This window comes from Vipera berus (genome assembly GCF_964194415.1).
Source record: "Vipera berus genome assembly, chromosome: Z".
NCBI lineage: Eukaryota > Metazoa > Chordata > Lepidosauria > Squamata > Viperidae > Vipera > Vipera berus.
Genome location: NC_138205.1, coordinates 23,592,352 through 23,724,128, shown reverse-complemented (window position 1 = coordinate 23,724,128; position 131,777 = coordinate 23,592,352). Strand labels below are relative to the sequence as shown.

At 41.7% G+C, this 131,777-nt stretch overlaps 2 protein-coding genes across 2 annotated transcripts; both read left to right on the top strand.

Annotated features, from left to right (window-relative positions):
* The first annotated feature begins 40,001 nt into the window (after positions 1–40,001).
* LOC308677236 (rho guanine nucleotide exchange factor 40-like) lies at positions 40,002–84,196 on the top strand. The gene is made up of 19 exons (XM_081343455.1): positions 40,002–40,105; positions 49,195–49,392; positions 53,884–55,630; positions 63,400–63,520; positions 65,236–65,341; positions 65,929–66,027; positions 67,170–67,286; positions 67,610–67,708; positions 69,948–70,075; positions 70,698–70,815; positions 71,951–72,546; positions 74,484–74,730; positions 77,625–77,711; positions 78,393–78,617; positions 78,907–79,068; positions 79,640–79,802; positions 80,674–80,826; positions 80,913–81,019; positions 82,431–84,196. Exons 1-19 carry the CDS (start codon positions 40,103–40,105, stop codon positions 82,524–82,526), a joined length of 4,572 nt encoding a protein of 1,523 aa, XP_081199581.1. The 5' UTR covers positions 40,002–40,102; the 3' UTR covers positions 82,527–84,196.
* Positions 84,197–88,058: 3,862 nt separating this feature from the next.
* LOC308677237 (zinc finger protein 219-like) lies at positions 88,059–115,931 on the top strand. The gene is made up of 5 exons (XM_081343456.1): positions 88,059–88,193; positions 104,510–104,610; positions 106,402–107,767; positions 112,220–112,339; positions 113,437–115,931. The coding sequence occupies exons 2-5, from the start codon at positions 104,605–104,607 to the stop codon at positions 114,237–114,239; spliced, it is 2,295 nt and encodes a 764-aa protein (XP_081199582.1). The 5' UTR covers positions 88,059–88,193; positions 104,510–104,604; the 3' UTR covers positions 114,240–115,931.
* The last annotated feature ends 15,846 nt before the right edge of the window (positions 115,932–131,777 follow it).

Genomic DNA, 131,777 nt, shown 5'->3' with positions numbered 1-131,777 from the left:
ACATTTAGCTGATACTTTCAAGAGTCATTAAAAAGTTAGGCTGGCCTTAACTGGTACCTTGTGTCTTTGATAGGAACTGATTTCCAAACTATTTTCTTATAGAATTCCTAGTATGCTAGAAAGATCGTCCTCTTGTCCACCGCTACCCAAAGCCTGTAGTATTTATTTGGACAGGACCTTCTGTATATTTTAAAATATAAGCAGAGGCAGGCCCGTTGGTCCAGTAAGTCTTAAGACTAACTGTAGACTCCTGAGTTTGTGTTTCCATGGGGACTAAATGAAGCCACCAAAATTTTATGAGCCAGCAATGTGCAGCAGCTGCCAAAAGAGCTAATACAATACTTGGTTGTATAAATAGAGGCATAGAATCAAAATCGTGTGAAGTATTTGTACCTCTTTATAAAGCCTTAGTAAGGCCATACCTGGAATAGTGCATCCAGTTTTGATCACATTACAAAAAAGATGTTGAGACTTTGGAAAAAGTGCAAAGAAGAGCAACCATGATGATTAAAGGTTGGAAGACTGAAACATATGAAGAATAGTTACAGGATTTGGATTTGGCTAGTCTAGAGGAAAGAAGGACTAGGGCGGGACATGATAGCAATATTCCAGTATTTGAGAGGTTGCCACAAACAGGAGGGGTCAAATTATTTTCCAAAGTACCAGAGGGCAGGACAAGAAATAATGGAGAGAAACTAATCAAGGAGTGAAGCAACCTGGAATTAAGGAGAAATTTTCTAACGATGAGGACAATTAACCAGTGGAACAACTTGCCCTCAAAAATTGTGGGTACTTCATCACTGGAGGTTTTTAAGAAGAGACTGGACAGTTACTTGTCTGAAATGGTATAGGATCTCCTGCTTGAACAGGGGTTTGGACACTAGAAGACCTCCGAGGTCCCTTCCAGCTCTGTTCTGATTGGATTGGATTCAGTTTGATTCTTTAATATCAAAGAAGAATTAGAGAAATAGAAGGAGACGTCAAAAAGCTCTGTTGCGATATGAAACTTATTTTGTTAATTATAAACAGTGCTTTTTTTGTAAAAGAAAAAGGTGCCGGAACTCACACATGTCATACAACCCGCCTTGCCTACCCTACAAGGTTCCATCCAAAAAAGGTGCCGGAACTCCGTTCTGAGTGTTCTATGAGAAAAAAAGCCCTGATTATAAAATATAACAAATGATTTTGGATTGTCCTTACTCCCCAACAACCTGAGCATCAAGGTTTTATTATTTCCATTTATTATTGCATAGATGTATAAATCAAGTTACTTCGGATTGGATACTGTGTGTGTATTATAACCCAGTAATTTGCTGGGGGTGTGTGTGATTAACTCAGACTCATGCCACACATGTAGCTTAAAATGACACCTTTCATTTACATTTGTAGTGCTTTAATCAGAAAAACAGGAAACTATCATGCTGCAAGCATAGTTGTCATCCCCACCCCTGAGTGCTCGTATTTCCAGAAATGTGTTTAGGGGGGGCAGAGGTCGACCTTGAGGCCTCTCATTTGTGGAGTTCCCCAGGGATCGGTCTTCTCGCCTCTCCTGTTCAACATCTATATGAAGCCTCTGGGTGAGATCATTCGTGGTTTTGGAGTTGGGTATCATCAGTATGCTGATGATACCCAGCTTTTCATTTCAACGCCAAACCACCCCAGTGATGCCCTCGACGTGATGTCCCGTTGCCTGGAGGCGGTCCAGGTCTGGATGGGGAGGAACAGGCTTCGGCTCAACCCTGACAAGACTGAGGGGCTGTTCGTGCCGGCATCCCGGGAAATTCAGATTACTCCATCTCTTGCTATGGGGGGTGAGCTATTGCCCCCCGTAGATAGGGCGCGCAACTTGGGGGTCCTCCTAGACTCACAGCTCTCTTTAGAAGATCATATAGGAGCTGTGACTAGGGGGGCCTTCGCCCAGCTTTGCCTGGTGAGCCAGTTGCGGCCCTATCTGAACCGGGATGCCTTGCGTACAGTCACTCATGTGCTCGTGACCTCTCGTTTGGACTACTGTAATGCTCTCTACATGGGGCTGCCCTTGAAGACCACTCGGAGGCTCCAACTGGTGCAGAATGCAGCCGTGCGAGTTGTGTTGGGAGTCTCCCGATACTCCCATGTTACACCTTTGCTCCGCGAGCTGTATTGGCTGCCGGTTGCCCTCCGGGTGAGATTCAAGGTGCTGGTAATGATCTACAAAGCCCTACATGGCATGGGTCCGGATTACCTACGGCAGCACCTGCTGCCGGCGTCAACCTCCCTCCGTCCAGTGTGCTCCCACAGAGAGGGCCTCCTCAGGGTGCCTCCGATCAGAGAATGTCGACTGGTGGCCCCCAGGGGGAGGGCGTTCTCTGTGGGCACACCAGACCTGTGGAACCGCTTGCCAGTTGAGCTCCGGATGGCCCCCGACCTTCGCTCCTTCCGGCGGGATCTAAAAACCTATTTATTTGAGCAGTCCGGCCTGGTCTGATGGGGTTGGGGTTGGGTTTTTAATATGGTTTTAACTATTGTATATATCGGGCATAAATTATTTAATTGTTTTTTTAACTTTTGTACTTTGTTTTTTAATATTTATTGCCCTGTACACTGCCCTGAGTCCTTCGGGAGAAGGGCGGTATAAAAATTAAATAAATAAATAAATAAATAAATAAATAAATAAATAAATAAATAAATAAATAAATAAAATCCCTTCACTTTGGAATCCCCAAATTTTTACCCTGAGAGAATACCTGAATCCAGCCTCAAAAAAGAAAAAATGTTATTTCAGGCTGAACATTTTATTTTTCCTAACAGGAAGATTTATTTGCCACAGTGATAAGACTTGCCTCAGCCCAAACATCACACAGCGACCTTTATTTCCGTAAGTCTTCAAATATTGTTCCTTTTATTTGGCATGTTTTTCTGGCAACCCTTATCAGGGGAAAACGTGTATTCTGCAGTTAAATAAACAAGAGGCTGACAGAGATCCTCCAGTCCAGTACAAACAAAACGGTAAGTCTGGAGTCCGCCCCCCCCCAACTCTTTACCTTCCTAATTATTCCTGTTATAGTTATTCCTTTCCCGTTTCAGCTGTTAATTGGTAGCCTTTGATCTGTATCTTGATGATCTTTCAAAGAAAGTTAAATAATGCTAACAAAAGCTACATACCACTGGGCAAAATCTTATATAACACATCAAATAACTGATAAGTTTTAAACGCCCACTGTGAATTTTCTATGGCTCACAGTGTTACACTCCTCTTTCCTGATCCCCATAAATGTAGCAATTAACCATACATTAAACATATCGCTTTTTCTGATTGCTACTACACAGTGGAAATCCCCGATTGTGGCTCATGCTCTTTCACCAGAGTCAGAGAGTCTAACAATCCAACCCGGCTGAGATCATAACCTCAGCTTTGCGATTCATTTCTGTGCCGCCCACGCGGACTAGACATCTGTAGAGACAAAATGAGATTTGAGGACTATTTTATCAACGCAGACAGCGGAACACGCTCAGCCAGGCGGAGATGCGATGAATTGCACCAGAGTTGCATCAGCTGTGGGCGTACCGTACTGGGTGAACTCTCTGAGCTTCGTTGCCTCTGATTGGCTAAAAGGTCGGAGAGTGCAAGCCCAAGACTGGTGTCAGGAAACGTCAATCTGAACAGCGACAGGTCGTTCAATCTTTCCACCGGTAAATTCCAAGAACTCTCTCCACCTCACCCCTAATTTGCCCTGACAGTCATTGCACCCAATACAGGGCAATTCTTCCAGATCAAACAAACTTACTATTTGTTGTCCTCAGTGCTAATCAGGGTAAGATTGACAAAAACTAAGGTTTCCACAAGTGCTTTCAAGGAAGCAAAAGGTTTACAACCTGTCCTATGGTGAAATGAGGCTGGCTCCGCAGATTTGTGCCATCTCCATAGTGTCAACTGACATTTAAAATGCTTCCAGAGATTCTTGAAAGAATCTTTGGGAAGCTGCATCAGAATCTAGGTTTCTGAATATTGAATCTGTGTGAGAGTAAATTGCAGATTAAAACATCCCTGATTTGGTTTGTTTTGGGTGAGAAAAGAGGACAAGTGTGGGTGAATGCTGAAATCTTGATGGCAAAATCCCATCATTGCAGGAGGAGAAAGTCTTAGCGCAGAATTCTTAAATTCACTGGATTGATTACTGTTACATGTTAAGCATGTTTCTCATTCATGGCTTTTCTACCTTTGCCTATTATTTATTTCCCTCTGGCTTTATCTTAATTCTGCTAAAGACTGGAAAAAGACTTCAGGCCAACCTGGACACAGAAGAGACAGAGAAAGTTGCTGTCAAAGTGTTGAAAATAATTTTTGAAGAACTCAATTTTCTTTTCCTAAGCAAATATTAGTAATTTTGAACTACAGTTTCTGGAAAACTGAAACATTTCTATTCTTTTCTCTTACTTCAAACAAACTTTCTTAATTTTAATTGCTTTAGTATACTCCTGCCCATCATATAGTTGTTTTTTCCTACCATTTCAAAATATAGACTTGTGCTGACTTAAGTTACTCCTTTTTTAATATAAAGCTTGCATTTGTCTATATAATTGCATTTACTATTGTGTATATCAAGGATTGTATACATAATGAGTGCATACATTCCAGAAATTTCTATATTGCAGTAATTGGTGATTTATCTACTTCTGCAAGAAGTCCTAGATTAAGAGAGACACAGTTGGAGGCGAAGAGACAAATGCAGCCCCCAGAACTTGGATGCAATTCCTATGCTGTCCAAAATACTGTGTAATTTTTATTAATGCAACAAAAATAATTATTAAATGGACATACTATCTTAATGAATGGAATTTCATCTTTTATTTAAATTTAACATTTGTTTTTGGTTTGATCCCATTTACTTTTTACGCTGATCCCACTAATTGTTTGCAGTGCATTCCCAGTATAGTAGCCAAAGACTAAAAATAACCTTGTCCTTAATTGTCCTTCTCTAAAAGGAAAAGGCACCTTGAAATTAGTAAATTAATTTTGCTAGATTGTAATTTGATTTAAACAACTTCAAGAATTCCAAAAAGCTTTTGTGGAAGTACTAGAATCACTAAAATCACAACCTGGATATCTTCCTCTCCCTCTACATTACTGAAATTTTCAGATTATGTTTTCATCAATGACAATCAGGATGCTGGAATGATAATTCTGGCAGTACACGTAATGCAACAAACAAACTCTTAATACAACTCCCAAATCCATTGATTTGTAGTATATATAATATTTATAGATTCAAATTCAAAGGAGTATAAAAATCCTCATAATGGCCTCTTGTGAAAAACTGATTTCCAGTGGTTCTGAATTGTTTGCTTCACCTTTGGTATCAAAGACTGGGCTACAGGTCAACCCTTATTGCCTTTTGTTCTGTTGCACCAAAGAGATGATCCTTGCCCTGCTCCACGTCCATTCCTAGCAGTCAATAGCCCTGGTAGGGCAGAGGTTGCCACATGTCACCAACATGGCAGGTACAAAGCCTCTGATACTCAGGTTGTGATTCCTTTCTGTTCCCTTGCCAGATATGAAGAAAGCACGTGGGGATTGCAAACTCTTGCCTAGTTTACCAGCCTGGAAGAGGTAGGGCCTGTGGACTTTCCTTTTCCATGAATTTTGTTAATGGGGTTTTAGCATTATCTTCACTGCATGCAAGAGCAATAAAAAAATATGTCTGAAGTATCTCCAATCTAAAATTTGGAAGATAAGTGATGCATTGGCTTGGGGAGTAGGCAGAGAAGGAAGCCAAGATAAGCAGAGCAACCATCTAGCTCTTCTGTTTTTAGAAGAAAAAAAATTAAGATATGCATCCCTTATTTAAATGTACAATAAATTGGGAAAACAAGAATTTAGATTGTTTCCGGAGTGATGAAAACTGAAGAAGTATGCCAAAGGCTTCTAGAAAACAAGGTTTACTGGGTGACTTTATCTCTTAACATAGCCTACATGACAAGACTGTTTTGGGAAGAACTAAAGGGCTGGTCTATATGGTATCTGTTGGAAAGGTAGGATGTAAATCAAACATATCTTAATATCCAGAGAAATCTTCTCTCTTGTGGATTATTTACTTTACAGTAACCTTCTTCAATGAAGGGATTCAATAAATTCACGCAGGACGAGGCTTAGCCTGATTTGATGCAATTCATATTGGAATTAGTTGAAAACTAATCAAGGAGAGAAGCAACCTGGAACTAAGAAGAAATTTCCTGATAATTAAAACAATTAATCAGTGGAACAACTTGCCTCCAGAAGTTGTGAGTGCTCCAACACTGGCGGTTTTTAAGAAGAGATTGGTCAACCATTTGTCTGAAATGGTATAGGGTTTCCTGCCTGAGCAGGGAGTCGGACTAAAAGACCTCCAAGGTCCCTTCTGACTGTTATTCTATTCTATATGCTCAGCAGGTTATGAGCTGTTGATTGCAGAGAAGGAAATGGTTGTCTCTGTCCTGTATTGTCCATCATTTAAGCAATAATTGATCTTTGTCTGATGTTTGGATTAAATGATCCGACATTGCCTTTCCAATTATTTCTTACTGTATATCAGTATTCTCAACCATGACAATTTTAAAGATGTGTGGACTTCAACTCCCACATTTCCCCAGCCAGCATGGCTAGCCAGGGAATTCTGGGAACTGAAGTCCATGTACATCTTAAAAATTGCCAAGGTTCGGAAACACTGGCTTATGTTAATTAAGATGTACCTGGTACTGTATCCTAGATTTGCAATTATTCGTTTAGTGACCGTTTGAAATTACAACAGCACTTTTAAAAAAGGATTTATGACCGTTTTTCACATTTATGACCATTCCAGCTTCTCTGTGGTCATGTGATCAAAATTCAGACCCTTGACAGCTAGCATGTATTTATGAATGTTGCAGTGTCCTGGAGTCATGTGATCACCTTCTGTGATCTTCTGACAAACAAAGTCAATGGGGAAGCCAGATTGACTTAACAACTTTGTTACTAACTTAACAATTACAGTGATTCACTTAATTATGGCAAGAAAGATTGCAAAATGGGGCAAAACTCACGTAACAACTGGCTAGGAACAGAAATTTTGGGTTCAATTTTTCTTCTACATTGCAGACTACCTGTACATTAAATCAAATCAGAATATACCTCAATTGATCACTTACGTTGATTGGTTCTTACCTTCCAACCTAGAGATAAAGGTTTGAAGGCTGATCCCTCTAAATCTTATTGAAACCACAATAACCTCTCTTTCCTTTTATTCCAGATGATGCTTTTGTTGCACTGCTACAATCTGCCCTCAGGAATTGCATACTCCTCAAATTTGTGTGGCCCCCCCAATGCTTTTCTGGTGGTCTGTATCACCTGGCTGGTTGCACTCTGCAGGTGTATTTTATTTAGTTTGTTTTGTCTAGACATTCATAGTTTCTTCTATCTACTGTTGTTTCTATTGTTTTGTTTATTTCTTTATAAGGGAAGCTATCCAGGGCCATTCTGAACCCAAGTGGTGTTAAATCTAATATAATAAATACTGTACATAAAATAAAACCAAATGTATTTCTTCTTGCAAATTCATAAAACCTTAACATGCATTTTCAATTAGGAAAGCTTTATTAAATCTGAGATGCTAAAGTGGGACAGATAAAGGATGAAGTAGGCAAGAGGGGTTTTTTTGTTAAATCTGTATTCACTCCTGAAATGTGCCCCTTGACCTAAGAAGAGATTAATAGTGTTGCTCTTTTACATTTGGACTGACTCTTTTCCAATTTGAAAGGTGCCACTTGGCTGAAGCAAAAGTATTGTTCTCTTTTCTCATTTTTCACTGCTGAGCAGAGGTCTCCTTAGAGAATTGTATAAGTAAGCTTTTGCTTATCTCAAGCATCAAATCTCTATGGTTACTAGGACACGCCTCTCTCACTCTCTCTCTCTCTCTGGGGTATTATCATAGAGACCCCTTTAAGAATAGCAGGAGGTAAAGTGTTCCATCTACCCTTTGCTTAAGGCACAGGCATTGCCATGACGATGGGCCACTTAAATCCTGGGGGATATCAAGCAGCACCAGCCTCCTCACTGAGACTTTGGAGGAAAACATATTTGGGCTATATTAAAATGAAGTAGCTAACCTCACATTGCCACTTAATCATTTAATGCAGCCAGAGTGGTTGGTCTCTATCATATGGTGCTCATTTTCAGATCAATCTGTTCCTGTACTTACTTTTGAAAAAGCCTTATGGATATTTTTTTCCAAAGTGATGATCCTTTACAGACAGGCATTTTATTAGCATTTTCTCTTCTGCTGTGTAGCAAACAGGAACTGTGAACGTATGCAACTAATGATGCCTCTGTAAAAGGGTAGAAAAATATGGAGGGTGTATTAAATTTTATGGGGATAAGGAGGAAAAAAAAGTTGTGACACAATTTCTCTGCTTTATTTTCCCCCACATGATTTACTTGACACATTTGAGAATACATTTTTGGCAACAGTCACTCATCATACTAATCTTGAATGGGATTTGTTTGGTTTTTGCTTAGCATGCTAAGTGAACAAGCCAACTGCTACATTCAATAAAACAGTAAATAATATATTGTCTAGGACAAGGTGTAAACCCAGCCATTCCCCTGTAGGCTGAAGATGCTTAGGCTGTAATTGGTTGCTGTCAGTCCCTGGAGCCTTCAGTAGCTCATTCTTTGTGTACAAAATGGCAAACCACACCAGTGTGCATTACTTGCTTGCTTTTCTTATTTAAGTTCATAACATTGAACACATGCACCTTTCAGATTACCATCCAATGGGAAAAAAAAGGCTTGAAGCACCCAACCTAGGCGTGATTACTGGTGACCATATTCCATCAAACTCAAAATCAGAGCTGTGACAAGAAGGAACAGCTAAACCTGTACCCTCTCTTTGCCTATTCAAGCCTGATTTGCTGATCAGTAGCTTCTTGCAGGGAAAAAGGGAAAGCACAAACTTTAGCACTTTTTCAATATTTGTTCCTCCTTTGTCTGAGCAAGCACTCTTTCATAAGCTCCATACCTATAGAAATCTGCTTTACTGCTGCTCAGGTGTCTTGTTAGATACAGAGTAGTTAAATGGCAGCCCAGCAAGTTCTGAATGGTGTCATTTTTTTAAAAAGCCAGGTTACTGCAGTTTTTGATGGAAACCCCCCACTCCTCTGCTGAGAACATGCCATTAAAGCAAGAAGGTGTAGCTATTTCAAATCTAGCATCTCACACTGAACAGATCTTTAGGCTCCTGGAGGTACTGGGTATAATAGCCCTATTAGAAATAGTGGTTCTCCCACTCCCCAAAACAAATTGGATTTGGAGGAACAAACCCAGGGGCCAGAGAGGAAGCAGAGTAATAATATGAGCTTAAAGTGTCTAGTAAGTGCTAAACCAGGTCTCTATGAATCATCATACTTCAGCCCCAACAGCAGGAGCAGCAAAATATATAATATTTAGCTCATCTTTAAATTGTCATTGGATTTTGTCACCTTAGGGAATTAGAATCTAGTAGCATACCAGGATAATGTAGGGTAAAATGAGATGTAAGTAACGTTATGGCAAAATACTGCCAGGGAAAATTTGTCCTCTGCTTAGGTGCATGTGGGAAAGGCCCTGTATATCATATTCTGAGAGTGACATGGGACAAGGATCTTTCTCTTCCAGTCATCTCCTGCAGTTCCCAAACCAATGCAATTTTGTAATGAGAGATGCTGTCCCATAGGTGTCTGTCTCAATGCTGTTTAAAGATTAATATCAATGCCATCAATTAAGCAATAAGCAAGCACAGAGACTCTTTCAATACAAATATCATATGATCCCAGCACCTTGCATCAGTTATTATCATTCTATTGCAATTGCAGTTTCCAGCCCATTTAAAGATACCCCCATCAAAGTGTGGTTAATTCTTACCAAATCCTATCCATTTGGGAACAGTTGCCATTGACATGTGTAATTTTGCTTCTTGCTACATCTGTCAGCTGAGAGTCTGACAACAATTGAGGATCAAGACACAATCCCAGACCAAGAATAGATTCCCTGAACTTCACTCTCATAGTGCGGGTTCCTATTTACTATTGTACCTTTCTTATCTGGGTCTAATATCAGCTTGTGTTTTCCATCCAGCCCATTACCAAGCTTAGCAGAAGTTTAGAAATACCAACAGCTTCTTTTTCAAATTGGATAGTGAGGAGCAATAGAACTGACTATCATCAGTATGCTGGTAACACATCACTTGAGAATGCTGGATGATTTCCTTCTGTTCTGTACACACTGCACAGCCGCGTGATTGGCTAATCCAGCCGGCAGGAATCCCTGGGCACGGGGTTGGGTGCCTGAGGCAAGGCGGGAGATTCTAGCCAGGTGGTTGGCTAGCGTCCGGCACTTGCCGGACATATAAGCAACACGGGGCCAGGCAAGGTGACTCTACCACGTGCAGCTTAATAAACAGTCTATACCCAGATCCGTCTCCATGTTATCTGTCGCCCCAACCGGACACAACACCTTCAGTGCTTTTGTGCTGAACAATATTGGAAGCCAGATGGAACTCTGTGGAACTTCACAAACCAGTACCCTAGGTGTGGAATGGTGTTGAATAACAATCACTCAGAATCACCTTCTGAATACAGCAGAATGGAAAGAGCCAGAAACATTGTAAAAAGATGTTTCCAAGGCTGAATCCTACCTACGATCCTGAAAACTACCAAAATATCTAGAACAGGCATGTCAAAATGCTGGCTCGCGAGCCAGATGTGTCATGTGGAAGCCGCGTCCACCCCATTGCTGGCAATGGCAAAACTCTCCCGATACGTCGCACGATGTCATGTGACGTCGCAAGTTTGACATGCCTGATCTAGAAAAACTCCTAGGGCAACAGTTCTCTCATTTGGCTGCCAGTTTATCCATCAAAGCAACCAGAATAATTTTGATATCATATTCTGATTGAATCCTAACTAAAATGGTTGCAGATTGTTCGTATCATCTATTTGCATCTGGTATTCTAGGATTATCATACTCTTGGTCCACTTTCTCAAAAATGGAATATTTGAGATCAGCCGACAATTACGTAGATTTCTTGAGTCGAGAAAAACAAGGAAAACATCCATGGTAAGAATTCAGGAAAACATACATATAACCTCTGTGTTAAAAAATACAATAACTATCCAGATTATCAATGAAATACAATCAAACCATTACTATACCTCAACAGTACATACATTCAACCTAGAGAGTGTCAGTCCATCCACACATATTCTGGGGAAGAGCTCCATTTTGTTGACAGTAATAAAACGTACAACAGAATTTATATGTTCTGTTAATTACTGTAGATGATATCTATGCAACTCCCAACTGCTAACCTTTTAAGATCCCTCCTTGTGTGTGTGTGTGTGTGTGACAATTCTTGTATATTATGGATGGGGAAAATTTGTAGTTTAGATTTTGCTGACTTAATAGCTCTCAACAGACCCAGCAGCAGCTGAAGCTATAGCCTAATTGAATTTATAAATCATAATGTAACAGAATAACAAAGCAGAATAATAGAATTGGAAAGGACCTTTGTAGGGCCAATGCCCTGCTCAAGTGGCTACCCAGACTCTTCTTAAAGCCTGCAGTGATGAAGCACCCATAACTTCCTAAGGCCATTTGTTCCACTGATTATTTGTACTCATTGTTAGGAAACGTCTCCTTAGTTCTAGGTTGCTTTTCTCCTCAGTTAGTTTCCATTCACTGTGTCTTGTCTTGCCTTCTGGTGCTTTGGAAAATATACCGAGACTTTATTACATGTACAGGAACAAACTACAAAAAAGATGTTGAGACCTTGGAAAAAGTTCAGAGAAGAGCAACTAAGATGATCAAAGGCCAGGAGACTAAAACATATAAAGAACGGCTGCAGGACTTGGGTTTGGCTAGTCTAAAGAAAAAAAAGAAATAGGGATGACATGATAGCAGTATTCCAGTATTTGAGGGGCTGCCACGAACGAGGGGGTCAAATTATTCTCCAAAGCACCAGAGGGCAGGACAAGAAACAATGGTTGAAAACTGACCAAAGAGAGAAGCAACTTGGAATTAAGGAGAAACTTCCTAACAGTGAGGACAATTAACCAGTGGAACAGCTTACCTTCAGAAATTATAGGTGCTCCATCACTGAAAGTTTTTAAGAAGAGATTGGACAGTCACTTTCTGAGATGGTATAGGTTCTTCTGCTTGAGCAGGGGGCTGGACTAGAAGACCTCCAAGGTCTCTTCCAGATCATATTCTATTCTATTCTATTCTATTCTATTCTATTCTATTCTATTCTATTCTATTCTATTCTATTCTATTCTATTCTATTCTATTCTATTCCAGACGTTACTTGTTTCCTATTTGTTAGTGATGTTTGGATAAAAGTATGTGTGTGTGTGTTATTGAATAGCATAAAGAAATTAGGTGGGATGCACTGGTACCTTTACCACTTCCTTCCTAAATAATGTTCTGAACAATTCCTAAGATATTATACACTGCTTTGTTAAATGAACTTGTTAAATAACAAAGTCAGTAGTTGCTATCCCTTAAAAGAGGCATGTCAAACTGCCAACCCACAGACGGATGTGTCACACCGAAACCGTGTCACCCCTTTGTCGGCAATGGGGAAAAAGTCCTGATATGTCACGCGATGTCACGTGACATCGCAAGTTTGACATGCTTGCCTTAAAAGATAGTTATATAATATTTAAAACATAAGTGTTCGTTGATCTTCAAATGTCTTCCTTTCTTTAGCCAGATTCCCTCTAGATGTGATGAGTTTTAGCTTTCATAACAACTACATTCTAGGGAAGATGACTGATCCAGATTTGATCTTGCAACATTATCTCGGACACCTATATTTGCCTTTATTCATAAGATGTAGTCCATTCTGCTTGGAGACTGCATCACTGAGGAAAGACTTTTCTACAAAGTTGACTCTGCCCATCTTAGTGGACAGGAAACTCTTAAACTGGTGGAGAGGTATAGGCCTTTGACCTGTGACTTGAATTAGGACCAATTTAAATCTCTTCACTTTTAACACACTTGACTTATGCAGGAATACGGTTTGATCCCTCTTGATAGTTTTCTGTTAGTCTGTTTTAAAAGATACAGGAGAGAAGTAACATATTTAGAAGCATTGCAAAATATAATTCCTGCCTGGAGAGGAAATGAGATACTTGTGCCATCAGAGATCCAGATTGGCCCTTGCTCGTCTCCGTTCCCCCTTCCTAACGCCACTTTTCGGGTTAACCAGCAGGGGGACAGAGACTGCTTGACTAGTACTGTAAATCCGGAGTACAGAAATTTATCGGGGCGTGGCTAAGAAGTGGATGGAGTCCAAGCAGATTGGCGAGGATGGGAATGCGTGACAGTGTCGGGTGTATTGGAGGTGGAAAAATAGAGGGGGGAGGGGGGAGCAGACTAACAGTAATCGGAATAGCCGCCAGGTCTGCAGAAGGGAAGAGGAGTGAGTGGTGCGCTATTGTGGACTGCGCACATTCTCTGGCTAGGGAGGGGGAGACACAAAGCGGCGCAAGCGTGAAAAAGGGCGGAGAAAGCAAGAGGAGGAGATGGAGGTTGAAAGATGAGTGACGCCAAAGGTCCCGCGGGAAGTAAAAGGGGCTGTTTAGTCTCTCTCTTGCACGCACACACACACAGGAAAACACTTTCTTAATCACACTCACACACAAGTACGTGTGTTTGCAGCACCTGGTGCCCGGGGTGGGGCTGTACTTTAAAGGGGATTTCCAAGCAGCTGTGTGTGTGTGTGTGTGTGTGTTCCCCAGCCCAATCGTCTGTTATCCCTTCAGTGGAGTTTGGGGGAGGGGGGGTTGTCACGAATCTCTTTCTCACCCTTCAGTCCGAAAGTGGTGGCGCTAATTTACCGCAGGGATCGGCCTTACTCTGAATGTCTTGTTTACATGCACTGCAGTTTTTAATTCGCTGACCAAGTAATTTAGGGAATGGTGGGGAAAGGCCACCAGATTTCCTCTGTTACTCTTACCTCGAGGTGGCTCTCCTCCCAAAAGTAATATCAAACTCATCGTCCCTTATCTAACTATTACTTGGTATCCTCTGATAACGTTGGGTTGCAACTGCATTCCTTAGGTTGCAATAACCTAAGGGACATTGACACTGAAAAGCAGTGGAAATAAGAGTTAGGAAGCAAAAAAAAAATTATATTTTAAAGGTAGACTATAATTGCTATCAGTTTGATGGGAGAATTTTTGCTACTCCTTTAAGTGAGCCTTGTTTATGTCCATTGCTTAAAGCAGGCATGTCCAATCCCTGGCCAACTGATAATATGACCCCACATCACTAAACTTTTAAGATTATTATGTGATATTATAAAATTATGCATTTTACCAATTTGATCCAGTGGTTAAGGCACCAGACTAGAAAGCAGAAGACTTTGAATTAAGTCCCCACCTTAGCCATGAAAGCCAGCTGGGTGACTGGGCCAGTCCAGGAGTAGGCAACCTCGGCTCTTTTATGACTCATGGACGTTTTCCAGTGCTGTGGTAATCTTGAATAGCTGCTAAATGAATGGTTGTAAATTGAGGACTGTCAGTACAATCTGCAGTAAAATCTATATAGCATATTTTGTAAATGGATGTCTGTAGGAGTAATAGGTGGGGGCATATGATGAAACATGCACAATTTTGTCAGATATTGGGATGCAAATCTGTAAAGCCAGTGTTTGTATGATAACATCCCAGTTCGTGTATCGTCAATTTGACATCATCATGGTCTGCTATGGATGCTGCTGTGTTAACACCAGTTGCACACCAGAGGGAGATTATCAGAAGAGGTCATAAATCACATGAATTTGTATGGCCTCTGAAGCCTATTATAAAATGTGCTAGCTAAGTCATTCAGACTACTGGTTGGTTTCATGTAATTTTTTTAATGTTTCATGAAGTTCATGAAGATTCAGCCCTACTTTTATAAATATTGGAAGACAGTGCTATATCTGGTATTATATATTTATTGTTGCATTGGTTTGAATGGGTGCTTGAGAGACAGAAAAGATTTGTTTTGAAAGAATTGCTGTGCCTATATGTGCATTTCATTTCCTTCAGCTGAATTAGAATCTTCATTTAGATAAATGTAAAACAATATAGTATATACCGGTACTTTGACATTCAGACTTTTATCAATTTTGATTAAGTGTAATGGATTCCTGAGATAATGATGCCATACTAATTGGCTGCCATTTTATCTGACTTTTTTTTGGGGGGGAAGGAGCTATTGGAAATGTCAGAGCTCAGAACTGCAAGCATGCGTAGAGTGCATTCATTTCTCAAATTATGCATAGTGGTAATTGAACTCCAGTATATCTGAGATATAAAATTATGTTCCCAGGCAGTGTTTTTTCCAGACAGAAATTGCCACAAAATAAAGAGGACAAGTAGACGCAAAAATATTTTCCTTGATTCAAGATCTGTGTAACTCTTTCTTTTGAGTAATTCCATAGTGTACAAATATGATTGGCAACAGAATTTCTTTGTAGCTATTGAATATTTCAGTAAATCTCTGTGTGTATGTCTTTGTATATGGATATGCGTGTGTGTCATTTATTTGTTGATGTTTCATTGGAAAGATTTCATTGAAATTTAAATTTAGAACAGGAAAAAAATCTGTATAAGACACCTATTTAGGAAATAATTAATTGCATATAGCATATGCATATGTTCATACAAGAATGTTTTGCATTTGTGGGCTTGGAGTGCTTATACTTCTCCATGTATTTTTTTCTTCCTAGTTTTGATGCTGGATCAACTGAGCTTCAGAAGAAGAGGGCAGTGAAGAATGGACAGATAATGAGACATTTCATATCCAAATGTTATTGTGTGTTATAAGCAAGGAGTATATTCCTCAGCCATTCTAGTGCCTTCCTTTAAAGTATGTGGAAACGTCCTTGGGAGAAAGGAATTACATTGGCAGATTAGGCAATGGTCAGATAAGAGGCAGCTGAGCCTTCAGAGGAATGGGACAATGGAAACTTCTCAGAAGGGACCTTCTTTTTTTCTTGGACTGTAAGGGCAAGAGGGGAGATGTACTTTCAGATTTGCTAGGTTTTGTAATTGTAATTTTACAATAAAAGATAGAGGTAGTACAGGTAGTCCTTAATCTACAACAGTTCATTTAGTCACTGCTCAAGGTTACAACAGCACTGAAAAGGGTGACTTATGACTGTTTTTCATACTTACACCCACTGCAGCATCTTCATGGTCATGTGATCAACATTTAGTTGCTTGATTCATGACAGTTGCAGTGTCCCAAGGTTATGTGATCACCTTATGTAACCTGAAAAGCAAAGTCAGTGAGGAAACTAGATTCACTTAACAACCGTGTTACTAACTTAACAACTGCAGTGATTCACTTCAACTGTGGCAGGAATGGTCGCAAAAATGGCAAAATTCACTTAACCGATGTCTCATTTAGCAACCAAACCTTTGGGCTCAATTGTGGTCATTGAGGGCTAACCTGGAGTGCTTCATATCTGGACTACCTCAAAGGGCTAACATTGGCACAGAGGCAATGCTCTTGTCCTATCTGCAAAAGAGGGCAGCGGTGGGGATGGGAAGGAATTTGAGGCTCAACAAGTTCTTGTGGATGGGGACTAGGGGGCTCTCTATGCCAAGCCTTTCAAGCAGGCCTGGGAGCTGTTCAGCCATGAGCTGGTACACAATGAGAAGCACCCTTTCTGCTGCCAACTGTGTCTGGTGAGGGAGTGAGATTGGGTAAGAAGCATGTGGTGGGCTGAAACTGTAATCTTCCCTGAGCTATAGATATTGAGTGCCAGGAAATGAAGGGTATACATTACAAGGAACACAAAGCAAACTATTGTTTCCTCAACGAGCCTCCAGAATGAGTTAAAAATTAAACCATTGCTTTCAGATAGAGCTTTCCACAGCTGGGAAGGATCAAGGATATTATTGCTCCATGCTTCCCACTTAAATCCAGTTATTTTAAAAAAAATTCAAAGCAAGGAGCTTTTTTTAGTGTCTTTTGACAGTGTACAGAATATGGATATACTGAGCTTGGAGGGACCACGCAAGCTAGTTCTAAAACACCAGCTGCCCCCTCCCACAAATAAATGCCAATCCCTTGGAGTCTTTTCCCTCATCCTACTCATTCTTGGAAGCAGCTACTCAGCTTTCCCCTTTGCAGCTGCATTCAAGGCTGCCTGACTACATCCTTTAGCTGCTAGCAGCTAGACAATGAAGTGTAGTGTATTCAGTACAAGAAGGGGAAATTGCAAGGATGCAGGAAAACAAGTTGTAAAATGCCCTACCTATAAATTTTCCCATAGCTGTCCGCCTCCACTCACTTGTACATACAGACTCATTCATTCTTTTTGTGGCTGTTCAGTCTTTCAGCATCCTTTCCCCATTTTGTTTAATAATTAGTAGCCACCAGCCACCCAAAAGCCATCAGCATTCCTTGAACAAGCAGAGATCTTTTCTTATTAAAGTGAAGAGCAAGCCCCCTATAAATTTACACTGTCATGGCAGTTGGATAAATGAACGAAGCTGCTGGTAATTTGTACGATCTAGCCACTGTTTATTTCTGTCCCTCCGGTGATCTCTGAAGCTTGTTCAGTGGGTTGCTTTCTGTCCTGCTTCCCCTCTCCCATTTGAGGCATCACTTAAACCCCATTCTGATTTCAAGAGCCACTCCCTTGTGCATCCAGAAGCTTGGTCTCACTATTGTGAGCTTTGTGGAAAGTGTTTCAAGGAGGCAATCCAATCAAGCCAAACATCGCCACATCTACTTGGAGCAGTGGATGCATCAATTTTGCAGTGGCAGGAACCCTCGTTCCTGCAAAACAGGCAGTGTAGTGATGCCAAGCACCACATTGGTGGCATTTGTGGTGACCACTGTGTCTACAGCAGGGGTGTCAAACGCGCGACGTCACATGACATCGCGCGACATATTGGAGCTTTTTCCCCATTGCCGGCAATGGGGTGGGCGCGGTTTTGTCGTGATGCATCCGGCCCGTGGGCCGGCAGTTTGACACCCCTGGTCTACAGAGACAGCCTTTGTGTCCATAAACAGATGCACCTGTCCAGTGCTTTGGCTTCTCTCAAGCACGTTCACATAGAATGGCCCTTTGCCTGTTCAACACGGGGCAAAGCATTTAAGTAATCATCCTATTTGGCTATTCATGTTCTTTTTCTTTCTTTCTTTTTCTTTCTTTCTTTCTTTCTTTCTTTCTTTCTTTCTTTCTTTCTTTCTTTCTTTCTTTCTTTCTTTCTTTCATCTATCTATCTATCTATCTATCTATCTATCTATCTATCTATCTATCTATCTATCATATAGAGATTCAAGGTGCTGGTGATGACCTATAAAGCCCTAAATGGCATGGGTCCGGATTATCTGAGGGAGCACCTGCTGTCAGCGTCAATTTCCCATTGTCCTGTGCGCTCCCACAGGGAGCGCCTCCTCAGGGTACCGATGGTTAAGGATTGCCGACGGGCGATCCCCAGGGGGAGGGCGTTCTCTGTGCCTGCCCTATGGAATCAACTGCCAACGGAACTCCGGACTGCCCCCGACCTTCGTTCATTTCGCCGAGACCTAAAAACCTGGCTCTTTGAGCTATCTGGTCTGGACTGAGGGGTTTTAATGTTTTTAAATTGTGATTTTAATTTTTTGGGGCTAGACTTAATTTAATTTTATTTTAATTTTATATTGTATTGTTTTTAATTTTGCCTTGTAAACCGCCCTGAGTCCTTCGGGAGTAGGGCGGTATATAAACTGAATAAATAAATAAATAAATAAATAAATAAATATGACCACCCATTGCATGTGTTGTAACTCTGGGTGGCATACAAGCACATACAAAAATTTAAATATTCAAAAAGTAAACAATTATGAAAAGGCTAATAGAGAGCATCAGATTATGAACAATAGAGCCACCTTATCATTCCCATATCAGCAAGCAGCCCTATGTTTATGGGGCCTGCTACAGACCCTTCACCTGAATCTCCTTTCCCGTTGCAGCTTCTACGGCACTACACAATCTCACCCATGCCAATACTGATAAGTGTGCAAAGATTTGGCCTACCTATCAGTTTCTGAGAAAGTGCACGCAAGGGAAACCCCTTACAAATGACCTGCCTGTCAGAAAGGCTTTGGATATCCATCCAGTCTGCTTCAATACTACTAAAGCCACCAGATGCATAGGTAAAGTGGTTTGTCACCTGATCTACATTAAGGTGACCTTGATTAAAAGACATCTGATAGCACTACTCCACTGTAATGGACTGAGAGTTTCATTTGTACTTCCGTTGGCACAAACCACAAATGATGCTCCAGCTTTGCTCTGTGGTTACACAGATATATTACTCATTCAATGTTTCTCCTGCACTAGTCCAGGTCCTTAAGAAACTTGCTGAAAATTAAGTTATGTGAACAGCAAATAACATAATATTCAGAATGGGCTGCTTTGCTGGGTTTGTTTTTCTTCTTGCAGCTAAGTTTCTAGCACACAGATAAGATTGCTTATTCTTGCTAAGTCAAAATATGCGGTTGATCAAGGATTTTGTTAGTTATAATGCAAGAGCTTCAGTTCTCTGTAATCCTGGCCTGTTGAAAACAGTGTTCTGATGCAGTGTATTTTTTTTTCTCTCCTTTTCTTCAGTTGGGTCCAATGTATTATTTTTCCTTCTGTTCTGTCGTGTCCAATTCTCAAGACAAGTCTCTGCAGTTTTCTTGGCAAGATTTTTCAGAAGTGGTTTCCCTTTGTCTTCTTTCTAGGGCTGAGAGAAAATGACTGACCAAGGTCACCCAGCTAGCTTTGTACCAAAGGCAGGACTAGAAGTCATGATCTCCCACTTTCTAACCTGATGCCTTAATTACTATATCAAACTGGCTCTCAAGTGCAGTGTATACATTGGCTTAATTAATTGTGTCCATTATATTTTCAAAGCAATCTATTTGCACAAATTCTATTTAGCTCAAATTCTATTGAATATTGATTGCCTCTTAAATACTGTAACTTAGAGGAAAATGCATTTGAGGTTTTTGTATGAATAAGTAACCTCTCTAGCAGGGTAATAGAAATGCATGTGTATAAACATTTAAAAAATTCTGATCTTTCCTTGCTGTCACTGAATAAGGAAGGGTGTTTAAAGTACTAAAGCAAGAGGGTAAGCAAAATGCCATGAACAGCTCTCATAGTTCAAGAAGTGTAATTGAAAAGTTTTTCTCTAATTATAAGGCTGTGTTTTATGGTGTATGTGCATTTCATTGTTTCCAGAATGCAACAATGTCTGTGACCTTTGCTACCCATATTAAGTGGAATAGCCATTTTGTAAAGAAAGAGATCAGAAGCTTCAAGTCCTAAGGTCATCAGGTGGAGCCAGTCTAGCCGTTACATCTACCCAAATAAGCTTCCAATTATGCTAATTATATGTAGTGGAACTACATACTTAAATTGTAATAAGCACTTTTCAGGAACTCACAGCAGTTTACATACATATTAGTTTGGTTTTTGATATAATGGTCAGGAATGTGCAACATCAGGCCCTTGCATTTTTGAACTCTTGTGTCCTTATTCTTCTGTATGCAATAAAAAGCATCCACTTTCAGTTTCAAGCCGATTATAATCCAGAACCTTAAACATGGCATCTGGGGTAAGCCAAAGTAAAGACATCTCCTTTGGCATTTATCAATACCTCTGCCCCTCCTAACTTGCATAGTAGATCCTTTTTCTATCCTGCATGTTACAAAGGGAAGTGCTCCCCTTCCATGTTGTCTTCATTACAAGGAATATATCTCTAGGCCCCATAAATTGTCTCAGAAAATGAAAATGATTCAAATGAAATCAAAATAATTCAGAACGATGCTTTCTTATCAACCCTTCTAGGACCAAGTTAATAAAGGGTGCTTTGCAGGAGGTACGGTAATTTAAAAGGTGGTAAATAGCATTCTGCTCAGAAGGTTGTATTAAAGCAGTGTTTTTCAAACTTGTCTATTTTAAGGCATGCGGACTTCAACTCCAGAATTCCTCAGACAACATAACATGCTTTCTGGGGAATTCTAGGAGTTGAAATCCACACATCTTAAAGTTGACAAGTTTGAAAAAACACTATTAAAATAATGCAGAGCTTTAACAAATGCACATTACTGCTTTCAACAACTTATTAAACCAACGGCATCTTTTTTTAGGCTCTCACACATGCTGGAGAAGACAACCACCCAATCCTGGAAATAGCCTTGGCTTTTCTTTAGGAATTGGTAACAGGTGCTCCATAAGTGCCACTATGTGCATTAAAGCTCTTTTTTTTCCTGTTGAATCTGAAGCACTGCACAGCTTTGCTTTCTCTTAGTGGCAGTTACTTTGTGAAGAAACAGTACCTCTCAGCAGCCATTTTATGACAGTCCTTGTGATCCACTCATAAATTGCAATATCTACACCACATTTGGTTGAGAAATCTAGAATATGATCTTATTTGAAGATAATCCATGGTAGCTTTTTTCTTTCTTGTACTTCCAATATATTAGAGCCTTGGTGGAGCAGTGGGCTAATGCCTCCTTAAGTAACACCAGCTGCCTGCAATTATTGCAGGTTCGCATCCCACCAGGCTCAAGGTTGACTCAGCCTTCCATCCTTCCGAGGTAGGTAAAATGAGGACCCAGATTGTTGGGGGCAATTAAGCTGACTTTGTAATAATGCCGCTTGGGGGGTGTATGAAAGCCCTAATAAGCAGGCATATACATAGAATGAAGGCTACTGCTAAGCTTGTAAGCCGCCCTGAGTCTTCGGAGAAGGGCGGGATATAAATGGAATTAAAATAAAAAATAAATAAAATATTAGATTTCAAATTTCATAATTCCCAATCACTGTGACCAAAAGTTGATGCTCCACACATCTGAAAGAGATTCTGTTGGGAAAGACTAATTTATTATTGAGCACAGATAAAAGTTTATTATAATTAAAAAATACAGACTAATTAGAAACTACATAATCTATCACAGAAGAGAAGAAGAGGAGAGGCAGTTTAAGTCTAAAGCTCGCCTCTTCGTGTGTGTTTTATATGTATGCAGATTATAACAGCAAACCATTAAGCCATTGGGTAGGTTACTCATTGCTCTAAACCTTAGTTGGTAAGATAAAGTTACAATGGCCAGCTATATACCTTGTACTAAGAAAAAGGTGATGATTACAGGTAGTCTTTGACTTACAATCATAATTGAGCCCAAAATTTAAGTTGCCAAGCAAGCAGTTGTTAAATGACTTTTGCCCCATTTTATAAACAATAGTTAGGTGAACCATACAGTCATTAAGTGAATCTGGCTTTCCCAGATTGTTGGAAGCCTGCTGCAAAGGTTACAAACAGTGATCATATGACCTCAAGAAAATGCAACAGTTATAAATACATGCCAGTTGCCAAGCACCCAAATTTTGATCATGTGACCATAGGGATGCTGCAAAAGTTGTTAAGTGTGAAAACCAGTCGTACCATTGTAATTTCAGTCACTAAATGAATGGTAGTAAGTTAACTGTGTAGTGTGATTTTTGAACATACTCAGCTATAGTTATACTAAAACAGTATTCACATGGAACCATCACAATTATAGAGCTAAAATTCTTTTATCCCTTAGCTTGTACGGCTGGGTGTGTCTGTATTCCAGTCACAGATGAGACACATGCAAGATTTTCCCTCTAGAGGGCATGGAGATTAAGTTCTTAAACATGAAATTTCTTTTTATGACCATCTGCAGACCATTATCTGAAAATAATAACTTGTCTGCTTATTGGAGAGTGGAGGAGGAGCAGACAATAAGATGGAATAAGGACTGGATACAGAAGTATCCATTAAAACATGGGTAAATTAACCTCAGATGGTTATAATTCCAAATGTTTTCTATTCCACTCCAGCTGAGAAGGTTCCGGAACAGCCTACAAAGACCAAAAATCAAGGGTATATCTTAAACCAGTTCTACTCAACCACAGTGACCTTAAGGCTGTAGATTTCAGTTCCCAGAATTCCTCAGCACACTGGTTGGGGCATTCATCCATCTTCAAGTTACTGAGTCCATGAAAGAAACAGCATTGGGTGTACTAATGTTAAAATAGAATTATCTCCTTATTCCAGCCATTGCCTCAAAGTTCATGAAAATCTGTTCAGTTTTATCCCCAATTATTTTGAAGGGCACTGGTGCTGACTTGAAGTGTTAGCAATAGAGGCAGGATAGGGATTGGCAGTGGCTTTAGAAAATTTCATGCCAATATAATTTTTCTGTCAACTGAAGGATGGGTGGAGAACATTTCCACTCAGGCGTGGGAAAGGCTTCTACTGTGTTGAATGAGCCCATTGGAATGTGTTCTAATGAAAACCCTAGACATGTATTGTGTTTAGTACATCAAGATATTAGGAGCATGTGAGGAAGTAACATCGAAAGAAATGTTTATGGAAACAGAAACATTCAAAATAACATTTTCCAACAAAGTGGCAGCCATCAAGGATTATTATTGTATAATGAAATAGTCTAATTTTATAACACTACAAATATTTCTGAGGGAAATTGAATCCTTGATATTTCAAAGCAAGCTCTTGTAAATGGTGATCTTTTCATACTCAAAACACAAATATCTCCTATTTTCCAAGAGCTAAGGGGAAGTCTTATACCCTCAAGGAGAATTTTTTCATCACAAGAAGCTTTTGTTTTGTTGGTTCCTTTATGCATGTGGGTGTAAAGTCCCAAAGGCAAAAAGTTTCTCAGCTATGTTGGAAATACTTTTTTAAAACTTTATCATAAGAGGACAACCATAAAGCTATTCCTTGCAGACAATCACAGTGCCTTTTGGAAATTCCTCCCTCCCAATTAGAAGAAAAATAAGTTTGATACATAATATGCAACCTGTGAAGATAAATCATATGTCTCTAATATTTATGGTACATATTTACATTTACACATTTCTTTAAATGGTCCTAGAAGCTACTAGGATGCTGCTTCTACTAGTTTTTGTACTTTTTGAATGAGACTGCTTTTAAAGACTAACCACCTATGTTTTATCTGTTTTTGACTTACGATGGAACCTATTAATTGTGGATGGTTTACAAACCAAGAAAATATACATATTTAAGAGATTGTGAAAGGACAAAACAGCTTAGTGGGATGTGTGGAAAAAATGGAGATACAATTTTATCTCCATTTACCCAAAAATACATTTTATTACCATAAATTCAGTAGGACCTCTGGGAAGACATCCATAAGTTGTCTTTGAAGCCCTCGAGTTACTGGCTGTATTTACAAAAATGCAAACTTAAGTAGAAGTTTGTTTTTGTTTTGGGAGATTGTACACTGTTGAATAGAGGGGGAATTAAGTAGGATAAGGAAGGATTGGGACAGAAAGGTCTGGCAATGGTGTTAATAATAACACAAGTTCTAACCATAAAGGGTGGGACAAAGCAACACTTTCAACAAGCCTTGCCTACAAATGGGATTCAAAATATCTGATGCATGTTTTTTCCACCCACACATTTGCCTTGTTTTGTTTTTATTTTTATTCAAATCAGGCCAGCTAGGCTGAATGGACTCTGGCCAAACTGTTTAGTTAATTATTAGCTTTTGAAGCTGCTTCCCTTGTGATAAGTCCGTATAGCAGTTTTTCCCTCCTCTGTCCGGGTAAGAGACATTTTATACAGGTGAGTGAATGAGTGAATATATACAGGTAATTCCCGAGTTACGAGAGTTCATTTAACGCTCGTTTGAAGTTACGCGATCAGCGCCTCCTAGTGTTTATGAGCAAGTCCCAAAATTACGGATATTGCAAAACCCCGGCAGTCATTTGCCCTTATGAACTACCACAGAAGCTCTGCAACATTCACCCTATTGTTCCCCCCCACACACTGCCCACTGCTTCCCCCTCCCTTCCTGTTGTGCCAGACTCACCTTGCAAAATCTGTCTCCTCTCTGCCACGGTTTCTTTCCCTTGGAGGGAGAGGAGAGTCAGCTTGGAAATGCTTTTTGCACCGACAATGGAAGCTCTTGGGTGCCGTAATATCGCGCAAATTCAAACACAAATCCTCTGGAAAAGAGATCATGGCAGTCACACAAGCTTCAAAATGTAGCGAGGGGAGAGGAGACAGATTTTTCAAGGTAAGTGAGTCCGGTGCGGCAGGAAGGGAGGGGGAAGCATGAGTATCTTAGTGGGTCAGGGAGGCCTTGGGGGGCTGTTCCATCACTAGCCCCCCCGTGGCCTTCCCCCCCCCTGAGATACCTCATGTGCACTTAATGTGTCTTAATGAGCAGCGAGTGATTTCTTTTGAGGTACGAGATTCAATCCCACGAATTCTCGAGTTATGAATGGAATGGGTAGGTTCCATTACATTTGTAACTCGAGGACTACCTCGAGCATGTCTGCTGTATGTATGTATGTGCAATAGCAGTTTAGTTTACTTCTTTTTAAGTTTCTGCCTTTTTTGTTGCTGTGGCTTGGTCCACAATCCCCTACTTATTATTCTCCATCTGTAATGGACCAAATAGATAGCTTTGCCCGCCTCTGTTTTTCATGTATAGTATTAAGCAGTGTTTTTCAAAGTTGGTGACTGTGTGGCCTTTGTTGAAGGGAAAGTCTTCATCATGGTTCAGTCCAAGCTGGGAATAAATAACATGGTGACTGCTTTAGAAAGAAGATTGCAGTTTATTGAAGAGGAGAGCCAGACAAAAAGATGGCTCTGGAAGAAAAGAGAGAGAGCACATGTAGGAAGTGGGTTTTTATACCCTCTGGGGCTCTTGAGGTTGTTTCCTGTTCCTGTTTGAGGCTTTGTATTTCCTGTGTCATGTATTTTGACCTGAATCTGAGTGTGCCCCTTTGGCATCTGTGGGTTAATCCTATTATATCCTGTCTTAGTGTTTGGGTGGGGTAGGTAGATTTTAGGTGTCTTTGTCTTCTTAAACTTCTAGCTTCAACCTTCCTGAATGGTTTACATCTGCATTTCTACAGAGCTGGTTTCTGCTTGGGGGAGGGAGACTTGGGGCTATTAAGAAAAAACTGGGCATGCTTTTTTGCCTCTTTAAGATCCTTTGAGGAAATATATTTTCCTGCTCTTTTAATATTTCCTTCTCTGGGGGGCTGACTCTCCACACCTTCAATTCCCAAAATTCTCCATCTAATTGTCTGGGAAATTCTGGAAGTTGAAGTCCACACATCCTAAAGTTGCCAACTTTGAAAAATGATATAAAGCATGAATATAATCTCATGTTTAAGGCTGACTCAAAATCTGCTCATGTTCCATTGTTTTGCATTCCTGGAACCTACAATATGCAAGGCAAAAGGTCATAGCTCTAAGGCAAGAGTAGGTTATCTGCTATTCACAGGCTGCATGTAACAGTAAGGAAAATATGTGGTAGGATCCTAGCCTAGGCTAGAGAAAAGTTCCCTGAAGATGGGGTCCAAAATGAGTCCAAAAGTTCAGAAGACTAAATCCACTGGTCCTGATGACTGACCCAGACTGGATCCTGCAACATTATCCTGGGACACGTATATTCGCCTTCATTCATGAAAATGTGTGGTCTCTAGCTAAAAACAAAGTTCCTAACCACTGTCATAAGAGGTATCTGCCCCAACTGGATATATTCTATATTCCTCTCTTAACTTTCATTTGTTATTTTAAAAAGGTAAATTGTCTCTTAGGAAGATAAGGAAAGTGGTAATGTTATTCCATAGCTCTTTTTTGTGGATGCTTGAATGTATATAAATACTAAAATGGAAAAAATAGAAAATAGCCATAGTGTATGAGGCAAAATAGGGGGACGCGGTGGCTCAGTGGGTTAGGACGCTGAGCTTGTCGATCGGAAGGTCGGCAGTTTGGCGGGTCGAATCCCGAGTGCCGCGTAACAGAGTGAGCGCCTGTTACTCGCCCCAGCTTCTGCCAACCTAGCAGTTCGAAAGCACGTCAAAATGCAAGTAGAAAAATAGGGACCACTACGGTGGGAAGGTAACAGCGTTCCGTGCGCCTTTGGCGTCTAGTCATGCCGGCCACATGACCACGAAGACGTCCTCGGACAAGCGCTGGCTCTTCGGCTTTGAAACGGAGATGAGCACCGGCCCCTAGAGTCGGAAACGACTAGCACGCATGTGCGGGGGAACCTTTACCTTTACCTTTATGAGGCAAAAATGCATTTTTGATAATATTAAATATTTTTATGCATGCACTTGAATAAAGACAAGGGGGAAAAGCGAGTGACACCATTTTGCTTGGTTTTTCTATTGCTTCTTGCTTTACAAAGCAAGCATGCTTCTAGTTAGATATACCAACTGTGTGTTAAAAATACCATAAAATGTATTGCTGGCTATTGAGAATACAGACCATTTTGTCACATGCATGGACTCAGGATAAAGTACATAACTTGGCAGAGGTGAACAACAAAGTGAAAGATCAGAGAAAAATGGTATAAACAGTAACTTGAATATGTTGTCTCCTGTGCAGATGAAGCAGGACTGAGACAACAGCTGCAGACACTTAGCAGCTTAGTTTAACAGCAACTGTTTTCTTTCTTGCAGAGACTCTTGTCTTGTGAAAGCATGATTCCAAAGCTTTTGTGACTTGTTCCATCGTTTTTGTTATGTTTTGGTTTTTTTTTGTAAAGAGACTTCCAATTCTTGACTTTGGCATGAATCTTCGAGAAGCACATCTTTGACCATCCCACTCTGACATTTTCACATATTGATCCTTAATATGGTTTGGTTTTGGTTAGCCTATTGGGCTAAACCAATTCATTGTAGTTTGGAAAACCATAACTTATGACTTAGCTTATTATGTGAGCCCAATCATATAAATGATTCAATAACTTGTGGTTGAACAAGTGATGATTTTGTGCAATGTGTAAATCTAGCAACTCAGTTCCCTAAATTTGATCATCTGTATTTGACTTCAAATCAGGGACGCAGTGGCTCAGTGGGTTAGGGCGCTGAGCTCGTCGATCAGAAGGTCGGCAGTTTGGCGGGTCAAATCCTGAGTACCGCGTAACAGAGTTGAGTGACTGTTTCTCGTCCCAGCTTCTGCCAACCTAGCAGTTCGAAAGCACATGAAAAATGCAAGTAGAAAAATAGGGACCACTACGGTGGGAAGGTAACAGCGTTCCGTGCACCTTTGGCATCTAGTCATGCCGGCCACATAACCACGGAGACGTCCTCGGACAAGTGCTGGCTCTTCGGCTTTGAAATGGAGATGAGCACCGGCCCCTAGAGTTTGAAACGACTAGCACGCATGTGCGGGGGAACCTTTACCTTTACCTATTTGACTTCAAAGAACTCATAAGAACCACCACTATCATTCACAGGAGATGGTTTCTCAGTATATTGAATGTATTTCCCTTGCATATAATTTTGTGGAGTGTCTTTGCTAAAGAGAACTTTCAAATACAAGATAATGGTATCCTCAATGTCAAACACCCAAAGTCTGGTAAAAGAAGGAACTGGTTAAGGGATTGGATCAGCAAAGGGCATATTCTACAACTCCCGATCATCTATTATGACATCAACACACAAATGACATGAATGACATATACTTCCTTAGGCATATCATGACATCTCAATATAACTGATGCAAGTTGTGTTATTCAAAATATTTGATGCTTATGTTATAATGCACATGCCATCATTCTGGCTTATGCCTACAGTTTCAAATCCTTGGAATAGTACGGTGAACAGCCTTGATTTGAATCTCTTCCTAATATTTAGGGTTGCACATTTTTTTTCCTGACCTGAGGGCTGCATGTAATCTTGGAGTGGTGTGCCAGAAACCATATTTCAAAAGTAGGTGGGGCCAGGACAAAAATTAAATTTGACTTTTAAGTCATTTAAATTTAGATTAATTTAATTGAGCTTAATATGAGTACCTCTTGTGCATTTAGTAATTTTCTCTTTCCATTTTAAACAAACTACAAATTTATGTGGCAGTTGCTGGGAGGGCTTTGTAAACTAATCCAAGAATTTAGAAACTGCATATGGTGTACAAGCTTAATACTCTGCCCCTTTGATTTAAAACTTTAGTGAATAGCCAGGTCAAAGATGTTGTATGTTCTACTAAATCCTTGGCATTTTTCTCAGTGTAAGGTTAATGAATACCATAATCTACATTCCAAAGTCCTGAGAGCTAGATGGTATAGAAGGGGAATTTATATAAGGCAACTTATTTTCTATTTACCAATTGTTAGTATATCATGACAGAACTGACATCATGAGCACTTTAACTGGATAGCTTACAAGTGCAGATGCTGGAATCACTTCACAGCATTAGCCCCCAAAAGAAGTCAACTAGATGCTGTCACGAGAGAGATTTGCTTAAAGTACTGTTGATCAAATAGGGTGGCAACATAATCTGGACCCATGGGCTGAAAGTGTCTGCTCCTTGCAATTGACTAGAGATGGACTTTCATTTTGTTTGTATATGTTAAAGGTAAAGGTAAAGGTTCCCCCGCACATGCGTGCTAGTCGTTTCCGACTCTAGGGGCTGGTGCTCATCTCCGTTTCAAAGCCGAAGAGCCAGCGCTTGTCTGAGGACGTCTCTGTGGTCATGTGGCCGGCATGACTAGACGCCAAAGGCGCATGGAACGCTGTTACCTTCCCACTGTAGTGGTCCCTATTTTTCAACTTGCATTTTTATGTGCTTTCAAACTGCTAGGTTGGCAGAAGCTGGGACGAGTAACAGGCGCTCACTCTGTTACGCGGCACTCGGGATTCGACCCGCCAAACTGCCGACCATCTGATTGACAAGCTCAGCGTCCTAACCCGCTGAGCCACCACGTCCCTTATTTGTATATGTTAGTGTCATTTAAATAGATGTTATGGAACTGAAATACAGCTAGCCCCCAGTTTAAGAACAAATTCAGTGCCCAAGGTCTGTCCTTAAGTTAAATTTGTATGTAAGCCGGAACAATATTATTGCATTATACTGTATGAATAGTATCTTGTAATGAACTTGCACATTCTAAAATTTAATTCAAATTTTGCTACAACAAGCTCTGTTTTTAACCATGAGCTGTCTTTAAACTGGGGCGTTTAAAGGAATTTTTCAGACAAGTTTTTCGAATTTAAAAATGGATGCATGCAAAAAAGAAAAAGAAAGAAAGAAGGAAAAATAAAGAAAGTTTGGATTCCCACAGCACATTTAATTGGATCAGTGGTGGATTTTTATAAATGCTATAACTCAGCAGTGAGGCAAAAGAAGGTTAGTTTTTTTATACATAAATGGCCAGAATTTATTTGGATTATACTATGCTCATCTGATGAGCCATGATGTGCAAACACTAGAATCCAGGCAAATGCAGAGCAGTTCTAAAATCCTAATTAATTAGACTGAAAAACTGCTGCAGATGAGTGGAAATGAAAACTAGAGTCCTGTTAACTGTGAAACTGTGGCAACCAAGCCAAAGTTCCTGACCAATTTGGAAAGGATGAGTGATATTCCCTGCCAATACTGGAAGGTAATTGGATATCAGTGTAGGCATCTACAGGAGGGCAAGAGGAGAGAAATGATATGTGTGTCATGAAGTTATAGCCATATGCCTTCTGTATTCTACTAAAATTCTCATGTCAGTAACCTTTAAATGGGTGAAACGGTGCACCATGGAACAATTTTGTTTCAGTCAAGATACCTCAAATGGGCTAACTTACAGAATGCATCCATAATTTTTCAGCACAAATAATAATTTTGTACCCTGACTATTTTAACTGAAGACATGTTAGAACTAAAATTTGCAAATTTCATTTTATGATATACAAATTGTTCCTGATATAGAAGGGGCAGCACAGTGGCTCAGTAGCTAAGACACTGGGTTTGTTGGCTAGAAAGCCAGCAGCCAAGATTCGAGACCCAAGCTCTATGCAATGGGGTGAGCTCCTTTTTCTTACCTCAGTTCCTGCCAACTCTAGCAGTTTGAAAGCATGTAAATGTAAGTAGATAAATAGGTACTACTTTGGGGGAAGGTAACAGTGCTCCATGACATGCTGGCCACATCACCATGGAAATGTCTTCCGACAGTGCTGGCTTAATGGCCTTGAAACGGAGATGAGCATCATGCCCTAGTGGAGTAAAATTCAGAGAGATTTCTTTCTTTTTTTTAACCTTATATAGAAAAACCAATTGGTGATCCTACTGGCCACTCTAGCTAGAGTTGGGAAATTGGATTTTGTGCTGGACCAGTATACATTCAGCTACTCCATTTTATATCTAGTTTAGGAATTAAGAACTGTGTTAGTGTACACAACATTTACAGGGTTAATAAAGCACCCTAGCAGCATTGTATGTAAGAACATGTAGCATTTACAGGCTTAAACGTTATTTCCTCAACAGATGTCTTATGGGAATTGTAGTCTAGCTATATAGTGAATACCATGCTTTCTAGTTAAGTGGGTGGAGTTTTCATACTTTATGGCAGGACTTTCTGCCTTTGTCTTTGTACTATCTCTCTGGATGAACCCTGGCATCTGGCTGGGAATATCAAGCTCCATCTTCAACATGTAACTTTGCACAGGATGGAAAGTTCATCATTTTTTTACCTAATGAGGTGGATCCAAATTTACAATCTTGCATTCTGGATGGACCATTGCTACAGGTGAAACTCGAAAAATTAGAATATCGTGCAAAAGTTCATTTATTTCAGTAATGCAACTTAAAAGGGGAAACTAATATATGAGATAGACTCATTACATACAAAGCAAGATAGTTCAAAGCCCTGATTTGTCATAATTGTGATGATTATGGCATACAGCTCATGAAAACCCCAAATCCGCGATCTCAGAAAATTAGAATATTGTGAAAATGTGCAATATTCTAGGCTCAAAGTGTCCCACTCTAATCAGCTAATTAAGCCATAACACCTGCAAAGGGTTCCTGAGCCTTTAAATGGTCTTTCAGTCTGGTTCAGTAGGAATCACAATCATGGGGACAGTTGTGCAGAAAACCATCATTGACACCCTCCATAAGGAGAGAAAGCCTCAAAAGGTAATTGCAAAAGACGTTGGATGTTCCCAAAGTGCTGTATCAAAGCACATTAATAGAAAGTTATGTGGAAGGGAAAAGTGTGGAAGAAAAAGGTGCACAAGCAGCAGGGATGACCGCAGCCTGGAGAGGATTGTCAGGAAAAGGCCATTCAAAAGTGTTGGGGACTTTCACAAGGAGTGGACTGAGGTTGGAGTCAGTGCATCAAGAGCCACCACACAACAGACGGATCCTGGACATGGGCTTCAAATGTCGTATTCCTCTTGTTAGGCCGCTCCTGAACAACAAACAACATCAGAAGCGTCTTACCTGGGCTAAAGAAAAACAGACCTGGTCTTTTGCTCAGTGGTCCAAAGTCCTCTTTTCTGATGAGAGCAACTTTTGCATCTCATTTGGAAACCAAGGACCCAGAGTCTGGAGGAAGAATAGAGAGGCACACACTGCAAGATGCTTGAAGTCGTGTGAAGTTTCCACAGTCTGTGTTGATTTGGGGAGCCATGTCATCTGCTGGTGTTGGTCCACTGTGCTTCATTAAGTCCATGGTCAACGCAGCCATCTACCAGAAGATTTTGGAGCACTTCATGCTTCCTTCCGCAGACGAGCTGACTTCATTTTCCAGCAGGACTTGGCACCTGCCCACACTGCCAAAAGCACCAAAACCTGGTTCAATGACTGTGGGATTACCGTGCTTGATTGGCCAGCAAACTCGCCTGACCTGAACCCCATAGAGAATCTATGGGGCATTGCCAAGAGAAAGATGAGAGACATGAGACCGAACAATGCAGAAGAGCTGAAGGCCGCTATTGAAGCATCCTGGTCTTCCATAACACCTCAGCAGTGCCACAGGCTGATAGCTTCCATGCCACGCCGCATTGAGGCAGTAATTGCTGCAAAAGGGGCCCAAACCAAGTACTGAGTACATATGCATGCTTATACTTTTCAGAGGTCCGATATTGTTCTATGTACACTCCTTGTTTCATTGATTGCATGTAATATGCTAATTTTCTGAGATTGTGGATTTGGGGTTTTCATGAGCTGTACACCATAATCATCACAATTATGGCAAATCAGGGCTTGAACTATCTTGCTTTGCATGTAATGAGTCTATCTCATATATTAGTTTCCCCTTTTAAGTTGCATTACTGAAATAAATGAACTTTTGCACGATATTCTAATTTTTCGAGTTTTACCTGTAAACCTCTTGAATTGGTTCATTGACACAAATAACCAAGTATATTTTATCAAAGTAAAAAATAGAATTCTAAAATGTTTTCCTGGAAATAAGAGATTTCACTATTTGATGACATAGAAAGTTGCCTTGGATCAAGATGGACCATTATCTAATACAGGGGTCCCCAATCCCCGCATGCCAGAAACCGGTGTGCACAAACCATGCCCCCTCTGGGCTGCAGAAAAACCTTTCTCGATGGAACCGGTCCCTGGGGCCCAAAACGTTGGGGGCTGCTGATCTAATAGATCAGTTTTAATCAGGATAAGTAAATTGTATAATTTTACATCTATACAGTGCAGTTGTTAATACTGTACTGAGTGAAAACTTCATGATCATTTAAAAATACCCAAATTTCTAGACTTCCCAGAAAGTCAGTCATTTTCTGCTACCTAGTTTTCTCGTCTAGTTTCCTATCTTGCTCTGTCTTAGCAGCTATGTGGCAATGACACCTTTGCCATTTTCTGGGAAAGGACCTGGATAAGACACCTGTCACCTTAGTAATGCAAAAAGCCTCCTCTGAAGCCATGAGGAACAACATGTACAACTGAACAATGTTTCCTAAGGATGTTATGGACCAAGAGAAGGGGACCTCCCTCAGGACATGTGAGAAATTATGTTGTAGGTTTTCATGAACTTGAAGAACTGGAGAAGGAGCATGAACAGAAACAGGCCAGGCCGGCAACCAATAATTTTATATATTATTTTGCAGTTACCAATAGTAAGCCACAGTGCAGAGCTGCAATGTAGTGTAACAATTAAGCAGCAAAATATTCAGGGGTAAGGGGGACATGGTAATGCGTTGCATGTACCTTGTGTATGAATATTTGGCTAAGTGTCTTCCAGCTCTTTGGGACTGTCTTTTCATTGGCTATACCCAGCTGATAGGAGCTGAAATTTGAAACCTGTGAAGGATATTGTTTTATCTACCCTGTTCTGGTATCACAGGGCATTAGATTTAGGGGCAGGGGAGCAGAAACAGGATGTACCATCATTGGAGAATCTTCACCAAGTCAGCAAGAAGAGGAGATAAATATCATTGAAAAATATTTCTCTTTATGAATGCCAGACTAAATAATGGAGGAAAGATTAGTTGATGTAACTACAACCATTAAAATCTAGGTGGGGAACAGCACTGTAATAAGTGATAATAGGGCAGCAAAACAAACCAATTCAGGAGTTTCAGACTGCTTGGGCACTGTCTAATGTTAAATAAGATATCCAAGTAAAAACAAGACTCCCTAGTTCTATAAACATGGTGGTTTTGCACAATATATTGTATTTATTTGCAAGGAGAGCTGGTAGGCATAATAATCCAAGGTTAACTGAACCATGGTTTATTGACCTAACTCATTCCCTAGTTTCCCTTAATATACTGAACCACAAATTAACTCTACAGGCTGGATTTGTATAACATACTAAATCACAAACTAACCAACCACATTTCAGTCTTGCACATGGTGCAAATCAAATTTTAATATATGACTTATTTCTGGAGATGCTTATGAAGAGATCTTATAGTTACACTTCTCGAGCATCTCACAAGAAGGCAGACAGACTATTTTGTTCTGTTTTGTTGCCAAGGAGACTAGAGGGACATCTCCATATAGCCATCACAAGTGTAACTCAGTTTGAAGGACCTTTATAAAGAGCTTCAGGATCAAGAATATTTTCACTTAGTGCATTTTTTTCCACTTATTTTCCAGGTATTTGTGGAGACTGGAAGTCTCCTTTTACCGTGGCACAGTCTGAATTCTTTGATTTACCAACAAAAGATGCAGAGAAGAAAACTTCCCCTGGGAGTAAGTTAGAGCGGACAGCAATTTTGGAAGAAAACTTGATTCTTGAACTTAAAAATGTTGGAGCTTACCTCTTACTATGAGAAGATGTTTTCCCTACTCCTGATGGCTTGTTGCTACAACAGTGACTCAGAAGACTAAGGAAAAACAGTTTAAATATGCTCAGAGGAATAGGTCGTTTAGGAAACGGAATGTGAGGGACACAAGGATGCATATGACATACCTGTGCAAGGGCATTTACAACAGGAACCTTGAAGGGGCTAAACAATGTATAGCACAGTCAGTGTAGGTAGTTCTTGATTTATAACCATTCAAAGTTACAATAAGACTGAAAGAAGTAACTTACCACCAGTCTTGCGCTTAAGATTGTCATAGCATCCCCACAGCCACATGAACAAAATCCAGATGCTTGCCAACTGGCATGTATTTGCATAGTCACAACGTCTCAAAAAATGTGATTATCATTTGGGCCCTCCCCAGTTCTCTTCCAACAATGGGGGAAACTGGATTCGCTTAGCAACTGTATGATTCATTCAACAACTGCAGTGATTTGCTTAACAACCATGGCAAAAAAAGTTTGTAAAATCAGGCATGACTTGCTTAAAAAACCACCTTGCTTAGCAATGGAAATTCTGGTTGCAACTGGAGTCATTAAGTCACGGACTATCTGTACCTGCCTAGATTTCCAACTTGTAGTCTACCCTGGATTTCACTGCAAGGAAAAAAAATGGATCTAGGTTCCCCTCCCCCTTTCAAAACAAATGTCATTAAAGCAAGCAGTGAATAGCAAGTGGAAATATGAATACAGCCAACATCCAAAGTGCAGAGTAAGCAGAATTAACTTATTCTGTCGTAGGGGAAGACAAGCGAAAGAAAAACAAGAATTTTAGTAGGCATTAGAATTGCTACAACCATCATGACAGTAATCATATGTAGGTCCTGGCAATGTGGTTTTCATGTACCCTGTTATTCATACTGTTTGCAGGAACAGCTTCTTCCGTATTCCTTAAGATTAAATTAAGGGAAGAATGGATGTAAGTGGTACAGTCTATGGGGATGGAGGTGAACGGGAGCTGAGCAGCAGGGAATCAGTGTTTAAAAGGGGAACCAAGGCAAAAAACCTCCATGCAGAACCTACATACAGAAGGGGCTACATGTCACTGGCAGGAAATGAGTGGGCAGGCAAGGGGGGCTGTAGGAAGGGGGAAGGTTAGGAGGCCCAACTGGGTTGGCAGAAAGCTGGCTTTACTTCACCGTCTGCCTTTCCTGCCTATAGGATTTTAATAAAACAAAAATACTCCTTAAACGTATTCATTCTTCTTATTGAAAGTCTGGACTCTGATAAAAGCAAAGTCATTTGACTTTCTCTGCAACTGCCAGCTTGTTGGGTATAAAAATTCCACCCTGTCCTCCTTTCATTTCGGGCTTAGCCCAGCTGAAACCAAATAGACTGGAAAGTTTAGTTCCTTTGCTTTATATTCCCCCCCCCCAATTGAAACAGACGCTAAAAGAAAAACCTTGAAAAAAGTAGCCCCTCCCTCCTATTGACATATACTGAAACAGTGTTGGTCTGTATAAAAGTGTCTGTGTGTGGCCCAGCAGTTAATTTCTAGAAATTGGAGAACAAAATTTAATTTAGAACTTGTACCATTTATCCTATAGCTATGTAGGTTAGTTGTGATTCTGCATTGGCAAACCCAGATCGGAAAGTTTAAAAAGATTAAAAACTGTTGTAGAAGTTAATTTACTTTTTTGGATAACAATCACTTAAATCACCTAGAAGACAATTTTGGAATTTTATTTCTTTTTACTCAAATCCTTCTGCACTTGTTACACCTTTTCTAAACCAACTTCCACGTTCAGAGGAAGTGTATCTCTGCCAAATATTTTAGATAAACAAAAAAGAAATTTATAGACAATCTGGAAAAAGGCAGCTGGCAACTTTTAGGACAAAATGCCTGGTCAAAAGAAACCCCATGCCTTCACCCTTCAGGGTTGATGCTTTGGATGTCACCCAGGTATTAATAGTTCTGGTATAAATAAATGTGGTATGATTGTGGATTTGTAAATGTTCATTAAAACCACTTAACCATAGTGCAACGTATCTCAGACATCCTGTAACCGTGGACTAAATAAACATTGAACAAAGGTGGGTTCCATCCAGTTAAACACTTTCCCACACATTTTTTTTTGCCTTCCAGAGTTCTCCCCCCACAAATAAGTAATGATTATGATTGCATTTGTGCATTTCTTCCTTTCATTTTTAAAGAGCCTTTAAAACTAAATTATTCCTTGAAAATTATTTACTTACTAATTGAATTATGTACTTCATGCCATAATAAACCATAATTCCTTAACAGACTTACTGGTTGAAGTGCAAAAGGCTTTGGAGCAAGAGATCCTCATTCCTCATGAAAACCCATTTTTAGATATTTATCATGGTATCTCCTATTTGTACTTTGGGGAATTGTGGTATGGGATTACACTTGGGACAACACATGTAGACGCACATTCAAGATCTGTTCAGTACTTCAGTTCTCCGAGTGTTGGTAATGTTGCTACTACCAGTAGCACTCCTTTGCTTCAATGATCCACTTTTAAAACCTTGATCCATTTTTCACCAACCAACTGACTGCTGGGCAGCCAGAGGGAGAGACTGAGGGGTGCAAAGGGGTGATCCCAAAATCTACATGATGATTACAACTGCACTACTGAAAATTGTATACCTAAAAATGAGGCAGGACTTTGACTGCAGTCTTGTGTTTTTTGAACCTGACACCCTTGTGAATGGGTCCTATCCACCTGTCTCTTGGTACATGCAGAGAGGTGTAGTGAGCAAGCCAACCATCTGGTCCACTTCCCTAGACCTGATTAGCTCTTTGGGAATCCCTGCTTTAGTAGTCTGAAGATCAAAACCTAAAGTGCTGCTTCCCAAACCTTTTCCTTCATTGTCCCAAACTATAACAGAAGTCATGTTTACCCAATGTAGGTAAAACACTTTAAATCAGCTTAAATGTCCCTGTTGTGATCAGCTAATGCAGAGGTCTTCAAACTTGGCTCTTTTATGACTTGTAGACTTCAACTCCCAGAATTCCTCAGCCAGGCATGCTGGTTGAAGCCCACAAGTCATAAAAGGGCCAAGTTTGAAGACACCCCCCCAGCTAATGGGTTTGAGTACCTTTACCCAAAGAAAAAAAACAACCTTTACCCAATGTTGGATAATTTACCCAGATTTGAGAACCACTAGTTTGAAGTATAGTAGGCAGGTTTAGTATTTGAGGAGTGAAAAGGCTTTGACCCCAATACATTTGCCTCCCAGAGTACCTCCAAACATTATAGTTAATCCTCGACATGACCACAATTGAGCCCAAAATTTCTATCGCTAAGTGGAACATTTGTTAAGACAATTTTGTCCCATTTTACAACTTTTCTTGCCACAGTTAAGAAGTCAGTTGCCAAGTGTTTCAATTTTGATCACATGACCATGGGGACTGCTGCAACGGTTGTAAGTGAAAAAATGATCATAAGTCACCTTTTCCAGTGCTGTTGTAACTTTGAATGGTCACTAAATGAATGTTGTAACTTGAGGACTGCCTGTGTTGTCCAGCTTTAGGAATGAAACTGATAAATGGGATTAGGGATTAAATAATCATGGTAGTGGTCATATTATTGATCCTGAATTTTAAAAGAAGTCAAATTATATTTTTTCTTTAAGTGGATGGTCCTCAGCATGCTTCTTGGTGCTTAGAAGCAAATCCTGGCTTGTACTCTGGCATTAACCTCATTTAGCAAGCATGTTAAAGTGTTCCTGATTTTTTTTTTACACAGCTATTAAAAGTGCAGTAACCCGTCCTTTTTTACCTGCTGCCCAACAACGGTAACCAAGGAGACAGCCACCTCTGGCTTACAGTAATTCAAACACTACCTAAAAGCAACTGAACCAGCAATTTTCAAAGCAGCTCCACTTAAGAACATTTCTTTACAATTACATTTATATTTCATCTCCTAAGAACTAAATGCAGAGTACACGTTCTGCTCCCCACTATATCATCCCAACATCTTTGCAAAGTACAGTAGATTAGACTGAGAGATGTTGGTTTTGTTACACAAAATCTAAATCATGGTTTTGCTGGGATTCACCAAAAAAAAATGGTTCATATCACACACCTTAACAATAGTAGTTTAGAAACCAGTGGGTTTATACAACACACTAAGCCTCCAACAACTGAATCACAGTTTTTCCTCAGGGTTTTGCTCACAACCAATTGATATAAAGGCCTGGCTGCTGCTTTAGAGAAGCTATATGTGTGCACTTCAGGTGTTTTAATTACTCAGGTTGGGTTTGGCTTGTGTTAAGTCACGATTCATTGCAGAAATCCACAAAATGAATTAAGTAACCAGGTTAAGTTGTTGTGAGAGCCCAGCCACTGGCTGCAACAAGTTGTGGATTTGGTTTCCCCTCCAAATTCCATCCTCTAACTACTGCACCACACTGACTCTCCAAAGATATGGTTTACCTAAAACATTTTTTAAAAATTTCTTTCACAAAGAAAACAAAGACAGTTTTAAGTTTGGGTTTCAGAAAATTGCCCGAATGTAATCCGCCTGGCGTGACGCAGGTCTTTTAACCCTGCTTGCCAAACACAAAGCGTGGACCATCGTTTCCTCTGATCCGAGAGAAATGCGCTCTGCACAAGCTCAGAGGCACTCCCCCTAACTACCTCCGACGCAACGTGGAGCGCCGAGTGAACCGTCTGGAGTGGCGGCTCCCAACCGAGCTGAGATCTTCTCGGAAGGACTCGCGGCTCTGCTCTCAAGGGTACTTGTAGGAGGCGGAGAGCAAGAGCGACGTCCGAGCCTGGTTTCCCCCTCCTCTCCTTTCCCCCCATCGACTCAGTGCTGCTGCCGCAGTCGCGTCTCCACGTGCCCTTGCCCGGGCTCCGGCGGGGACTGCAGCTGCAGGCAGACGCGGCGTCGGGGGCCGGGATTTTTGCCAGGGGGTGGCTCCAGGCTGGGCTAGCAGGCCGAGGCGGGGAAGGGGGGCGCAACGCGCGGAATCTCGACTGGAGGCGGCAGCCACAGATCAGGCGAGCCCGTCCCGTCTGTGCGTCCGCCTGCCTGCGCCATGGTGAGCTTGAGCTTTTGCGCGATTTTCCCGGGCAGAGGGGAGGGCGGGGAGAGGTAACACGGCCTGCTGGCGATCGCAAAAGAGGGGTGGGCATTGTGATGCCTTGTTGTGGGGAAGGCAGATATGGGAAAGGAATTCCGCCCGGTCACCTTCAAGGACTGACACGAGCGCTGGACAAGAGCTGTGGGACTTCGTTGGTGCGGAATGGAGACGCGGGGCGGGTGTTCTAGTCTCGGTTGTTGTAAGAAACCATTAACTCCCGAGGGAATCGGAGGGAGTTATTATCTTGGGGCAATGTACCGCCGAAGGTTAATTAACCATGTTTAATCGTAAGTAAGGGCTAGTGATGGAACTGGCTCAAGCGGATGTAGCGATTCTGCTCTTTCATCAAAATAATCAAAGAAATGGATTCCTCCTTCCCCCCCCCCAGCATGCTTATATGAATGAAAAGATGAAGCCCGGACTGTCTTTTGTAGTTTTTAATGGGGAATTAGAAATTACCTTGGATTAATTAACATGGAATACAGAAATATTATTTTGAGCTGTTTTGAAGCTTTTTCTTCACACTGATGATTAGCAAGCAATATTTGTGTTTCTGCATCTTTAATATCAGATGAAATCTGCTATAGCCTTTATTTATTAACTATTTGCCCGTTGCCTTTATATTCTGCCTCTACTTTGGAAGCCCAAGAAGGCATGCTTTAAGGTTTTTGTTCGTTTTATCTCCAACAACAACCCTGTGAGGTAGATTGAGCTGAAAGATAATGACTGGCCTGAGACCATGGCAGTGAGGTCATGGATCTTCAGCCTGTTTCTCCCCCTTTAAACACCATGCTTTAATGCTGAGCTTTGCTTTGTTTTTCATTTGGCTTTGTGTTTTCCTCCCCTGTCCCTTAACAGCATGCTTAAGTTTATTGATTACACTCATGAAGAAAAATACTTTTCTGTTTTGGAAGAGTGGGGTAAATCAAGCATCTGAAAAGGTGGATTTTAGGAGAGAGATGATCTCACCACTGAGTCTGGATCAGGCTATTCTTTTAGTTGAACTAAAGTTGATTGTTTTAAACAGAATAGTTTTAAGCCCTTCAGGATGTAGATAAAACTGTATGATCCAGGCGAAACAAGTCCTTTTGAAAAAAATTACAAGAAAATTGATCTGGAGGTGGAGTTAGTTTTCATTCAATATTTTTTTTAAAAAAAGGAACAAATCTCTGGAAAAGACATAAATCATCTCAAATGGGTACTTTGGAAGCAAAACAGAAACATTTTTTCTTCCCCCTCATTTGGTACTTCTTTATTACAGATCACCACCAGCTGTTTTCCTAGTTCTGGGAACTGGAGTGCATGGGTGAGGTAATCTTGGGGGTCTAATAGTGATGGGAAAGAAAATATTTTGGGGAGAAAGAGCTAGAACCCAGAAATGGCTGGTGGGGAAATAGATCAAGTATGTCTTCACTCTGCTTTGTCTCCAGTTTGTACTCTCTTCACCCCAATACGCATAGACCAAGCTGCCTAACTCTTGAAGAAGTTTTCTTTCACATGTTTGTAGACCATCTAGTTTGGTCCTACTAGCCAGATTCTCTTTGGTTAACTAGGCACACTAAAAGTACAGCTACCCATATTGTGACTTGTGTGATTAGGCTGTGCTCATAGACTCTTTACAGGACTACACCTTGCTTCAGTGCTTGAGATGTCAAAAAACAAAACCATAACTTATGGCAGAGCATAGGTCTTGAAGGAAGGAAGGGCCAAGTTGCAACCAAAGTGAAAAAGGAGCAGAGGACAGACAACACGTAGAAAAAGCAATGTGTATACCTGAGGTTTGAGAATGCTATTTCAAGTCAGGAAAGACAACACTGAATAAACTAATAAATAATATGGGTTAACACATATTTAGCTAAAATGTGATTAGCTTGTTGCATAAACACAATCGCTGGTTTGTTATACCATGATGTAGTGAAGCATGCCTATTTTGCAAACCACAGGGACTGAGTTTATCCAGAATGCTAAGCCCAAACTAAACAAAATGTATTATAGCTTAGTATAATGCATGAACCCACTCTATATTTGGCTAGATATAAAAGAATTTCCAATGATTTTGTGCATATTTCAGCCATTATGGTGGCAACCCAAAGTATTTAAGGGATAGAATTTATTGTGAATATTTATTAAAGAAAAAAGCACTACAATTATTCAACAAGGACAGTTCATAGGTAATTTTTCAAGGTTTCTTTTTCACCATGGAAACCACTCCTGAGTATGCAAACATTTGCAGAAGTGTAATCATGATAATCAATGGTGTGTGAATAATCCAACAATATTTAAGTTTAAGTTAAGGCTTTCCAAAGATGAGTGAGCCAGAAATATATATGGAAATAAAGAGTAATTTAAAGAGAAAATAACAGATCCTGTTGCATTTATAACAAAGGAACTCTTCATTAGGAATACTCTTTTAATAAGAATATATTAATAATTAAAAATGAACATGGTTTTATATTTGTAAAATTTATTACATTCTGAGAAACATTTACAAAGCAAATTCATGAAGTCAGATATGATTGACTAGCAATACTTCTAGCGTTTGTAAGAGTGGAAAGGAATTGTTTTTACCTGGACATCTGGCTGACAGCCTACATTGTTTTTTGAGCTCCAGGCCCATGGAGATAAGCAATTTAAATAATTTCTGTTTAGAACGGCAGCCAGTATTTATGAGTAAGAAGAAAAGTCAGGCTAGGAAGCTAAATCAGCAGTAGTCTGGTTTATAAAAAAGAATAGTTTGCAACTTTTAAGTCAAATGAAAGATACAATTTTTTGGTAGTAATAAAAATAAAGAATAAGATGCCCGCTTGCTCACTAGTGTCATTCTCTGGGCTTAAGATCTGATTGCTTTTAAGAACAAAGTGCAGATGTAAAATCCTGATCTGAATAAACCAGGCAGTTCTTAGAAAAAAGCTCATGGTTACTGTTGATATTTAAGAAGAAGTGAGCAAGAGATGATAAAAGAAGTGAAGGATCATCGTGCTTTGAGCAGCTTTGCACCATCCAGGAAAGTTTACAGTGCCTTGCCTCTATTGAAAATTGTTACTGTTTGAAATGGCATTAAGTTTGAGAAATGGGTGGTAGAAGTGGACCTCTGAGAGAGTTGAGATCAAGAAGAATTTCTGATCTGCAGAAACAAAATTGACTCTGTACTTTAAACTACAGTGAACAGAGCTGGAAATAATCAGAAACACATTTTGTGTGTGTGTGTGGAAGGAAGCTAAACAGAATTCAGTTCTGTAATCAATTTGTGGACATGAAATTATTCTTTTTAAGTGCATGTGTTTTGGACCTGGGTCTTGGGTATTTTCTTTAAAAAAACAAAACAACCCCAAGTAAACTTTGCAAATCTGAAGTAATCTCTATGTTTCTTTAGCAAATCAGCAGTGCAGTTTTTCAATGGTTATGTGCGTGGTTTTTCATCAGTGTCAAATGAACACACTGTGTGAAGTCATTGAGGAGGTAAAGTGATAATATGCCTATCATTCAATCAAGTTCACTAGCAAGCCATTCTAATTAAGAGGTTCTCTCTCAGCCTTTCCTGCTTATGTGTCATGGGAATAATAATTGAAAGGGCTGTTGTGAAAGTTGTTGAGGTAATGTCTTTGAATATTCTGGGAACCACACTAAAGATGTACCCCCCCCTTTTAATGTAGTAGTGTTTCCTGAAGTTGGTTGCTGGTAGTCCTTGACCTATGACCACAATTGGGAGAGCAACTCCCATTGCTGAGTGAGGTGGTCATTAAGTGAGCTGCACCTGATTTTATGACCTTTTTTGCCTCAGTTGTTAAGTGAATCCCACTTTCCCCATTGACTTTGCTTTTGGGAGCTGCCTGGAAAGATCACAAAGGGAATCACGTGGAAAACACCCCCCCACCCCCAAGACTGTCATAAATATAGGCTGATTGCCAAGCACTTGAATTTTGATCACATGACTGTGACAATGGTGTGATAGTTTTAAGTACAGGGATTTGTCATAAGTCACTTTTTTCAGCAGCATCCTAACTTGGTCAATAAACAAATGGTCAATAAACAAATGGTCGTGCACTGAGAATTACCTGTATGCAGAGACGAGTAATAGTCCAGTGGCAATTGGTAACTTTCAGAGTTATGGGAAAGGTTACCCCCGATGTCTTGAAATCATTATTAGAAAAGGACAAAGTGTTGGTTAACATTGACTGGCTCAAGGTTGACTCAGCCTTCCATCCTCCTGAGGTCAGTAAAATGAGGACCCAGCAATATGCTGACTCTGTAAACTGCTTAGAGAGAGGGCTGTAAAGCACTGTGGTATATAAATCTAAGTGCTATTGATATTGGGAACTGGTGACTATCCAGAAGTTATTGAACAGTGTCCTTTAATATTTCAATAGATACAATTCAGTGACATTTGGAAGACCGCAAATGCCATACAATTGTTAAGTGCCATATGGTTCGCTGTAACTATACCACTACCTTTTGCCAGTGTAAGAGATACTGCATTGTAATGTCTTAAATTGTGTTGGATTATAAATTAGAGGAGAACTAGATAAAAAACATGTTGGTTTGCTTTGGAGCATTTTGTGGCTCTGCATAGCACACTGAGCTATATAAATACAAAGCAACCATAGTTTACCCTAGCAGCTTGTGCAATGACAATCTGTGTGATTACTTTCCAGACATGCATGTTATGGAAATCCGGTCCTTTGAATTGGTGAGCAAACAGTGGATAAGTTCAGCATGTGCAAACTCAAGTAATTGTTTTTCTCTTAGATAAAACTGCCTCCCAGGATGGCTATCAAAGAATGTCTATATGGGGAATGAGGAGAATGTCTTTTTGTCCTTCATTTCAAACAGTAAAATGTCTTTGAACAATCTCTAACAAGTAGGAATCAAGCTTGCAGGCTAAAGACTATGACTTCAGATCAGTCCTTGTGTTGCAGGCGTGTGTGGAGAAGCTAGTTAGACTTATATTAATAATCATACTTACAGAAATACGTATGTATGTCTGTGTGTGGCCATAATTCCAACATAATTATTCTAAAATAAGACAGTTGCTTTCAGCAAAAGCTTTTTTTTTTCATCAAGCATTTCATTTTGTATTTGGTAGTGGCCCAAAACTTTTCTCCAGGAAGGCAGGCAGGATCTTGTGTCATTCAAAAGCTAGCTGCTATAATGACACTATCGTGCACTAATAAAAAGTATAGTGGTATAGTGGGTTATTTCTCTGAGTAAGATCAGAGAAAGCCAGGTTCTCATCCACCATCCTCCAGGATGGAAGTTCATCGGATGACTTGGGGTCAGAAACACTCTTAGCCCAAACTACCTCTTAGGGTTGTTAAAAGGAAAAATGGGTGGTGGCTGAACTCTTGAAGGAAAGGCAGCATAGATATCCAATTAATTAAATCTGTTTAATATGTACAGTAGGGACGCGGTGGCTCAGTGGGTTAGGACGCTGAGCTTGTCGATCAGAAGGTCGGCAGTTTGGCGGGTCGAATCCCGAGTGCCGCGTAACAGAGTGAGCGCCTGTTACTTGTCCCAGCTTCTGCCAACCTAGCAGTTCGAAAGCACGTAAAAATGCAAGTAGAAAAATAGGGACCAGTACGGTGGGAAGGTAACAGCGTTCCGTGCGCCTTTGGCATCTAGTCATGCCGGCCACATGACCACGGAGACGTCCTCGGACAAGCACTGGCTCTTCGGCTTTGAAACAGAGATGAGCACCGGCCCCTAGAGTCGGAAACGACTAGCACGCATGTGCGGGGGAACCTTTACCTTTACCTATAATATGTACAGTGGCTCAGGTAAGAAAATCACCTGTAGGCTTCCCCCTCCAAAACTTTGTCCAGGATATAGAAAGAAAACTCCTTTGAGCATGGCTTTCTGGTGAGATCTGCCATATGACGTACAGCCTGCTACTGAGCATGCATAGTCCTAATCTCTTCCGTCCCCTACCTCTACCCCCACCAGCAATTTAATCCTGCACATCTTCAGGTTTCACAGAACTTTTCTCCTCTGCAGGGGTATTATCTTTTGCCTGCCAAGATATTCACTTGGGGAATAACCACTGGTGAGAGTATATGGAAATACAGAGCATCTGTTTCTCTGTGTGTGAGTGAACGGGGGCTGAATATTGGCAGTAATGCTTAGGGAAGATCTGTCTGTGTTTCCATCAGCCACACTTCTCACGTGGATCTGTCTGCCTTGCACACCCTCCAGGACCCAGAGCCAAGAAGGGGCCTCCCCACTCTTCCTGCCAGTGTCTGGGTCTGAAGGGGAGGGGAACTGCCTCTTCCTGTCAAGGATATAAAACTCAAGCTTGGCTGACTGCAAGTCTCTGTTTTCCTTCCCCTTGGCCAGAAAGTGGGGAAAAAGAGAGGTTTGTACGTGTGTGCGTTGGTCTGGGGTGGTGGTGGTGGAATTTGGGACCTTTGTGCCCTCCGTCTTTTTACAAAATAGTTTGGCTTTCAACTCAAGTTTCAGTTAGGGGAGGGAGAATCCCAGAAAAGCAACCAGCTTCTTGACTTTGCACTTCCTTGTGGGAAGAGGACCACTTGCCTGCACTTGTGTGTGTGTGTGGGGGAGGGCTCTTGGGGAAAGAGCTTCCCTTCTCTTCCCCCCCCCCCCATGGCAGAACACCTGTTTTGCATGTAGTATCGCCTTGGAGTATCACCTTGCCTTCCAGTTAAACAATCTGAAATGGCAGAAGGTTCCTCAAGAGCTTTCTATATCAAGAACTGAACTGTCTGATTGGGAACAGCAAACTCTACATCAAGCCAATTCAGACTTGACCAAATACAATTAGTCCCTGACTTACAACCATTTGTTCAGCCATTGTTTGAAGTTACAGGGGCATTGAAAAAAAGTGAATTTGATAGGTCCTTGCTCTTAACAACTGTTGCAGCATCCCCACTGACACAAGATCAAAATTTGGGAGCTTGGCAGCCAGCATGTATTTATGAAGACTGCAGCATCCCTGGGTCACTGGTGATTGCCATTTCCAACCTTTCCAGATGACACAATGGCCGCATGATTCATTTAACTGGTCCCAGTTGTGGTTGTAAGTTGGGGACTACCTGTACTGTGCAAATTCTCAGATTCTTCATCTTGTAGTTTATGTTTAAGCCATTTCAAAAGTAGATTATTCCCAGACTGCATTAAATACCTTCAGGTGCAGCAGATATAGCTTAACATTGGCCATACTGTTACCTCCAATGTTTTTTAATCATTTCATCTGCCCGATGAAAAAGTTCTTGGAAACTTGAAAGCTTGCTTATGATTTGTGAACCTTGATTTGGCTCTGCCATACTAGTTTGTACAGATTCGACTGGTTTAATGATAAAATATTGCTTTATTACAGATTTTTCCCCCTTATGGTCAAGAAAACTTCATTTGTTTCAGGAATATTACTGGGCTTTCCAGATATCTGAATATTGGCTTCAATCCACTAAATGATGTTTTTACTCCTGTATATCCCTGATATATGGCATATCCCTGCCTGTAACTTCTGTAAGCAGAAGCAGCCTCTATTTATCTCTGATAGATGAAAGGATATTCAGACTGAATTTTAGTTCAACATTTCTTATTTTGGAAAGTGATAGGTATTAAGGTACTCCAGTCTCCCATACAAGGCTGGACACTAGCATTTTGTAGCCTAAGACATAAGAATAATGACGCTTCCTTCCTTCAACAAATAGGGTGCTTAGTTACTCAAGAGTGGTTGTGTTATTTCTAAAAACATGGCAAAATAATAACAAATGTTCCCTCCTCCCCCAAAACAGTACGTAACAAAAATATTTAAATTAGCTTATTTTTTTTAAATCAAATCAGTTGCTTGAGGTTGCTCTTACTATTTCCTAATGGCCAAACTGGTTCTACTATTAGAATAAATTGGCCCTTTTAATTTTTTGTATTTTTTTAAAGCCTTGTTAAAGGATATTAGGTAAAGTGTTGAAATAATGGACATAAAGAAAGGACTGCTGCTACAAAATGACCCCAAATATCCCCTTCTATTCACCATCATGCAGTTTTACCAGATAGCAGTAAAGGGTACAAAGTAAGTCAAAATTAACACTTGTTTTGCTTCCCTCTCTCAAAGGAGGGTTTAGAAGAGTAATTGCTACAAAAGACAACCACACATTTTCATGCCCTTAGTTCAATAAGATTTTCTTTGTCTAATTGCCACATCAAGTTCCAGCCTAACTCTGCAGCTTTTGGAATGCTCACAAACAAAGAAGCAGTCAGGAAAGATTTAATAAAGTTATTTAATCTGGATTCAGAGACAAGGCAAGGATGCACAGTTCTTGTCATTGCCTCACATCGTCTTCCAGCATGAGATTTGAATCCAGGGTATGCCTGTGGGGGGAAAAAAAGATTGTGTCTCTTTGGAAGGTACTCTGGAAGGTTTAAGGCACAATGGCTGTTTCTCTTGCTATTGCACCCTCCTTCTTTTACAGTCTCTCTCTCTCTCTCTCTCTCTCTCTCTCTCCTCCCCCCAATTTCCTTTGCTGGGTGGAGCTGCGGAAGGAGTGAGCTCACAGCTGCTAATGTATTCCAGATGGAACCTCCGCTCTCCATACTCCTTGGCACTTTCCCAAACCCTTTCATTCTTGCTGCCCCCTCATGCCCTCTGCTCTTTTTACACACTGCTGGTCTCTCTGCACATTGCCCTGAGCAATTTCCTGGCTGCCCCTTGTTCCTTTTGACACATCACTAGGGGGCAGTGGTCTTCCTCCAGGCACAAAATGTGACCAGTTGCTCATTGCTGCAGGTAACCATAACAACCTGGCTCTTCCCTTTAATTGGCTGAACAAGGCAATGAAAGGACATCAAATAGAAAAGGTTGAAGGCAAGAGGTCCTAGTCCTAGGGCAGCATCACGAGGTATGAGTTATGCAGAAACCACAAAAAAGCGAGGGGCATTCATTCATCGCACTTGGGCAAGGAGGGAACAGTTGCAATTCTAGGTAAAGGAAATAGCACTTTTGTTTCATTGCATAGTTTCAGGGGGATTGGATGGGCTGGTGAAAGGCTCTTGGAGGCTCACGCCCTCCCCATGCATATGCTTTGTTTTTGCAGGAACCTGAGCCTGTGGAAGAATGTGTCCAGAGCACACTGGCTGCCTTGTACCCTCCTTTCGAAGCCACGGCCCCCACTCTTCTGAGCCAGGTCTTCGAAGTGCTGGAGCGGACGTACCAACACGATGCACTACGCTACACCCTTGACTTCCTTGTTCCTGCCAAGCACATCTTGGCTCGCATCCAGAGTGAAGCCTGTGTGAGCTCCTGCTTCGGTTTGGCTCTCTGTTTGTCTGGAGTACTTCTGAACAGGAAATCTAGCTTGGCAGTGTTGGGCAATAGAGAAACAATCCGTGCTGGTGCCAGAATCCCATAGCGGCTCTCTGTGTGGGAGTCAGCTAGGATATCAGTGGCCCTCCAAAGGGTGTTGAATTCCATTCCCCATCAATTCCCATAAATGTTATCCAATGCCTGGAGGGCCGTAGCTTTTCTAATCTAAATTGAAGTATAGGAATTTTTTCTTTAGTTCCTGGGTATTTTTAAAATTTTAATTCTATAGGTACTCCTCGGCTTATGAGCACAGTTGGGCCCAGAATTTTCTTTGTAACTTGTCATAAATTGAGTCACCATGAAGGACTAGGCTTGATTTTATGATCATTTTTATGATGGTCAGTAAGAGAGCCACTATGGTTGTTAAGTGAATCATGTGGTTGTAACTCCAAATCCAGCTTACCTAATGGGTGTTTTTTTTTGCTGAAAAACAGAATAAAATAAAATAAAATAAAATTGGCCAATGTGATCATATGCTGTAACTGGTTGTAAATGTGAGCCGGTTGCTAAGTGCCCAAAGTGCAATCACAAGACCAGGGGTGGTGTGGCAGTCACAATCTTGAGGACAGTTGTGAATGACTTTTTGAATTTGTCATAGCTTGCTGAATGACTGGTAGTAATTCAAAGACTACCTGTATCATGTTCCCACATTTTCTTATGGTAGCAACTCCTTCATAAGTAAACTTATATGGCAAGCAAGTATTAGCAAAGTGATTTTTGGGTGGGATATATAGATATTAGTGTTCTTTGGTTGGAGAGTCTTAATGTTGTGTAAACTAGATCCCCCTTTTTTCCTTACTCTTCTCTTATTTGGCAATTTTAGTTTTTGTGCAGAATTCTAATCAAATTGTTCATCGTGGTGAAATGCCAGAGCTGAGCTAAGCTAGGGGATGCTTGTTGTTTCTACATGGTGGGAAGAAAAAGAATGATATACTACCCATTAATGCAATATTTGTATTGTCTACAGGTAGTCCTTGACTTACAACCACAATTGAGCCCAAAATTTCTGTTGCTAAGTAAAAAATTTGTTGAGTTTTGCCCCATTTTACGACTTTTTCTTGCCACATTTGTTAGGTGGATTACTGCAGTTGTCAAATTGGTAACATCATTATCAAGTGAATCTGGCTTCCCCGTTGACTTTGCTTATCAGAAGGTCACAAAAGCTGATCATATGACCCTAGGAAACTGCAATCATCATAAATATGAATCAGCTGTCAACCGTCCAAATGGAAATCACGTAACCCTGGGGATGCTGCAACAGTCATAAGTGTGAAAAATGGCCACAAGTCACTTTTTTTGGTGCTGTTGTAACTTCTAAACGGCCATTAAATGAACGGTTGTAAATCGAGGACTGCCCTTATATTTATTTATTTATTTATTAATTTAATTTATATACCGCCCTTCTCCCAGGGGACTCAGGGCGGTGAACAGGGCAATACATAAAAAACTAGATACAAAAATTAAAATTATTAAAACATAATTAAACAATGCCCATAAAATTAATACAAATTTAAAATTAAAATTCATTAATAAAAAATCCCACCCCGTCCCATCAGGCCAGGCCAGCTTGTTTAAAGAGATGGGTTTTAAGATCGCGCCGGAAGGAGCGGAGATCGGGCGCCATCCGGAGCTCAACCGGAAGATGGTTCCATAAATCCGGTGCACCCACAGAGAACGCCCTCCCCCTGGGGGCCACCAGTCGGCATTCTTTGACCGGTGGCACCCTGAGGAGGCCCTCTCTGTGGGAGCATACTGGGCGGAGGGAAGTTGACGCCGGCTGCAGGTGCTCCCCAAGGTATTCCAGACCCATGCCATGAAGGGCTTTGTAGGTCATTACCAACACCTTGAACCTCACCCGGAAGACAACTGGTAGCCAATGCAGCTCGCGGAGCAAAGGTGTGACATGGGAGTATCGGGAAACTCCCAGTACAACTCTCGCGGCTGCATTCTGTACCAGCTGGAGCCTCCGAGTGGTCTTCAAGGGTAGCCCCATGTAGAGAGCGTTGCAGTAATCAAGACGAGAGGTCACGAGCGCATGAGTGACCGTACATAAGGCATCCCGGTCTAGATAGGGCCGCAACTGGCACACCAGGCGAACCTGGGCGAAGGCCCCCCTAGTCACAGCTACAATATGGTCTTCTAAGGAGAGTTGTGAATCTAGGAGGACTCCCAAGTTGCGAGCCCTATCTACAGGAGGTAATGACTCACCCCCCATAGTGAGGGGTGGGATATCCTGAATATCCCGAGATGCCGGTACGCACAGCCACTCAGTCTTGTCAGGGTTGAGTCGAAGCCTGTTCCTCCCCATCCAGACCCGGACCGCCTCCAGGCACCGGGACATCACGTCGAGGGCATCACTGGGGTGGTTTGGGGTTGAAATGAAAAGTTGGGTATCATCGGCATACTGATGATACCCAACTCCAAAACCACGAATGATCTCACCCAGTGGTTTCATGTAGATGTTGAACAGGAGAGGCGAGAGGACCGACCCCTGAGGGACTCCACAAACGAGAGGCCTCGCGGTCGACCTCTGCCCCCCTGCCAACACCGAGTGCGAGCGTCCCAGGAGATAGGAGGAGAACCACTGAAGAACCGTGCCTCCCACTCCCAATCCCCTGAGACGCCGCAGCAGGATACCATGGTCGATGGTATCGAAAGCCGCTGAGAGGTCTAATAGGACTAGGACAGAGGAGTATCCCTTGTCCCAAGCCCTCCAGAGATCATTCACCAGCGCGACCAATGCCGTCTCCATGCTGTACCCGGGCCTGAAGCCCGATTGGTACGGGTCTAGATAATCCGCTTCATCCAGGACCAGAGGGAGCTGATGCGCCACCACACTCTCAACAACCTTCGCAAGAAAGCGAAGGTTGGAGACCGGACGAAAGTTATTCAAAACAGCCGGGTCCAAGGCAGGCTTCTTGAGGAGAGGTCTTACCACCGCCTCTTTCAAGGCGGCGGGAAAACTACCCTCACTCAGAGAGGCAGATATAACCGCCTGGAACCAGCCTCGTGTCCCCTCCCGGGCTGCATAAACCAGCTAGGAAGGGCACGGGTCCAATAAACATGTGGTGGAGCTCAGCTTCCCCATGATCCTGTCCACTTCCTCCGGAGTTACAGGATCGAACTCCCAGGTGACATTGACAAGACCGCTCGTGTCCTGATCGTCCGATACTGCCCAGTCAGAGTCCAAACCGGTCCGAATCCGAGCGATTTTGTCCGACAGATGTTGACTAAATTCCTCGGCACGCCCCTGCAAGGGTTCCTCACTCACCTCCTGATTAAGGAGGGAGCGGGTCACCCTAAACAGGGCGGCCGGGCGATTATCTGCGGACGCGATGAGGGCAGCGAAGTAGTTAGACCTCGCCACCCTCATCGCTGCGAGATAAGACCTAATATGGGTTCTTAGTCGCAATCGGTCGGATTCAGATCGGCTGGACCTCCAAACGCTCTCTAGGCCCCGTCTCCGACGCTTCATCTCCCGGAGCTCCGCGGAAAACCATGGAGCCCATTGGGATCTGCGCCGGGTCAGGGGCCGCAAGGGTACAACTCGGTCAAGTGCCTCCGTGGCCGTCCTTTCCCAGGCTTCCACTAAGGCATCTGCCGAGTTGTGAGCTGAGGAGGCAGGTGGGGACCCCAGTGCTGCCTGGAACCTCTCAGGGTCCATTAAGCGCCTGGGGCGGAACCATCTAGTTGGCTCAACAACCCCACGGTGGGGAGTGGCAAAACGGAAGACCAGCCGCAGGAGATGATGATCGGTCCATGACAGGGGCATAACAATTGGGGAGCCCCCACCAAGATCATCTAACCACCGACCAGATAAGAAAACCAAGTCAAGGGTGTGGCCTCCCTCATGAGTCGGTCCATGAATTACCTGCGTCAGGTCCATGGCCATCATGGAAGCCATGAACTCCCGAGCTAACTCAGATGCTCCTCCCAGGGATGGTAGATTGAAGTCTCCCAAAACCATAAGTTTGGGAAACTCAATCACCAGCCCTGAGAGGATATCGAGAAGCTCAGGCAGGGCTGCTGCTGCGCGACTAGGCGAAAGGTACACCAGCAGCAAGCCCAACTGCGCCCTAGGACCAAACCTCAATAAGAGAGATTCACACCCGACTATCTGAGGAACGGTGGCCTCCTGCGGACATAAGGTCTCCCTCATAACCACAGCCACTCCCCCACCCCTACCCTGAGTCCGAGGCCGGTGTAGCACCCGGAAGCCTGGTGGGCAAAGATCAACCAGGGGGATACCACCCTCTGGGCCCAACCAGGTTTCCGTGATGCAGGCCAGGTCCGCATGCTCACCCTCGACCAGATCCCGGTTCCAGTAGGTTCCAGTATTCTGTAGGTTCCAGTATTCTGTATTTCTTAATGTAATTATCTGACTTCCCTTTCTCCTCTTCTCTCTTTCCCTCTTCCTTAGGCTCAATATAGTGGCTTTGTCTTTTGTCATGAAGGTTGGCCCCTGTGCCTTCATGAAAAAGTCCTTGTCCAGCTGGGCTCCTTGCCGTGGCAACGCCTGTGTCCTGGGGATTTCTACTTGCAAGTGGTGCCTCACCGTGAATGTGCTCCCCGCCTAGTCCTGAAATGCCTCTCGCTGGAGGGCCGAGGAGTGCAGGAGTTGCCTGTGTCTCCAGACTCCTATCGATTCCTGTTCACCATTGAATGGCTCAATGGCATCAACAAAGAACGTCGGGTAGGGCGTCTGGAACGCTGCTTGCTGGCAGCTGGAGAAAAAGTGCTGAGCTTGCCCTGGGCTGAGCTTGTGTATCCTCAGTTTGTCCACAAAGATGGATTTATTGTGGGGCAGCACTGCCCTCCGGATTTGACTCCCGAGGTCCTGGGAGCAAGGAGTCCGGGTGACGGACGTCATTCTGGTGGAGAGAACCGGGAATCTGAGGGGGAGTATGTTCACCTCTTAGAGGTCAGCCCCACCTTGCATCAAGCACCCAGAATCCCACAACCTTGCAGTGCCCAGATTCAGACAATGCCTGCTCGCAAGGGACATAGCAAAAATAGGAGTCGGCGCCACCGGGCCTGGCTCCATCATAAGTCAGGCTGCGGGGAGAACTTTGCTTTGCGACAGGCTTGCAAAACTGAGGAGGCAGAGAAGTCTAGTCAAGAGAAGGAAGATGAGAAGGTAGCTCAGCCGAGACCAAACCCTAGCCCAGCTTTGGGCCCAGCCTTAGATACTCCTGGAGTAGTTGGGAACTTGAATCCTAAACAACTGGAGGAAAACCTAGATCCTGTTGAAACAAAACCACCACCCATTTTGAGTGGTAGTGATGATGTTGCTGAAGACACAGTTCTGGGGAAAGAAGATTTGTTGCTTGACTCCATTCACCAAGATCCAACTCCTCCTAAGGAGGACAGCAAGGAAAGCCATTCTCCAGCTTTAGCAACTCCAAAACGTACCACCAAGGGAAACCGGAGGAAAAAGAAAAATGCTGGGAGAGGAGCTGGTGGTCGGATTAAACAGGGGACAGATTCTGTGAACCAAGAAACAGGAAGTTCTGATCTTAAAATGGGTGCTGAAAAGGAGGAGGCCTGCACTGGTCCAGGAGAACAGGATTTGGGGACTGGAAGCGTTCATGTTAGTATCAGAGAGCCAGGCAGCATCAAAATTTCATGTGTTGATACCACAGATTGTGATGACACCCAAGAGAAAAGTAGAATCACAAGAAACCAAAGCCTTGAAACTGGAGGGGAGGGAGCCAACAATAAGGACCTGGTTGTCAGCACTGGAGACTGTACTGCAGGTGCTACGAAGCCAGAAGACAGCACAGGAAAATGTAGCATTGGTGACAATGAAGACAGCTCTGGAGAAGGAAGCATGGAAGGCCCAAAACTTGACACTGAAGAGCCAAATGCTAGACCCAAGACTAGTGAGCTAAGAACTGGAACTGAGGAGGTGAGTGTCCAAGAAAAAGAAGTGGACAGTTCTGAAGACCAAGGTATTGTGGAACAGGGTCTTGACATCAAAGAACCAGTGCTTACTGACTTGCCAAGGAAGAATGAACTAGCAAGTGTTGATGGGAGAGAAGAAGCCGTCTGCGTAGCAGCTGATCAGGGCCCTGAGGAAATACAAAATTCCCTTTTACCCAAGATGGCTCGTCTTGGGGAATCTGTAAACTGGAATCTTCTTCTATCAGGAGTTTTTGCTTTGACAGGTAAGTCATCACCTTTTGGCTGAGCTAATCATTTGGAGAAGTTGAAGTTGATTTGTTTTTCCCTTCTAATAAATCTTCAAAAAGAAGTAGTAGAAAATTTAATCTCTAATGTGGCATTCCCCAATCTGGATGCTTCGATTTTTGGACAAGTTTTCTCAAAAATCCTCACCTCTGGGACCAATAGTCATCTGATTGGGTATTCTGAGAATTCTAATCCAATACATCTGGAGAGCTCCAGATTGACGAATGCTTTGCTAGTGTTTTGATGGTTATGCACAACAGTATGGCTGTATAGAGTCAGAATAAGTTATGGTGGAACCTGAAGCTTGTTTATCAGTCTCCTTTGGCATGATGCCATTCAGATGTCCAAAACTACACTTAACATTCATCAAACCAACATTGTGTTTGACAAAGTTGGGGAATGACAGGACCTGTAGTTTACACATCCAAATTGGTGACTATTGCAGAGGGTTAGCACAGGCATGTCAAACTTGCAATGTCACGTGACGTCGCGCAACGTATCGCGACTTTTTCCCCATTGCCGGCAATGGGGAGGGCGTGGTTTCGTTGTGATGCATCCGGCCCACAGGCCGGCAGTTTGACATGCCTGCACTAGCAGCATCTGTAAGGGGGGGGTCCAAAGCAGCAAGATGACAGACAAAGCATTGTTTTGCAAGCCCTGATCTCTCACGGAAGTTCAGATGTGTGGGGCTTGCACCATGACACTTTTTGTCTGCTCTCTTATGACTCACATCTCTTAATTCCACAAATTAGCCAGTTAACTCGCCAATTTCCATAAAGCTAGTTAACTTTAGGCAAATCAGTAGAGTGTACAGTGCTTTGTATTCAGAGGATAGAAAGAGTATTAATGCTTCTTCCTAAGAAGTATCCGCACTTTTAAAATTATTTTTTTGCCCCCTTTGGATATTGTGTATTTCAAAATACTGAGGTTGGAGCAGATTTTGTTCCCAATATGCTTATTTTCTTTGACTTTTCAAGGCAAAGCAGCCCTCTATTGTCTGGCTGCCTGCTCCATTACGTAGGCTTGAACTGGATGTCATAATTAAGAAACATTGACCAACTGTGGTGAAGTTAATTGGAGATAATGGGTGAAGACAATGGAGAAATAGATTTTGGATGCCATTATTGATAGATGGTCTGATTTCAGGAGGCATAAAATGGCACTGCAAGAAATATTTCTTGCTGATATTAATGCAGGCTGACGTGTAAATGCATTATACAGTTCTAGTTTCCATAGGAGAATTTGTGCAGGATGACATTCCAATGGATTCTGCCTTCTATTCATGGGGATGTTGTGAGCTGTTACTCCAAATAGCATGTTCAGAAGTGAAGGGTACTGGGAGTTATAATTCAGGTGCAACATACAAAGGGTAACTACTTCTGTAATGGTGCAATTAACCATTTGCCTTTTCCATTGAGAGCAGTAAAATAACTTCAGGCAATCTGGGCTGCAATTCCAGCAACCTGATTTAACCAGAAAGTCCTAGAGGGCCTGCAAAAAAACATGAAAAATAAAGAAACTTTATGAATTTTGTACTTAGCTCAACAACCATGGCTTCAGATTGCAGCCTAAAACTTTCCTGTGAGTCTCAACACTACAGAATGAGCCTCCGCAGGCTCTTCCAACAAACTTGTCCTTTAACCAACATTTTTGCCATCTTACTAAACATCACGAGGACTGAATGAGGCAAGCCTCCGTGCTCGCCACATCACAACAATCTGCAGAAACCACTTTCTTGCCTCAAGCCACCAAATACAACCCAGAATGACACCAGTGTCTGATCATGTTACTGAAGGCCTCTGGCTTTCAAAACAGGAGGCAGGCCTCCCTGAAGAGGTACTACATGGAAAGTGTAAACAAAGAGAGATTTGGAAAGAGAGAGAAAATAAGAAAATATAAGAAAACTTGAAAAGGAAGCACTAGGCTGGTGAATCCATTTCCAAATGAGTAAGCTAATGTCACCTATTAGAATCCTTCAGTTTTATGAACATCGCTCCTAAAACCTGTATATACACGTAGTCCTCACCTAACAACAGTAATTGGGATCAGATTTTCCATCACTAAGTGACACAATCGTAAAGTGTGACATTACATGTCAGTGCTGTTTTGCAGTGGAAATTTTGGCACTTTTGGTTGCCATTATTAAGCAAATCACTGGGTTGTTAACCAATGATGTCACATGGTTGCTTTTTGTGAATTCCTGATGGCATCCCCATTGACCTTGCTTGTAACAAGTTGATAATATTGCAAATACTGATCATGTGACCATGGGGACACTGCAGCTGGCATAAATATGAGAATTAGTTATATTTTGGTCATTCAACACTGGTATGAGTTCAAATGTTGTTAAATGAAGGCCATCTATAATAACATCCAGTATGCTGTCACTAGAAGATCCATAATTAGAGATGAACAGATAGTCATTCCTGTTCATTGCCTCCAGGATCAGAGAGACAATGCTTTTTTTATTGAAAAGTTTTAAAATACATTTTATCTTTAACAATCCCCCCCTCCCTCCACCCACCCCTACCTAACCCTCCCTATCCCTCCCCCCCATTCCCCCCCCTGACTTCCCAGAGCTAAGTACAAGGTATAAAAACAAAAAACAATCATAAACGTCCATATGCTAATAACAATAAACTATTAAGTCTATCGCACTCTAGCTCATATGAAATAACTACAAGCAATACTAATATTACATAAAAAAGGGGGGAAAAGGAAAAAAAACTTATTCAAATGCTAAGTGAAACTTTTTAGTCCCATATTTGTTCTGGATATAATCAATCCACTTTTTCCACTCCATAATATAACGTTCTTGCGAATGATCTTTCAAATAAGCCGAGAGACAATGCTTTTTAAACAAGGAGACTCTGATAACAATTATTTTCTGCAGAATTTTCCAATTCTTTTCATCCTCTCCATTTTGGTCTGGGAGATGCTGTAGGAATACTAAAAACAGGCCAGTTGCTTGATTAGGTTCAGTGTTCTGTTGCCAGTGTTCCAGTCATTTGGATGCCTCATTAACTAGTAGAATGGTTTGCCTTCAGATGTTGAGGGTGCTCCATCACTGGAGGCTTTTCAGAAGAGACTGGGCAATCACTTGTCTGGAAAGGTATAGGGCAAGAGTCCCCAGCCCCTGGTCTATGGACTGGTACTGGTCCACGGCATGCCAGCAACTGGACCACACAAGAGAAGCCCCATCTGTGGGATGCAGGCATCATGCAAAAGCATGCCTCCTCTGGTTCATGGAAGAACCTTTCTCCATGCAACTGGTCCCTGGTGCCCAAAATATTGGGGGCCACTGGTATAGTACGGTCTACTGCTTGAGCAGGCAGTTGGACTAGCAGATCTCCAAGGTACCTTCCAATTCTGTTATTCTGTTAAGGTCCTGCTTTGATTACCATTTATACATCAGTACAAAAGAGGAACTATTTAGTGCTTGGTGGATGGATATATATATGTGTGTGTGTGTGTGTGTGTGTGTGTGTGTGTGTAAATCCAGATTTAGAAGATTATAGTTTATATAGATATACCACACTACCATACTACAATATAGACATTAGGTGATCTATGCTTTGTATTTCTTATGCTTAGAAACTAACAGTTGATACTAGCCAAGCATCAGTCTCTTGTCAGCATGCTTTTTCATACAGATCTCCTTTCTGATAGAGCAGCCTTTTGGTGTCTTCCAGATGTATTTGGGCTGCCTCCCCTAGAATGTCTGTTGCAATTGCAGGACACCTGTTTGGAAATGGTTAAATTAGATGATAGTGATGATTCGATAAATGGAAGTTATAGTTAGCAGTAATCCTCAGAATCTGCTATTAAAAAGAACATCACAAAATAGAAATCACATTTAGTTACCAACGAATATAACCCCCTATTGACCTGTTTTCCATAATACCTTGTAAGAACCTTCTAAATTGGAGAGGGAAATGCCATTTCCTTTCAACTGAAGTGTTTGAGACATTTGGGATTAGATCCAAATGTTGACTTCCTTTGACAAAAGGTTATTTTCTATCAGTGGAAGACTCTTTCCATTGGAGGAAGGAACCTTTGGATATAATTCTTGGATTCCCCTGTGAATGTATTTCTTTTTTTGCTCCTGTGAAATATTGCAGTCATTTGAAAAGAGTTGATGCATACTGCTTATGTAGTTTACAAGCTGTTGCCTTTCAGTTGTTTTAGAGTTTAGTTCCCATATGTTGTAACCTATATGTTCAGCTGCAAAAGAATTGTGCATAGTTGCTTCTTCCAGCATAGGGTAATTTTAGCACAAACCAAAGGAAAAGGGATAGCATGGAACTTTAGTGGCACTTGGAACTAATGAGGTATTATTAAAACTGTAAAATTCATCACACAAGCAGAAGAGAGCTATCCTACTCCTCCATAATTCACAGCTCTGATAATCAGATTAGAAGTGACATCTGTGTACATATCTCAAAGGTGTTTTTTCAAAAGGCAACTGGACTGGGTTTTTTTTCCCTTCAGGAAGACATTTCATTTGTCATTCAAGACGTTTCTTCAGTTCTGACTGAATGGTAGAGAATGGATTTATATTCCTTGCAGTCATTAGCAGTTTTTCTGAAAGTCATTGAGGCCACTTGGAGGTTTATATGTGCCCCAAGTGGTCTCAGTGACTCTCAGAAAAAAGTGCTAACAACCAGATGACTGCAAGGAATATAAATCCTTCCATTCTCCAACATTCAGTCAGAACTAAAGAAGCTTCTTGGATGAGAAGTGAAACATCTTCCTCAAGGAAAAAGAAAATAGCCCAGTTGCCTTTTGAAAAAGCACCTTTGAGTCCTGGATGACTGAGAATCTCCACAGACATCTGTAGATAATCTAGATTTCTATGTTGTATAGATCATTGTATTCAGTTGCAGACGTGCTGATTTGCTTGCAAGCCTAAATTGTACAAAGTTTAGACTTAGGTAGTGCCAAAGCACAGCAGGGCTTTTTTTGTCATAGAATGCTCAGAACAGAGTTCTGGCACCTTTTTTGGATGGAACCTTATAGGATAGGCAAGGCGGGTTGTATGACATGTGTGTGTTCCGGCACCTTTTTCTTGTACAAAAAAAGCACTGCCTGTAAGTGTGAAGTTTTTTCACAGTGCAGATATCTCATTACTTGTCATCAGAAACCCAACCTGTGGGGAGGGTAGTGATTTTTTCTGCTACTTATTCCCTAAGTTTTAGATTGACTTCCAACTCACAATATACTTCTTTTTTTTTATTGAAAAGTTTTAACATACAGTTTATCTTTAACAGTCCCCCCTCCCCCTCCCCTCTCCCTCCCTCCCTACCCCTCCCCCCCTCCCCCCCCCCCCCCCGACTTCCCAGAGCTAAATACAAGGTATAGAAAAAAAAAACCAATCATAAACAACCATATACTAACAACCATAAACTCTAAAATCCATCACTCTCTAGCTTATACAGGATAATACAAACCTTAATAATATTAAATATATATAGAAAAGAAAAAAGAAAAAAAAGGAAATAAAGAAAGAAAAAGCGAAGGAAGACTTATTCAAATGCTACATGAAACTTCTTAACCCTATCCAACTCACAATATACTTCTGAATGGCCGATTAACCCATAAAATCATGAACCATAAAACATGCTAGGCTGCTTAGCTATGAGACTTTGCCCAGGTTAACATTAATTAAACTTTTTAAAAGATAAAGATGCCCTTGGGTTAAGGTTGATTTATGGTGACTTACATGAACATATGACAGTTTTCTTGCCAATACCATAGAAGTGTTTTTGCTTTCTTTCTGCATGTTTCCTACTTCCTTGTCTTGTCTACAAGCCTGCAATTCCCACCCATACATTAAGATATGTAAAGTGCATCTGCTAGGTTTTTATGTTAACCTGGTTAAGAGTTCGTACATCATCATAAGTAGCTGAACTGAGGATTTATTACATTTATCTAATTTAGATGAGATCTATATGTCAATAGAAGGTGAAGCTGATGTCAACTGTGGTGGAATGTCCTTTCCTGTCTTTCTTGCAATGAAGAAAAAAAATGGCTGTTGTTAAATCAATGCTTTTAGAAAGTTTATGAGATTAAACCAAGGACACATGTGGACCTGAAGGGAGAGGGAAAAAAGAAGAAATGAAATGTCCTCTCAACAGCCTTAATTTTAATCAAATGATCATGATATGACTCCCTTGCAATCCAATTACAAATGACAAGAGTAGCACATAAACAACACTTGCAAGGAATCTTGCCAGATAACTGCTCTTTCCTTTCTCAACCCTACACAAACACATCTATAAACAGATTTGTCTTTTAGTCATTGAATCTGCTGACTGGGGATGATGGAAGCTAATTCATCCTAATGGGAAAACACCATTTGGGATAAAACAGCAATCTTATGGAGGTTAATGGGAAGATGTCCCCCATCTTATCCTCACCCCGTAACCTATTGTCCCACAAAAATTTGGAAACAAAACTTTATATTGTGCTAATTTAGCATAAAATGGGATTCTGATTCAGGGTACTTCTGTCCTCCAGCAGGTCCCCTTATCCCCGATGGTTCAGGGGAGCCTGTTCCTCAACTTCTCCTGAAACTTTTAGGATTCACAATTGGCTACAGGTGGAAGGAGAACATGGGGAATTTTTCCTCTGTAAATGACCTTATGTTAACTTCTCCCAGACTCCAAGTTTATGTGTTTTATATTTGCTGCAACACGATACACTGTAGGAAATGGAATACTGGATCTGTGGGGGGAATGTTACAGTTTTTCCCCAGCAACATACCAGTTGGAAGATGAAGCAGTTGTTTTTTTTAATGGAGAAAATGATCTCAGATGTTCTTCCTGTAGAACACACACGCACACATATGCAGACACAATCTATTTTGGTCTGATAGGTTGCTGTAACTTATGAACTCCAGTGGTCTGTCCTCAGATCTGCCTTCCACATCTGCTTTGTATCTGCGTAAATAAAAAGTTCAGGCCTCTTTCTTTTTGAAAGTAATTGCATTTCAGCTTTCCATATGCTTATAAAATACTGGTGCTGCCGTTAGTATTGACTTTGTAAGGAGACCAGGGGGTTTATATTGTTCACATAATATATGCTTAATACATACTTTTAAGACAGACATGAGGCTGGGAATTATAGTCCAATAATGTCAGAATATCATGGGTTATTCACACTGCCCATATTTCATACCACAGAGCTTGAAGTCGCTTTGTTTCACTTTTCTAGGCAAGGCAGGGGAAAACAAGAGAAATGTTAATTTATGAAAATTATAAATTGCTCAAGTGGATTTTTTTTTTACTTTGGAGAGTTCAGCCATGTTAATAAAATATGATAGATAACGCATTACACTTTTTATAAGGCAGTGACCCAAGTCATATAAAACAAACACCCATTTGGTGTGCAATTCTGTTTGTGGTTTGTAGCATTCTGATAAAATTGCAGATGCACCCAGCAAAGACATGTTTCTGGAGAATTAGGAAAAAATCTACAAGTGGTATAAATCTTATAAAGCACTAGAGATCATAATTCACCAAGTGTGGCTGGAAGAAAGATGGTTCTGTCCATGCACCCTTTTGTTGCAAATTCTGAATGTCAGACTGGTTATGTGAATGGCTGCTGAAATCAGACTGTTTTGGCCCTATCTATGAGGTTTGATCGCTGAGAAGCCAGCTCAAGTTTTGTATTTATTGGAGTAGATGCCAGAAGCATTGCAAAGTGGAATAAAGTTATATTTTCCTTCTGTTTCTCTTCACACCAGGAGGAATAGACAAGGCTGGCCATTCCTTGCTGACCATAGTGCCCCAGCCTCTTCAGGATGAGTTGCCTCCAGGACAAGAGGATCTGGTTAATACCTTAAGATACATGCACTCACTTCTCAGGTAACCTATTATTTAGACAAAATGAGATAACCGCCTCAAGGAACAATTGCTGGGATGCTGCTGTCAGTGTTCATCCAGAACTGCTCCTCCTGAGTCGTAGTGACAGTGGCTATATTGCAGTCTAGCTTCATTATCTTGTCATCATTACCTATGTCAACATTTAGAGACTAAAGTAGTTCAAACCACACATATCACTGACAAGTTGCTCACAATATACTTCGATCTGCTTCTGCTATGTTCTAGCATTTGCCAAGCCAGAAATGATAGCGTGGTAAATGATCAATGCTCAGATATATAGAAAGGATGCTGCTGTATGTACCTAGTTGCTTGTCTTAAGGCTTTTAATTCTTAACTTGTAACCAAGAGATATACATAGCTCCCTGCTTTGTCAGAATGCTGTTTGTCCCTTGTCTCAAGCAGCAAAGTTGACTAGTTTATTAAAGAAAGTGCCTTGCCAAAGTCCAGCTAAAAATCCACTAGGTCAGCCTAACTGATGCAGTAGTTGTACTATATATCAAAGTGCCTTCAGATGAAGCAGTCAAGGCTCCCTTCCAAAAGACTGAAGTAATTCATTGAGGCAGGTGAAGAATTCAGGAAATTCTTCTCATAAAATCCGAACTGTCAGGAAGCTGCCATGGGAAGCCATTAAGAATCCAATTAGCTTAAAAGCATCTGGATTGCAAAGGATGGTTGTTTTGACCCCAAATACTAAATATGCCTTTGAGTTTTCTTGTTCGGAAGAGGATTTCCATCAGCTAGTATAATATAATAGTTATGGAAATGAGCTAAATCTTCTCCCTCTGCATAGGTTGCTCCACTATTTTTAATTAATTAAACTGGAATTTTAATTTTGTGTTTTTATTATGTATTTCTTCGCAGATTATGTTGCATAATATAGTAGGCAGTGATATAAAATTTTCAAATAAACAGAGTTATTACTATCCACAGTACAGTTATAGTAATAAGATTATATAGTCAATATTCAATAATATTCAAGATTGTTGTAAATTTTAGGGAGTACACTGACTACCATATTTGTTATTGGATTGAAAATTCTGATTTGATATGATTTACCCCATATTTGTTAAATTTATTATCACCCTTATAATTCTATATCCAATTGTTGATTTTTCACTTTGTAATAGGTTTGATAATTATACACACTCTGTTATTTAGTGACTACTTCAGTTAGTGGCTATTTACAAATACAGTGGTAATAAATGGTAATAAAAATTCATTTTCTGATCAATGCATGCATTTATGATCAAATTTTATGCACCTGACATAAAACATTACTGAGTGAGAATAATGCTACCATAGCTGTATAAGATAATTATGCTTGAATAAGAGGGCAGCAAGCAGTGATCTTCACAGTGTATCTCTTTTAATCACTTTCTCTCTGTCTCTTTGTCATATGTTTGCTTAGCAGCCATTTTTTTGATGATAGTTGGGACAGAACTTGGTTGCTAAATGAGGAGTGGGTATACAGATAGCTGCTTAAAACATTAAGCAATATTAAGAAATGTGTGGGTCTTTCTAGAATGGTACAGTTAGGACCAAATGTGGGATTGTTATGAGGCTAACAAAGAAACCATTCTGCCCAATTTTCCTATGATTTAGCCTCTTTTGATGAGTGTATGTTATGCTAAGCTGGCAAACCTGATGCTGAAAAATAGACAACTCTACATGTCTTGCTTTTTTCACCTATGTTCCAGGCAAGAGCTAAAGATTCTTGGGCTGACAGTGCTGTTGGACCTAAGCCATGTGGATGATTGGGCCTTCCAGGCCCCCGTATTGCTGCCAGCTTTAAGAGCATTCCAGGTATCATCCTGATTCAGTTGCCTTCCCCTTCTCCTTGTAGTTCTAATTGGGGATGATGGGAGATGCAGCCAGGTGCATATGAAGGACACCAAAGTGGGGACAGTGAACCTGACGTTTTTTTCCTTGGCCTCACAATAAGCAGCTGAGTTTTTATTTACTGTTTCAATAAAATACAATTGTACATTTTTGGAAAAATCAGTCTCTATCTTGCAAAACCCCAAATTACAAGCCATTATAATGAATATAAACAGCATGGTTTATGCACATTGTCACTAAATTTCATATTCAGGAGAGATGGGATAGATTAGAGTGATTTTGATACAATTTATATCATCAAAATAAGCAACCAAATGTTGCTAGATAAAAAAATCAAAAGTTTTAATTCTTCTATAATGGAAACCACGGCTAAGCCTTAGATGAACCCTGGACTCTGGCAGAGAGTGCTTTGTTGTAACTTCTTTTGTTTCTCATATATTAGAGAACATTCCTCACTTTTTGGGCCAGTAGAACAGAATTCTCTCCCTTTTGCTTCTGACTACTGTATGCAACTTTTATGAGCCTGTGAAGCAAGCTCTTTTATTATTTAGGAGACCACGCCAACTCCCATCAGTCAGCTGCTGGTGATCTTACCTTCTGATAATCGTTTTGTACCCCATGAAGAGGAATTGATCTTAGAACCTGCTGTGGTAAGAACTCTGGGTTTGTGTTGGAAATTATTTCCTGGAGGAAAGTTGGCTGAAGAAGAAGAGAGAATTGGGGCAGGGGGAGTGAGATACCTAGGGCATGGTTGGAAGCATCCGGGAGTCCTGATCAATATCAAGATGGCAGTCACAACTGAGTGATTGAAGCTTTGCTCTTTTTATATATGTATCTATGTTACACAAGATAATTGATAACACTGGATGAAATCACACATTTTGCTAAACTGTGTTGTGGTTTGATTGGCTTTTAGTTTAGAGTTTGGTACAAATCTTCGTGGTTGATAAACAGGCTAGTGGTTTAGTATGTTGTGCAGTCCAGCTAACTGTAGTTTATTCAGTAATCCTGGTTAATGCATGGTTTGAGATGGAGTGAATCCATCTACATGTTAACGAGGCAAGTCCATTATAGAAAAACTGAACTGATGAGAGAAACTTACAAACTTGGCCATCTGAGATGCCATTTACTGTTTATTCAGCTGTACCTTTCTATCAGCTGAGACATTAGTCAATAATGCTTTTATCTGATAATGAAGAAAAAGCTATATAGGGTATTGTTTTCTGCTGGTACATTTTTGGCTAAAATCACAATGAAACCAACTGATATGTGAAGGAGGTAGCTTATAATTGTGTGATTACATAAACCTCTGGACATTCTCTAGACTAATTGTATGAGCTAGGTATTATTAACCAAAATTAGATCATAGGATCCGTGTGTATAATTTATTTAATACGTTCCTCGATAAAATCAATGGATTGATAAGAGTTGTGTATATACTCCCTTAAACAATTTGGAGGATATAGCAAATAAATGTAAGCATGCAAATAATATTATAATAATGGGAGGAGGAGGAGAAAAAGTATTGTTTCTATCATGCAAGATGCTGCAGAAAGGAAAAATACATTTTTTTCCTTTGGACAAAATAAACATTTCATTGTGTATTTTTGTCCTTTGAAGATTATGATAAGCTACTACCGGGACCGGGTAGTGAGTATTTCTAGTATCACTTTAGGTCTAGCCTTGACTTAGGGTTCAAGGCTGAGATAAGGAGGAGTGATGACAAGGTATTGGGTATTACTGAAAATAATTTGGGACTTTTTGTATCTCATGCAGTCTCCTTATTCTGCAGGAAATCCGGCTTCTTTTGTTGCATGAACTTCCACATTATGTGGCCTTGGATCAGTTGACCCCAGCACTAGGTGGGACTCTGAGCTACACGCCACCCAAATGGGTTAGAGAACATCAGGTATGGGAAAATAGTAATGAATAAGCATTATGTTAACAAAGAATTTATCCAGAGAACTAAAGCAGCCTCCTGCGTTTTCTGCAAGAAACTTTCCTGCCTTTTTCCTTCAAAAATATGTAGTTAATATTTCCATCTCCCATAGATAGCTTTTACATTATGGGTACTTAGGATGTCAGCACATCCCTTTTATTTACAAGAATCATCCATTTCAGAATGTAGTTCTAACTTGGACATTCTTATAAGTTCTTTATTAAAATATATTGTAACTCTGCTTTTATAACACTGATCAATGCCTCCCCCTCCCCGTGTGTGTGTGCACTCAGGCTCTTGAACAACTACAAGATCTCTGCCATAGTGTTCTCCAGACTGTGTGTGAAGCCAGCGACCACCTCAAGGCAGTGGGAACAGCTTCAAGTCAGGAGGTAAATACATGTGATATTTATATAGAAGTTATGAGGTTATGCAATTGAATTATGCAATGAGAAGTACCCTTTCCTTTTGCTAGTACTTGGAGTAGAGTTGCAGCAGTGGTCATCATAGGATAAAAATTTTCACTCTTGCTTCTGGCTCTTGATTAATCCCCCAGTTGAGGGAGTTCATTAGAGACTAATAGTGAAAGTAAGGGCTAGAGCAGGGGTCCCCAACCCCCAGTCCAAGCACTGGTACTGGTCTGTGGCAGGCCAGAAACTGGTCTGTGCAAACAAGCAAAGCCCCGTCTGCAGAATGCGGGCAGTATGCAAAACCACACCCCCTCTGGTCTGTGGAAAAATCTATCTCCTTGGAACCGGTCCCTGGTGCCCAAAAGGTTGGGGGCTGCTGGCTAGAGGACTCAGTTAGTTGAAGGCTCTGAACTTATATGCATTTAAAAAGTGGGCAAAGAACACCTCCCAGGACCAGGATATTTACCAACACTCTAAATAGCTTATGGGATACCAGGAAATTCAAAGAAAACAATACTATTTTAAAATTTACTGAAATATCATTAAATCAGTCCTGAGCAATTTTCACATCTCATATGAGACCACTAATATTTTCCAAAATGTTGCTCCAAATGGTATGAGATTTCAGAGATTTTGTGATCATGGACACCTTTAGAAGCGGCCTAAGCTGGATTCTTCTGTTTTTCTCTCCATTATACTGTATGAAAATGTGTAGTGGAAAATTGTTTTAATTCTCTTTACAGTGACACAGTAATTAAGGACCTGAATAGTTGATTTTTAAGAAAAGACACTTTAGCTGGATTTTGGATTATTATTTGAAATCGGCAGTATACGTATTTGTGGAAGGCTGTGTGTTTCGCTAAAAGTAGGCAAAGTAAATGAAAAGTGAGAAACAGCACAAATACTCATTTTAATGATGCACAATAACAGATTTCTGAATGTATACAAGTATCTACTTATGACCTTACGATGAATACCATTAGAAGAGGTTGAACTGTGGGGTCCTTGGTGTTCTCTGAACTTGGGCCTTCTTCTTTCTGTTTCATTACCTAACTAGGTAACAGTAGCAGTGCTACTAGGGAGTAGGGTTTGCTCTCAAAAATTCATAAATAAATCATACATTCTTGGGCTTGCAACTGGATACATATTACCTTAAAGTAGGGGTCCCCAACTCCCTGTCTGTGGACCAGTACCAGGCCGCAGCATGCCAGCAACCGGTCCGCACAAACAAGCAAAGCCCCATCCACAGGATGCAGGCAGCACACAAAACCACGCACCCTCGGTATGCGGAAAGACCTCTCTCCATGGAACTGGTCCCTGGTGCCCAAAAGGTTGGGGACCTCAGCCTTAAAGCAAATCATGCTGAACGTAGTGGAACTCGTTTCTAACAAAATTGTACTGGAGCCTATTATAAATCATTTACATTCAATGGGTCTCACACATATATTCCTTAGAGCAGCAGTGCCAACCTTTCTGGCACTGTGGACCAGTTTCATGAAAGACAGATGGAGGGGGCAGGGCGGGGATGGTTTCACATGCAACCTAAATCTGTACATGAGCCGATGAAGCTTTGCTCACTCAATTGCTGCTTGCATGGCCTAACTCAAGGTAGCAAACATATCCAATACAACTTTCTCTTCCTGTTTTCCCAACAACCACCCTGTGAGTTGGGTTGGGCTGAGAGATGACTGGCCCAAATTCACCAGGCTGGCTTTCATGGTTTAGAATCATGCGGTACATTCTTCCCAGAAACATAATAAGATAAAGATGTCTGGCATATAAAATTCTAGTCTTCCAGTTGTCTTAAAGGAAGGACTATTTTTATTTAGAGTGAAGAGGCAGTCAGTACTAAGAGCCAAATTTTCAGTTAGAAGTGGTACAAGCCAACTAATGTTTACCATCTCAGTGAAAAATAAGCCTGTTATTCATAAGAACTAGGTCATTCATCGGAAATAGTTTTCCAAGTGGAATTTGAATAGACTTCCGTTGTTCTCTGTGACCAAGAGAAGCAAGCTAAATAATAAAACTGTAGCAAATGCATTGATCTTTAAAGCATAAAATGTTCAGAGGGTCAGTGGGCTTCTTTTGTAGTGGTAGGAGACTTGTTAATTTTTCACGGCATACTAAAATACTTGCTATCCATGTCAGTCTTTGTGGGACTTTTCTCATTCCTGCCTATCACCTTTGCTCTGTTGTCATCTGTAGCTTTTCATCTTTGCAGGAACTGTCAACTCAAATCACCTTGCACCAGGAAACTATGCAGAAATTGCTTTCAGAGCCTCGTTTACTGGAACTCCAGTGCCGTGGAGGCTCCTTGCTGGCCCGGCTACCTCCGTTGGGACCTTGCAGGTGAGGAACAGTTTTAGAAGATGATACAGGTAGTCCTTGACTTATAGCAGTTCATTTAGTGACTGTTCAAAGTTACAATGGCACGGAAAAAAAGTGACTTAAGGTCATTTTTCACACTTACGGCCGTTGCAGCATCCCCTTGGTCACATGACCAAAATTCGGATGCTTGGCAACTGGTTCATATTTATGACTGTTGCAGTGTCCCAGGATAATGGGACCAGCTTTTGTGACTTTCTGACAAATGAAGTCAAGTTGGGGGGGGAGGCAGATTCACTGAACAACAATGTTCCTAACTGAATAACTGTAATAACTCACCAACTGTGGCAAGAAAGATCATAAATGGGGCAAAACTCACTTAACAAATGTTTCACTTAGCAACATAATTTTTGTGGTTGTAAGCCAAGGATTATCTGTAGTAATTTACGAATTGTAATTCCTACGATCCATTGGACGATCCATTGGAGACTCTGGTCGGAACTTCTGGGAATTGTAGTTCATCAGCATTTGGAAATTAATTCATTATGTCTAAGTGGGTCTTCTCTGGGATTAATTTGTCCCTTTTGAGCAAATGCTCTTTTTATATTGTGCTACCACAAAGTAATATTTTCCCCCCAACTTGTAGTACACAAGCTGTGGATGCCACAAGACTCTATCAAGAGGTGGATGAAGCCCTGCATGGACTTGTCCAACTCAGCAACCGGTGTCTTGAGGTATTGCAGCAAGAGAAGAAAAACATACAGGTAACTAATTTCTAAGATTTGTTACTCTAGGAAGAGTTGGCAGTAGTGAATGTCATTAAGCAAAGAAACTAATTAGACCTAAAGTTTGTACCCACTACAGGAGCTTCAAAAAGTAAAAATAAAAATGAAGCCAGGCAATTGTTCTCCCAAAATGGAATGGACAAATTCTAGGTTCAAAACTTTCCTTTCTTCCTTATTTTCTAATCTTGGTAATGCACTCATGAGCAGTCAAGACTTAGGATTTCTTGAAAACCAGAGCCTTCTTGCTAGGGAATGTTGAACGAGATGAATGGCTGTGGAGACTGTCACTTCAAAAGCCGAATTTTCTTTAGATTTGAGATGGGTGGGAGGTAAAGTGGCTCTGAGGAGTTGGGAGTTAGCTGACTTGACTGAGGGAAAAAAAAACTATGTAGAAGTTAGTGAATGAGGATAGGTGTTCCCAGTGATGTGCAGAAATGCCACAACGGGAGAATGTATTGAATTTACCTATCTTCCTCAAAAGCTGAAAAAGGTTCAAATCAGCCTTTCCCAATTCTAGCCATTGCTAACTATCCTGGAAAATGCAGTCCACAAAATTGGAAGGCACCTGGTTCAAGCGAGGAGACCTTAAATATTTCAGTGGATTAGTAGAGTGGCTTAAAGAAACGGTGAATGTAATGCCTGGGATTGACCAAGGTTGCCTTTTCATTTTAGGATTTAGGATTAGGATTTATTAAATTTATATGCCGCCCTTCTCCCTAAGGACTCAGGGCGGCTCACAACAATAAAAATTAAGAGACATAAAATACAAAAAATAAAAAAGAATTAAACAATGAATTTAAGAAATATGGGACAATTTAACACAATAAAAACCAAATTGAAAACCATGGTCAGTCCAGGCCCGCTTGTTGGAACAACCATGTCTTCAGGTCACGGCTGAAGGATCGAAGGGAAGCAGTTCATTCCAGAGGGTCGGTGCGCCCACAGAGAAGGCTCTCCCCCTGGGGGTCGCCAGCTGGCATTGCCTGGCCAATGGAACCCTGAGGAGGCCGTCTCTGTGGGACCGAACTGGGCGATGGGAGGTTGACATTGGCAGCAGGTGGTCTTGCAAGTATCCTGGGCCTAAGCCAATTTTTCCTCTGATCTCTCTCCATAGGTTCAGCAAGAAGGCAAAACTTGCCTTCAGTCTGGTGACAACAGTGTAGGAAAGAAAAGAAAAGAGGGCGAGAGACCAGCTGAAGGGCTACCTGAAAGAACATCCTTGGAGAAGAAACTGTTACAAAACCCTAGATCTTCAGGGAAGTCACAGGTCACACTTGAAGACAGTTCTGTTCCTCGAGCCCGTGCATGCAGCATCAGTGCTTCTTCCTCACCTAAGCATGGCTTGGGGCTTGGATCCAAGTTTGGTTCCTCTTGCAGTTTAACTTCTCTCTTCCAGCCACTTACCAGCCCCAAGGCCTCCCCTTGTTGTTCTCCTGCCCGAAACAATGCCCTAGACGGCAGGAAGAAGAGCCAGGGGCCTCTCAACGCTTCCAAAACACCTGCATCTCCAGCTAATAACCTGGCATTACGAGCCTTGAGTGATCCGGGTCGCCCTAGTGTGCATATACGTGGTCTGGAAGTAAGCAGTCGGGAACTGGCAGACAGGAGCTGTTCTCCCCGTGAACATGTGCTGTTGGGACGCAGCAGAACTCATGTTGCTGAAGCACCCTGGGGGGCCACACCTCGCATGGAAAGAAGGCGTTGCCTTGGGTGAGTAAGGGGCCAAGAGAGTCTGTGGCTATCTTTTGCTAACTGTTGCACAATAGAATGGAAGGATTATGAAGTTGCTGATTGCCTGGAGGTGTCATTTTTTTCCCCTAAAAAAAATCTAGATAGACAAGAAGATTTGACTCGAGACATTCTGTTACCAGAACAGAAACGTTAAATGGATTCTTCCCTTCAGGACCTGTTCTTTGTCGTCTCAGAGGGTAGTATAGTAATGGCTTTTAAGCTGCAGGGAGCAAGATTTGGACTGAATATTAGTTGGGAAAATTCTCTAAGAATAAGAGCAATTCTGCAATGGAACCAATTACCTAGAGAGCTTCCTAGGTAGGAGACAGAAGCTTGATAGATATCTGTCGGGGAAGTTTTACTAGGCCCTGATGGGCTAAATGGTTCCTTCTACCTCAATATGAACATCACTTTGTTTTGTGTTAGTCAGGCTTCAGGTATTGTATCCAGCTCTGGGCACCACAATTTAAGAAACAAGACACACTGGAACACATTCAGATAAGAGCATCGAGGTTATTTGTGGAAATCAAACAAATGAAGAGACATTGAAGGAATTGGAAATGTTTAGCATTGAGAAGGATGTTGGGGAGGGTAGGATAGCATTACTTGAAAGGATTATCACACTGAAGAAAACGTAAGACCTATGCTCCATCAGTCCTGAATGCAAGATACCAAATAATGAATTCAAGTCATAAGAAGGCATATTCCAATTGAATGTTAGAGAAAAACTACCTAATAGAACAGTTCAAACATAAACAATTGCACAGAGAAATGGTGAACCCCCCCCTTCTCTAAATATGTTCAAGCAAAGGCTAGACAACTATCGGGGGGGCTTTAATTTGGATTCTAGCATTAAGTAGGGGAGTTGGGCGTCATGGCCTAAGTGGTTTCTTGCACTTTGGTTACTCTGTCATTTACATGAGGCCTAGTCCTCTTAGAAAATTATCTTCTAAAAAGCTCATTGTCATAGACTCAGTTATTAACACATGTTTTTGTTGAAGCTTGCTCTGCAGAGTAGATATCGAGCTGTGCTTGAGAGACGAGATAAGCAATCCTTCCCTCTACCAAGTCTGTGTGACCAAAATCCATTATCAATAGCTAATCAGCTAGCACACTGGTCAGCCACATCATTTATTTATTTATTTATTTTAATTTTTTATTACATTTATATCCCGCCCTTCTCCGAAGACTCAGGGCGGCTTACAAGCTTAGCAGTAATAAACATTTCACAGTACTGTCCCTTTATATTCTGCATTAGGATTGTACAGGTTTAGAAAATTATTGATGAAAGCAGAACCTCTATGCTATTCGCTAAAGCAATGAGTTGCATTTTGGATTTCTATACAAACCTAAAAAAACTATGCTGCTACCTTAATGAGCTGACTCATTACAGTTAATGCTAATCTTGAAGCAACTACATCTTTTATCCTAGCCTGGCACAGAAATCTGAAAAAATGGTCTGCTTTAATGAGCTGCAGTGAGGTATTGTGCTTGTGCAAGATCTGAAGCCCCGGTCTCTGCACTGCTTTATTGTGCATATGCTTTGACTACATCCCACTGCAATCAAATGCATTTTAAATTTTGTATCGTGCCTAGAGAAAGACTGTATGGAATATAATATGACAGGTAATACATAAATATTTTAAAACATATAAAATAACTTGGAGCCACCTTGAACCAGAATCATACCCAATGAAAATAAAATTATACATTTGCAGATATGCAATGTGGTTCAAAACACTGATCGCACACATTTTTTTGGTGGGGGAGCAGAAGCAGCTGATAAACCCTTGTGCTGATGTTCTGTTGCCCGATGTGTTGTAACATTCCTCGCTTGACAGACTTGGCTGTCACCAGATGGTTCAAGCACGGCTGGGCAACTTTGAATGTGACCATTCCTCCCTCTTTCTCCTCAGGGTCCAACAGCAGCTTTTGGTTGAGCTGCTGGAGTGCGAGCGGGAGTACGTGGGTGCCCTTAGCCAGCCCCTCTCTCTGTCTCAGGAGCCCGGGGGACAGGCCTGGACAGCTGAGTTAAGATGCCTGGGCAGTGCCCTCCGGGCCACGCGGGACCAGCTGCTGGCCTTCCATTCCAGCTGCCTCCTGAGCGAGTTGGAGGGGTGCATGAACCACCCGTCACGCGCTGGCAGCTGCTTCCTGCGCCACGTGAGTGCTTCCTTTCCTCAGCTGCTACTCCACCTGCTGCATGCTGGGACCCATTTCCTGTGTCAGAATTCCACCCCTTTCTTTCCTTCCTTTCTCACCCATCCACCGACAGAGCTTCCTCAACCACGTGACCATCTCTTGGTTCTGAAAGGCTTTTTTTTTTAAAAAAAAATGTTCTGGCATATGTGAAGAAGCAGTGAAGCAGAGATTTCCTCTTGAGCATATAGAGTTGCCTTTTACTCCACCCCTATAACTAAAGAGTCTCTTGGTATGATACCAGGGTTTTAGGGAAGAGAGCATAGCTTCCCAATAGCTTTTGTGTATAGGCCCATTCTTTTAAAAATTGACAATATTTATTTATTTGTTAATTGATATCCCTCCTTTGTATAAGAGCTGAAAATGGGGGACATAGCATTGCTTCCTATTTTCCCCACAACTGGTGGTAGACTGGATTGACGAGAGTGATTCATCCAGAGTCACCCAATGAACTTTGGTACCTCAGGGAGCATTTGGTGCCAGTCCAGTGTATCACCCTGGCTTTCAAAATGCCCATACACAAGTCTTTAATCAGGTAAAATCTCCTTTGAGTAGAGCATGACTCCCAGCAGTCCTCGACTTATAACAATTCATTTAGTGACCAAAGTTACAATGGCACTAAAAAAGTGACTTTTCACATGACCATTGCAGCATCCCCATAGTGACATGATAAAAATTCAGATGCTTGGCAACTGATTCATATTTATGATGGTTGCAGTATCCCGGGGTCATGTGATCATCTTTCACGACTTTCTGACAAGCAAAATCAACAGGGAAGCCAGATTCACTTAATAACTGTGTTACTAACTTAACAACTGCAGTGTTCACTTAACAGCTGTGACAGGCAAGATTGTAAAATGGGGCAAAACTAACAACTTTCTTGCTTAGCAACAGAAGTTTTGGGCTCGGTTGTGGTCGTAAATCGGGAGTACCTGTGTGTAAGTGGTTGGCTGATATCACAACTTTGACTGTCATTGCTCTCTCAACTTCTGGTCTTTCTCTCTCTTTTATTTCTTCCATCTTTAATCTTTGATAAGGCTACCAGATCTGGGCTGCAAAGCTCCAGTTAACCACTAAATGGTTGTAAAGAAGTACAGAAAACTCTTTCCTTGCTGCCATGTAGTGGTCATCTTAATTTTTGCATCCAAGATATAGTAGATCCAACCTTTGTTTGCTTTCTGTATCCAGAGAGAGCTGCAAGGATAAATTATCTCTAACTAATAAAAGTAAAAGGGACGCGGTGGCTCAGTGGGTTAGGACGCTGAGCTTGTCAATCAGAAGGTCGGCAGTTTGGCGGGTTGAATCCCGAGTGCCGCGTAACAGAGTGAGCGCCTGTTACTCGACCCAGCTTCTGTCAACCTAGCAGTTCGAAAGCACGTAAAAATGCAAGTAGAAAAATAGGGACCACTATGGTGGGAAGGTAACAGCGTTCCGTGCGCCTTTGGCGTCTAGTCATGCTGTCCACATGACCACGGAGACATCCTCGGACAAGCGCTGGCTCTTCAGCTTTGAAACGGAGATGAGCGCCAGCCCCTAGAGTCGGAAATGACTAGCATGCATGTGCGGGGGAACCTTTACCTTTACCTAATAAAAGTAAACTGTCAAGTTTCCCACGCATGGGCTTTTCAAGTGACTCTGAGGCATTATTTACCTTAAAAGTCCTTTATTAGCCTAATACACCAGCAAATGCTTGCTTGAAGGAAGCTGGAATCTGAAATCTCCGCCCCTTGCACAATATATTAAAACACAATTCTCCACCTTTCTAATTTTGTCATTAATCATATTCTCCAATTAATTTAAAGAATCAGTTTCCCTTCCATTAGAAAACCCACCAAGGTCTTATCTTCTCTAGTTAGAGATGGCCTTGAAAGGTGCAATCCTACTCGTCCCCCCTCCCAAACTTAAACTAAATCTCTTAAAGCAATACATAAGTTTAACATATGAAATAACATATGTTATTGCTTGACATAAACAACCTCAGTCTTCAATATAGCAGCAGGATAGCTAGTTACTGTTCCTGGAGATATGTCAGTCTGGTTCACAGCAAATGCAGGGCTGTCCATCTTTAAAAAGGTAGGTAAAAGCTCCCTCCCCTTTTAAAAAAGCTTGCGGTTCTTTATCCTCATTTTTTAAAGACTATGCAGAAAGCACAGTAATGGCCAAACTGCCTTTCCTTCTGGTCAGCTCTGCCCTTCTGTTTTGTCAGAATTATACTTTGCCTTAATTCTTGAGTACTCCATGCTCTTTGTTTACCTGCTCTACTACAAGAAACCTTCACCTACATGCTTGCTACAAAGTTTTTGCTTCTCTCCATTAATAAAAAAGACCTCTTTTTTTCAAAGAGCCTATCACCTTATTAAAATGTTGTGTTTTCTCCTGCTTCTTTAAAAGTCTGATAATACAAATTATCAGGACAAGCTTTGCTTTAGCATGGAAATAAATTGATAAGGAATATTAATTCCATAATTAGTGCATGGAATTCAAAAGCAGCAAGGCTGAAAGAAAGAGATGGAAGTCTTTTGAGCTTGCCTTGTCCTGTTAAAAAGAATGGAGGGAGTAAAAATGAGCATGTTGCCCATAGGCTAGAGCAGGGGTAGGCAACCTTGGCTCTTTTATGACTTGTGGACTTCAACTCCCAGAATTCCTGAGCCAGCATGGCTCAGCTTGGAAACCTCTCCCTTTCCCCTCAGCATGGCTGGCTCAGGAATTCTGGGAGTTGAAGTCCACGGGTCATAAAAGAGGCAAGGTTGCCTACCCCTGGGCTAGAGAGGAGGTGATTTTGCTCTGTTCCAATAGCCAGTTTTCCTGGAATTTACCTGACTGTACTCCACTGATGAGTTTTCTCTTTGCTACTTCAGAAAGAAGAGCTTCAATTGTATGCAACCTATGCCAAAGATCACCACAAGTTCCAGGCTGCCCTGGCTTTGCTTCGAAGCACTGGCAAGGTAAATGAGTTGCAGCCATGTGGCAGACAGAGATGGAATTTCCCTTTTGATCTTGAAAGGCCGGATGAATCAACTGCTAAAGAAAACAGCTTCTGTTCATAAGAGGCCCTTTTTACTCATTAGATTAGGTCTCCCTGAGATTGGCATACTTACAGTTGCACTGAGTTTGATCATGTGCAGCCTGGTGGCCATCCCCCAAAAAGCTCAACTTTTTGGAATATTTGTGTAGTTTCGTTCATTGTAGAGAGATGGATTATGGCAGGGGTGTCAAACTCAATTTCATTGAGGGCCGCATCAGCATTGCGGTTGCCCTAAGGGGGCCGGGTGGGTATGGCCAGGGTGGGCATGGCCTACTGGGTGGGCATGGCCAGCTCTACATCGTTCGCATCAAGGGTGCCTATGGGGGCCTGGGCAGGAGTGGGACAGATCTGAGGGTCTCTGGCAGAAGGAGGGTCTCTGGGCCAGAGCCAAGGCAGAGGGGGCCGTTCCCTCACTGTTTCCAGGATGGCTTTGTGGGCCACATGAAACCACTTCGTTGGCCGGATCCGGCCCCCGGGCCTTGTGTTTGACATGTCTGGATTATGGGATATCCAGGAAACGGTGATGTAACAGGTAACATCTGAGTGGTTTGTCTCCGTTGTTTCATTCTAGCCTTCTGTCTTTATCCTCTCCTTCCTGCAGAAAGGTCTGATGGAGCCACGTGAGGATGGACAACTAGCATACACTTTGCAGGTGCCTCTGGAGCAACTGGAGCGGTACCGGCGCTTCCTGGGTGAGATGATACATGAATGTGAGCTCGAGCAGGGGCCTGACCGCCAAGCCCTGCAGGAGGCCCAGCAACTGCTGGAGGCACAGGAGCAGCGAGGCAGAGACCTGCTGGCCACAGAGCAGATCCGGGGCTGCGAGGTGAGCGCGTGGGCGCTCCCATCGTATGGTGCTGCATCTTTCTTGCTGCTTACTGTGCATGTGCTGTTTCCTCCCATGCCACTTGTCTAAACCCGCCAGCTTAATCTTTTCTGACACTTGTGCTGTTGCCAAACTCTGATCTTTTTGAAATGTGCAAAACTCTGAATACTTACAACAGCAAACACAAAAATACTGGTGGGCAAACTGGGGGCACCGACAGTCTCCCACTCTTCTCAGCACTAGAGGGAAAGGCAACCTGAGTTTCATGTGTGCTCCCGCTCCTTTGCAGATGAAACTGTCAGAACAAGGGCCATTGCTTCAGCGTGGTGAACTCATTCTGTTGTCTGGACGCCGTAAATGCCAGCGACATGTTTTCCTGTTTGAGCAGCTGCTACTCTTTACCAAATGTAAAGGAGCTGAGGGTAGCTATGTCTGCAAACAGGCCTTGCAGGTAGGTAAAGTGATTATCCTGAATATTTTCCCAGGCTTTAGGGACTAGAAGTGTAATTTGGGGCTATTTTAATCCATACTGGTGAAATTATTGTCTGAAATGAGATTGCTTTAGTTATCCGTTCAATAAATAAACATGATTGTCAGACTTGCACATGACAAACAGCTGAAAGCCACTGCAAATGCAGTGTGGAAAAAAGGATTGGGAAGAAAATTAAAATTTGGGGAAGAAGAGAACGGATTGATTATCTCACCAATAGCTCAGCTGACATCAGGGAATAAAATTACAATTCTTGGTGAAAAATATTGTCAACTAAAAAGCCCTCTCTTCTCCTGGATCACCCATCTCTCAGCTTTGCATGTAAACTTACTTCCTATTGCAGATGGTGCAACAATATTTACTCAGACACCTTGTTCATATATTGCAGTGAGCAATGGGTTTAATAATGATTTACTGCATAAGCTATAACTGATTGAGGCTGCAGAACAGTTAAGTGAAAATCAAATTACTTTGCAGCTGATTATGAAGCGTGAACAGTGTCACATTTTTGTTGTTTCCTCTCTTCATACAGACTGCTTCCATGGGGTTGACAGAGAGTGTGGGTTCTAGTGGGTTACGTTTTGAGCTTTGGTTTGGAAGGGGACCAGCCCGGCAGGCGTATACATTGCAAGCAGCTTCCGCTGAAGTCAAGCATCAGTGGACAAATATTATAGCCCAACTGCTCTGGAGACAAGGTATGAGCATGTCTAAGCAAGGATGGTCAGGTCAACAGGGGAATGTTTTGATTGAGGGAGGATTGGAATTCTTAAAATGTTTTATTTATTCTTTTCTTCAAAGAAAAGAAAAGTTGCATAAGAAAAGTTGCATAAAATCTATGTCAAAGATTAACATTAATTTTATTTTGAAAAAGAAAGAATCAGTGGGTTTTTTTAGTGTCATTATCCCCGTTAAGTTTACAGAACTAGATCTGTCAGACAAAGCAAATGCTACTTTGTGTGATCCAGGGAATTCAAAACAAAAGTATAGTTTTGATTATGTCATTTTTTTTACCAGCATCATCATGACCAGAGTTTCTAGTTAGGCCTAATCTTGGTACATTCCCATTGGTGGGTTTTTTGTTTTGTCTTTTTGGCAGCGGGGGGGGGGGGAAGGGGGTTGTATGTTTGTGGATGGAGCCTTGCATTTCAGGCAGTTGGCTGCTTAAGAACTGATAAGAAAAAAAAACAGTAATGAGCAGACTGGAACCGACAATGCAGTGATGCATTAACTCTAAGTAAATGTAGCCTTATTGCCTTTACTATACAAAAAAAAAAAACTGTAGGGAAGAGAGGAAATAGATTTGCAAACAGTGAAAACTGGTAGATCAATCTCAGAACCTTTTTATCTGCAATCAGAAAGCCAAGAGTGGACCAAAATAATCTCCCACCTTGTTTGGCCCCCATGAGTTTAAGATGGAGAAAGGCCACAAAAAATGTGGTTGAAATAATGTTATCTGTTAGTGAGATGGGAACAAACTGTGGAGGGAGAGGTGTTCTCAGGGACAGGGGTATGAATCAAAATGCCTTCGATGTTTGTCTCTTTTTTTCCCTCCTCACTTCTCTTTAGCTGCCCAGCCAAGTGTCTCAATGAGCTTGTCCTCCTGCCCTTCTCAGCGCTTAGCTCCTCTGGGCCTTGGCCCTGGTCCCCCTCCTGGCTTGTCACTCCCTGGCCACTTTGAGGAAGAGGAATGGGACTTAGATGTCAAGCCCATCCCGAGAGGTAGCATCACTGTTCTTCTATCAACCCTCTCAAGAGACTAGCAGTTGCTTCTGCTGGTGCTTAACTGTGTTCTGTGTTCCTCTTAGCTCACACCTCCGGGTCAGAGGGAGCCTCCCCAAGCCACCATGAACCACTTAGGCAGGGGAGAAGTTCACTGCCTGGCAGCAGCTCTGCTTTAGGACACCATCAGTCGGTGAGTTTATTCAGTGTTTTAAATGTTCTTTGGCGATAACAGTTTGTAATAGAGTTCTTTTATTAACCTCATATAATGCCTTTTCTTGACTGTATTATTTCAGGTTTTATCTGAGGAAAGGGAAATGGTGCTGGATGGGTGGTTCTACTTGGATTAACTTTGTTTCAAAGACATACAGAGGGAGGGTCTCAACCCAGATATTTCATTATTATAATCAACATCTCTTAGAAGTGACACCCCTCACTCCTTGGGGAGAAGTGCCTGCGACCTGAAATGCTGTGAATCGGGGGAAGTTGTTAGCAGTTGAATCTGTTGATTATAGGGCTCATTACTAAGGATATGAGCTGCCCTGAGTGGAAGAGTGCCCCAAGACTTTTTACTTACCACTGGCAATTCTGTCCTTGTAACAAAGTTATGAAAGACCATCTTTCAGTTGCTGGTAACCTTGTAGGTATTTCAACAGTTATGTGTTTTTTCTGCCAAATAGTATGATTCAGCTATTCTATCCTTCCTCTCCAGGGTTCACTAGGCCATCCCTGATGGCTTCTGTTTTTTTTTCTTTATTTGCCAGAGCTTTGGCATTGCCGGAGAACCAGTGACCCCACTCTGAGATTGGGGCGGCCAGGTACAGCCCCCCCCAAACATTTCTGCCTTTGTGCAACTTCCCACTCCGTTCGTGTATCTGCTCCCTGCCATCCCCATTTCCCTAAGCTGCAGCACATATTATTCCCAAGAGCCTGTCTATATTACAGGGATACTTCAGGATGTCTGCTTCATCCCTGTTAAATGAGTGATTCTGTGTCCAGGTGCTCTTCCTTTTGTGTTCTATCGTCCTATAGCTTCTCTGTCCTCTGTGCCACTGCCACGCAGTTGTCTTTATATTACTACTGCTATTTAAAATTCCTCTAATATCTATACAGCTGGCTAACATAATGCCTAACAGTGTGAGCTGAGTTTTCTAGTCCTCCGTCTGGATAATGAAATATCAACCAATCTTGCACAGTTGTTATAACATAGTGAACAACTTGATGCCTTCCAGTATTGTAGACTGTGCGTTTCATCATCTTTTGCCATGGGCCATGCTGATTGGAGTTGATGAGAGTAGAAATGGAACATATCTGCAGGCGATCAAGTTAGAAAGCAACCAAGCTGAAATGCTATGGATACTAAACAAAATGTGCTATAAAATGTTGCTTTCTAATTGCATGTTGGTCAGTGCTATGTATTATTAATGCATAATGGTATTAAGATTTAAACCTCAAATTAATTTTCATAAAGTCAGGATGGATTTTAAAGATTCAAATATAAAGTAGAGATATGTGGATTGAATAATTGAGAGGGAAGGTATTCAACACTTATTTAAAATTGTTGATGACTTTCTAAAGTCTGATTTGCTTTTGTTTCTTTTTAGCGTTGGGTATGGAGCCTGCATCGGAAACTCTTTTCTCCAGGAAGCCATGGACGGCAAGATTCAGTTCCTAGGGACTCTGGGAACAGGACAGTTTGAGATCCTTGCAGAAACTTGGGGATTGGATGGTCATATTCAACAATATTGTGACTTGCTCCCACCCATTTCCTGATGGCTCTGTTACCACTCCACAGAAGCATCTAAATCGGTCATATCCTACTGTGGGATGTCCATGTCCTGCCTGATCACTACTCATTGAGTGCCTTTTCTGCCATTTTCTTGGATTGTGAATTTCCTGGAGAGTTTTGGTCAAGCTCATACTATTGATAGTAAGAGAGGCTACCAAGTAAGGAAGCTCAACCAAGAAATTCCCAGGTTCATCCAAATTAAAAGTTGCTGGGAAAGAGGGAACTTGGTGGGCTTAATCATCTTCTGTTGAGGATCAGATGTGGTAATATCCATAGTTTATGGATCTGTGTATTTATTGGTTGACCTATCACCAATCACAGCTTCAGTCTTAAGATCGATTGGTATTTTATTCTCTCCAGTGGTAATAAAAGGAAGAATCTAGGCTACAGTTGTTAGGCAACTACAGCATCCATTTCCTGAACTTTCTCCAAGGTAATTTTAGAGTAAAAGAAAAAAAAGGGCATCTGGGTTATGTGACTGCCATATATAGAAGTACACGCTTCTAAAATAGGATCAGATAGCTTCAGGTGAGTTACTCAAGATCAGAAGAGTAATACAACAGTATGAGAATGATGTACAGTATGCATGATGCCATAGACCTTTGCAAGATAACCATTTTCTGGAACTGTGACACTTTAGAATGCAATGGAGGTGCTTGTCAATTTAATTTTGGGATTTTGAGCTTTTTATTTTGCATCTTATTTGGTAGAGGAACTGGCACAGCAAGAATAGTTAAGATATGTTAGATATCTATTTTATGTTTGCTAATATTTCTATGCAGGGAGTTTTGATGAATAGTACTTGGTTAAAGCTATGCTCCTACATTCCTGCAATGTGAAGAGACATAAGACACATCATTGTTCCATGATTATGCTGAGCATAAGGAAGAGATCCCTGAATTGCATATATACACCTTTAATTTTCAACATTAATTTTGAGATGGTTAAATAATATCACCACATGGCTTGTTTAAGGAACAAGATTTGTACAAAACCAACTCCCATGTGAAAAATCTATTACAGTGTGAGTGAAAATATCAAAGACTGTGGGAGAGGGATAGTTGCTTTTTCCTGTAGCATAAGGTTGGCTTACTTGCTGCTTGCTTTTTTTCACATGCAGTATACTGTAATTCTGATTGGAGGAAGTAATTGATAAAGAAGTACAAATGGTGCTATATTTAGAATTGAGCAAGAGTTTCTGAGTTTTGAGGGGGGAACACTGTGACTGTACTATTGGATACAGTTAATTTTCTTAATTTGGTAAGTTGAGTTATTTGGCATTTGTTCCTTTTTTATATGTCCTCTAGGAATTTAATAGAGGACTTTCTTTTATGCCCATATGGAAAAGGTGATAAATATAACTGAGGTGAATTCATATAAAGATACTTGCACTTGTCTCAATGATTTTCAGTGGAAACAAAGAACAATTCGGTATTGGTCATCTCTATTGTGATATTATTCCTTCAAAAGCAAACAAATTGTAAGAAGAGGCAAGAAGATGTAATGTAGAATATAAATTTGTAACTTTGGTATAATGCACCGAGTCTGAACAGTATTAGTAGACATTTGAATATTGCTATAAATGCCACTAAATATATTGCGCCATGACTTTTCTTCCATTTTTTAAAAATACTAAGCTGTCAAGTTTCCCCAACTGAAAGGATTGTAATAGTATATAAGTACCTCTTGCTATTCATTTCCATTAATGAGGTTGTCCTACAATACTTTTTCCTTTTTTGGAGTAGAATTATTTGCTTTGTTTATAACCACTTTTGCATGGGCCTGGTACTCATCTATGTTTGGCCATAACTGACCAGCATAATTATGGTGCTGAAAATTTACTTAAACCTTGTTAAAGTGGCATATCAATGAGGTTTAATTCTCACCATGCTGTCCATAAGGTTGCAAGATATATCAGAACTATGCAACTTGAAGAGCAACTAGATGGGACACTTAAAACTCTGCCAACTGGTGGGCGAGACACATACAAACTGTCTCTTGCAAACTGTTTATATATTCTTGTATATTCTTTTTGTATGCAGTTGCTTCTTTAATGGTCAACACTAGGTCAACCCAGTTGCATTCATAATTGTTTTGTTTTTGTTTTAAATTGCAGATCTAGCTGACCACACTAAACTAACCTAATTCAGGTCTAGTTAGGAAACCTGGAAGGGGCTACCAGGAAATATCAGGGATATAGATAAGACTGGGAAGTCAAAAGACATCCTGGAAGACAGTGGCAAATCACTTCCTGTATTATTGCCCCGCTTAGAGCCCGAAACAGGCAGATATAGGAAGCAAATAGGAAACAAGGACATCTTTTTATTGTGCATACACCCACCTACTCAATAGGAGCAACATGAAGGAGGTTTAATCTTTTTATGAGCTATAGTCTCAATGAGAACATCTATTTCTCCAATTAACTATAGAAAAAAAAGTTCTTCCTGGTAGCAGCTGCAACTGCTTCCCTTCAGGCTGTTTGTCTTTCCTTTGTAATCTAGTCTCAGTGACTCTCTTCCTCCATGCCCCCCTGCTAGTGTTAAAATACAAACAGTATTTGGGTTATTAACACACAATTAAGAGTAATGCCTAATTTGATTTTTTGAGTAACTCCAGTGGTAGAAGTGATAGTGAATAAGGGACAGGATTCAGTATTTTACCATGGCTTTCCTTTTTGCTGCTAAAATCAGATGATGTTCCCTTCCTCTTTCATATTTGGGCCACTCCATGCTTAAGTGGAAGGGCCTGCAGCATACAATTGAGAATATTCCTGTTCCCCCTCCTCTAAATATTTCCTCCCTAAACAAAATGGGAAAGTGAGAAATAAGGTTTTGTTGGGAGTAAGAAACTTTTAACATCCAATCATTAGTGTCCATTTAGATCAGATTTTTGTGGCATCTGCAAAGTTACACATATACTAGGCTCAAATTCTACATTGTGTTTCAGTGCTACTTACTGAGCAACAAATGAGAAAAGATAGGGACTCATTTGATGGAAATTGTGGTTGCTTTGTGGGCGGTAAAGATGGGCAGGGCTTTTAATTCTGGTTTAGAAAAATCAGAATGGATAACTCAATATTGGAATGGAATGTTCAGCATTTTCAGGCCCAATTTTCATGGGAAAAGTAAAATATGGGGCTATCATGCAAATTTTAATCTATTTAAGAAGTGATTTATAGTTATTACCTACTATAATTGCAAGGCATTGTAAGTACTAAACAGAGAGCTGATATTCCATCAAGAGTTGCCTAACAATATTATAGTTTTTAGAAAAACATGCTGAAACAATAATCATTTCTGTCCTTCAGCTCTAAAAGTTATAGTACTGTATTGTTTTTTTCTGATAGATAAAAAACTAAGATAAAGTGAGGAAAGAAAAAGCTAGAAGTGCAAGAAAGGAAAAAAAACTAAGTATGAAAAAAGATTCAAAGAAATAGCTTCCAATCTTATTTACCAGTTATAACTATATTATAAATTTACCTCTTATTCTACATAACTCTTCTTTCTGTATCTATCCTGTCTAATCAAAACCATAAATCATAAGTTCATTTTTTTTATTTCATCCAAAAAGTCTAAGGGATTTTCAGTCAACAAGAAACAGATAGTAACTTTTCTCTGATCAAAGTCAATTTAGCATTTTCTTCACATTATCTTGATTCTCTATCAACTTTAAATGTAATATAAACAGCCAAGTTCCTTTAGTTTGTTCTTAGATCTGGGTAGTTTTGTTTTTATATGTGGCTTTTATTATTACATCAACTCTATCATCCTTTAGACTTTTCTTTCACTTGGAGGGGTCTCTAATGAAGAAAAGGCTATTTTTAGCAAGTCTAAATAGTGGTTAGTTTTACAAGGCTGCAATTAAGTACTCATTTGGGCAGAAATCCCATTGAAATCAGTGGGACTTCTGAGGTTACAAATACAGTATGTTGCTAATGTGTGTAGCTGTATTTGCAGTTTTATTAAACCTGCTTTTACCCCCTCCCTCAGCAAAGCAGGGTTTTTCAGCTCACACTGTCATTTATCCATTTACTTGCCCTGGCTGCTGAATAGCCCCCCTCCCCCTTTAGGGGGGAACACAATGCCAAGCTGATTTGGCCTCTTTCCCATCTGTTTTCCTGACTTAGATATTTGGCTGGTGCGCTCACTTTCCCATTCTTTAAGAGAGCTACATAAGAGGTAGATAAAAACCTGACTTGTGGTTGCTTGGCAACCAGAATGTTCCTTTTCCTCGACTGACCTGAGTGGCTGAGCAGCAGCACTGAGAGGCCCTTCCATCAGACCACATGCCTGGAAGGACCATTCAGGTCTGCTTGTCAGCATTGTGGCGTAACAAAGCAAACAGGGCTTGACTCTTACTCAGTGGTAGCACAACCTACTTGTTGCTGCTGCTGCTGCTCACAAACTTGGCTGCTGCCCACAGCAGAGCGCAATGTCGGAGTGGAATTTTGCCTTCCTGCTCCTCCTTGTCCTTTAAGAAGCCACACAGCATCAACCTTAAAGATGAGAAGGCTTTGGGATATGAAAATGACTCTGTGGTCAAGTACCAGTTAGTGATGCCAATCCTGGCCTGTGCTTTCAGGCAGGCAGCAGCAAAACAAAGCCAGTCTGTGTAACATTCTGCTTCCCCTCCCTCCTGCCAGGGACACTCCGTCATCCCAAAAATTCGCATTGATTTCTTCCGCTAATGTACAACAAAGCAGACAATGCTTGCTTGTGCCAAGTTACCAGCTCTTCTGCCCACCCCCTACCCCCCTTCATGGCCCAACTGAGCAGGCCGAGACAGGCTGATCCTGCCTCTCCAATCCTCTGCTCTGTAATCTTCAATTGCACTACTGTTTGCTTGGCTCTAACAGCGGCAGGGACTTATTGGTTTACGGTGGTGCTATTTTCTGGTATGAAATACCAACCCAGAACTGGCTGTGTCCCTCCGCGGGCCCCCATCGGGAGTGCAAACAATAACTTGTGCCATGGTAGTGCCACCCATCTTTCCATTTTCTGTCGGGGGGGGGGAAAGAAATGAGGTAAATGGCAATCTACTATTCTCTGTCACTCTTTCCGATCACTGCCTGGGCCGCCTTGACAAAGCTGGCCGGAGAGGTTTTGGATGCCCCCGAGTAGAGTGCCCACTTTCGTGGCACGAATATTTCTTGTCTCTCCCCCCACCCCCACCATTTAATCCCCGTGCCCGAGCAGAGCAGGCCGTGTTTCGATGTTTCTCTCCTTCGTTCCCCCTCCTTTCCAACCCAGGCTGCCCCCTCCCCTCGAGGCAGGGCTGCCCCGGCCGAGCCGGAGCGCACAATGGAGCCGGGTGATCCCTCGCCGCGCAAGGCTCAGAAATGCAAATCGCCGCCGCTGCCTGCGGCTCCGTACAATGGAAGGGAGGGAGGAAGGGAGCGAGAGAGAGGGAGAGGGAGGGAGGAAGGAAGAGAGAGCAAGCGAGCGAGCGAGAGACGGCGAGGAGGAGAGGAGAGGGGGGAGCCCCATTGGCGGGGAGGCTGCTCGCCCCGGCCCAGCCCCGACGACGCGGCGGGTCCCCGGAGCGCCCCCTCCTCCGCGCCGCCTCGCCGTGCGCCTTGGTGAGTAGCTGCGCTGCGCCGTGTCGTCCGCCCGCCCACCGTGCGCCCCCCTCCCCAGAAAACCCGCCCGCCCGGCCGCTCGTCTCCTCTCCCCCCCACCCTTCGCCCGGCACCCAGAGCAGGTGCATGGCAGGAGGGGAAGCGCGGCCGGGCTTTACTTTTCCTCTCGCGGGGGCGGGAGGCAGCCCGGCCGCGGGACTGCACCGGGCCACGCTCTGGGCGCGCACCGCTTTGGCGCACAGAAATCGCCTGGCCTCGGCCTCGGGCTTCCTTATCCCCGAATGACCCGGACGATTTCCTCCATCTCTCTCTCTTTTTTTCCCTCTTCTATATCCCTTTCCCGCCCCCCCCGCTCCTCGTCTCGCCCCCCCATCCACGTGACTATGACTAAAATTGCCGGGGGGGGGTGATCCCTTCTGCGGAAATCAGAATAAGGAAATAGGGGGACGCGGAGGACATTTGGGGTGAAAGCACTCCGGAGAGGGATGGAAGGGGTTGCGAGAGCAGGTGGTTTGCAGCCACGGGGTGGGTGGGAAAGTAGCGCAGGGCGGCCGATGCTTTAGAGGGGAGACCTCTCCCCCTTCGGCTCTGGTCTCCCCCACCCAACACGCACACTTTGGAGGTGGTGGTTTCTGTTCCCCAGTCCCAGAGTTTTTGAGCCCTTTCAGGGGCACGGCAAGGAGAGGGTGAGGGGTGGGAAGGTTGGTGGTCTAATGACCCAGCGCTAAGTTGAGGCTCAAAGATTGAAAACTATGTTGGGTGGGGTCGAAGGGTGGCGGTGGGGAGATCAGTAGCTCTTAGTCACTGGGAACAGCTCCCTTGGCTCATCCTCCCATTCCCCCCTCCCCATGTGCACTGGAGCATTTGCTGAGGCAGCTGCTCCCTTTGTTTAGGGCGTGTGGGGTGGGAAGAGGGTGGGAAGATCTGTGTCTTGCTGGGACAGTCCACTCTCTTGTCTCTCTCACAGGCCAAGGCCTGGCTATGATGTGTGGAGACTGGCTGTTCCCATTCATATATCCTCCTCCCCCTACTCCTTCATGGCTTGGAGGTTGGCAGGAGTTGGCTTGAGGCCTGGCAGTGGGGTCCCTTGAAAATTGCCACTGTTTTTTTTTCTTTCTTAAAGAGTGTCTTTTTCTAGAGAAGTAGCCATCTTGTTTATTTGGGTGGGGGGGAAAAATGAATTGGCACTTTCTATCCTCAGCACCCCTTAGTACCGTTACATTGCATTAAGAAAATTAAACCTCTCCCTGTGTTTTGTATAAACAAAATAGGACAATCTGCCTTTGCACTGAGTGGGCCCAAAGGACCTTGTGTGTGTGTGTGTGTGTGTGTGTTTAACACATTCGTCATTAGGATGCTACTGTCATAGGCCCAGCATGGCATGATGCCAAAATGAATCAGCTATCTTTTCTCCAGGCCTATGAATACCACCAGCATTGCTGCTTGATTTGAGCAATACCTTCGTGCAGCAAACTATGCCACCATTTTAGGCAGCCAGATATTCCTTAATAAGGGTGGCAGTATAACATCTGATGTATAGTGCCTAAATCAGAGCTTACCGGTAGCTTCAGAGCATAATCCTGAAGTTTTTTAACAAATAAAATAAAAATGAGTTGAAGGACAAGTAGGCTTCTCCCTTTCCTGCTAACAAAAACTAGCTGTTCCCACTCTATGATTTTGGGACAGATTTTCCCAAATTGACTGTTTTCCAGTCAGGTTTGAGGCCCCCCCCCCCCCCCCGTTTTTATTAAAAACTAAGCTTTAGATAGGAGCCTCCTCTTTCTGAGACAATAACTTTTCTTTTTGTTAGATACGTTGTAAGTTTTCAAATTGCACTTATTTCACGATTGTAAACTTAAATGGCACAGAGCCATTCTTCAGACAGTAATGAAAAGGAAATTATGCAGTGCCCCTACTGCCTATAGAATGCTTCTGAGTATCCTGGAAGCCTGATGCGTTGTTTAGCCTGTTTCTTCAGGGGCTTGTTTGTACAAGTTTGTGATATCATTGTAAGATCATTATATTAAAAGAATAAGCTTTGTCTCTACAAGTAAAAAAATATGAGTAAGATTCTGCCACACACTTATTTACTGTCCTGTTCATTCAAAGGTGCTCCATATGAGTGAGGACTCTGAACTCTACAAGTGGTCACAGATCTTCCTCAGTTTACAGCCTCTATTCCTCTATTGTAATCTATTTGGTTAGGCTATAATGCTCATCTTACCAAACTGCAATGGCCATGAAGGCTAGGATAATAGAAGCTGTAATAGTTTAATATTTTGAAGGGCACCAAATCTAAAGAAGTAAGATTAACTCCAAAGAATATGCTATTAAATTACCCAGAGCTGCTGAGATTCGGATAGCATGTAGACAAATAATGTCAAAAAACCCTCCCCCAATTTTTTCTTTGGTTGTCAAATATTTTTGTGTTCTTTCAATCTATCCAGAGTTTATTGAAAACTCAAGTCTTGCCTTCCTAGAATTGGGACAAATTTATAGATATGCATACAGATATCTATAATAATAGATACAGCATAAATGTAAATAATTTTAAATGACAACTTCTTCCTTAGAACTCTGTGTCTGAGGAGGGCTAGATTCCTCTAAAATTTTAAGATTCTTGCTAAATACAACTCCCATGATTTTCCTGGGGAAAAAGAGAAGTCCTCCTGATGGTTATATTGCTATAAAGAGGTGCAAATATAGAGTGTGGACTATGTTTAACAAGGGCCTCACAATACTATTTATATTTCCTGTAAAACTGTCCTTTGAAATATGCAAAATTGTGCTGATTGTACGTTTCAAAGTGCATTGTAAGTATGCAATGCACATCGGGGTAAAGCTTATGCCCAGAGGAATATGTATATCATTATTTTAAATTATAATTCTGAAGGCACAGATACGGTCTGTACATAATAAAAACAGCAAGAAATGAGATCTGTTTTTGTAGTAAGTGATAGGCTGAATTCATAGAATAGTCAAACTGTAACATCATGGTTTGATTTTAGTTTACTGTGTGCTGCAACCCATCCCTTCTGATTTCAAAACCAGGGTTTATGATGGTGTGTTTAATCATAGTTTATTCAATAAACCACAACCAAGTGAATCTGATTTAATGCAGTGTATGAGTCAAGTCATCATAAATAATCAACTTTCTATAACTAAAAGGAGTGGTTAATAGTTGTGACATTTCTTTTTAGAATTGTGAATTATTTTGTTAATATGAATATGTTGCTCAAACAATACCTGAAATGTATACCACTTCAATTGAGGGTTTGGGATTGGCATGATGGTTCTTCTGCTGAAAAATACATGCTCTTCCCAGATGTAAGGCTGAAGCGATTAGATTAAGTCTAGCCTCTCTGATCCTATGGCTCTGTAAGCACAGGAAGTTGAAAAACAAAATGAAACATGAGGCATTCAGCCATACACATAAAAAGTCAGTTCTGTGGAAGGTATTGTCTTACTATAGTGAATATAACCTCTAGATAGATAATTTCTCATAATTTTTCTCAGTTCTTCTGTGAGGTCTGTTGCTACATGGGGGCAGGGCAAGTATGTCATATGATAACAGCATGAGTTCACAGTTCTGATTCATTCATGCTCAACCCTGCTATGAATGTAAGTTTAGATTTCTGCCCTCCAACTGTTTCTCCTCTTGCCAAATCCTCTGAATGCAGAGATTACCTCATTTCACCTTGCTGCTTACATTCTCATAGTTAGCTTTCACATATTATACAAATCCTTTGTCTTCTAAGACAAGATTCATAAGGAGTAAAATGTCACACACCAGATTCCTTCTTTGTGCAAGATTGTAAAGGCATACATTCAGAATAAGAACTTTTATTCAGATCTATCACATCAGCTAGCCCTTTATATTTATAACTCACAGTGGTTAATGGAAGTTTTTAATTTTTATATATTAATGCTCCAAGTAATTTTTACTTCAAGTTAATTAAACGGGCTGAAAAAAAGTAATTCATGTTGGCTCAGAGGCCTACAAACAGACTCCATTAGATATAGTGGACATTCTCTCCTGCGTTCTTAGAAAAGATGAATTAAATTGGACTCATAATTAAATTTGTATGACAATTCACATATTGGATTAAACCTTAATGTAGTTTGCTTAGTATGTAGATGTAGACTTTGCAGTTTATAAACTATATTTTAAGACAGAGATGCAAAAAAATGTAGTTTGGAAGTGGTATGCAGCACACCATAATCTTTTTGCATTGCCCAAAGTGAGCTGGCCCACATATCTTTGCATGTGGAATGGGACAACTCAACACGGCCAACTCACCATGGTGTATTCGCCATGGCCAATTCATCTTGGCTAACTCACCATAGCCAACTAACCGTGGAACAACTCGCCATGGATAACTTGTCACAGGACCACTCGCTGCAGGACAATTCAATGTAATTGTTTCAAATAATTTAAAAAATATTTTTTGTCATTCACATTTTATTTTGTCCCTCCTTTGGCATCCTTTTTTAATGATTCTATTCGACTATTTCTTCAATATTAGTGTAACTCTTGTTCTGTGGTGAGTTGTCTCGCAGTGAATTGGCCATAGCAAAATGGCCTTGGAGAGTTGACCATGGTGAGTTGGCTCCAACAGGTTGGCCGTAGCAAGTTGTCGTAGACCCCTTTGCATGGGTTTAAAACATCCATTTTGTCTGTTTAACTTCTGAAATGTTTGCAAAAAACAGTCTTGGCCCACCCATTTTTATTGTATGGCTTTCAGGAAGTTCTGGAAAGCCTACTGAAGCCCTTGATACAACAGAGGTTTTAGACTCCTGACTTAACGGTTTAGCATTATTTGTGAACCCAGCTACTATATTTGATCATCAGTGCCAGGTTAAGACAAATCATGCTTAGCATGATGCATGAACCCAGAATTCTGACTTCTTTGAAATTTGGTTTTATAGCTATAGTCATTTTAAGATCGAACCCTTCACAGGATCTGTTAAAATAATGTTTATTGCTTTTAATACAATAATAAATTAAAAAAAACAAAAGCAACAAGTCACAAAGAAATACTATAAAAACACAAAATGCTTAAAAATAAGTAAAAAATGCAAGAGAAAAAAGATACTGAGTATAATAAGTTGTAAAAATAAACAGTTCAACATTCTATATGTAATTTTCTTAAATGCTTCTTGGCCTTTTGGCTAAGATCAAATATAGTAGAGTCTATAATTTTTAATAGCTTTAGTTTCCTTAAAGGATCGCCAAATTGGAGAAGAAGTTGCTAAAAGACATGCTTAGAGATTCTTACCCATTTATTTCTCTTGAAAACAAAAAAAGTGACGCAAATGTGCTAATATGCATACATTAGTATGTTGGAGGAGATTTGCTATGATCTTAATGGAAATTCACACTCATTTGTGTAAAATTCACTGGGCAACTCTGAGCTAGAGAGTATTTCTGGATCCAATGTGGCTTATGTGAATACTTATTATTCCAACTTATTATTATTATTATTATTATTATAAAAAGTGGTAAAGGACCTATTGAAGTCATTGGAAAAAGAAAGTTCTCCTTGAGTTCTATGGTCTAATAAATAATAATAATAATAAGAAGAAGAAGAAGAAGGAGAAGGAGAAGGAGAAGAAGAAGAAGAAGAAGAAGAAGTTGTTGGAAGGGACCTTGGAAGTCATCTAGTCCAATCCCCTGCTCAGGCAGGAAACCCTATACCATTTCAGGCAAATGGCTGTCCAGTCTCTTCTTAAAAACTTCCAGTGTTGGAGCATTCACCACTTCTGGAGGCAGGTTGTTCCACTGGTTAATTGTTCTAACTGTCAGGAAGTTTCTCCTTAGTTCTAGGTTGCTTCTCTCCTTGACTAGTTTCCATCCGTTGCTTCTTGTCCTGCTTTCAGGTGCTTTGGAGAATAGCTTGACTCCCTCTTCTTTGTGGCAGCCCCTGAGATATTGGAACACTGCTATCATGTCACCCCTCAACCTTCTCTTCGTTAAACTACACATACCCAATTCCAGCTACCGTTCCCTATATGTTTTAGCCTCCAGTCCCCCAATCATCTTTGTTGCTCTTCTCTGTACCCTTTCTAGAGTCTCAACATCTTTTTTACATTGTGGTGACCAAAACTGGATGCAGTATTCCAGGTGTGGCCTTACCAAGGCATTGTAAAGTGGTATTAATACTTCACGTGATCTTGATTCTATCCCTCTGTTAATGCAGCCTAGCACTGTGTTGGCTTTTTTGGCAGCTGCAGCACACTGCTGGCTCATATTGAAGTGATTGTCTACTAGGACTCCGAGATCCCTCTCACAGTTACTACTATTGAGCAAGGTACCACCTATACTATACCTGTGCATTTGATTTTTCCTGCCTAAATGTAGAGCCTTACTTTTTTCACCATTGAATTTCATTTTGTTAGATAGCGTCCAGTGTTCGAGTCTGTCCAGATCCTCCTGTATTTTAAGCCTATCTTCTGGAGTATTGGCTATTCCTGCCAGCTTGGTGTCGTCTGCAAATTTGATGAGTTCCCCATCTATCCCCTCATCCAAATCGTTGAGGAAGATGTTGAAGAGCACTGGGCCCAGAACAGAGCCCTGGGGCACCCCACTACACACTTCCTTCCATGTAGATGCAGTTCCATTGAGGACCACACGCTGAGTACAGCCTGTCAGCCAGCTACAAATCCATCTGGTGGTGATGCTATCTAACCCACATTTTTCTATCTTATCAAGTAGTAGGTTGTGATCTACTTTATCAAATGCCTTACTGAAGTCCAAGTAAATTATATCTACAGCATTCCTCTGGTCCTGCACAACACTATCCCGCACCGCAGGGCCCTTCCCCCGGGTCTGCCGATCCGGATGCGGTCGGGATGGGAACTGTTCGTGAAAAGCAGTCACCAACGCAGGGGCATGAACGGCGGTCGCGTCTTCCCATGTGAAGTCCTCCGGCCCGTACCCTTTCCACTCGATCAGGTACTGGAAGCGACCTTTCAGCCAGCGGGAATCCCTGATGCTGGCGACCTCGTACTCGGGGGTGCTGTCGCCATCACGAGGTCCTGATGGGGGAGGTTCCGCTTGGCGAAGTGGACAAGCCGGTTGTTCGGGGACCAACAAGGACCGATGGAAGACGGGGTGCACGCGCAGGGAACGTGGCAGAGTTAAACGATAGGCGACCGGGTTGATGACGGCCTCGACTGGGAACGGTCCAAGGTAACGGTGGTCCAGCTTCCTCGCCGGCCGAGTGGATGGTAGGTTCCTGGTGGACAGCCAGACCCGATCCCCCACCGATAATGGAGGCGTATCCCTTCTCGACCGATCGGCGAACCTCTTGTAGTCGCCCTTGGCCTTCTCCAGCTGCCGTCGCACCAACCGATGGATCGCCTGTAACTCCGCCATGAATTCGTTCGCTGCCGGCTCCGGTGAGTCCACGGGAGAAAGGGGGAAAAACCGGGGGTGATAACCCACGTTGGCCAAGAACGGTGTCATCTGCGTAGAGGTGTGCTGCGAGTTGTTAAAGGCAAACTCGGCTATGGCCAAATAGTCCACCCAATTGTCCTGCTGTAGGTTAACGTAGCAGCGCAGATACTGCTCTAAGATGCCGATGACCTTCTCAGTACCCCCGTCGGTCTGAGGATGATGCGCGGACGAGAGGCAAACCTTAATGTCCAACGCCCGCATCAACTCCTGCCAGAAGCGGGCTGTAAACTGGGCCCCCCTATCGGAGACGACTCTATCGGGAAGGCCGTGCAGCCGGAACACCTGTTGGATGAACATGCGACTAGTGGCGCGAGCTGACGGTAAGCCGCGACAGGGGATGAAGTGCGCCATCTTGGTCAACATGTCCACCACCACAAACACTGTCGTGAAGCCGGAGGATGGGGGTAGATCCGTCAGAAAGTCCATGGACACAGCCCCCCAGGGTCTCTTGGGCGTTGGCAAAGGTTGCAGTAAACCAGGCGGGGCCCCTGTCGCTGACTTGGCCTGCCTGCATGGGACGCAGGAGGTGACATAAGACTGGACATCGTGTCGGACTCGGGGCCACCAGAATGTACGGGAGACCAGGTTCAGAGTCTTGAACAGGCCAAAATGCCCCGCAGCCGGGTTATCATGACATTGGCTGAGGACGAGTCCCCTGAGTGGCCCTCCTGGAACATAGAGCCGGTCACGATAATACAGGAGTCCATCCGTGACCGACCAAGGCGAATCTGGCCCCACCTCTCCCTTCCGCTGAGCCACCCACGCCTCCTGCTGCTGCGCCTCCCGGATCCGAGCTCGTATATCCACCGGCTCCCGCACCGCAGCAAAAGACTCGACGGGGATCACTGTCCTGGGCGGAAGCTTGTCTTCCACTCGGGTGTACTCGGGCTTCCTGGACAGAGCATCCGCTCTCTGGTTGTGCCCGCTTGGTATGTACCGCACCCGGAAATCAAACCTCGCAAAGAAGAGGGACCACCGGATCTGGCGTTGGTTCAAATTCCGAGCGGTCTGCAGGCTTTCCAGATTCTTGTGGTCCGTCCGGACCTCGATTTGATGCCGCGCCCCCTCCAGATGATGCCTCCAAGCCTCGAACGCCGCCTTGATGGCCAGCAGCTCCTTCTCCCAGATGGTATAGTTGCGCTCCGAGGGGTTCAATTTCCGAGAGTGATACGCGCAAGGGAAAAGGGTACCGCTGGGCGTCGTTGCCTGGAGTAACACGGCCCCAATGGCAATGTCGGAGGCGTCCGCCTCCACGACAAACGGCCGTTGCGGGTCGGGATGTTTCAAGATGGGCTCCTTCATGAAGGCGTCCTTCAAAGCCTGGAACGCCTGTTGTTCGGGGGCGTTCCACTGGAACCGAGTCTTCTTCTGCAGGAGCCGGGTGAGGGGGGCTGTCAAGGCAGCAAAGCCAGGGATGAATGTCCGATAGTAGTTGGCAAATCCAAGAAGTCGCTGAACATCCTTCACGCGACGCGGGGGTTGCCAACTCTGCAACGATTCGACTTTACTCGGCTCCATGGCGATGCCCTCAGGAGAAATGCGGTGACCCAGGAAATCGATGGTCACCTGGTAGAACTGGCACTTCTCCAACTTGGCAAACAGCCGATGTTTCCGGAGGCGCTGCAGGACCTGACGGAGATGCTGATGATGCGCTTCACGCGACGGGGAGTAAATCAGGATGTCGTCCAGGTAAATCACGACAAACTGGTCCAACAGATCCCGAAAGATATCGTTCATAAAATGCTGAAACACAGCGGGGGCGTTGGTCAGGCCAAACGGCATCACCGTGTACTCGAAATGTCCATAGCGAGTACCAAACGCCGTCTTCCACTCATCACCCGGCCGAACCCTGACGAGGTTGTAAGCTCCACGCAGGTCCAGTTTCGTGAAGATCTTAGCCTCCCGGAGTCGGTCCAAGAGCTCGGGGATGAGGGGCAGCGGGTAGCGGTTACGCACCGTGATAGCGTTGAGTTTCCGGTAGTCACAGCAAAGCCGTAACTCGCCCGACTTCTTTTTGACGAAGAGCACGGGCGCAGACACTGGCGAGGACGAGGGCCGGATGAAACCACGAGCCAAGTTCTTTGTCAGGAAGTCCCGCAATGCAGCCAACTCGGGCTCCGACATGGAGTACAAACGCCCCACTGGGAGAGGCGCATCAGGGACTAGGTCAATGGAGCAGTCGTAGGGCCTGTGCGGGGGTAATTGGTCCGCCTCTGACTCACTGAACACGTCAGCAAAGTCGGACAGTTCGGGAGGCAAGGAAACCCCTGGGGAACCCTCCACCTGGCCGGCACAGATATGGCGGGTGTGGTCCACGCACTGCAAACTTGGGAAGGTGACCAAGTTCTGAGACCAATAGATCTGTGGATCATGTGCCCGGAGCCACGCCAGTCCCAAGACCACGGGGAAGTGCAGATCCGAAGTGACGTAAAACTGAATGGCCTCCACATGGGTACTGATGGCCATACACACGGGTTGCGTGGCGGCCGTGATAGGCCCGGACAGGAGCACTCGACCATCGATGGTCTCCACAAGCATGGGCGGATCCACTGGACACTGGGGAACAGCCCATTTGGCCACAAAGGCCGAATCCATAAAGTTAGTGGTAGCCCCAGAGTCAATTAAGGCGTGGACCGGAATCCCCTCTGGCTTGCCAGGAAGGATCAGTCGTGCCTCCAAAATCAAATGCCGTGGAGGTTCACAGGCACCGTCGGAACGGCGTCGCTCGGCGTGATCGTTGTGGGTCGCCCGATCTTTCACACCGTCTAGATCGGGCTCGGGCCGTTTCCCGATAGCAAAGCAGGGGACTTTCTCGGGGCAGGCTTGGTCACTGACGCCCGCTGACGCTTCTTCGGGCAAGAAGCAGCCAAATGTCCAGGGTCCCCACAGTAACAACACAACCCCTCCGATCGTCGTCTGTCCATTTCCGTCACCGATAGACGGGACCTGGCGGCACCCAGCTCCATTGGCTCCTCCCTCTGGACTGGGGGCTCACGCACAACAGGGGCGGCAGGGGTCTGTGGGGTGGCACGGCGACTCTTACGCTGCTGCAGCCGGGCATCGATCCGCAGACAAAGATGGATCAGCCCATTCAGGTCTGAGGGAATGTCCACGCGGGCCAGCTCATCCAACATCTCCTCTGACAAGCCATCCTGAAAGGCATCCACGAGCGCAGCCTCATTCCAGGCGGAATCCTGGCTAAGCAGCCGGAAATCGCTGATATAGGCCTGTAGAGGGCGCTGACCCTGCCTCAAAGCTTTCAGGCGTCGGGTGGCAGTCTGCGCCTTAATCGGGTCCTCGTACATGAGGCGCATATGGTCACAAAACCCCCCAAAGTTATCCAACAAAGGGCTAGGCTGTGCCAACAGAGGCGTGCCCCAACGAGCTGCATCTCCCGACAGAAGGCTCAACACGAATCCCACCTTATCTCGGTCAGTGGGGAAATCAGCTGCTCTCACGCTGATATAAAGCTGGCATTGTCCCAGGAAGGCAGGAAACAGTTCTGGTTTACCAGCAAATTTATCCGGCATAGCTATCTGACATTTCCTCCTGGGTGGGGGGGCAGCATGTACCTGAGCCTGCAGTTGTGCCACCTGAGTGGCCAGCAAGGTGAGTTGCTGGTTGAGCTGGGCATTCTCGGCAAGAAGCTGCTCCATCGTAGTAATAAGGGGTGGGTGGCTGAAAGCAAACTGTTCTGAACCAGCCCTCTTCTCGCAACCCCTATTCAAAAAGAAGAGTCTGGAGAGCGTCCAAGGCTAAAAGGCTTCTGCCAAGATTTAATTACGCAGTTAACAAAAACACTAGAGCTTGTCTTCTCAAGCGGAAAAGTTGCTTTCAGCAACCAGCCCCTCCCCAAACACTCCTTTTATAGAGAGCTCAGGGCGTGGTCTCCCTGTGCCTCCTCCCGAGGAGTCCCATAGCCTTTCTTTGTTTGTTCCTGCTCGACTGCCTCCTGCGTCGGGCGTCCTTGAACAGGGCCAGCTGTGGGTCATCATCCTCCGCACTCTCGGGCTCACACAGCTGAGAAGAGGTCCCCGGCTGAGGACTCTGCAAAGCCTCCAAATCATCATCAGCCGGTTCGTTTCCCTCCTCCCCCACATCTGAGTCATCCGATACATCGGAGCCGGCTGTCGGACCCACAGGCTGGCCCTGAGTCACAACAGGTCCACTAGTTTTGTCACTTGGTCAAACAATGTAATAAGATTTGTCTGGCATGATCTGTTTTTGACAAACCCATGTTGACTTTTAGTGATGACTTTGTTTGCATCAAGGTGTTCACTGATTTGTTGTTTATCTTTTCCAGAATTTTCCCAGGTATTGAGGTCAGGCTGATAGGTCTGTAGTTTCCTGGATCTATTTTTTCCCCTTTTTTGAAGATGGGAACTACATCAGCTCTCTTCCAGTCCTCTGGTAGTTCCCCAGTGCTCCAGGATCTTTGAAAAATATAGTTCAGTGGTTCTGAGATCACGTCTGCCAGTTCCTTGAGAACTTTGGGGTGTAATCCATCTGGTCCTGGTGATTTGAACTTGTCTAGGCTGGACAGGTGTTCACTTACCATTTTTTTGCCTATCTTAACTTGCGTTTCTATTCTGTTTTTTATGGCACTGGTTTTGGTAGGTTGGACTGTTTTTTCCCTTTGTGTAAAGACAGATGCAAAAAACGAGTTAAATAGTTCTGCTTTCTCCCTATTGCTTGTCACCTTCTTGCCACTTTCCCCCACTAATGGACCAATCATTTCCTTAACCTTTTTCTTGTTTATACATTGAAAGAAGCATTTTTTGTTATTTTTGACTTTGGTTGCAAGCCTTAGTTCATTTTGAGCCTTAGCTTTCCTCACTTCATCTTTGCAGGCACGGGCTATTTGCTGATATTCTGACTTAGTTATGTGACCCTCTTTCCATTCTTATACTTGCCCACAAACCTCAATGAACTGAAGCAATGTTGTAAGAAAAAGTGGGCCAAAATTTCTCCACAATGTGAGACGCTGATAAAGTCACACAGAAAACAATTACTTCAAGTTATTGCTGCTAAAGGTAGTTAGTAAAAATCATCTGGTCCTGAGCAGTCCTTAAAAATAGATAAAGCCTCAGATGAATAACAACACATGACAGATTACATCATGCCATCATTTATTTTACAAAAAGAAAGCCAAAATGGAGAAGCCATGTGTGAAAAGCTTTGATTTAATAACTTGTAGAACCACCTTTAGCAGCAATAACTTGAAGTAATTGTTTTCTGTATGACTTTATCAGCCTCTCACATTGTGGAGAAATTTTGGCCCACTTTATCTTATAACATTGCTTCAATTCATTGAGGTCTGTGGGCATTAGTTAATGCACAGCTCTCTTGAGGTCCTGCCATAGCTTTTCAATTGGGTTGAGGTCTGAATTTTGACTGGGCTATTGGAACATCTTGATTCTTTTCTTTTTCAGCCATTCTGTTGTAGACTTACTAGTGTGCTTGGGATCATTGTCCTATTGCATGATCCAATGTTGGTCCAGCTTTAGCTGTTGGACAAATGGCCACCCATTTGACTCTAGAATACTTAGGTATACTTAGGTTCAGATGTAACATTGCAAACCGAAGCCGTGCTGCCATGTTCTTTTTAGAGAGAAGAGGCTGTCTCCTGGCAATGCTTCCAAACAAAAGAATACTTGTTCAATCTTTTTCTAATTGTATCGTCATGAACTTTAACATTTAACATGCTAACTGAGGCCTGTAGAGTCTAAGATACTGGATTTTTTGCAGCTTTTCTGAGCATTGCACAATCTGACCTTGGAGTGAATTTGCTGAGATGTCCAATCCTGGGAAGATTGGCAACTGTTTTGAATGTTTTCCACTTATGAATAATCTTTCTCACTGTAGAATGATACGCTTTAAATTGTTTGGAAATGGCCTTATAACTCTTCCCAGATTGATGAGCAGCAACAATTGCTTCTCTAAGATCATTGCTGATATCTTTCCTCTTTGGCATTGTGTTAACACACACCTCAATGCTGGAGACCAGGAAACTCCTGAAACTTCGGCTTTTATAGAGTTAATCACACTTGCTGATGATCAATTGATCAAGGACACTTGATTAGCAGCACCTGGCTGGTACATAACCTTTTCGTACCTATGGAAGCAGTAAAGGTATACTTAGTTTTATATCTATATGGCTTCTCCATTTTACTTTTCTTTTTGTAAAATAAATGATGACATGGTGTAACATGTGATGTGTTGTTTCTGCTTTGAGGTTTATTTACCTACTTTTAAGAACTGCTCAAGACCAGATGATTTTTGCTATGTCCTGATAATGTAAAACCACAGGACTCAAAGAGGATGTACTTTCTTTTTCACATGACTGTATGCCATCTCCAGCTTAGTGGAAGAAGGTAACAAAACTATACATAAAGAAATGTGTCTACCACACCCATTTTCTTCAGTAATATAAATCTTAATTTTTTTGTATTGCTCCTGCCCCACTCTAGTTGGGATTTTAGACTGGATATGTTTAGTGCAGTTTTGCTAAAGCATGGCTAGCTAAGACTTTCACCACAATCAGAGTATTTGTCACAAAATAAGTAGAGGCCTCAAGAATTCCAGAAAGCTTTTGCCAAGATTTGGAGATTGAGATCCACATAAATATAATTGTAAAGATAACAGCTTTGCCTGAGGCAAAATGGGTTGAGATGCAACTTCCTTTCAATCAGAGCACACCTGCATATGATACATAACTGAGGCGTATCATATATATATGTAACTGCCCAGATTTTTGTGGCATTTATTTTTATGTGATCAACTTTGGTTTGGGGAAAGCAGTTAGCAAGAGACCCACATAGCAGCAGCGCTGGTTCAATTTCTTCTGTTCCTTGAACAATCCTCCATCTTCATCTGCTGCTTCCTTAAATTTATCTCTAGTTCTAGCTATTCTATTTTTTCTTACGTAGACCATCCTTGCCAGCTCACTGTTTCCCTTCCTTCAGCTGCCCTATTCCTTATTGCTCGTAACTTTGTATAAATGTTTTTCACAGCCAAAACAATATTTTCTTAAAAGCTTCTGTTTATTATTTCATTCTCTTGGTAATGGTTTTGCTTGTGTATATTCCCTGGTATTGTTGAGGTACGCTAACATGAAGAGTAGAAGGAAGGCATTATAAACCACACCTACATAAAATATTCTAGAATATCTCTGGAACAGAAGGGATATATTACTTCAGTGGAAGGCCCTCAAGTAACAGATGTCATCAACACAATTTATATCCCTCTTTTTGAGTTCCCAATTTGTGGGTTCCTGCTTTATTGGCATTAATACAGGAAACTTAGGTTTTCTGTTAGTCAAAAATACTGGGTGTGTGTGCTCTGTTGAATTCTGCAAAGTAATGGGCTATTATATATGCAAAACCTTGTATTGTGAGATTCTTTGATACTGGGAAATAGTTGGTAACATCAAAGCTCTTAACATAGAGTCCTGTTGGTATTCCAGTTTTACTCAAACAGGCTTCCTTATGCAAATAGTGACTTGCCCAATGTAGTCACTTGAGTTTCATGACCATAAACTGAAATGTTGATTTTTCTCCTTCCATGGACAAACTCAACTGAAATGTTCATCTACATCTCACATGTTTTTCTTTGGAAAATTCAGTGGGATCAGTTTTGATGGATCTGATTAAATGTAACAAATTATCACTGCAACTAAGACAACTGGAGATGCTGTCTTTTCCTACATATGTTTTAATATTTGCATGAGATGGAGAATAATGAAAGGTGATACATCTTGGCTTCTCTTGCTTTGTTATTCACATCTGCTTCCTACTTCTGCCTGGTTTGAACTTGTCTGCAGCAAATATAAAATTGTTATGGAAAGTGGAAATCAAAGACTGGAATACTCTCTTGCAATGGACAAACATTTCTCAATTGCAATATGAAAATATTTTATTTGGATGTCTTTCTTCCATTTTTCTTACTGCTGAACTCCTGCTTTGACAACTCAGGAAATATTGGTCAAAGATCCACTGCAGATAAAATTCGCGCCAGCTTTCTATAAATTACTTATTTTGTGACAATAAATTGAAGATTGTCAGGCTGTGTCACATTAGCATTTAAAATGTTTTCATTTTTCTCTGAGGTCTCTACAGAACATCAGGGCAAAATGTTATTTATTTATTGAAAGAACAGGCTCTGATTGCACATTTACAGTTTAAAAAAAAGGAAAAGAGATGTTGAGGAAAGTGGAAAAAAGCAGCCAGGCATCCATTATATTAAATAGTACTGTAGTACTGAAATCATACGGTTCAGGGAAGAGACTGATGGACTTGATCTTTCAGGGCAGTTGACAGCTCTCCATGTATGTCTTGTTGCTGCTGGACAATAGTTGAGAAAGGAGTCTAGTGGAGCTGGTTTCCAAAAAAAAGTAGGTAACCATGCTTCTGCTTTTAAAGTCATGCTGGACCTCAGTTCCGCCTAGAAACAATCCTTGCACTCTACTGGAAGACTTATGCCCAGTAGGTGAAGGCTTCCTCAGTTCTGTAGTAGCAAAGAAACTACACTGTAAACAATTTCATGGACACTTAGTTTTATTCCACATACATTGGAGGGTTTAAGATAACTAGAACAAATTAAGTTATGGGGGAGCATGTGTGGATAAAAATTCATATTTATCAAATACTGGCCTAGTATGCTCACCATTCTAAGCCATATTTTGATCATTATAGTTTACAGAATGTATCACTGTTGATTGGGTCAAACAACACAGAGACCAAACGTGAACTAATATTGTAGTATGAGCATAATTACTAATTTCAAAGTAGCCTCAGCCTTTGTTGATAAAACACTTATCTTTCTTCTATCATAACTTCCACCACCCTCTTTGTTGCAGCTGATGCATCTACCTAACAAGGGTGACATGTCAACTTGGCTTTCACTGGCTGTTCAATCACCAGTCAAGGATTAAAGCATGTGATCAGGAGCACCATGGAGGTGAGTGGCTTGAATCATAAAACCAGGGATGAATATAACAGGATGGGGAACTCCTGAAATCATGTCCCCCTCTTCCCTAGAGTATTATCAAAGTATATTCTTCTAAGCTCTGCAATGGTCCAAGTTCTCTTATCCTCTCAGCTCCCCTTTGGTTAAATACTGAATTTCAAAATCCATTGAAACTGGAAAAAGAAACACTTTTAATAGGTGCAAGATGGAGAAGATGTATTTATGTATTATTGATTTTAATTATTACATCCTACTTTTATGGATACACTTCTTTCCAGGATGGTTAACAACTAGATTACTATCAAATGTTCAAACAAAGAGCAGACAACTTAACAGAATACTGCCATTGCAATTCATGGCCAGCAAGTACAGAAGCTTTTTTCAACTTGCCTGCCACAAGCTTCTTCTCATGTTGGAGACAGACTGGCAGAGGAACCAAACAAAGAATTAGTCTGGAATCTCTAAGTATGCACAAGAGGGCAAGGTCTGACTCCTTTTGAATGTCATTGAACCTTATGTAGCCTGGCCTAAGTGCAAACTGCCAGTCTGAGAAGATTCTTGTGTTATAGGCATGAGCAATAAAACAGGTAATTGAACTCTTCACGTGTGGATCTGGCTGTTCACGCCTGACACATAGAACTCTTGGCATAGGAGTTTTCATGAGTAACAAGCAGGAAACAGAAGTCTCTTCTCCACTAGAGAACTCTTGAATGTAATGCGACAATGTCAGTCTATTCAAAGTGAAAATAAAAGGAGAAGCAAGAAATCCCAACAATATTTCTCTAATATTAATTTTACTATACACCTAAAATGATTCCTGAGGTTTGCCTTTGAGGCAGATTTTACAATCCCATTAAATTGGTTTTGCACTTTAGTTTTGTGTCTCTCTCTTTTGTTCCACTTACTGGTCTGAAGGGGTCCTGCCCATTCTTTGGTTCACAACCATGTTTTACTGTCTTATCACAGGATAAAGGTAAAGGTTCCCCCCGCACATGTGTGCTAGTCGTTTCCGACTCTAGGGGCCGGTGCTCATCTCCGTTTCAAAGCCGAAGAGCCAGCACCTGTCCGAGGACGTCTCCATGGTCATGTGGCCGGCATGACTAGACGCCAAAGGCGCACAGAACACTTACCTTCCCACCGTAGTGGTCCCTATTTTTCTACTTGCGTTTTTACGTGCTTTCGAACTGCTAGGTTGGCAGAAGCTGGGACGAGTAACAGGCGCTCACTCTGCTACGCGGCACTCGGGATTTGACCCGCTAAACTACTGACCTTCTGATCGACAAAGCTCAGCGTCCTAACCCACTGAGCCACCAAATTCAATCTTTGTTTTTGTTGAGACACAGATTTATAAGTGCTGATAGATTTTTTCAAAGTGCTCTTAGTGAAGGAAATTGGGATACCTTCTCTTGGGAGTCTCCATTTTCTTATTTCCCCTAGCAATTAAGCAAAGCTTCTGCTTTCCAGTCATAGGAAAGAAAGTTATTTGGCTGCTTTTCTCTCAGCCTCTGCTTTGCAAAATGCTGAGTGGAAAGGTTGCTGGCTGAGGACAGAAGGGTTTCTGTTGGTTTTGTACAAAGACCGCATGCCAGCCACCAGTTTGCAAACTACACCGTGGGAAATCCAGAGCTCTTGTCTCATTCTGCAAGGACATTAATGTCATTCTTCTTTTCCTGTACCAACAAGCTGTTAATGCTACACCATTGACTGAAAAACAGACTTAGGAAAAGAAATGATTCAGTGTAAAAGTTCTAACTTTCTTCTTTTCCCCCTTCCTTCCGGCAGGGTGCAGATTACCAATTGCCTTCTGCCAACTCAGCCAGTGTTGCCCTTCCTTCTCCTTCTTCCTCTTCCAGTGATGAAGCTGACATTATGGCTTTCAATGGGGAGCTGGACTTACAACATTACTCTAATGGACCAGGGGTGGCCGGAGGGGAGGCTCGTCCTTATCCCTGTCCTATTTGTGGCAAGCGTTTCCGCTTCAACAGCATCCTGGCTTTGCACACTCGCATCCACACCAGCTCCTATCCACTCACTTGTCCCTACTGTGGCCACCAGGCAGGGCAGCGTGCCAGCTTACGTCTCCACCTGCGCTCCCATTGTCCTGAGGCCCACACCCGGCTCAGTCACCAGAGCCGCTTGCTGCTTGAATTGGAAGAGCGGGCACTTCTGCGGGGTCAAGAGGAAGAGGAGGAGGAGGAGGAGGAGGAGGAGGAGATGGCTGCTCCTATTCCACCACAACCTCTACCCACCTTTCACTGCTCTTTCTGCAAGGGCAAGTTTCGTACTGCAGGAGAGCGCGAGCGCCACCTTCGCATCCTCCATCAGCCGTACAAATGTGGGCAATGTTCTTTCGCTGCCGCACAGGAGCCAGAACTGCAGTGGCACAACCAACAGGCTCATAATTCCCCAGCAACTTGGACACCCACCCCTCCTGCCCCTGTGCCCACCACTACAGCTCCACCCACCCCTCCTGCTTCCACACCCACCCCTTCCTCCTCTGCCTCCACCCCTACGGAGTTCCGCTGCCAGGTCTGTGGTCAAGCCTTCACTCAGTCCTGGTTCCTTAAGGGTCACATGCGGAAGCACAAAGACTCCTTTGACCATAAGTGCCAGGTGTGTGGGCGTGGCTTCAAGGAACCATGGTTCCTGAAAAACCACATGAAGGTTCATCTCAGCAAGCTGGGCCTCCAGAGTGAACAAAGAGGACCAGGACCAGGTCGGTCAGCACAGAGCTTACTCGTGGGTTGTGAGGCCCTATATCCATCTCTCCTTTCTCCTCGCCCCACAGACAAAGCCAGTACGGGCAGTTTCCTGGGTTACAGTGATGCGAGCTGTGCTGAACGGCTGCAGGCCACAGCTCGTGCCGTGGAGAGTAGTCAGCAGTGGAGGGAACGTTCTTATGTAGTAGGGTCCAAGCTTGTGAGAGAAGACTCAGGAGGGAACCATCGCTGCCCAGACTGTAACCGGACCTTTAGTACATTCCAGCAGATGGCCTTGCACCGACAAAGCCACCTCACCTGTGAGAGAGAATGGAACAAGGGACAGTCACTGGGTTCTCACCTGCTCAGTGGACATTGGCTTCCAACAAATGTGAGAGCTTCTACTGCAGCCAACACCAGCTCAGCTCTGCTGACCCAGAAGGAAAAAGGCAAGTACAGACGGAGTCCAGACCACACTTAGCAATTTAATGGGAATGAGCTGGGTGGAGGTGGCTGACTCTGGTCACAGAGAATAAGAAGCAAGACTTTCATTTAGTTTGAGGCAGACCAGTGGCTCTGGGCTGCATTTAACGTGGCCAGAATTGAATTTTCAATTAATAGAATTAAGTCTTGTTTTGAATTTTGGAAGACACTTTGTGGTGCTTTTTCTTCCAAAAAAAACCCCCTATCGTTGCATGCATGAACGTAGGCATCTGTAGTGAAATTATATGCTTTAGTGAATCCCCAAGCAACCAGAAACTGACACAACATCTACATGGTACAAACCTAAACAGGCCATCTTGCTGCAAATTTGAATGCATAATTACTGTTTACGTGCACCTGTTTACAGATTCAGAATAAGAAAACTAGGACAAGAATCTGGATACCCTTCAGACTGTACTTTGTAATTCTTTCTTTGACAAAAATAACAAACATTTTGTGAAGCCAGAGAAGAGTCATTTCCTTCTCCTCCTCCTTCCCTCCTTCCCTCCTTCCACCATCTCCTCCTCCTATTCTTGGAAGCATTTTATCTCCTTCCTAGGGCTGATAAAAAATATTTGAAAATTTGAGAGCTGTGACAGCCACCCCAAAACCTTTTATCTTTATTTCCTGTATTTCATAGATGATTTAGAAGCTTCTTTTATGTCATAACTACGATGAAATATCTGAACTTTCTTCAGCCTCAATTTTCTGAGTTACAGAACATGAGATTGTACGAGATGTGGATATTTAGTTAATTCCACCCATAAGCTGCTGTCATACAACCCCAAATACAGTAGAGCCAGCTCCATTCTTATTGGATGATGAAGTTTTTTTTCACAAATGATTCATCTTTTTGACTTCCAAATGTATCTTGTGAATGTGGTCATTAATCCAAAGCACTTTCTACCAAAAGAGCCTTGGTGGAGCAGTGGGCTAATGCCTCCTTAAGTAACACCAGCTGCCTGCAATTAGTGCAGGTTCGCATCCCACCAGGCTCAAGGTTGACTCAGCCTTCCATCCTTCTGAGGTAGGTAAAATGAGGACCCAGATTGTAATAATGCCACTTGGGGGGGGGCAAAAGCCCTAATAAGCAGGCATATATACATAGAATGAAGGCTATTGCTAAGCACATTGATTGTGCTTAGATTGTAAGCCGCCCTGAGTCTTCGGAGAAGGGCGGGATATAAATGGGATTTAAAAAAAACCATTTCAAGCTTGTCAAGGTTTTCTTCTGCTATCTTAAATAGTGACCTTTGTGAAGCAATCAGAAAAAGTTTCCTTCTGATAACATTCCCATGCACATCATTATTTCATAAGCAACATTCTATACTGTGGATAACTTAATCCAAGGTCAACTAGGTTTTTCAGCAGGCCTTTTTGCAGAACCTAGCCAGCTTTCATGAAATTGTAATAGATTTTTTTTCTGGTCTTCCAGATCTTGATTCCAGCAATTTATGTACATTACTTAATAGTATTTCTCAAAATGAAAGTTAAAATTAAAAATTAAAGTTGTTAGATGGAAACTTCAAATATTTTTTATAGCCTTCCCCTGCTTAATGAGCAAATTATACTCCTTTTCAAATATTCCAAGCAGGCAGCTGCTTTAGAAGAATTGTTGGTTGTTGAAAATAAATAGAACAGTCACAACTTGAGAAGTTAGGGTTAGGATTAGAGTATTTGCTTAACGGTGGAGTTATCTTTACTTGAGTAACTGTAGGCCTAACAAATCACTCACTTTTTGGAGCTTTAACAATTTGACGATAATAAAATAACAATGAATTTGGTGTTTGAAACTAAAATGTTCCTGGTTATTCTTAAGCAACTGCACATAACTAGTAAACATGAATTCAGATTTGCAGAACTTTGGTTCCATGTAGAAGTTGTATCATCTTCTGTTCACTAAGGAAATTATTGAAATAAGCAATTTGACTAGACATGCATAAACTTTTGCATGCAACTTATGTTACTAAAAGCTCACTGAATATTATTTTGTGTTTCCAGTCTCAAAGTGGTGGAAAATCACATTGGAAGTATTTATATTATCATAATGGCAAAAACTCCTACTTTGTAGGGCACATGTGTCTGTAGATCTAAACTGATTTGTGCTTTAAATGCCACAAACAAGTCTTTGTGCAAGAACTCTTTTTCCCCAAACAATGAAGTGAGAAATAAAGATATTAGACATGTTTGCACAATGTGGCTGACCCAGCCAGCTGGTCTCCTGATTACTCATCCTGTACACTGCATGATCAAGAGTCAGCTGGGAAGCAGCCATTTTCTGTGCCTTCCAAATTACTGCAAAGGAAAACAGAATGTGTGTTTGGGCATAGGATATTTAGGAAGGGGGACAAAACCTCCTCACACAGTGTAAAAATCCTCAGTGTTTCAGTTGAGACTACTGTCATTTGTTCCTGACCTGTAAAGATCTCTGAGTAAGCGAAATTTGGATTTCCGTGCTCCATGCATGCCAACTGGTTTGATAGGATGTACCAGGTAATACATGTGCCAAGGAAATAAAATACCCCTCTTCCGCACAGGTAGAAGATATATTTCAGTCGGCCTGATGCACTTCTCAAATTGCCTCTTCCATTGCTTTTCCCTGTCCTTCAACACATTACTGCTTTGACATTATTGCCTTTGCTTCCTAGTTACAAGAAGTTTAGTTTAAAAGATGTCTGCCTCTCCCAGTTCAAATTATTCATGAAGGAAATTCAAAGTGTGTTGTGAAAGCATACGGTACATTTATGCAAATGAATATGGCATGATATAACATTGCTTCTAAGTACATGTTTTATTTCATACAGGCATTCCAGTTTCATTCATTTCATTATTCTGAGTTTTCTTAGAAAATCCAAGGAATACATCTTGGTGAGAGTGCTGTACACTTTTCTAAGACTTTCCAAGCTCCACAGAGACCTACAGTTCTAATAATGGAGAATATTTGTAGCTCAGGGTTGAAATGACGGGTCCTTGGTGCTCTCTGAAGTTGGTTGTTTTCTTGCAGACATTTCATTAACCAAACTATGTAACATCATCAGCACTGATGATGTTACCTAGTTTGGGTAATGAAACATCTGCAAGAAAACAACCAACTTCAGAGAGCACCAAGGACCCCTCACCTACAGTTCTGAGTCTTCTTGATGAGAAATAATTTGTTATTAAATGAGGTTAAATCTGTGGTGTAGAGATGGACTAATTTTCATACTATTTGCCTGTTTGAAAAAAAAAACAAACCCTTATACCCTGGTTGAAATCACGTTAGGTTACTTACAAGAGAATTTGGTCATGGCATTTTGTATGGTGGATATGTTATGCCCTCAAGTGGCAAGAGCTGGAATTTCTCACACTAGAGACAATAATTAGGAATTAGTCTTTGACATGATATAGTCTGGTATTCTTTCCCCCTGAGGCTGTCTTTAACAAAACATTAATACAAAAATGTAGTTCAGTGTCCTCTCCCTCATCTGTCTATATTATATGTGCATTTCATCTTTACTTCAAGACCAGTATAAAGCACATTAAAACATTTTGCCAGATTTTTTTGACTTATCTCTGCTGCTGGATGAAGCTGCTGAAGGAGAAGATTTGCTCATTCACAAGCTGATTGTCAGGGGTGAAAATGTAATTGCCCCCTTTATGGTTTTCTGAATATTTGCATATCTTTACTACTGAATGTTGAACAGAACTCATAAATCCTAGTAATATATAAAGGAACTTTGAGAAAACTGAAGTCTCATGTTGTTCATTTATTTTGTCAACAAAAACATCTGAGGTCTGCCAGTATGGAAAATAATGTTCCTTTCCATGTTTTAGGAACTGGGATAAGTAGGGCCTGCACTTCTTTGAACATTTGGAGCTGTCATCCTAGTCCCATAACAATCTCACAAACTTTGGCTCCCCTCATTATATTGAAGTTCCCACTGCACAGATTTAAAGTCATATTAGGTTCCTTCAAAATAAATTTCTGAAGTTCTACATAAATGAATTACTAGTGTTCTTTAATCTGGAAAAGTTGCAGAACCATTGCAAAAGCTCTGGAGCTCTATAATCCTCAAAGACAGTGTCTTCTTGAAAGGGAAAAAGTAGTGAAGAATGAATCTTTCTTAGAATTACCATTCTGTCAAATCACTCCCAAGTTCAATATAACATTGTCAATGAAGTCACATAGAACCCCAGAACAATATCTAAGGATTTGTCAGCCTAACTTGTTTTGTTTAAAGATAAGAGTTTTTGATTCCATGATCAGAAAAGCACTTGTACCATTTGTGCTTCTAAGCTTTTTTGAAAAAGAATCTGGTCATAGCAAGCAAATAATGCAAAATACTACGAGAAAACAATATGGAAAAGAAATAAGAACCTACAAACAATCTTCAACTTATATTAAAAAATACTCTTTGTCTTCACTTTGCCTTTCGCAGAAATACAGGGTCAGTCACGCTTGGATGGATCCCGACGAGGCACTGGGAAAGACTGTCCATTCTGTGGGAAGTCCTTCAGATCTTCCCACCATCTCAAAGTTCACCTCCGTGTCCACACAGGTAAGACTCAGGAGTGGCAACGTGGAGTACGTAAGTATGGAAGTAGGTGGTAAGGTTCGTTTGCCTACAATTTAAGCAGCTGTGGTTAAGTCTCTGAAACTGATCCTTTTGAAGGTATGCTAAATTTCAGTCTCCAAGTTGGGTGAACAACACCCTTCCTTCCATTAGCATGGTACATAACCAGGGCTGTCTCCAAGGACCGGAACTCTTGAGTCCTGCTCTGAGATTCTTCACAGTTGTTGCAGGTTAATTTGTGCTCTCACTCTGCATGTAATCAGTGATAAGACTGAGGCCAGAAAGTGGTAGTTTTTTTTAGTACTCTCCCTCTCAATGGTTGTATATACTGGGCCCAGAGGCAGTGGCAAGCTATAAAAAAAATGCTGCCAGCAAGTTAAGCTGCCTTGTTTATGGGCCTCTTCACACTGAGCATCACACAAACGAAAATCACTATGCATTAACCCAACTGAAATGTACAGTATCAAAATACTCTTGTTCATTCTAGCAGAGGTTTTGCAAGAAAACGTCTATGAGGATGTTTAGGTCTTTCTACAGTCCTCACTTGTCTCATGGCAGGATCCCTCTTAATCTCACTAGGTAATTTTAAGACAGTATTTCACTCTCCCCCTTTCCTACCTCACTATTATGAAGAGAAAGATAATTCCCAAGTATGCTGCTCTGATTTGAACAACATACATACACACACACACCTCTACACACCTATGCCTATAAACACACACGCATATATATATATATACATACATATATATACACATATATACATATCACACTATGGATTGTTTTTCTTTCCTTTGCTCAGTTAATTGCACAGAGAGGGTTTATGGCAAGACTTATTACAGAGAAGATTACAGAGAAGAAATTCACTCCGAAAGTTGTAATATAGGAAGCTGTTTTTGTTCATGGTCAAGAAGGTGACTTTTTTCCCCCTGTTTCATAGACTGGGAAAGCTGAATCAGTCAGACACCTAAATGGACTCTTTTGCCATATGTTGCAACCAACCAGGAAAAAAAATCATCCTAAAGAAAAATAATTACACATCATTGCTGTGCCAATTGATTTCTCCCCTTTTTTTCCTATAGGTGAGCGCCCATACAAGTGCCCTCACTGTGACTATGCCGGCACTCAGTCTGGTTCGCTCAAGTATCACCTGCAGCGCCACCACCGGGAGCAAAAGAGCGCTGCTGCTGCTGCAGCTGCTGCTGCTGCAGCAACAATGGAACAGTGCCACATGCCCCTGGCCCCTACTGCAATCCCTGCCTTTCCCCCTACACAGCTCACCAAGAGCCATGGGTCCTTCCTTCCCCTAGGTGGCGTGGGGACAGCTCGGTCCCGCCAGTCCCGCCGCAAGTCACTGCTAAACGGGAAGGCTGATTTCCAGCCACTGGATCTTTCCCTACGTCCAGCTCTGGCAGGAGGAGCCCTCCACCGTTGCCAGTTTTGCCCCTTTGCCACCTCAGCTCCTGAGCTTATGGAATTACACCTTCAAGTCCATCACAGCAGGAAAGCTCGTACCCGTCGCTGCTCTCACACAGCTCCTAAAGCCCAAGTGAAGTTGGAGGAAGAGATAGTTGAGCTGAAAGGACCAGAATCCCCAAGCCCAAAGGGGGAGATTTCCAAGTCACACAATTTCTGGTCCTCTAAAGATCAAGAAGACTCTCGCCGTCTCAAGTTGCCTCAGGGGAAACAGAGTTCTGAGGGAGCAATAATTGCCAGCCTTTCTTCTGAAGCTGCACTGAATCAGCAAGGATGGGAGAACCTATCAGAAGACTCTGAAGAGCCAAGGCCTCAGAAGGAATTGTCTGTTCAAAAAGGATCACATCAGGAGGCTTCAAAGACAGGCCAAGGCCTCATGGAATTACAATTGGAGCCAGTACAGGCCTGAGTCTATTCTGCATACATAAACCAGTTCCGAATCTGTTTAGCTGTCATGATGACTCTCAACCAAGGGAGATGGGAATTGTAGCTCTGTTCTATCTATTGGATAATAATAATTTAAGGTCTTTGGGAAGGACTTGATGGGCAGATAAAAATGCCAAATCCAGTCTAAAGATTTGGCTGACTGTGTAACAAAACCATAATTAATAAGAACGCATACAAAGCTACATTTCCCAAAGTTCATAGGCAGGGGCTTTGCAGAGCCCATAGCATAGTGGTAGAACACATGCTTTGCATGCATTAAAGTTCCAGATTCGATATTTGCTTTCTATCTTCAAAACAAAACAAAAAAAAAATATCAGGGCCGGGAAAAAGTCCCTGCCTGTGATCTTGACCTAGACCAGGCAGTAAGAGGCTAGATGGACCAATGTCTGTCTCAAGAAAAAGCAGCTCTATAAGGCAGTGAAAGCAGTTTCAGACCTGTTTACATGTGTAGCATAGATTTGCAGAGACAGTTTGTGAGTGGTCACTTCACATATGACAGGGTCATGCAGCCAGCTGCAAGAAGTTTTGGAATAAGACGTAGTAAAGTTATCAACTATTTTTTTGAAATAGTTCTATATTTTTAACAGCAGCAAGACAAACATAGCAAGATACAGGTATTACCTGCCAAGCAGCTAATAACAGCACAAGAGCTCCAGGAGGGGGAAAAAGAAAAAAAAAGGACAAAACTACAACACAACCAACTGCTGACCCTGGAAGATAAAAGCTATAGCATTGGTTAAGGGTGAGGAAAAGCGTGGCGAGGAGATTCAATTCATGCCCTGAGTTGACGGGGAAAATTGCAGTTCGGCTGAATGGGGTTATAATCCTCTGCACAATCAAGCAAGCTGCTTGCTGGGGACTCCCAAATGCAAACACACCCCAATGAACTCCTTGCAGAAACTCCCCATCAACATGAAGAGGACAGGTTTAAAGGATACGCTGCTGGTATTGGTGTCCCTGTCTGCTCTCCATGCACTGGATATTTGAAAGGGCTGCCGTAGCAGTTCTATTTAGTCAAAACAGGGTTTGGGGGTGATAATCACTGGGGTGTATTAAGAGTTCAACCCCTTGTTTTCTCCTCAGTTCTGAACTTGATGCTGCTTCTTTTAGGTGCCGCCGTCTGAGGACCTGGCCCCTTGGGGATCCTACTATTGGGACGTGGAGGGTTGCTGGGCTTCATGGGGACAAGACTCCTGTAGTAGTTCTTGGAAATTTTCTTTCTTTCCTTCTTTCTTTTTTTTAAGGGGAGCATTTCTGCAGTTGTAGCTCTTCTCACCATAGTGTTGATGTGGTGGGAGAAGCTGAGCTTGTCCAAATTCTCTTGCATTCTCCAGTTGTTCATAACCCAGGAGCCCTGTCCCCATTACCTTGCCATGTCTCCTAGAGGCAGGGCAGGCTTCACCAACCATTCTTGGCCCAAAGGCCTGAGCACCTGGGATGCGGCTTTGTCTCATCAAATCCAGGTGCTTCGGCCTCTCATGTTTCCCCTTAGCAAGCTACCTGATGCCAGTATCTTATCTCCGTAGCAACCCAGCAACAGAGCTGTGTTTCTGTAGTGACCTGGCACATCAGGGTGCTTGACAACTTCTAGAGTTTTCTATTTTTTTATTGTTTTCTTGTAGAAAATTTGAAACTGGAAATAAAAATTACATTGAAAAATTATGCATAGCTTGTATGGGTCTGCATTTTAAAACACTGTCTTAAGCAGCAGTAGAGTGTGCTGTGAGAGGTGAATTGCAATTTCCTGAACTCTTTGGGATTTTAAAAAAGACCCCCGCTTCCTTTGAAGGATTAAATCGAACTCCCTGAGAACCATAAACATAATCAAGAAGATAGCATAATGGAGCTTCTACTTGTTTTAGCTGCCGCCTCTCTATTTGAGTTGTTGGTCCTTTCTCTTTTGTTCTAAGATTGCACATTTTAATGGCACTTGAAAATATGTGCAGAATAAATATGAAAGGCTACTACATGGGTTTGGGTATGTAGGAAAAATAAGATTCTAATCCTAGAAACCAGGTGAAAAAACAAAGCATAACCAAGTTTTGTAAAACTCGTTATATGCACCAGAACATAATTTCATGATAATTTTATTCTTCCTCTAAATCTCTCATTTGTACACTAAAATAATTTATGCTCTGTCTTACACTCTCAAGGCAAAGTAGACAGAAGTAAAACAAATAACATTTGCAAAGAACTAAAAAAATTGCAAGCTTAAATCAAAGCAGCTACTCATGTACTGTATATAAAACTTACCAATAGAAAAAAATCTACCATTATTTTTATATTATTACACTACAGACATAATATAGCTGGAAATAGGTGCCAAAGATTAACCAATCTACAATAAATCACCTGTCAAAATATATAAAGATCTCAATAAATTCTAATAGTATTTTTAAGACTTAAACTTATTAAATAATAACTCCTAACTGTTGAACTCTGGTAGCCTGATTCTATTCATTTAGAAGTGAAATAGGACAACATAAAAACAAAGTAGTGGCTTCTATATCCTGATTCCTCAGACATATAGAAGTATATTAATTTTGTACTCTATATTTTAACCCAAAGTAGCCTGACAAAAGTAAATGGCTCTGATTAGATAATACATGTAACCTGTTGCTTAGATAATACATTTAACCTGTTGCTTAATCCATTTTTTAGATTCACGCATTAAACAGGCTGTGTTCACACAGTAAGTCACAAAAACATACACATCCATCTAATTAAGGTTAGCACCATCTTGGCATATTGTGACAACATATGCAGTCTTTACACATTCTGCTAATGTGCACATTGCCAATGTGTGCTCTTTTAAAAGGGGGAATAAAGGGAAATAGTGAATGACCAAGGAAAGTGATGGTGAAAAGTACATACCGTGTTAAAAAGTATTTTACTTATGTATTGTATTTTCTAGATTTAGATACTATCTTTCCTCCAAGAGTACAATAGCATATACTGATAAGGTAAGGTAAGACAGAGGGACGTGGTGGCTCAGTGGGTTAGGATGCTGAGCTTGTCGATCAGAAGGTCAGCAATTTGGCAGGTCGAATCCCGAGTGCCGCGTAACAGAGTGAGCGCCTGTTACTCGTCCCAGCTTCTGCCAACCTAGCAGTTCAAAAGCACGTAAAATGCAAGTAGAAAAATAGGGACCACTACGGTGGGAAGGTAACAGCGTTCCATGCGCCTTTAGCATCTAGTCATGCCGTCCACATGACCACGGAAGACGTCCAAGGACAAACGCTGGCTCTTCGGCTTTGAAACGGAGATGAGCACTGGCCCCTAGAGTCGGAAACGACTAGCATGCATGTGCGGGGGAAGCTTTACCTTTTTACCTTTAAGGTAAGACAAGACAAAATAAGATAACCTTTATTGTCATTTTTTACTGTGGGCACAACGACACACATCAAAAATGAAATTCAGTTGCCGGTTCTCAAAGTGAATACATGCATGACACACCTAAACATACTACATACAACATATACATACTATGTACAACATATATATAGACCTACACCCCTACATATACATAACATGAATATTAAACCCTGTCCATCTTAAATATATAACGGAAGGAGGAAACTTGAGAGTTCACAGCATTTGGTCCTCTGATTTTTCTCCTTGAGAGTTGGGGCTGAGTGGGTGTGACTGGCCCCAGAACCACGTAGTGAGTTTCCATGGGTCTCCCTGCTCCTAATTCAGCACCCAAACCATTACAATGCATCATTCCCTATTACATGTTTCCTCTTCATTTTCTAGCTGTATAGCAAAGCAGAGGAAAGGGTTTAGGATTGCAGCAAGGCAGGGGAGCCGTGCAGAGGTTGCTTCTGCAATGCTTTCTGAATCCTTTAATTAGCAGTGGCCATAAGAGGAGCCTGTATTTTCTTCTGTGTAACAACGTTGCATCTGTGATCTGTGTGTCTTTCTGCTCTCCCCTGCTGTTAGATTCAGGCTTGCACAGTAAACCATGAAGCACAAGGAGGGCTGCCTACATTCGGCTTTGAGTCACATGACCAGGAGGGAGGGAAGCTTAGAACAGAGTACAGGTAGTCCTTGACTTACAACAGTTCGTTTAGTGAGCGTTCAGTTACAACAGCACTGAAAAAAGCGACGTATGACTGTTTTTCACACTTAGAACCATGGCAGCATCCCCACGGTCAAAATTCAGATGTTTGACAATTGACTCATATTTATGACGGTTGGAGTTTCCCACGGTCATACGATCACCTTTTGCGACCTTCTGACAAGTGAAATACATGGGGAAACCAGATTCACTTAGCACCCATATCTACTGACTTAACAACTGCAGTGATTCACTTAACAACTATGGCAAGTAAGGCAAAACTCAACTGTTTCACTTAGCAATAGAAATTTTGGGCTCAATTGTCAAGGACTATCTGTAGTAACATCTGAACAGCTCTCGTAAAGGCAAGGAGCAAAAATGTGTTTTTTCTCTCCATAGGTCTTGAAGATTGGGCCCATTTTTGAGCCTGGTCTTTCTTTTGCCACCTTTTTTTCTTCAGACCAAATATGACCCAATTCTGTTCAGTTTTCAGAGGAGAGATGGATGAAAAGTGTCCCAGCCCCATTTACTTTTAATTTTCCCCCCACATTCTTTTGGGTTGGGGGAAAAAATGTAAGGTTTTCTTTTTTTTTATCCTCCCCCTTTTAAACCCTTTTCCTGTAAACCACACAAACAAGCACAAAATTTGCAGAGGTATCCATGATGGAGGTGAGTGACTGGGACAAATGAGGAAACCAGCCTTTAGTATTTATAGAAGGGCTGTAAGTTACATTAGAAAGGGGATGACAAATTGCTTGGTCCCATTCCATTACCGAGAAAGCTTGTAAGAGGCCAGCTGAAACTTGATTCAAAGGGATATTATTTTTTAATGCTGAATTACTAAATTCTTCTAATAGTCTTTTTGCCAAAAAGTGTATGGGCAGTATTATCCACATCATAAGAAATGAAACATGTGAAACCTAGGTCTTTAGAGCAGGGCTTTTCAACCTTTTCACCCGTTGTACCACTTTTAGGATATGGCAACATCCGAGTACCACCAGTTGTCTAGCAACATGTCAAAAACTTGATGACCAAAATAAAAAAAAAGTTAAAAAGTGATGAAGTACAGGTAGTCCTCAACTTACAACAGTTCGCTTAGTGACTGTTTGAAGTTACAATGGCACTGAAAAAAGTGTTCCCCAAGCCACAGCTGAGCAAGACATCTGCCTGCACGCCCAGCGGCGCTCTTCCTCCTGTCTGAGGTTTTCATTGTTGTGAGGATTGGCAGCGGGGGCGGGGTGGGGGTGTTTGGTTTTTATTTCCCCCGTCTGCTGGGTGGTTGCAGCAGATTTTTGTCACTTCACATGACCCTGGGACACTGTGACCGTCATAAATATGAATGAGTTGCCAAGCATCTGAATGTAAATCACAAGACCCTGGAGATGCTGCAACATTCCAGCTGATCGGTGCTTCTGGGCTCAGCAGAAGCGCCAGGATCAGTGCCGAGTTCCAGCTGGAGCCTGGGGCTGATCCTGGCACTTCCGCTGAGCCCTGACAGCCCTGCAGCTCCAGCCATCTCTCGCTCAAGCTTCTGCGGTGCTACCACCGGTTCAACTCATTCCCCTCCCCCACTACCACTTTTCTAGGATGGTCGCGTACCACCTGCCAGATGCCAATGTACCACAGGTGGTACCCATACCACTGGTTGAAAAGCCCTGCTTTAGAGCAAAACTCCTTTCCCAATTCTGGTTCTGTAAGCACAGAACGCATTTCTTTAAATTACAATATGCTGCTCTCTGTGTGGGCTTGGAGGCAATGTTTTTACGGTAATTAGGTATATTATTAAAAAATCAGATTGAAAAACTGGCCATAGAAACTCATTATTTGACTCACTTAATACATTAAACCATATTTTACTGACAAAATCACAAGTTGTTTCAATGTTCTCATTGAGCTAAGTCACAAACAGGGTTGCCACATGTGGCTAGCAAAAATCCAGGCAACCACTAGATGCAGCAAAGGGATATCCAGTGGTAACTTGGTGCTCATTGGTAATTGGTTCTGGGAGGTGCGATGAGTACCAAAAACAATAAGTACCAAACAATCTTTCCCCATAACGAATAATGTAAATACATTTAATGCATTCCCAAACCAAAGACAATGCACACTTTTAAGGCAATATTAAATAGATAGGGTTGTATATCATCACTTTACATGAGAAATAAACCTAAACATTAATAAATACTTAGATTAAACAAAATAAAAACTTCACTTTACCTGTACTGATGAGGAAAAAAAGCGCAAAAATACACAAAATGACCACAAGATAGCAAGGGGATGTACATAGGGCAAGAGCTACCATGTGACTAATGTGTCACCCTTTGTTTTGACTGGATAGCTGAAAGGATAGCAAGTCACAAGGCAACCATCACCAACAAGTTCTAGCTTGGACGCTGAGTACCAAAGAAGCAACAACTACTGGGACAAAATGTTCTTGTGAAAATGTGCTGAGTACCAAATTTGATGAATTTCAAAGTTGAGTACCAAGGTACCACTGTAGAAGATTCTGCTAGATTTTTTTTGCAGCTCTGATGTAGAACTAGTCATAAGGTGTATTTTTCAAACCACAAAAATTATACACAAATGGTATGCATAGCTTAAGCCAGGGGTGTCAAACTGCTGACCCGTGGGTTGGATGCGTCATGCGGAAGCTGCGCCCACCCCATTGCCGGCAATGGCAAAATCGTCCCGATACGTTGAGTGGCATCATGTGACATCGCGAGTTTGGCATGTCTGGTTTAAGCTATCCCAACCATATGAAATCTTAGTACAACAGGAGAATTCACTGAGTCTGCAATCCTTTATTTGGAGTGATACGTGATGGGATTTACGTTGGAGCCAACATCTCTAGAAAAGCTATGCTCAAACTGCAATTAAGCTGTATCTTAAAAAGTGATTAGCACTGTAAGTCCCTTTCCAGATGCCAAATGTGAAGCTATAATTGTTAAGGTTTCACCCTTATAACATAAATATGAACCAGTTGCCACGCATCTGAATTTTGGTCACATGACCATGGAGATGCTGTAACGGTTGTGTGAAAAACAGTCTTAGATCACTTTCAGTGCCATTGTAACTTTGAAGTCATTAAACAAACTGTTATAAGTCAAGGACTATCTAAACTGTTTTTATGTAATTGCATATGTATATCCCACCAATTTTCTAAGGAACTCACAGGTACTACACCTCCACCCACTTAGATTTTGTTCTCTCAAATATGTGGAACAAAGTCTTAAAGCTTGCTGTGATCTAAAGTTGTGAACACAAAGGCAATACTTTAGAAATACTATCTTCTTTCCCCATTATATCTTTTTTTCAATTTATGCTTTGCTAAGAGAGCTTTTCTTCATATATTTTAAACAACAGTGCATTCCATGAATTTGAGTAAATATTATTGTTGTTAGGCCAGTCCTTATAAAATAATCATATTAAAACTTCAAGTTTCTACATTCAAACAATAGGGAATATGGGTGGGGACTAATTCAAGCAGATAAAATGAAAGGAAAAAAAATTAATCCTTCCTGTGCCCCTTCCCTCAGCTGATAGTAATTTCTAATTCAAGGAACTCTGCTATTTCAGTCAATTAATGTTAGCTTCTGTTAACTATTGTTAAAAGAAAAATCTTCATCAGGGTCCAGTCCAAGCCAGGAATAAACAAAATGGAGACTGCTTTAGAAATAAGGTTCTTGTTTAGTTAGTTACCAGAAACTTCAGTGACAGCAGCATGTTTCTGAGGTGGCTGACAAAATGGATCTAGGACTGGTGGGTTTTTATACCTTCTTGGTCCTTTGTGTTTGGAGTTGTTACTGTGGTATTGTATTTGAGGCTCTTCCTGTTCCTGTGCAATGAACTTTGACCTGGGGTTCAATTTCACCTTTTGGTATTCTAGTGGTGGTAGATTAATCCTTCTAAAGGTCATGTTTGTTTTTCTAATCCCATCAGCTCAAACCTTCTCTGGGGCTATGGCTGAAGTCATTTTGCTTATGAACAGGTGACCCAGTCTTTCTGAATAGGATTATTAAAACTGCATTTCCATAAGAGCTGGCCTGCTGAGTTTCTGCCTGGGGGAGAGGGAGAGGTTTCTGCCTTTTAAGATTTTTTTCCCATTATTACTTTGGGAAATATAATAGTCTTTTTAATATCCCCCAAAATATTTCCTTCTCCATGTGCGTGTGTCTCCGTGTGCGCTGGCTTCCTACACTATGTTTCAACTATTTAAACAAGCAAATGCTGTTCTTTGCTTATTTCATCAGGAGGCATTGAAAGGACAGTGCCAATCGGTCACTGATAATAGTAACTGTTTGCCATCTGGGATAGAAATAGGTAACAGGAGTCAAATTCCACCTGATTTGATATGCTATTTTCCAAAACAGCATAGCCCATACTCCCCTGCCAATCAGTGTTTTTTTTACTTTGAAGACAAAAATGACAGAATGGGTACAGATAAAACAGAATAATTATACATGCACCAGTAATGCAAGCATTAATGAGTAAGAAGGTGGTGTCGAAAGAAAAATCTTCATCCCACCAAGCTGGGAATAAAAAAATGGAGACTGCTTTAGAAAGCAGGTTATAATTTATTGAAGGGCAGAGCCAGACAGAAGCATGGCTTTGGGAAAGCTGACCATGTTGCTGGGTGTGATGGGTTTTTATACTTCTGGGGCTTTTGAGGTTGTTTCCTGTTCCTGTTTGAGGCTTTATATTTCCTGTGTCATATACTTTGACCTGAGTCTCAGTGTGCCCTTTTGGTATTGATGGGTTAATCCTATTTTGTCACCAAAGGTCATGTCTTTTAGAGTTTGGGTGGGGTATGTAGATTTTAGGTTTGTTTGTCTTCCTAATCTTCTAGCTTTCTGACGGATTGTTACATCTGCATTTCTAAAAGCTGGTTTCTGCTGAGTTTTCTGCCTGGCGGGAGGGAGAAGTTTTGCCTTTTAAAAGATCTTCTCCACTATTCCTTTGGAGAAATATATTCTGCCTTTTTAATATCCCCCAAAATATTTCTCTGGATTCTTCCCATAGTGGGATAGAAATTTCTATAAATGCCAATAAATCTCAGAAAGTTCTGGGAGTTCATTTATCCAGTACCTTTGGGGGGGGGGAAGAGTATCGTTTTTGTAGGTAACAAAACTTGTATTATCTAAGTCCTTTGTATCCCTGAGTTAAATTTCCATAGCAATCATTAATAGCCAGTTATTGAGAATAGCCTCAAGCCATCTATGCAAGCATTTTTCTTAGCCAGGAAGAAGCTGGCTGGACGGTGGCTATCCAATTGACCAACGATTGTTGTACTTGGTACAAAGGAAATAACCGAAAAGCACTGGGGCATCTTCCCTGGAAGCATCCAATCACATAATCATCCGAAAACAATCGGTTTGCAAAAAAAGTGGAGTAAGACGGAAGGGGTGGTCTTACCGCCTGCTCTGGTTTCTAGGTGAAATTAGGGCATTTCACGTGGCCTGAGAAGAACTCAGGGGCCAAGATGCCGGGAGAATTAGGTAAGCCAGGGGGAATGATTCTTGGCTGGATCCTGATGTATCTTACTTGCATTTTGGATTTTGTGGTGGGAAGAGAAGGACAGAATTTCTGCAGGATAAGGGTAAAGCAACTACTACTCGGATCCGGCGCGCAAGATCCGGATCTTAGATTGGAGCGTGGGCTTACTCGTAGTCTCCTCCAAGAGCCTCGCCGGTTCCTGGGCTGGCTCCGGTTCCAGGAAGAGGCAGGGGCCCAATAAAGAGGCAGAGGGGCTCTTGTTACCACCGGAGCATCTTTTCTGCTTCGGATCCAATCGTTGTCGACATTTCCGGGTTTTAGAATGAACCGGAGACCAAAGGTGAACCAAATCACTTCGAAATATTTGGGGGGGGGGGCGTCTTCTCGAACTTGCATGGTATAAAGGTGGATTTTTTTCATTGTTATTCTTAAATATTTTTATAGCAACTTTCGAGTCGCATCAAAGCTGCTGAGAAGAACCATTCTTAAGAAAGCAAAAGTTAAATAGTTTTACCATTTTGATAAGATTATTAGTTATTAAGCATATTCAGTTAAGAAAATGTTGGAAATATTAAACAGGCAGGAAGAGTGAAAAGAAGCAGAAAGCCTAGTATCAGAAACCAGCTAGTACAAATACAGAAAACTGTTCAAAAAAAAAATAACCATTTCCCTTCTCTTAGAAAAGTCAAGCCGGATAATAAAAGTTCTAGAGAAGATGGGGTTTTTTCTCTCTCTCCTCTGCCTTTCTCCCCCCTCCCGGCTCCAGTTAATAGCTCCGGAGAGTCAGCCAAGAACACTTAGCAAAAGATACAACGTAGCAACAAGCGCTAGCCTTACAAAGAGCTGACAGAATCGCCCTATAGCAGGGGTCTATAGGACGCCTGGCTGAGGAATTCTGAGAGTTGAAGTCCACAAGTCATAAAAGGGCCAAGTTTGAAGACCCCTGCTATAGGGCAAGTACTATCAGAAATATTTTTATTTTATTTCCTTATTTATCACATTTTAAAACCACCCATCTCCTCATAGAGGAACTCTGGGCAGTCATTGCTTGTTCTTTGTTATTGATGGTTGATCCTGAAAAGTAGAAATTATTTACCATTTCAATATCTTCATTGGACCAACTTTAAGCAGAATGGAGAAAGTCTGGAGCTAAGTCTAAGAGCACATTTATCTGGCTACTTTTGTTTTCAAGTTCATTTTCATTTTAATGTGTTACAGAGGGAAAAATTAAAATACTAGTATGATTTCTCTAACAAAGTGAAAACTTTAGAATGCAGTCTGTAATCTATAGCCCAGCTGCGACTCATAGCAAAGCCTATGTAGAAGCTAAGATGTTAGTGAGTGGCACTGCAAGATCCAGATTCAAATATATCCTCAACTAAGGAAATTCACAGGGTGAATCTGGGCCATCTCTCTCATCCCAAATTACTACACAGGATCATTGTAAGTAAGAATGGGGGGGGGGGGCATCCCTGAGCTCCTGAATTAAAGGTGGAATATAAATTGTCACTGGTATCTTGCCCAGCAGAGAGAGATCCTGGGAATTGTACTTTAGTGACATTTGGAAGGCTTCAAACTCTATATCCCCATAATACCTCATACTAAGCTCTATAATTTTTCCCCCTGTTTAATCTTGTTTTATTCTCAGAGACTGCCTGGACGAGTCCCTGAAGTTTTTCTTGGCAAAGATTTTCAAAAGTGGTTTGTCATTGCCTCCTTCCTACGGTGGCTAGAAAATGACTGGCTCAAATCTTTGCTGAAGATTGGACTCAAACTCATATTGTCTCCCCATTTCTTCCCCAATGCCCTAAGCATTACACCAAACTGGCTCTCTTTTTAAACTTATTTAAAGTTTATTTTCAAATAGCCAGAAATAAAAATTTGCTGCTTTATAAGGTGTCAGTAAACAAAGGTGACTCATTACATAGTTTTTCCATTTAAAATTTATGGAGGAAGATCAGGATCAGCCAACAATTTTAACTGCAATCAAAATAGAAGGCTTGTCCAATATGCTAATCCATGGCCTGCTTCGCTTGTTTGTGATTTAGCAAGTTGCCTACACTTAAACAACTGTGAACAATTCAGTAAACTGTGGCTAAGCAAGCCATGTGTTCTAACAGCATAGCTGCAGAAGAGATGTATCTGTTATTGCTAAATAAAATAGAAGCAGATATTTAATACCATTATAGGGGATGGGGACCCCCTAATTCCTTGATCAAGCAAGATGACATCTTGGTGACCTTTGCCACCAAGGATTATCTCTCTGGTTACAAACACTGTATTTAGAGCAGATTAGTGGAGTTTTTCTACACTGCTATCTGATTCTGTAGAACAGTGTCAAACTGGTAGCCCACAGGCTGGATGCATCACATGCAGGTCGCTCCCACCCCAGCTCTGCAAAGGCAAAAAAGTCACAATATGTCACGATACTTCACGTGATGTGATCGAGTTTGACACCCATGCTGTAGAATCACTAGCAAGTATCTTCAATTCTATCCTTCCAAGCAAATGATAACAAACAGGTTTTGAAAGGCAATCTGGCTTTGTTGACCTTATGGAAGATTTAATTGTGGTCAGATAATAGGATTTTGTTCAATCCTATCAATGTGCCTCTAGTTAAATATCCTCCTGTAAACTCCTGAAATCTCTTAAGCAGGCATCTGAACTTCCTTACCTTATGGAGTGAGCATCCACTGTGCACCTAAGACTGGTTGGCCTGTACTTGGCTTTGGGAAGGAAATGGCTTCTCTTGAATCAGCATTTGGTGAAGAAACTATGGCTGACATTAATCCTTCCTTGGATAGAGAGAGCTCGGCAGCAACAGGTGAGAAAGATGAATCTACCAAACACTCTTAAAAGGTAACTTGATTAGGATTCCGAGTTAAAGGAACTGTGTGAAAGGGTTAGACTAGGACTGAGAAGAAGCCACTCATGTCTGCCCTTGGCCCAGCGTACCTCACAGGGTTGTGATGAGAAAAAGTGGGAGGAGGGAACGCTTTGTACGCTACCTTGAGTTCCTAAACAAAAGAACAGGATATAACAACATAAATGCTGTGTTCTTTCAAGACTCAGATTGGTTCAGAAATTTTGGTATATATTTATATTAAAAATGCTATATACACACAGATATATTGCATTTTGTTATCTCAGAATATATTACAGTGCCCAACCTAATACTAGAACGTTCATATTTATTTAGGAAATGATTTAATGGATTATAAAGTATAATAGAAACATGCAAATTAACTAATATTAAACACAATCTAAGTGTACTGCATGAAAAAGCCTGTGAAAATAACATATGTTTTGAATCCAATCCTTTTTTTATTAAAGAGTTTTACAAAAACAAGATTTTAGAATATATCCCCAAATCCCCCCCACCCCAAACCCGCCCACTTCCCCCCCCCACTTCCCAGAGCTAAATACAGGATTATAGTTATAGTAATCATATTCTAAATAAAAATTATACATAATATACAATTAACCAAATTCATAATGTCCTTTAACTCCCCTTTAACATAAATACATACAAAATACCAACAATCAATAACAATATCCCTTTAAAATCTAATCCTTAACTATACTAACTAAATCCAATCCTTAACTATACTAAGACAGTGTTTAGGGCTGTTTGTTCCCTAATTTGGGTCCTGCCACCAAAAAAGCTAAGCTTGTTACTGGAATTAAATATCCTTCTGAAAGGATCCATAAAACTGGCTTAGGGATGTCACTTCATCCCTGTACATAAGTAGGCAGCCTTGTTAGGAGCTAGGCCTTATCCTTGGGACATGCCAAAAAGTCAAGATAGCAGTCACCAGTGCTTTTTTTCTAAAAAAAAAAAGGTGCTGGAACTCTCATCTTGGGTGCAGGAGGCAGGGGGGCCGGTGCTGCTGTGGTCATGGGTGCAAGGGGTGTTGGTGGTGGGCTGCCCCCCAGGGCCAGAGCCGATGCGGCTGGTGCTATGGGAGCAGCAGGACCCGCTCTATATGGCGGGGCTGTGTGGGGCGGAGGTGGTGTGGGCCAGGTGATGCAGGGCGGCCACTTAGGCATGCAGGGCGAGGCGACGGTGGCACAGGTCCAGCACCAGGTAGGCCACCAGCCTGGCTGACACGGGTGAGCACAAGGAAGGAGTGCACATGGACTCCGCAGAACCACCTCCCACTCCTTGTCCTCTCTTACTTACCTACCTAGTTGAGATGGTGTAGTTGGGCAGCAGGGAGGGATGCAAAGTTCCTGCCAACTCGCCTTCGCTGCAGACAACTTGCCGGTGCAACGTTTGCCAGCCAGGTCTTTTGGCACGCTCAGCAGCAATTCCTATTGGCTTTTGAAAGCCAATAGGCTTTTGAAAGCCAATAGAGGGAGTAGCATAGCTTGTGCAAAAGCTTTTTTTGTGTGTGTGCAAAAAGGGTGCTGAAACGCCATTCTGAGCATTCTTTGAGGAAAAAAAGCCCTGCTTTTATGTTTTAATTTTATGATTTTAAAAATATTGTAAGTTGCCCCAAACCTCGCCATGTGGATTGCATATAAATATTATATAATCGGTAAATAAAAGTAGAACATATGTTAAATATACATCAAATGATAATATGCTTTCCTACAAAGTCAATTCTAGCTCAATGACAGACCAAGGAGTTAACTCGGAAAGGCAAGAGGAAAATCTAGAAGAGGTCTGTGCAACTTGTAGAAGGGAAAGGCCCACACTGATAAATTAAAAATCTTTGTGGTCTGCAAAGGAATGCTGGTGGGCTAATCAATGTTTTGGTGACTAGAGAAGCATCTACAGTTTTGGAGTCTGTGGTCATGGTAAGCCATGGAGGCACTAGGCAACATGACTTTCAGGGCAATGGTGGTGATTTTATTACTTTTTTTTTTTAAAAGTCTGTGTTCTGTCCAAGGGTGCTTGGTAGGCTGCATGTACAGGCCTGGTCTAGAATTTATTTTGGAGCATTCATCTATCTAGAGCAGGCATGTCAAACTCATTTTGTTTGAGGCAACTTCTTATAAAAGAATTGCCATTAATTTGTTTTAATAAAATAATTTAAATCAATTTTTCACTTGATTTCAAATTAAATGAATTATATTGGTTGACAATGAGATTTTTTTAGTACAATTGCCAAATGCAATACACTGGTTTTAGGTATATGTGTGCACTAATTATTTCAACACCAATACATTTTAACAACATATTCTATTTGTAAATGAATGCAAAGGCAAATTATACAATTTTTTGTGCAAAAATAAAACAAAATAACAGATTTAAGAGCTGTTATCATTAGTTATCCTTAGATAAAAATAATTCCATCATCCAAAACTTTGTTATACTGTATTTAACGAACAGATTCTTTGGGATTAAAAAAAAGACTGACTACATTTGATTGTGTGTCACCATGGCATTAAAACAAAATTCGAACAGTGTATGAAAAATAAAGGTTCCCTAAATGTCTGCTGGCTATATCTATACATTTTCCTATACTATTGCCTTCTTTTTAGCCTTTTTTTCAACTTCCCAGCTTAAAAAAGGCAAGGCACCGGAGCTGAAAGTTACAGAGACTGTTTAAGCAGGTTGCTAAGCAACCTGTTCATACTTGGCCCTTCTTACCCTCCCACTTTTAAATTAGCCTGTACGGACTGCATTTCCTTCAATTTGAGCCATCTGAAGGCCTGTCGCTGCAATGCATTCTGCTACTCTGCAGCCTGGCTGCCTGAGGAGAATTTGGCTCTCCGGAACAGTTTCCTTCAGCTTTGTGTGTGTGTGTGTGTATGTGTGTGTGTGTGTTTTGTTTTTTAATTCCATTTAATTCCATTTGTGTGTGTGTGTGTGTGTGTGTGTGTGTGTGTGTGCAAAAAAAGGTGTCAGAACGCCGTTCTGAGCGTTCTATGGGAAAAAAAGCCCTGGATATATCACATATAATTGAAGATTGTAATTAGTTATGTGTGCACATTGAGCAAGCGTGATGTATTTGTGCTGGCATTTCTAGGCCTCTTTCCAACCACATCCAGAAAAATTTGTAAGAAACATTGGAATTCTTAAGGCCATGTTTGGTATTTCCCAGCAATCTGTTACTGGAAGGAAAAAGCAACCCCTGCTGCGTTACTGATCATAGAGAAGCATTTGCATGTATGCAGGTATCCTTAGGGTGCCATAGTTCTGGATGACAAATATTCGTTGCAAAGTTGGCATTTCTGGGTGTAATACAGATATTTTGGACTTATTTTTGTTTCTTTGCATGTTTGATATTTTTAAAAAGGCATATGCTACTGACTACACTTATGCACATATGTAACATCTTTTGCTAGGATACATGACCACTGCTTTTCCAGAATGTGAAAAGTGAAAGATTGTGACTAAACAAAATTTTAATGTACAGATAATACCACCAGAAATTATTTTAGCCTTTTTAATAAATGTTGTTATTGATGTTAAGCTCACCATGGAAACATCATATATTGTTATGTATATACTAGGTTAATTATTTAAAGACTGTAGTGCAACATAACTAGATTCTAAATAATCTATTTTTCAAAACACACAACAGTCCAAACATAAAAGTAAAGTCCAAATATTTCATTCTTAAGAATTGTTTAATTTAAACTGGTTTATTTATTTATTTATTTATTTTATTTTGTTAGATTTATATACCGCCCTTTCCTGAAGGACTCAGGGCGGTTTACAGGGTATTTAAAACAAGAAATACAAAAGTTAAAAACAATTAAAAAAATTACATCAATCCCTGAAAAAAAAGTAAAAACCCCAATTAAAATTAAAATTAAAATTCTCAGCCTGGGCCAGAGAGCTCGAAGAGCCAGGTCTTCAGGTCCCAGCAGAATGAACGGAGTTTAGTTGTAATAGATGGTTAGATTCAAAATAGTTTTCAAGAGTATGTACAAAATATACTATTTTTTTCTAGCAGCCAAATTAGACATATTACATTGAGAAAAATATTTCTCATTTCTTTCCTGTTACTTTATTGATTTCATTGCAGAGATGTTAACATAGGAAATAGATTATTTTGTTATCTAATTTTACCTTCCAAAAGACAGAAGCAGATGAAAAATGTAAGGTTCTTTCCTGTTGGCTTTTTTGAATTAGCTGTTTTAGATTCTAAAAGTTTAGTTCCTAAAGAAGTAACCCTGTAAATAATTTTAATGTCCTCCTCTAGTGCAGGCTCTTTTATGACTAAAGGACTTCAACTCCCAGAATTCCTGAGCCAGCATGGCTTAGCTTGGAAACCTTTCCCTTTCCCCTTATCATGGCTGGCTCAGGATTTCTGGGAGTTGAAGTCCACCAGTCATAAAAAGGGCCAAGATTGCCTAGCCCTGCAATAGGCTTTCAGAGGGAGCTTTTTTTTTTCTTGAAAAAAAAGCCCTGCCAGTCACAATTATGTGACTGAAACCACATGTTTTTTTACATGTAGTAAACAAAAAAGGCAGAGTTTTGCCTGCAAGGTTGCAGTACGATTGATTTTTGGGATGTCCTCTGTGGTTGCCACGACTCAGGGCTATATTCTGCTAATCTTCATGCAGCTTTGCTGAAATTTTGAATGGGTCTCAAAAGACAACTGGCATCTAGGGAAATGTCTTGTCATTTTCATGTATATGAGTAATGTCATAATCATATATTAAATATATGAATAATACAGTTACAATATAACATGAACTTTTGTAGGGATCTAAAATTTTGGAGAACTGCAACTATCATTACTATTTGTACATAAGCAGTGTCTACTTTGAACACACTTGTTTCATTTTCATTTTGTTTCAATTTCATTTTTCATTTGCTTGGTGTTATTGGTGGTCAAAGGAAAAAGCATTATTGTGATGATGATTATCAAGCAATGTCATTGGAGAAAATGTCCTTCCCGTTTTTCTCGTTAGTGATCTTTACCTGAAAAAGGACATCCTGTATTTCAGTATTCATATCAACTTATGACCACAAGTGGAACCAAA

Coding starts and splice junctions, on each gene's coding strand:
- LOC308677236 (XM_081343455.1), top strand. Junction 65,342..65,928: donor CAGCTTTAAGAGCATTCCAG/GTATCATCCTGA, acceptor TTTATTATTTAG/GAGACCACGCCAACTCCCAT. Junction 81,020..82,430: donor CTTTAGGACACCATCAGTCG/GTGAGTTTATTC, acceptor GTTTCTTTTTAG/CGTTGGGTATGGAGCCTGCA.
- LOC308677237 (XM_081343456.1), top strand. Junction 107,768..112,219: donor GCTGACCCAGAAGGAAAAAG/GCAAGTACAGAC, acceptor TGCCTTTCGCAG/AAATACAGGGTCAGTCACGC. Junction 112,340..113,436: donor TCACCTCCGTGTCCACACAG/GTAAGACTCAGG, acceptor TTTTTCCTATAG/GTGAGCGCCCATACAAGTGC.